At 39.4% G+C, this 144,179-nt stretch overlaps 1 protein-coding gene across 1 annotated transcript; it reads left to right on the top strand.

Annotated features, from left to right (window-relative positions):
• Positions 1 to 38,635: 38,635 nt before the first annotated feature.
• Positions 38,636 to 118,608, top strand: GK (glycerol kinase). Its single transcript, XM_070365743.1, is given in 22 exon segments — positions 38,636 to 38,872; positions 50,600 to 50,673; positions 53,054 to 53,160; positions 60,969 to 61,046; positions 68,217 to 68,300; positions 72,030 to 72,106; positions 74,641 to 74,778; positions 76,852 to 76,961; positions 77,575 to 77,606; positions 77,609 to 77,640; positions 80,532 to 80,567; positions 80,943 to 81,010; positions 87,132 to 87,174; positions 87,853 to 87,933; positions 101,975 to 102,053; positions 103,137 to 103,233; positions 104,031 to 104,115; positions 104,975 to 105,095; positions 105,205 to 105,348; positions 107,522 to 107,602; positions 110,878 to 110,964; positions 112,773 to 118,608. Coding segments are annotated over 22 exon segments (1,743 nt in total). The 5' UTR covers positions 38,636 to 38,794; the 3' UTR covers positions 112,784 to 118,608.
• Positions 118,609 to 144,179: the final 25,571 nt, after the last annotated feature.

Genomic DNA, 144,179 nt, shown 5'->3' with positions numbered 1-144,179 from the left:
AATATCCTGAATGTCCGTAAAAAAGTAAATGAATTAAAAGATTGTGATGTATCAGTAAACAATAAAAAGGAATGCAGTAGTGATACACACAACATTGATGAATCTCTAAGTAATTTTCTGTGTTAAAAAAAGCCAAACATTGGAGTACACGTGTCTCTTTCAATTCTGGTTTCCTCAGTGTGTATGCCCAGCAGTGGGATTGCTGGGTCCTATGGAAGTTCTATTTCCAGTTTTTTAAGGAACACTGTTTATAATAGCCAGGACATGGAAACAACCTAGATGTCCATTAGCAGGTGAATGGATAAGAAAGCTGTGGTACATATACACAGTGGAGTATTACTCAGCCATTAAAAAGAATACATTTGAATCAGTTCTAATGAGGTGGATGAAACTGGAGCCTATTATACAGAGTGAAGTAAGCCAGAAAGAAAAACACCAATACAGTATACTAACGTATATATATGGAATTTAGAAAGATGGTAATGATAACCCTGTATGGGAGACAGCAAAAGAGACACAGATGTAGAGAACTGTCTTTTCGACTCTGTGGGAGAGGGTGAGGGTGGGATGATTTGGGAGAATGGCATTGAAACATGTATAATATCATATAAGAAACAAATTGTCAGTCCAGGTTCAATGCAGGATACAGGAAGCTTGGGGCTGGTGCACTGGGATGACCCAGAGGGATGGTACGGGGAGGGAGGAGGGAGGGGAGTTCAGGATGGGGAACACGTGTACACCCGTGGCAGATTCATGTTGATGTATGGCAAAACCAATACAATATTGTAAAGTAATCAGCCTCTAATTAAAATAAATAAATTTTTAAAAAAGCCAAACAGAAATGAGTACATACTGCATGATTCCATTTGCATAAAACTCTAAAATATATAAATTAATCAATAGTAACAAAAATGCATCATGTGGTAATGAATTCATGAGTGTGTATGTATGTCAAAACACATCAAACTATATACTTTAAATATGTGAACTTCATTATATGTCAGTAATAGCTTCATGATGCTATTAAAAATAATATAAAAATCTTCTGCAGTAAATTAGCTTGTTGTACTCCAAAAGATGTTCAATTACAGTTGATACTTTGGCATCAATGCAAAAGACTCAGAAGCGATTAACAGAATGAGAGACATGGTCAAAGAACAGCTGCCTTGTGGCTTAAAAGAATGTAAAAATAACTTCAACCAACTGAAAAAAGAGGAAGCAATTTTAGAAACAAATGCTAATCATTCCTCATTTTATAAATGATTTCTAAATATATTTTGTTAGTAACCTGTTTTATTCCTTAAGTTGAAGGTTTTTTAAATTTAAAATTTAGAAGACACATAAACACACACACCCATTACAGGGAGGAAAGAGATTGCAATCACTGTGACCAGTTAATCTCAAATAATATGGCATAGTTTGTAACGTAAATTAGAGCTGAGAGAAGGCAAATGTTCTTTTAAGCTAATAAAACAAAATGTTACTTCCCAATAAATAAAAGTCAAATGTGTATTAGAGAGAAAACTGGATTTCTCTTATAGACCTTTGTCTTTTGTCTCTTATAGACAGACTTTGGGAAGAAAATTAGTTTTTGTGACAGCAGGATGTGTTTGATTTTAAATTTTCTAGAAGATCAGCCAGAGCTCACCATTCTTCATGTTCCCCTTCTCTAGGACCTCTTTCCCTCAATAGAGACTACCAGAGTCTGAGCATATCTGCCTTAGAGCAGTGGTAACTAGAAAGCAAAGAAAGGCATACTGAAAATAGAAGTTCTTAAAGCTACAAAATCTGCAAAGCTGCAGAAGAGACTAATGGGTGCTATGATGTAATTATTTCTACTGGGGAATCTGGCAAATACTTAGGGAAAGGCCTCATCTCCTGCCCTACCCTTTACACCACAGGAAAAGAATAAAAAGAGAAGGACTTCCATGGTGGTCCATTAGTTAAGACTCAGTACTCCCAGTGCAGGAGGTCTGGGTTTGATCCCTGTCAGGGAACTAGATCCCACGTGCTGCAGCTAAGACCTGGCACAGCCAGATAAATAAATGAATAAAAATAAATATTTTTAAAAAGAATAAAGAGAGAGAAATGCTTTGGAAAGCATATTAGTCTGAGTCAAATCAGGAAAGAAAATGTCCACAAAGAAAGTTTGCCATATAAAGAATTACTAATAAGAAGTGACATCAGCAAGATGGAATAGGAGATCTCAGCTCTCATGTCAACACAGGCATTGTGGAAATCCCAGAAAGAGAAGAGAAAGAGAAAGGGGCAGAAAGCTTATTAAAAGAAATAATGACTGAAAACTTCCCAGATCTGGGGAGGACAATGAACATCTGGATTCAGGAAACCCAAAGACCTCAAACAGGTTGAACGTAAAGAGGTCTATCCTGCTACACATGGTCATTACAGGCATACATTGTTTTAATTTACTTTGTTTCATTGTACTTTGCAGACATTGCTTTTATTTTTTAAAGACAAATTGAAGGTTTATGACAACCTTGCATAGAGCATGTCTACCAGTGCATTTTCCAATAGCATTTGCTCACTTCGTGTCTCAGTGTCACATTTTGATCATTGTAACAATATTTCAGACTGTGTTACTATTTGTTATGGTGATCTCTGATCAATGATCTTTTTTCTTTCTTAATTTTTATTTATTTATTGAACTATACCAGGTCTTGGTTGCAGCATGTGAGATCTTCAGTCTTCATTGCAGCACGTGAGATCCTTTCATGGCATGTGAACTCTTAGCTGCAGCATGTGGGATCTAGTTCCCTGACCAGCGATCAAACCCCTGCTCCCTGCAGTGGAAGCAGAGTCATAACCACTGGACCACCAGGTAATTCTCACAATGTTTTTTAAAATTGAAGTATAGCTGATTTACAATGTTGTGTTAGTTTCTGGTGTACAGCAAAGTGATTCAGATATATATGTCTGTGTGTGTGTTTATATTCTTTTTCATGTTCTTTTCTATTATGGTTTGTTGCAAGATATTGAATATAGTTCCCTGTGCTAAACAGTAGTACCTTGTTGTTTATCTTATATACAGTAGTTTGTATCTGCTAATCCTAGACTTTTTTGTTTGTTTTTAAATTAATTTATTTATTTTAATTGGAGGCTAATTACAGTATTGTGGTGGTTTTTGCCATACATTGACATGAATCAGCCATGGGTATACATGTGTCCCCCCAGTCCCAAACCCCTCTCCTACCTCCCTCCCCACCCCATCCCTCTGGGTTGTCCCAGTGCACTGGCTTTGAGTGCCCTGTTTCATGCATCAAACCTGGACTGGCGATCTATTTCACATATGGTAATATACATATTTCAATGCTATTCTCTCAAATCATCCCACCCTTGCCTTCTCCCACAGAGTCCAAAAGTCTGTTCTTTATATCTGTGTCTCTTTTGCTCTCTCACATATAGGGTTGTCATTACTATCTTTCTAAATTCCGTATATATGCATTAATAAACTATATTGGTGTTTTTCTTTCTGACTTACTTCACTCTGTATAATAGGCTCCAGTTTCATCCACCTCATTAGAACTGATTCAAATGCATTCTTTTTAATAGCTGAGTAATATTCCATTGTGTGTATGTACCACAACTTTCTTATCTGTTTGTCTAAATTTTTAATTTATCCCTTCCCATTTTCCCCTTTGGTAACCATAAGTTTGTTTACTGTCTATGAGTCTCTTTCTGTTCTGCAAACAAGTTCATTTGTATCGTGTTTTAGATTTTACATATTATATTACATGTAAGTAATATCATATGTAAATGATATGTTTGTTAGGGTCGATCCTTGGGTCAGGAAAATCCCCTGGAGAAGGAAATGGCAACCCACTCCAGTAGTCTTGTCTGGGAAATCCCATGGACAGAGGATCCTGGAAGGCTACAGTCCATGGGGTCTCAAAGAGTCAGACACGACTCAGTGACTGAACAACAGCAACAAGAATATCATATAGTATTAGTTTTTCTCTTTCTGACTTACTTCACTTAGTATGGAAATCTCTAGGTCCATCCCTGTTGCTGTAAATGAAATTGTTTCATTTTTTTATGGCTGTGTAGTATTCCAGTGTGTGTGTGTGTGTGTACACTACATTTTCTTTATCCATTCATCTGTCAATGGACATTTAGGTTGCTTCTATGTCTTGGCTATTGTACATAGTACTGGGGTGCATGTATCTTTTTGAATTAGAGTTTCCAGATATATGCCCAGGAGTGGGATTACTAGATCATATGGCAACTCTATTTTTAGTTTTTTAAGGAAACTCCTTACTCTTTTCCATAGTGGCTGCATCTATTTACGATCCCCCCAACAGTCTAGGAGAGTTCCCTTTTTTCCACACCCTCTCCAGCATTGGTTATTTGTAGACTTTTTAATGATGACTGTTCTGACTGGTGTGAGATGATACCTAATTGTAGTTTTGATTTGCATTTCTCTAATAACTAGCAATGTTGAGCATCTTTTCATGTGCCTAGTGGATATCTGTATGTCATCTTTAGATAAATGTCTATTTAGGTCTTCTGCCCATTTTTTGTTTGTTTGTTTTGAGTTATATGAGTTGTTTGTATATTTTGAAAATTGAGGCCTTGTTGGTAGCATCATTTGCAAATATTTTTTCCAGTCCATAGATTGCCTTTTCATTCTGTTGATGGCTTCCTTTGTTGTGCTAAAGCTTTGAAGTTTGATTAGGTCCCATTTGTTTACTTTTGCTCTTATTTTTATTGCATTGGGAGACTGACCTAAGAAAACGTTGATATGATTTCTTTTGGAGAATGTTTTACCTATGTTCTCCTTTAGGAGTTTTATGGTGTCATGTCTTATATTTAAGGCCTTAAGCCATTTCGAGTTTATTTTTGTATATGGTGTGAGAATATGTTCTAAATTCATTGATTTACATGCAGCAGTCCAACTTTCCCAATCACCACTTGCTGACAAGACTATCTTTTCTCATATACTCTTACCTCCTTTGTTAAAGATCAATTGACTGAAGGGATGAGGCTTTATTTCTGGGCCTTCTATTCTATTCCATTGATCCATATGTCTGTTTTTTTGCTAATACCATACTGTTTTGATTACTGCAGCTTTGTAGTACTGAGAAGTCTGGGAGGTTTATGTCTCCAGCATTGTTTTTTTCCCTCAGAACTGATTTAGCAATTCTAGGTCTTTTATGATTCCATATAAATTTTAGGATCATTTGTACTAGTTCTATGAAAAAAGTCATGAGTAGTTTGATAGCAATCACATTAAATCTGTAGATTGCTTTGGGTAGTATGGCTATTTGGGCAATATTAATTCTTCCAATCCAAGAGCATTGGATATCTTTCCTTTTTCTTAAAATCACCTTCAGTTTCCTTTATCTGTGTTTTATAGTTCTCAGCATATAAGTCTTTGACCTCCTTGGTCAGTTTTATTTCTAAGTCTTTTTTTTATGTGATTTTAAAAGGAATTGTTTCTGGCATTCCCATTTTGATATTTCATTGTTAGTGGAAAGAAATACAACAGAATTCTATATGCTGATCTTGTATCCTGCTATCTTGCTGAATTCATTCATCAATTCTAGCAGTTTTTGTATGTAAACATAGCTTTTACTGGAAAACTAAAAAAAATGTGACTCACTTCATTGTGATATTCACTTTATTGTGGTGGTCTGGAACCAAACCCACAATATCTTATCAATTTATGCCTATAAATTATCAAAAGTTAGAGATCATGAGAATCCTGAAAGCAGCAAGAGAAAAGTGCCTCATTACATACAAAGGGACCCCCAGAAAACTAGCAGCAGATTTCTCAGCAAAAACCTTGCAGTCCAGGGAAGAATGGGATGATAGATTCAAAGTGCTCAAAGAAAAATGCTATGAGCCAGTAATACTAACTATACCTGGCAAAACTCTCCTTTAAAAGTCAAGGAAAAGGCTTCCCTGGTGGCTCAGTGGTGAAGAATTCACCTGCCAGTGCAGAGACATGGGTTCAATCCCTGACCTGGGGAAGATCCCACATGCTGTGGAGCAACTAAGCCCACATGCCACAACTATTGAGCCTGTTCTCTAGAGCCCATGCCCCACAGCAAGAGGAGCCACCACAATGAGAAGCCCGTGCACTGCATCAAAGACCCAGCACAGCCAAAAATAACTAATTTTTTAAAGGCCAAGGAAAGATAAAACTTTCCAGACAAACAAAAACAGAGAATTGTTCACCTCTAGACGTGCTTTACAAGAAGTGCTAATGGGGGTTCTGTAAATTGAAATGAAAGGACACTTAACAGCAACATAGAAGCATAGAAATGTATACATCTCACTGGTAAAAGGAAATATATAGGCAAATATGAAAGTGAAAGTGTTAGTCGTTCAGTCGTGTCCGACTCTTTGCGACCCCATGAACTGTGGCCCGCCAGGCTCCTCTGTTCATGGAATTCTCCAGGCAAGAATACTGGAGTGGGTTGCCATTTCCTTCTCCAGGGGATCTTCCTGGCCCAGGGATTGAACCCAGGTTTCCTGCATTGGAGGCAGATTCTTTACCATCTGAGCCACCAGGGAAGCCCAATAGGCAAATACAGAAATAATGTGATACTGTAAGAGTGGTACATAGGACACATTTGACCCTGGCATAAACGTTAAAGACAAAGGCATTAAGAGTAAATATAAATACAAAAGTTTGTTAGTAGATGCATGCACGCATGCATGCTAAGTCACTCAATTCAGTTCAGTTCAGCCACTCAGTCGTGTCTGACTCTTTGCGACCCCATGAATCGCAGCACGCCAGGCCTCCCTGTCCATCACCATCTCCCGGAGTTCACTCAGACTCAGGTCCATCGGGTCAGTGATGCCATCCAGCCATCTCATCCTCTGTCATCTCCTTCTCCTCCTGCCCCCAATCCCTCCCAGCATCAGAGTCTTTTCCAATGAGTCAACTCTTTGCATGAGGTGGCCAAAGTATTGGAGTTTCAGCTTCAGTCATGTCCACCTCTTTGCAACCCCATGGACTGTAACCCACCAGGCTCCTCTGTCCATGTGATTCTCCAGGCAAGAATACTGGAGTTGGTTGCCATTTCCTTTCCCCATTGTTAGTAGATATATAATATAAAAAGAAGTCAATACTGGTATTAGTAACATAAAGGAAGAGGAGTAAATGTGTAGAAATGTTATATGTGATTGAAGTTGTTATTCATTTAAAATACATTGTGATAATGATTTCATGGATGTATAAAACCTCTAGACTCATCAAGTTGTATACATTAATTATCTACAGCTTTTTGTATGTCAGTCATACTTAAATAGTTTTTTTAATGAGCAAAGAATGCAAAGAGGCATTTCAGAGTAAGAAATAAAAATGCCTAATAAAAAAAATTTAGAAGGCCCATTAAATATCACAGGAAGTTGGGGGAATGAGGAATTGCTTGGTGAAAGGTATAGAGAACTTTACAGAATCTAGAAATAGAAGTAGAAGCAGCTACCACTCCTAGACCCAATCTAGAACTTACAGAGAAGTATGACCATGACTCACTGGATGACAGAGAAGTCATTGTGTGGTCACACCAGCAGAACTTTATAGAAACCCTCTATCTGTAATTTGCTTGGGAAATTCTATATTCCAGGGTTCCTGGGAAGCTGGTAACAGGGAGGTGTCTCATGGGAGGCACTCTGATATAAAACCACTCAAGGTGGGCACCAAGGGAAGTTTCTGGACCCTGAGGGCTGCTGGCTCTAGTGCACTGTGGGTGCTGGATGCTGGAGAAGTTACCCTCACTTGGGACACCCAGCATCCTTTAGGAGCTTGCTGAGCAAGCACATCAGACCATGACATAGAATCCGTTCCCCCCACAGTGTCTCTCCAGCACCTTCTACTGACAAAGCTGAACATTGTGCAGCTGACAAAGGAAGAAGATTTTAAAGGTCCAAACCCATTTTCCCACAACAGGCAGACCTTAGAGTCAGTTTATCAGTAACTGGTGCAGGAAGTGAGAAAGGAGGAGCAGAGGAGTCTGTGAGCAAGGTGATGAAGGCCTAAGAAGTGTCCACACAGCACACCTCCCATAGAGCCACCAGCTTCTGGGGAACAGAAAGCTGTGTGGGCTAGTCCTCCTCAGCCCTCCACCCATAAGGTATTTCAAATATTTTATTTATTTATATATTATTTATTTGGCTGCATTGGGTCTTAGTTGCAGCATGCAGGATCTTTGTTGTGGCACACGACTCTCTAGTGGCGTATGGGCTTAGTAGTTGTAGCACATGGACTCTCTATTTGTGGCACATGGGCACCGGAGCGTGTGGGCTCAGTATTTGCCAATTGCTCTGCAACTTGTTCCCCGACCCAGGAATTGAGTCTGCATCCCCTGCATTGCAAGGCAGATTCTTAACCACTGGACTACCAGAGAAGTCCCACCCATAAAGTTTGAGAGTCAGCTACTAGCACTCTTTGCAACCGCATAGATGGTAGCCTGCCAGGCTCCTAAGAGTTGGACACGACTGAGCATGCACACACACACTAGCTCTCTGCAGGTAAGAACAATTCAGTATTTGCTCTGGGTGCTGTGGTCCTTCCATTCAGAAGACCTCATCCTCCAGGCTCTTCAGCTCTCACTGGCTGTATGTATAAGGTGATTTACTAGCAGCCCAGGAGCATTTACTAGAGAGCATGGCTTGAACAGACTAACATTGTAGTCATTTCCCTGCTGGCAATCAAAAAGGAACAGTAACATAAGAAACATTAAGTATTTTTTGTTGTTGTTTAGTTGCTAAGTCACATCCAACTCTATGTGACCCCACTGACTGTAGCCCACCAGGCTCCTCTGTCCATGGGATTTCCGAGGCAAGGATACTGGAGTGAGTTGCCATTTCCTTCTCCAGGGGATCTTCCCAACCCAGGGATAAAACCTGCATCTTCTGCACTGGCAGATGGGTTCTTTACCACTGAGCCACCAGGAAAGCTCAAGTATTCATTACCATATACTAGAGTGGGCACTTTTATAATATTATATGTGTTAATGTACGTGTGCATCTGAAAATTAGTGGCTTGTCCATCTGGCAGAGCTGTGACTTCAATTCATACCTTCTGATTCCAGTTCCAGAGTTCATCATATGCAATACTGGCTCCCTGTAAGTATCACCGAGAAGTCTTATTGACAAGACGTAGCTGGGTTTATTCTTAGTGCAGTAAAAGAGAGCAAACTTGACAGAATAGTCATTGAGGAGGGGAAAACCAGGATATTTATGAGATTTGGAAGTCTGGATTAAGGAAGGCCTTTCAGTGAGGAGTCTTGGTTTAGGATTAGGTAAGAATTGTGATATACAATATCATGATTTTAGGATTGGTGGACACAGGAAGGTGAGAATTTTCAGGGCAAGGAATTAAAAGTCTGGGTGTGTAGTGTGTCTTTCAGAAAGTTCCCAGAATAGGCAATAAAGTTATATGCAAATATTACCTTCTTGGGCAAGAGTCTGCTGAGATAGTAAATTATGGTGATGAAGACAGTGGAGTATGGAGGAATACAGTCACATTAATGATTGTAGACAGTAAGCTGGGTGGGTACATAGTTTTGGTTGTCATCCATAAGGAGTTTTTTCTTTTTCTCTTTTTCTTCTTGGTAATCAAACCAATTCAAGAATGGTATTGTGGCAGATTATTCTGTGAATGACCGTTAACCAATTTATACATTAAAACTAGCCTTAGCATAATAGCTAACACTTGCATACTACTTTCTATGTGATCTTCATATACTATGTTATTTAATCATCGAAACAACTCTATGAGGCAGGTGTTATTTTCATCTGTATTTTATAGATAGTGAAATGATGCACAGAGAAGTTAAGTAATTTACTCTAGGTCACAGTACAGTAGACAACTGAGCTGGGATTTGAACCCAGGCAGTCTGATTCCAGAATCCTTGGGCTCAGGACCTAATTAGTATACTAATCATTCCATGTTAGGGTTTTACAGCTACAAGTCCCTCAATTCATGTGCAGTTCATATAATTCAAATCAGAGAGGTAAGTCAGATCAATCCATTGCTCAAGGTTAAGCAGTTAATAAACTATGCCCTTAAAACTAAGTTTTTTGGACTTTCCCACCCTCCACTTGGTCTTCTGTACCTCTTAATTTCCAAAGAACAATTCATAAATTCCTTAAATATTTCCTGACAAAGACTAAATACACAAAACATTTAGTTCTTTATTAGTTAGAGGTTTTTGCAAGTTAGAGCATTGACTAAACTTTGATTCCTGCTATTAAATGGAATAAGAAATAGGCACAGAAATTCCTTGTTCTCATAACTTTGAAGTGGCTTCACTAAATGACTTTCATTAAAAGAGGTGACTGAGGGACTTCCCTGACAGCCCAGTGGTTAAGACTCCATGCTTGCAATGCATGGGGCACGGGTTCAAGCCCTGGTTGGGAAACTAAGATCCCACATGCCACATGGCATGGCCTTTAAAAAAAAGGTGGCTGGAAAATAATAGTATCTTATTTAAAACAAATATTCAACTCTTACACTAGAAATGTAAACAAAGCAATGATTTGTGATTTCTCAATGTCTTGTTCCTTGCTGAAAGGATCTATAGTCAGGATAAGCACAGTGCAAGCTTAATATTGCTAACAAGAAGGATGCACAGACAGGAAAGATAAGCTATGACATAAACCTTTTTTGGAAAAGAAAAAGGCATAGCGCCATTAAGTTTCTAATGCTAAAGATTTTTTCCATTAACTCTGGAAATAAAGCTTTATAAAATTATAAGGTCAAGCTTCTTTAGATTTTAGCAAAATGAAAACTCTTTTGTCTTTCACTTGATTTGCCCCTTGTTATGAATTCTAAAGTCAATGGGCAAGCTGATATACAGTCAGTCTTTGAGGTTGGGGGGTGGGGGAAAAAAGATATACAACTTATGAACGATTGCCATATTACCTTTCTGGAACTTCCCTGGCAGCATAGTGGTTAAGACTCGTTGCTTCAAATGCAGGTGGCATGGGTTCAATTCCTAGTCAGGGAACTGTGATTCCCACATGCTACATGGCATGGCCAAAAAAAAAAAAAAAATTTATGAAGATATTACCTTTCTTTGCTGTGTGTTTCACAAGCAGTTTACATAACCTTTTCAGGATATGTCATCAGCAGCAGCAATATACTTAAATAACATATGCTAACCACACAAGGGTACTTGGCTTTTTAGTAAGCATGGTTTGAAGTGGGCTTTGTGCTTCTTGTCTTTACTCTTGGTGGGTAGAGTGGGAGGAGATAGGAGAGAGGCAGGGCTGACAAGAATGTTCCCATAGGCCTGCTTGAAGAAAGGCAAGTATGTGCTCCCTATTCATCCTCCCCACACAACACACACAGCCACTTTACATAAAGAGCCCCATGCAGATGAAAGAAGCTCTTTATGTCTTGCCTTGAAAATGACACAGTAGTTGTGTCTTTCCCTGGATTGACATGCCCAAAGCTATGTATAACTTCTACTCTGCGTCTCACTCCAACCCCTCCTCAAGCCCCATTCTCCTGACATGATCTCCCTGGAAACCAACCACTGTGGAGACAGTCACCTGGTTCCTAGTAGTTTTCATTTTTATACCAGGGTGAAAAGAATATTACAAGTGAATATGTGCTGAGAAGCTGCTACAGCCCCACACCTTTACCTAATACCAGGCAGAGCAAATTCAAGAAATGCCCTCCCAAACAGGAGATTCTAATCCCATATTTTGCCAACCACGAGGGATTCTATTTGGACAGCCACTCAGCCTTGAAGTTTTGTCCATCCCTCTGAAATGCAACTAGTCAGCATTTTATCTCCACTTTATTTTTTAAATTGTATTTATTTATTATTTTTGGCAGCACGGGGGCTTCACTGCTGCATGGGCTTTTCTCTAGTTGTGGAGAGCGGGTGCTACTCTCTAGCTGCGGTGCGCGGGCTTCTCACTGCGGTGGTTTCTTTTGTTGCGGAGCTCAGGCTCCAGGGCTCATGCGCTTCAGTAGTTGTGGCGCACGGCCTTAGTTGCCCCACAGCATGTGGGATCCTCTCAGACCAGGGTTCAAACCTCTGTTCCCTGTGTTGGCAGGCAGGTACTTATCCACTGCACCACCAGGGGCGCCCTTATCTCCACTTTAAAGAGTAAAACTTAACAGAACTGGGATTTCAAAGACGTACACTTAAGTTCCGGTTTAGTTCTCTCCTAACCTTCCTAACCCTTACACCTCTCTAGGTAGATCACTCTTGTCCGTGATTAATCTCCCGCATTTTGATACATGTTGCCTCCATTTCAGATGGTGGTTTTTTTAACCTCTTTTTCAAATTCTGAGTTGGATACTACTAATGCCACAGCATCAGAAGGAAAGATTGAGCTTGGAGGGGGAGCGGAATTATATATAATTGTTGATGAAAATGTGCACCTGGGACCTTAGAAAAGAATTGATGTTCCTGGGTGAGACGAATTGGGAAATTGGGATTGACATATATACACTATTGATACTATGTATAAAGTAGATATTAATAACTAATGAGAAGACTGTATAGCACAGGGAACTCTACTCAGTGCTCTGTGGTGACCTACATGGGAAGGGAATCCAAAAGGGAGGGGAAATATGTACACATATATACATATGTGTGTGTGTGTGTGTATGTGTGTATGGGAATCCTGCGTGCTGTAGTCCATGAGGTCGTAAAGAGTTGGACACAATTTAGAGACTTAGTTGGACACAATGTAGCAACTGAACAACAATGAATGTATACATATGGCTGATTCACTTTGCTATAGAGCAGAAACTGACACAGCAGTGTAAAGCAACTATAGCCAATAAAAAAGAATTTAATTTAATTTAATTTAAAAAAGAATTAATGTTCCTAAACAGTATGATTTTACTATACACCAATAAAAATAATTTAATTTAATTTAAAAAAGAATTAATGTTCCTAAACAGTATGATTTTATTTACAGAAGCAATTTCTCTTATTATCCCCAGATTACCTTTTTACTCCTGAATTTTTCATGGGGTTTCTATTTCAAGTTAAATTATATTTTCCTTTTATTTTCCCACCTAAACCTCTAGAGTAAATTTTGTGTATGTGTGCCTGTGGGCATGTCATGTATGTGCACCTCAAATAAATATTACTAGCATCTTTTGTCAATGAAGAGTGATGTTGATACCTGTGTTTTAGCAAGGGCTTTCATGAGTGGTGGAACTTTCTCAAAAAGTGTGGTAAGGACACAGTAACGTGGACACATTCACAATAGAATGTGGTTGTGTCGGTGGGTAAAGGACTCCACAGAAGGACAAAAGCATGGATGCAGACATAGGGCCAATGAATACTCTCAAAATAAAAGGAAGAGAGAAACAATAAAGGAATTAAACACTTGGCAGTCCTGATTGCTTCCCAGGTTCAGCTCACGTGCCAAACTAGCATAACAAGTTTTCCTTCAGCTACACTTGACAGAGGTACTGTCAGTGTGAGATTATAAAACCACATTCAGCTTCTATAAATTATTAACATTCCAGCCACTCTGGCTCATGTTGGCAGCATCCCTCTGTAGTCCCAGAGTGGCCATGGTCCTCATGTCTTGTGATAAGCTGAATAAAGGTCCCCCTCTAAATGTCCATTTTCTAATCCCTTGAATAATCCCATGTTCTAATCTCATGGCAAAGGGGATTTATGGTTGCAGATTGAATTAAGGTTGCTAATCACCTGACCTTATGATAGGAAATTTTTCCTAGATTATTCAGTGAGCCCAGTGTAATTATACTGCTGCTGTTTAGTTGCCCAGTCGTGTCCAACTCTGTGTGATCCAAGGGACTCTAACCCACCAAGGCCCCTCTGTCAATGGCATTTCCCAGGCAAGAATACTGAAGTGGGTTACCATTTCCTACTCCAGGGGATCTTCTGACCCAGGAATTGAACCTGCATCTCCCGTGTCTCCTGCTTGACAGGCAGATTTTTTTTCTTTTACCACCAAGCCACCTGGAAAGCCCATGTGTAATCATAAGTGAAAGGCACTCAGTCGTATCTGACTCTTTGCGACCCCATGGACTATACAGTCCATGGAATTCTCCAGGCCAGAATACTGGAGTGGGTAGCCTACCCCTGCTCCAGGGGATCTTCCCAACCCAGGAATCAAACCAGGGTCTCCTGCATAGCAGGCAGATTCTTTACCAAGTGAACTATGAGGGAAACCCATAGCTTCCCTTATGTGTAATCACGCTGCTGCTGCTGCTAAGTCGCTTCAGTTGTGTCCGACCCTGTACAACCCCATAGATGGCAGCCCACCAGGCTCCTCCGTCCCTGGGATTCTCCAAGCAAGAACACTGGAGTGGGTTGCCATTTCCTTTTCCAATGCATGAAAGTGAAAAGTGAAAGTGAATTCGCTCAGTTGTGTCCGACTCTTAGCGATCCCATGGACTTCAGCCTACCAGGCTCCTCCGTCCATGGGATTTTCCAGGCAAGAGTACTGGAGTGGGGTGCCATTGCCTTCTAGGGTCCTCAAATATGGAAGAAGGAGAGTGTCAGGAGTGATGCAATATGAGAAAGACTGGACTGGCCATTGCTGACTTTGAAGATGGCCATAGTCAAGGAATATGAGCAATCTTGAGAAGCTGGAAAAGGCAAGAAAAAGGATTCTCCCCTGGATTCCCCCAGACGGAGGACAGCCTTGGCAGCACCTTGACTTCTCTTCTATGCCTCCTTCAGGAAATCTTCCCGGCCCAGGGATTGAACCTGTATGTATCTCCTGCATTGGTAGGCAAGTTCTTTACCACTGAGCCCCCGGGAAGCCCCCACCATCACTAAATATAATATGTTTTTAATTTATTATTAATCTTATAAGAGATACATAGCATTTTATTATTTTGATTTACATTTCTTTAATTATGTGCAAGGTTGAGGTAATAATACTTTTGACACTGAGTTACTCTGACAGATAACATGCTCATTTGGAAGTATGACAAATCTGTTTGTGAGAAAATAAGGAATGCTTGTATATAAACTGAATATTAAATTGTAACTGTCGAGTTCTGTCACTTTGAGGAGTCCCATAATCTACCTGGGCCTCAATGTCCTCAATCTCAAAATGAGAAGATTGACCTAGATAATCTCTTAAGAGTATATCTAGTTCCAAGTCTACAAACTGAATTGATAAAAGGAAAAAAGATCAACGGGTATCACAAGTATAAATAATAAATGTCTTAGTCCGCTTGGGCCGCTATAACAAAATACCATAGAATTAGTGGCTTATGAACAAGGAACATTTGTTTCTCACAGTTCTGGAGGCTGAAAAGTCCAGGATCAAAGCACCAGTAGATTCAGTGTCTGGTTAGAGCCTGCTTCCTAGTTTCTAGAGCTGTCTTCTTACTATAACCTAACACAGCAGAAGGGACACAGGAGATCACTGGGCACTTTCATAAGGGCTATCCCCTCATGGCCTGATCTCCCAGAGGCCACACCTCCAAACACTGTCTCACTGGGGATTAGATTTCAACAAATGAATTTTGGGGGACACAAAATTCAGCTGATAGCAGTAAATATGGAGAAGGCAATGGCATCCCACTCCAGTACTCTTGCCTGGAAAATCCCATGGACGGAGGAGCCTGGTAGGCTGCAGTCCACGGGGTCACTAAGAGTCGGACACAACTGAGCGACTTCACTTTCACTTTTCACTTTCATGCATTGGAAAAGGAAATGGCAACCCACTCCAGTGTCCTTGCCTGGAGAATCCCAGGGACGGGGGAGCCTGGTGGGCTGCCATCTATGGGGTCGCACAGAGTCAGACACGACTGAAGTGACTTAGCAGCAGCAGCAGTAAATAAACCACAATTTGTAGATGTGGAAAAAAGAAATTGGGGGGCCACGCCACATGGCATTGTGGGGACTTAGTTCCCTGACCCAGGATCAAATGCATGTCCCCTGCATTGGGAGCACAGAGTCTTAACCACTAGACTGCAAGGGATGTCCCCCAAATTCTTAAGATAATAATAATCCACAGCCCCATAGAAGAATTATATTTATCTCTGATTTTTAAACTGTATTTTCATATTTTTATGTTTATACATGGTATAAAATAAAGTTGAACCAAATAATTACATGAGAAGGGAAACCTTCATTTAAAATTATTTGTTACTGAGCAGCAGGGTCCCTTCCAACCCTACTGCTTATACTGTGAATTTTATAAGACTGATATCAATGTCTGTACATTGTTGATTTGTTTTATACAGAATTATGTTATATATTTATTTTCATATATTTATATGGTTCAAACATTTGTCATTTCTAATGGGACTATTAATCTGTTGCCCAAACAGATCACAATGGGCCTAGTAATTTCTACACAGTCGTATTTCAGAAACTTCCAAGTTTTGACTATAATATGAGATGTAAACGTAAATGTCTTTGTAAAAGATGTACTTTTGAAGTACTTCCTTGGAAAAGATTGCCTAAATTCTGTCAGCACTGTATAAGATTAGCATTTTCCCCTACACCCGTGTCAAACAATGACTTGTTTAAATTGATTTATTTTTGTGAATTATAGTTACAATGACACCTTAGAGTTGCTCTAATTCACAAAATTTTAAATTCTGGGAGCTTAACTTTTGAATAATGTCTGAGGGACTTCTCTGGTGGTCTGGTGAGTAAGAATCTACTTTCCAATGCAGGGGATGTTGGTTTGATTCCTGGTCAGGGAACTAAGATCCCCCGTACCTTGGAGCAGCGAAGCCCACTCGCCACAACAAAGATGTAGTACAACCAAAAATTAAATAAATAAGTAAATAGATTTGATTACTACATGTATTTCCTCTTATGTAACTGTACATCATATTCTCTGACCCTGCTTGCATTGGAAAGTAGCTATTGCCTTTATAAACCAGTATCTCTTTTACATACATATTTTGGGTCAGAAATTCTTACTCCTGCATATCAAGTACAAATATCTTTCTCACTCAGTTGTTTTCATCTTATTATTCATTGTTGTGGGAAAACTTTTCATTTCTTATTTTATGCATTTTACCATAGATATTTCTGAGTTTAATTATCAAGAAATTATCTCCCTTTCACAATTAATTTAAGATTTATGATTCTATTTTCTTCTAGCTCTGTTCATAGATGGCTGTTTAATATTTAACCAACTAATTTGAAATATATTTAGGATATGATATAAATATCACTATAAATTAATTTTTCTTCATATTCCTGTCCATTTTCTTCAGCACACTTATTAATGATTCATTTTTATTACTTTGTGTCACTTGACTTGCCATATATTGCTATCTTAAAATGTTATTAGTCTATTTTTTATATCTGTTCTACTTTATAGTTCTGTTTTCTCTACTTAAGATAGCACCAGAAAATTGTGACAATCATTTAAAACTTTGACAGCAAATCCTACAGTTGTCTTTTTTTATATAAAAACATTGGTTAGAATGTTTTTCCATAAAAAGTTTACAGATAATCAAGTTCTGTTAAGTAGTGTGTCGGGAATCACCATATAATCAGTTAACATTTTCTAGTTTACACAGCATTTTTCAAGCAATTAGCTCATTTGAGCTTCATACTAACCCTGAGAGACAGGTCAAATTCCAGACTTGTGACTTAGGAGATGAACACATGTAAGAAATTAGTCCAAAGGTTACTTGGCCAGTAGCTGCTAGAAATGTCTCATATTCCAATATAGAACCGTTTCACCTCCTTATTATCTTGCATCAGAAAACAGTAAAATCCCAATTTTTAATTAATGTTATTCCTTAACTGTCATTTCCTTCAGATCAATTGAAATTCATGATCAATTGAATTGAAATTACCTGGTACAGGGAAAAGCACAAAAATGCTGGCATAGTCATTTATTACTCTTGTGCTCATAAGCAAGGCTTAAAGTCTCTGAGCTCTTTTTTCCCGTCTGTAAAATTGAATACCATTCATTCTACTTTTCAAGATTTCAGTGATGAAATGGCATCACATATATGAAAACCCCAAAGAAATGTTGCCCAGGAGAATCATCAAATTTCTCTGAATCTAATTTGTAATGTAGAAAATGAGGTGTGATCGCCAAGGTTTTATCCAACACAGATATCCCATCATTCAGGGCTATTAATAAGGGAAGCAATTGACATTTAAGGATACAGTATCATTACTAGATAATTGCAGTTTCCACCTTTTACAGAGGGTGGCAGTGCTGATCTCTGTAGAGACCAGAATTTGAGGAAGTACAGCAATCTTTTTAGATTTTACCTATATTACCCCACTTAAATATTATGAATGTATATACACATATACATGTATATGCACATGTATATTTTAAGTGGAAACTTTGAGTTATAATATAGTAGTATCCTATTAAGAAAAAAAAAGTTCACCATTGAGATGTCATTTGTACTGACGTTAGAATTTCAGTCAGGTGATTTGTGCCACTACCAAGTAATTCTTTACACTTGAAAGTTATGACATTCTTGTTGGCTACCATCACCGCTTGCATATCAGTTCTTTAAGTAGGTTAGAGGTCATCCTCCACCACCACCCTTCTTATTACCTGTGTGAAAAGCAGTGCCAACCATTGAAAGCAGAAGAGTCCATGGGAAGAGATTAAAAGGCACTCTGGTCTACCCACTACCAGCACTGGATATTCTATACTTTATTAAGCAGAGTTAGTCTTGGGCTCAGGCCATGAAAGTTATGTCATTTATCCTCCAGCCTCTCCTTGACCTTTTACCCAGTTCTCTCCTTTCAAGAGGAGCTGGATCTGAGAGGCAGAATGTAGAGGAAAGAGCATGACCCTGGCATCAGAAGATCTGTGTTGTCACCCTTACTGCTGCTTTGAATTTGATTGACTCTGGGTTGATCATTTGAACCCTGGGCCTGGTTTCCTCATTTATAAATTTCAGTGACTGATAGCTTATTGAAGGTTGCCAGAAGATGTGACAAATAAGAAAGTTTTATATAATTGATACATTTGGGTTATTAATTTTCTAAGATCTAAATATAAATATTTAATGCACTGCTTCTTACAGAAATTTGTGAATAATCCCAGGGTTTCTGCATATGCTGCCAACTCTGCTTGAATGACTTCTGCCCTTTACCCTCTGCATTCTGACTCCTGAAGGCTGGTTAGCATTCCCTTCTTACAGGATGCATAGTGCTTACTCTCCCTTCTGTTTAATCTTTACCATATATTCAATCCCCGGTCATCTGTTTATATCTTCCTCTAGACAAACTAGAGTCTTTTGAGGGCAGAGACTTTGAGAACAAGCCTCTTTATAGGTCCTGATAAGAGAGGATGGTGCTGAGAAGACTCTTAAGAGTCCCTTGGACTGCAAGGAGATCAAACCAGTCAATGTTAAAGGAAATCAACCCCGAATATTCATTGGAAGGACTGATGCTGAAGCTGAAGCTCCAGTACTTTGGCCACCTGATGCAAAGACCTGACTCATTAGAAAAGACCTTGATGCTGGGAAAGATTTAAGGGAGGAGGAGGAGAGGGCAGAAGAGAATGAGAGGGCTGGATGGCATCACCGACTCAGTGGGATTAAGTTTTAGCAAACTCCGGGAGATAGTGAAGAACAAGGAAGCCTGGCATGCTGTGGTCCATGGGGACAGGACTTAGTGACTGAACAACAACAATAACTGATAACTAATACAGAGGGCCTTTGACTGTGTGGATCACAATAAACCGTGGAAAATTCTGAAAGAGATGGGAATACCAGACCACCTGACCTGCCTCTTGAGAAACCGATATGCAGGTCAGGAAGCAACAGTTAGAACTGGACTTGGAACAACAGACTGGTTCCAAATAGGAAAAGGAGTACATCAAGGCTGTATATTGTCACCCTGCTTATTTAACTTCTATGCAGAGTACATCATGGGAAACGCTGGACTGGATGAAACACAAGCTGGAATCAAGATTGCTGGGAGAAATATCAATAACCTCAGATATGCAGATGACACCACCCTTATGGCAGAAAGTGAAGAAGAACTAAAGAGCCTCTTGATGAAAGTGAAAGAGGAGAGTGAAAAAGTTGGCTTAAAGCTCAACATTCAGAAAACTAAGATCACGGCATCTGGTCCCATCACTTCATGGCAAATAGATGGGGAAACAGTGGCTGACTTTATTTTTTGGGCTCCAAAATCACTGCAGATGGTGATTGCAGCCATGAAATTAAAAGACGCTTACTCCTTGGAAGGAAAGTTATACCCAACCTAGACAGCATATTAAAAAGCAGAGACATTACTTTGCCAACAAAGGTCCATGTAGTCAAGGCTATGGTTTTTCCAGTGGTCATGTATGGATGTGAGAGTTGGACTATAAAGAAAGCTGAGTGCTGAAGAATTGATGCTTTTGAACTGTGGTGTTGGAGAAGACTCTTGAGAGTCCCTTGGACTGCAAGGAGATCCAACCAGTCCATCCTAAAGGAGATCAGTCCTGAATGTTCATTGGAAGGACTGATGTTGAAGCTGAAGCTCCAATACTTTGGCCACCTGATGCGAAGAGCTGACTTATTTGAAAAGACCCTGATGCTGGGAAAGATTGAAGGCAGGAGGAGAAGGGGATGACAGAGGATGAGATGGTTGGACAGCATCACTGACATGAGTTTGGGTAAACTCCGGGAGATGGTGATGGACAGGGAGGCCTGGTGTGCTGCAGTTCATGGGGTCACAAAGAGTCAGACACGACTGAGTGACTGAACTGAACTGCATACAGAAGGAAGGCGAGAGAAATGATGGATAAAACAAGTACAAGTAAAATAATAATAAAAGGCAGACTGTGAGGTGTCCTGTGGGAGCTAAAGTGAGAACAGGTCACATTTGCTTGAGGAATCCACTTCATGGAAGAAGTAGAATTAGAGATAGTAGATATCACAGGGTGAGAATAACTTGATCAGCAAAAGTTAGAAAGACAGCATCCTAGATGGTGAGAACAGCCCAGTCAAAGGCACAGAACAGGGAAAGAGCAGGACATCTTTGAGAAACAGAAAGCATTGGCAGTGGGTAGAGTACAGATGGGGAAGTTGTGGGGAATGAGACTGCAGAAATGAACAGGAGCTTACTCTGAATTCAGAGATAAGGAAGTTTTAAAGAGTTCCCACTACTGCTTGGCCAATGTCCATTTCTTCCCCTAAGGGCTCAAAACAGGCTTCTCCCCCATTTCTCCTAACACATAGTCAGGGCACAGGCTCTTTCCACCATTAGGAACTCGCTTGTATTGGGAGCCTCTTCTGGGCCTATCAGAGTGAACCCTGACTAATGATTTCTGGTTTTTATTGCCTCGTCTTCCTACCACCTGTTTACACCTCCTGGGTTTTCTGACTTTGTTACCCTAATTTCTGTTCCTTAAAAAATCAGAACCAACTACATGGACATAGGCCTGCTCTGATTTTTATCATTTTAAACAGTCATGTGATTTACCACACGATCCACACATGACAAGTAAGAAACAGATAAGGTGGAACATGATACCTGCCAAATGAATCATTTAGACAAGCCGTATAGCAGGCTGGGCACTGGAGGCAGAGGGTTTACAAGACAGAAAAAACATTGTGAGCTAGCAGAATTAGTCCATTTTTTTTTCCTTGCCAGGCCCTCGGGACTTCAATAACTTTTCATCTCTGGCGCTAGCCAAGCCTGACCAAAGTAAACCTTCTGGGGTCTGAAGTGCATGCTCAGTAGCTCAATTGTGTCTTTGCAACTCTTTGCAACCCCATGGTCTGTAGCCAGCCAGGCTCTCCTGTCCATGGATTTTACAGGCAAGGATACTGGAGTGGGTTGCTGTTTCCTTCTTCAGGGAATCTTCCCGGACCAGGGATCCAACCCATATCTGCTGCATTGGCAGGCAGATTCTTTACCACTGAGTCACCTGGGAAGCCTAGGGCCAAAGTAGTCTTGTGCTATTAGCCTTGGGCCAGTGCTTGCTGTCATGCTGCCACTTCACCTCTGACCTCTTCTGTATCAGTCAGCTATATGACTGTATATATCTGTGTTGCTTTCCTGATGTGCACAGCAGTTTTCTCATTCCAGGGAAAAGGGCTCCACCCTGAACAACTTGGCTGGCCCTCTCCAGTAGGGTCATGCCGTGGCCTGCAGAGCTGCTAAGTCACGTCAGTCGTGTCCAACTCTGTGTGACCCCATAGACGGCAGCCCACCAGGCTCCGCCGTCCCTGGGATTCTCCAGGCAAGAACACTGGAGTGGGTTGCCATTTCCTTTTCCAATGCATGAAAGTGAAAAGTGAAAGTGAAGTCGTTCAGTCGTGTCCGACTCTTCATGACCCCATGGACTGCAGCCTACCAGGCTCCTCTGCCCATGGGATTTTCCAGGCAAGAGTACTGGAGTGGGGTGCCATTGCCTTCTCTGAGATTGCAACTATGGTACCACATTGGATCTCCTGGAATAATAGTATTTATCCAGAGCAAGCCCATATCTACCATGTCCCTTTAAACTGTGTCATTTTGACTGCTAATAATTTTAGAAGCCATTCCGATAGACTAGTTCCTCTAACCCCTGGACCTGTGTCTTCCCGCTCTTCACCATTAGTCACCACCACTGCCATCTCTGCTAGTCCAATGATGAACATCTCAAAGGTGTGGAAAGGGGAAGCTGTATCCGATTGCATTGCTGACTCCAGTTCTTCAGCCCTCCCTGCAAACAGACACTTGTCATGGTCTCATCATGAATGGAGTGGATTTCCCTGCCCCTTGACCTTGGGCTTGGTCATGTAACTTGCTTTGATAAATGATATCTGGATGGAAGTACCAGTGTGACAGTTTTGAGCCTAGCCTTAATAAGCCTTGCACATTTCCATTTGTTCTGCACTTTTGCCCTCTCCAGGAGATAAACATGCCTCGGAACAAGCTATCTCACTGAAGCAAAGAAGGAAAGAGTATATGTGGAGTAGAGCCTATCTAATATACAACCAGGCTTTCCAGGTGGCGCTAGTGGTATAGAACCTGCCTGCAAATGCTGGAGACACAAGAGACGCAGGTTTGATCCCTGGGTTGGGAAGATTCCCCTGAAGAAGGGCATGGTAACCCACTCCAGTATTCTTGCCTGGAGAATTGTATGGACAGAGAAACCCACAGGCTACAGTCCGTAGGGTTGCAAAAACTTGGACATGACTGAAACAACTTTGCACACACAATACACAACCAGCAGTGCAAAAAAGGGCCACCCAGGCTACCACAGCAGGGGCACGTAGCCCAGCCCAGCCTAGATCAGCAGAACTCAAGTCAACCAGTAGATGCACAAGAGTTCTTGCCCAACCTATCTGTCCCATGTCACCACTGTGACTAGATCAGGGTGATCACTTGGTTAATGGGAAGCTGACTCATAAGCAGAAGGCAAATGAATTGAGTCAATTAAAAAATAATTTTTTAGTTGTGCTGGCTCTTTGTTGCTACCCATAGGATTTCTCTAGTTGTGACAAGCAGGGCCTGTTCTCCAGTTGTAGTCCACTAGCTTCTTATTGTGGTGGCTTGGCTTGCTGTGGAGCATGGGCTCTAAGGCATGTGGGCTCAGTAGTTGCGGTTCCCAAGCTCTAAAAGGCAGGCTCAGTAGTTGTGGCACATGGGTTTAGTTGATCCTCAGCATGTGGGATCTTCCCAGACCAGGGATCAAACCTGTGTCCCCTGCACTGGCAGGTGGATTCTTAACCACTGGACCACCAGAGAAGTTCAGGGTCAATTAAATTTTTGAGAGTTTGTAAAAGATTGCAATGAGTAAGCAATAGAGGGACTTCCCTGGTGGTCCAGTGATTAAGACTTTGCCTTTCAGTGCAGGGGTGTGCAGGTTTGATCCCTGGATGGGGAACTAAGATCCCACATGCCTAGTGGCCAAAAATCCAAAACATAAAACAGAAGCAATATTGTAACAAATTCAATAAACACTTTTAAAATGGTCCACATCAAAAGAAATTAAAAAAAAAAAAAAGCAATGGAGTCTTCTATACGTGGAGACTGAGGTGTCATTTGGAGCCCTGTACCACTTGATGAATAAACAGAGAAAGCTGATCTTTAAGTAGGAAAACAGAGCAGATGCTCAAAGAGTTTCAGAGAAGAGTCACATAGAGGCCAAAAAAATGAAAATTAGAGTAGACTCAGTTCTCAGAGGCTTCTCGTCACCAGCAAACATAAGGCCTGATTGAGCTGCAGGTCTTGTGTATAAGAAGTTGTCTGTTTTGTCATTAAAACCATCACTTAATCTCCCACTTAGCATATTCACGTGCGCACCTGCACACACACTCACACATATATACACACAGAGTTTTATTTTTAGCTAACTTAAGTGGATTTTGTTCCTTGGAACTAAAGAACCGGACTAAGATATTGTCCAAAATGGAAAAAGAGGAAAGGCGAATAACAAGTTATGTGATCGGTATTCCCTCACATGATAGAAAATCAAACTGATTGAGACTGTGTGTCACATAGCTTTTGTTGCAAAACAAACTATCTTGAAATTTAGGGGCTAAGAATAACAAAATATTTTAGTTAGCTCACAGTTCTGTGGATTATTTGTGATGACTGGGACATTTGTGATGGCTCTTGTGGTCTAGGCTGGCTGGGCTGTGGCTGGACATTCTGGGATAGCCTCATTCACATCCCGGTGATTGTTAGGCTGGTTTTTCTTTTCCCTTTTTTTTTTTTTTTCTTTTTGGCTGTACCACATGACATGTGAAATCATAGTTCCCTGACCAGGGATTGAACCTGTGCCCCCTTCATTGGAAGCATGGAGTCTTAACCACTTGACCACCAGAGCAAAGGAGCCCTGGCCCAAATGAAGAAGCTTGTTTTAAGTGTCCATTCGTCACAGTGCCTATTGCTCCCTTAGCCAAAGCAAGTCACCTGGTCAAGTGTAGACCTAGGGTGATGGAGACTAAGCAAGGGCTTGGAGACAGGGAGGAGTGAACACATTGGAAGCCATTATTGCAGCACACACAACAGGCTACAGTGGGCAGGGAAGGAGAAGGGACTACTGCTAAAGAAGGGCCTGTGAGAAAGGGCCAAAGGCCAGGAAAATGGAATTTTTAAAGGGGTGAGTCTAAGAAAACCTCCAATTTGCTACAACTTGTCCTGCATAACAAGACTTTAACTCAGAGACTTGTGTGACTCTAAAGCCACAGAAACACTCATCTAAGTAGCTATGGAAAAAAAAAAATGTAGAGACTTCCCTGGAGATCCAGTGGTTAAGTTCCATGCTTCTATTGCAGGGGGCACAAGTTTCTTCCCTGGTCAGGGAACTAAGATCCCACAAGGCATGGCCAAAAAAAGAAAAAGAAATCTTGCCATTTGTGATAACCTGAATGGATCTTGAGGGCATTATCCTAAGTGAAATAAGTAAGACAGAGAAAGACAAATACCACATGATGTCACTCACTTGTGATATCTGTAAAACAGAACAGAAACAAAACAAAACTCATGGATGTGGAGAACAGCATGGTGGTTGCCAGGAGTGAGGAAGGTTTGGGGGTGGGTGAAATGTGTAAAGGGGGTCTCAGGTACAGACTGCCAGTTGTAAAAAGCATAGGTCATGGGGATGGTGAGCAGCATGGTGACAAGTCAGTGGCACTGTTCTGCGTGTTTGAAGGTTTCCAGGAGCCTGGATCTTGAAAGTTCTCATCACAAGAAAAGCATTATTTTAGTAACTTTTTATGGTGATGGATGGTGACTAGACTTACTGTGGTGATCATGTTACAGTGTCTGCAGGTGTCGAATCATTGTGTTGTACACTTGAAACTAATATGTTGCCAGTTATACCTCCATTTTTTCAAAAAAGAAAGAAAAATAGTTATAAAATATACAAGTATCTGAGTATTTTCACTCTGATTGGAATCTATGATCTGCCTTTTCTTCTTTAGAAGAAAAGAGTATCAGTAGAATTAAATGGGGAAAATCAAAAGATTGAAAATAGTCTTTCCTGAATGCAGGCCATGTCACAAGCTCTCTTATATTTGTTAGCAGAGAAGGCTCCCACATAATAAACACAATTATAGGAGGAAAAGCTATTCTACTGCAAAACACTTCACTGAGGGTACTGAAGAAGGCACCAGACCCTCACTTGAAATGGGGCTTGTTCCTTTAAACTTTGTAACCACGTAGCTGTGAATCATGAGTTCGAAGTGGTCACTCTGTTCTCTATTTCTGAACATATATGCCAGTCTGGGTGTCCCTATCTGTGAGATTTTGTTGACTGGCAATGTCTAAAGGATGAAGCAATTTGGACTCCGTCACCTGCAGAATAGGTAGGCATTTCAAAGGATCTGGACATTGGCATTACATCAAAGAAGATTCTCTTTAATGGGCAGAGATGTTCTATCTCCTCGTCCAAAAGAAGACGAAGTCCTGAACTGAGAAACTGATGGTTTTCTCATTGTACAAATACTAATTTACAGATAGAAGTTATCTTCCCTTTAACCAGGTTCCTCTTGCTAGATTGCCTAACCAAAGATTGTGACATCACCATCATTTCCAGGCAGCCAGACATAAACTACAAAGAAAGAATTTCCATTTGTGGACTTTAGTGTCATGAACCAGCAACCGGGGGAAAGGGCATAAAGGGGAGAGGGGAGGTTGAGGTATATTTGAAAATGGAAGTACAAAATATTCTTGAAATTCTCCTGAACAGCAAGGATTTAGGGACCAACTGTTCTTAAAAGAAGGGAAAAAACCCTCTGTCCTCCAGAATTTAGTGATTCCATCTTGTGCCAGTTTTCACAAAATATTTAAAATAGTCTTAGCTTTTTTTTTAAAAAAAGTATTAAATCCATAAGCTTATTAAAATACATGGAAAAGGAAATAGCAACCCACTCCAGTATTCTTGCCTGGGAAATCCCATGGACAGAGGAGCCTGGCAGGCTACAGCCCATGGGGTTGCAAAAGACTCAGACACAATTTAGCGACTGAACAACAGCATTAAAATACAACTAAAAGGAATTCTAAAAAATTCATTTTATCATAAGCAAGAAAATACACCAGTGCAAGCAATGTGGTCAAAAGTAAAGGAGATTGAAGGAATTCCCTGACAGTCCAGTGGTTAGGACTCCGAGCTTCCACTGCAGGGGCATGGGTTCAATCCTTGGTTGGGTAACTAAGACCCCACAAGCTATGTGGTGCAGCAATAAATAAAGTAATAAAGGAGGTCAAGACCAGAGAATCAAAATGGCAATGGGAGGGAAAAAGTGATTTTTCAAACAAAGTAATAAATGCCCAGTAATGTACAGTCAGCTGAGGAGGATAAGTAGGGACAGAACCATCCATATCTATTAGAAGTATTTCTAGTTTCTTTAAAAGAGATTTTTTTAGAGCAGTTTTGAATTAACAACAAAATTGAACAGTAAGGATAGAGAATTCCTATATGGCCACTGTCCCATACCCACAGCCTCCCCCATTATCAACATCCACTACCAGAGTGCTACATTTGTTACAACTGATGAACCTACATTGGCCCATCATTATCACCCACAGTCCATAGTTTATAGTAGGGTTTGCTCTTAATGTTTACATTCTGTGGGTAGTGGTCATGTATGGATGTGAGAGTTGGACTGTGAAGAAAGCTGAGTGCTGAAGAATTGATGCTTTTGAACTATGGTATTGGAGAAGACTCTTGAGAGTCCTTTGGACTGCAAGGAGATCCAACCAGTCCATTCTGAAGGAGATAAGCCCTGGGATTTCTTTGGAGGCAATGATGCTGAAGCTGAAACTCCAGTACTTTAGCCACCTCATGTGAAGAGTTGACTCATTGGAAAAGACTCTGATTCTGGGAGGGATTGGGGCAGGAGGAGAAGGGGACGACAGAGGATGAGATGGTTGGATTGCATCACTGACTCGATGGACGTGAGTCTGAGTGAACTCCGGGAGTTGGTGATGGACAGGGAGGCCTGGCGTGCTATGATTCGTGGGGTCACAAAGAGTCGGACATGACTGAGCGACTGAACTGAACTGACTGATAATGACATGTATCTACCATTATAGTATCAATACAGAGTAGTTACACCAACCTAAAAATCTTCTGTACTCTACCTATTCATCCCCACACATCCCCACCCCACCCGCCCCTGGCCAGCACTGATCTTTTTACTGTCTCCATAGTTTTGCCTTTTCCAGATTGTCCTATACTTGAAATCATATTGCTTGCTCTCACTTAGCAATGTCCATTTATGATCCTTCCATGTCTCTTCATGGCTTGATAGCTCATTTCTTTTTTAGCACTGAATAATATTCTCTTGTCTGCGTGTACCATAGTTCACTTATCCATTCACCTACCGAAGGACATCTTGATGGCTTCCAAGTTTTGGCAGTTATGAATAAAACTGCTATAAACATCTGCTGCAGGTTTTTGTGTAGATACAAGTTTTCAGCTCTTCTGGGTAAATACTAAGGAGTACAATTGCTGAGTCCAGTGGTAAGAGTATGTTTAGTTTTGTAAGAAACTGCCATTCTGTCTTCCAAAGTGGCTATGCTATTTTGCATTCCCACCAGCAGTGAATGAGAGTTCCCACTGCCCCACATCCTCACCAGCATCCAGTGTTTCTGTGCGGTTTTTAATTACTCATTCTATAACATAGAGAGATTGGTGATAGAGATGAAGACTTTGGTTTTGTGTAGTGGTGAGAAATGGGGCCTTGGGAGAATGGAGAACAAAAAGTATGGTAGAATGACTCTGAAAAGAGGCCACAATTTTTTTTCAGTGATTACTCATTTATATACATAATGTTTATATGTTTGCAGTATTTTGGGAAAATAGCACTATTGTTTCCTTGTAGGTTGGCTTATACTCTGAGTTCTTTTTTCATGAATAGTAATAAATTCATTGGAGAAGGGAATAGCAACCTACTCCAGTATTCTCGCCTGGAGAATCCCATGGACAGAGGAGCCTGATGGGCTTTAGTCCATGGGGTCACAAAGAGTTGGACATGACTGAGCACACACACATAAGACACACATGTGCATCTCAGTACTTGGTAACCAACCTCATATGTTTGAGTGACTTTGGACAAGCAACTTAGATTCTTGCCTTTATTTTCTCCTACTCTAATAAGTTCAGTTGAGCTAGATAATCTGAAAAGATATTTCCAATCTTTTAATTAAAAAAAGAAATCCAGGGACTTCCATGGTGGTCCAGTAGTTAAGACTCCTTGCTTATAATGCAGGGGGTATGGGAATCCCTGGTCAGGGAACAAGGATTCTACATGCCAAGGGGTGAGGCCAAAAAAAATTTAAATACATACATATGTCTCTTTTCATATAAATTTCCTGAAAGACGCAGATGACTTTAGTGGAATATTTCAAAAATAGAGTTTCCCATTAAACTAACAATGAATATACTTCAATTAACATCATCGTTCCTCCTTTCTTACATGCCCTTACTGAGTGATAAATGAGGTTTTCCTCCATTTTTTCCCCTAGTCAAGTTTAAATAGGGAGCTTAGACAAACAAACTGTAAAATTACCTTTTCTTTTCAAGAGCACACATTTTTGTCAAAGAATCAGCAAATGAATGATTGTAATCTCACTGAAACTGGTGAATTCCTTCATCCAAACATGTAGTCCCATGCCTACTATGGGACTTTTCAGAAAGGCACTAAAGCAATTTTCTTTTCTTTGTTTGATAGGAATGTGTGAATGGAGCACTTGAAAAGCCATTGCCCCATGATCATAAATGTAATGGATAATTTCTAATCATAATTGAACACAATATTGAACAAAATTGTGATTACACTGACTTCCCTTTTTTAAAATTAATTTTTATTGGGGTGCTGCTGTTTTACAATGTTATGTTAGTATCTACTGTAGAACAAAGTGAATCAGCCATACATATACATATAACCACTCTTTTTTGGATTTCCTTCCCATTTAGTTCACTACAGAGCACTGAGTAGCATTCCCTGTGCTATACAGTAGGTCCTCATTAGTTATCTGTTTTATACATAGTATCAATAGTGGATATATGCCACTGAGCTAATTTTTGTCATTATTCATATTTTTTCCATCTTTATATCAGTTTAGTTCAGTCGCTCAGTCATGTCTGACACTTTGTGACCCCATGAACTGCAGCACGCCAGGCTTCCCTGTCCATCACCAACTCCTGGAGCTTGCTCAAACTCATGTCCATCGAGTCAGTGATGCTGTCCAACCATCTCATCCTCTGTCATCCCCTTCTCCTCCTGCCTTCAGCCTTTCCCAGCATCAGGTCTTCTCCAATGAGTCAGTTATTTGCATCAGGTGGCCAAAGTATTGGAGTTTCAGCTTCAGCATCAGTCGTTCCAATGAATATTCAGGACTGATTTCCTTGAGGATTGACTGGTTTGATCTCCTTGCAGTCCAGGGGACTCTCAAGAGTCTTCTCCAACACCACAGTTCAAAAGCATCAATTCTTCAGTGTTCAGCCTTCTTTATGATCCAACTCTCACATCCATACATGACCACTGGAAAAACCATAGCTTTGACTAGATGGACCTTTGTTGGAAAAGTAAGGTCTCTTCTTTTTAATATGCTGTCTAGGTTGGTCATAGCTTTTCTCTCAAGGAGCAATCGTCTTTTAATTTAATGGCTGCAGTCACCATCTGCAGTAATTCTGGAGCTCCCCAAAAATAAAGTCTGTCACTGTTTCCATTGTTTCCCCATCTATTTGCCATGAAGTGATGGGATTGGATGCCATGATCTTAGTTTTCTGAATGTTGAGTTTTAAGCCAACTTTTTTACTCTCCTCTTTCACTTTCATCAAGAGGCTCTTTAGTTCTTCTTCACTTTCTGCCATAAGGGTGGTGTCATCTGCATATCTGAGGTTATTGAGATTTCTCCCGGCAATCTTTATTTTTTTAATTTAATAATATTAATATTTTAATTTTTTATTTAACTTTACAATATTGTATTGGTTTTGCCATATATCAAAATGAATCTGCCACAGGTATACATGTGTTCCCCATCCTGAACCCTCCTCCCTCCTCCCTCCCCATACCATCTCCCAGCAATCTTGATTCCAGCTTGTGCTTCTTCCAGCCCAGCATTTCCCATGATGTACTATGCATATAAGTTGAATAAGCAGGGTGACAATATACAGCCTTGACGTAATCCTTTTCCTATTTGGAGCCAGTCTGTTGTTCCATGTCCAGTTCTAACTGTTGCTTCCTGACCTGCATACAGGTTTCTCAGGAGGCAGGTCAGGTGGTCAGGTATTCCTATCTCTTTAAGCATTTTCCACATGGAAAATTCCATCTTTATATATAGTAGCCAAAAGCAGAAAATAAAAAGGAGCATACATCTTTGTCTTCTGTTAGCCACTGGAGGCCTGGAGGTGAGCATATGCAGAGGGAAAGGCAAACAAGCACACGAAAGAGAAAGCATGAGGGATATAAGAGAATGTGAGCCTAGAGAGCCAAACAGATGCTAGGAGAAGGAAATCAAAGCAAGCAAAGTGTCATGGTCCCACCTTAAGCACCACTTCCATTTAACAGATCGAACCAAGGCTTCAAAGGCATTCCAGGTATCACCCTTGCCCAGAACCTTATCAGGAACAGGTTTTCAATTGAAAGCTTCTCAACTTACATTAGTTCAAAGGTTTTAGAAGACGAGAAAGCTTCTGGATGCTCATACTTTGACTTTTCCAAAAGAGCCAGTATCTCTGTTGTAACCAAATATGACCAAGAATTAAATTCTGTGAGGAATAGAGATGACATCAAAATGTACTCATCATATCATTTCTCTGGTGCTCTAAAATCAAGTGCCTAAAAACAGCAACCATTTATTATCTCTCATAACTCTCTATGAATGAGTTAGACATAGCTGGTTTTCTTGCTCTGGGTGATATTGGCTAAGGTCACTCATTCAGCTTGGTCCCTCATTTAGCAGCTGCAATCAGCTGGGACCTCTGCTGCGGCTGATACATCCAAGATGGTTTCATTCATGTATCTGGAAGCTGGTGTTGGTCAACAAAAAATGCCATAGTTTACCTTCACATGGCTTCTCATTGGCTAGCAGGTTAGTTTGGTTTTCTTAACAGCATGGTGGCTCAGTTTCAAGAGGGCATATGTTTCTTGTACAAAGACTTATTCAAGTCTCTGCCTGCATCATATTTTCTAACATCCCATTAATCATGAAAGTCACATGGCCCAAGCCCAGTGTCCTCTGTACCTATGAAGGGACAGAAGTGAGTTGTGACTAATTTGGGTAAGTGAGAGTAGCATAGTTACAGGAGATGGAAATGTCTATAAAGTAGTGGTTAGGTTTTGTCTGCTTATCAAGGGAAATGTTACCATTTTATACCAAAAACATTAATATGGGCAGCCTCTGACACAATGTATTCCAAAACACGTCTATATTTTGATATGCTTTTTTACAGCTTAGACTTTGTACATACTGCCCATCACACCTATGACAGTTGTAGGCCTTTATTTGTATCCAGGAGCAAAGTCTATAACAAAACTTTAAAATAGCCACCCTCCTCCTCCGCCAAAATGTGGGAAGGTACAACACAAGGACATTATTATCAAAAGGCACAATTCATTAGGAGCCACTTATATAACAGTCTATCATATTGATAGATTCACTCATTCATTCAATAGTCACTTATAGAACACCCACACCCTAGGGATATAATAATGATCAGGAGAAAATCCTTTGAGGGGTCAGGAATCTGCATCCTTAATAAGTGCCCTAGGTGATTCTGACACAGACTAATGTTTGAGAATCTCTGCCTCTGACCTTTACTACCAGTATTCTAAGTGGATTATTTGATTGTTAACAGAGAACTAAGATTTGGGACAAAGGAGTTCTATACAAGTCAGAAGACAAATTTCTCATATCTCACAGTTTTGCCAAATCCCAGAAAAATAGATATTCTAGCATATGCATGGCACAGTGGCTCTCAAAGTGTGGTCCTTGTACCATAGGAGCGTCACCTGGGAACTTGTTAGAAATGCAGATTTTCATTTGCTGTCTCGTACACAGGGTTATTGTTACCATCTTTCTAAATTCCATATATATGTGTTAGTATACTGTATTGGTGTTTTTCTTTCTGGCTTACTTCACTCTGTATAATAGGTTCCAGTTTTATCCATCTCATTAGAACTGATTCAAATGAATGGCTGAGTAATACTCCATTGTGTATATGTAACCCTGTGTACGAGACAGCAAAAGAGACACCGATGTATAGATCAGTCTTATGGACTCTGTGGGAGAGGGAGAGGGTGGGGAGATTTGGGAGAATAGCATTGAAACATGTATAATATCATGTATGAAACGAGTCACCAGTCCAGGTTCAAGCATGGTATTGATGCTTGGGGCTGGTGCACTGGGACGACCCAGAGGGAGGGTAGGGAGGGAGGAGGGAGGAGGGTTCAGGATGGGGAACGGGTATACCTGTGGCGGATTCATTTCGATATTTGGCAAAACTAATACAATATTGTAAAGTTTAAAAATAAAATAAAAAATTAAAAAAAAAAAGAAATGCAGATTTTCAGACCTCATCTACTAAACCAGGAATTCTGGGGTTATGGGCCCAGGTTTTAACAAGTCCTCTATATCAGGGATCCCCAACCTCTGGGATCTAATGCCTGATGATCTGAGGTGGAGCTGATGTAATAATAAAAGAAAGAAAGTGCACAATAAATGTAATGGGCTTGAATCATCCTGAAACCAAACCCCATCCCCGTCTGTGGAAAAATTACCATTCGTGAAACCAGTCCCTGGTGCCAGAAAGGCTGGGGACCGCTGCTAGGTGGTTCTAATGTAGGTAAAGTTTGAGAATGATCACCATATCTATTATAACAGTAACATTGCATTAAATGATATATAATGCTAGGGGTTTGTTGTTGTTGTTCAGTCACTCAGTTTTGTCCGGCTCTTTGTGACCCTATGGACTGCAGTATGCCAGGCTTCCCTGTCCTTCACTATCTCCTGGAGTTTGCTCAGACTCACATGCATTGAGTCGATGATGCCATCCAACCATCCACTGTCTGTCACCCCCTTCTCCTCCTGCCCTCAATCTTTTCCAGCATCAGGGTCTTTTCCAATGAGTCAACTCTTCAAATCAGGTAGCCAAAGTATTGGAACTTCAACATCAGTCCTTCTAATGAATATTCAGGGTTGATTTCCTTTAAGATGACTGGTTTGATCTCCTTGCTATCCAAGGAACTTTCAGGAGTCTTCTCCAGCATCACAGTTCGAAAGCATCAATTCTTCGATGTTCAGCCTTCTTTATGGTCCAACTCTCCCATCCATACATGACTACTGGAAAAAAACACGGCTTTGACTATATGGACCTTTGTCGGCAAAGTGATGTTATACTTAGATTGTTAACATGCCTGCGAGGAGATTGTCCAGTTCACATAGCAAGAGGGGAAGGCCCTCAATCTGGCTGTTATTATCAAGTATATTTAAATTTTGAATCTATCTTTAACTTCCTCTGCTACCTTGGGCACAGCACTTCGTGTATCTGCCTAAATTGTTCCAGTCCCATAAAATATAGGACTGTTCCTATTAATTATAATCCTTTCCAGCACTAACTTTCCAGGTTATACTTATTTTTTTGTATCTCTGTCTATCCATATCCAAGTAATCATTAGAATAAAACCAGGAGAGATTAAGGAAAAGCTAACTTTCCAAACAGACTAGACTGTTTGTCTAGAATGTCCAAAATCATTTTGGACAACTGATTTTGAATAAAGACCTGATCAAAGAGGCAGTAAGAAACAAACAAAAAAATAGACTAGAAAAATAAGTCGGGCAAATATGAAAAGACCAAGAAGTGTTACTGGACAAAAAGAAAAAAATTCTCTAAGGAAATATGGCCTTTCTGCTTATATAAATTCTTTGTAAATTAATAAGAACAAGAAAAACTAGAGGAGAAATATAAATGAAACACCCGGAAACTCTTGGGGGGAAGGGTGGAGTTAACACTGATTCCTTGCTGTACCAGTCAGAGATATTTCACAACGAGCTTTCGATGATTCAAGCTACTTAAATCATTTGCATGAGGGACCTTGGTCTTTACCTCTGGATTTCTTTGATAGAAACATAACTGCTACTAAGCTTCCATCTTGCTTTTCATGATGAACTGTGCTACTTATAGAGTGTTTTCACAGATACTGTGTTACTTAAGTCTCACATTAACCTACCCATGTCAGAGATATTTTCCCTATTTTACAGATAAGCAAAAGAAAGCCATGGGAGGCAATAAGATACTCAAGTTCAGGAAGATTAAGTGTTAAATGCCAGGGTCAACTTCAAACCAAGGTCCTTAGTTTACCAATCCAGTGTTTCTTCTATCGCTTTGCTTACAAATCTCAGTGGGTGTTGGGGAGATCAAGGTGGACCAGCATCCTATCTTATTCCTTTTTATCCATTTCTCTTCCTAATTTTCCTCAGGTTGCCATCAAAGGGCACTCTGCTTGTGTCAGGAGGTAGAAATTCTGGTCTTGGTTCTACCACTGAAGGTCTCAGACAAGTCACTTATGCACTCTGGGCCTCACGTGGACCATTGTTATGATGAGATTAAATTCATTTTATGGCAAGACAAGAAAAATTTAAACATGATGTTATTCTCTGCCTGTTTGGGTTTCCTCTGTCCCCTTTAGTGTGTATTGTGCATCTGCATCACAGACCTCCTTAGGAGATACCATTCCTCCCTAACTTTGTAAACAGTCAGGATGACCCACTACTAGCTTTCTACATGCAGAACTGGATTGTGTAAACATGTCAATATGTCATTTGACATATCACCTTTAGTCTCAAAAACATAACTGTGCTCTGTCTTCTGACAGTCCTTAGAGCTTTCTAAAAGATGGTCTCCTTGGCTATAATCCTCAGGTTGGCTCAGAAAAATTTTCCATTTCTTTCTTAAATCGACTTTTGATTAATTTCTTTTTTGGGGGAGGGCACGCTGCATGGCATGTGGGATCTTAGTTCCCCGACCAGGGATTGAACCTGCACCCCCTGCATTAGGCACATAGAATCTTAACTGCTGAACTGCCTGGGAAGTCCCTTAATTAATTTTGCATCACCAGTTATTTCCAACTTTTTCTCATAGGATGAAAAATGGAATCAGAATATATATTGTTGATTTTATATTTATATATAAATCTATATTAAAAATCTATATATAAATCTATATTTATATATAAATATATTCCTGGTGGCTCAGAGGTTAAAGCGTCTGCCTGCAATGTGGGAGATCCAGGTTCGATCCCTGTGTCAGGAAGATCCTGGAGAAGGAAATGGCAACCCACTCCAGTATTCTTGCCTGGAGAATCCCATGGAGAGAGGAGCCTGGTAGGCTACAATCCATGGGGTCACAAAGAGTCAGACATGACTGAGCAACTTCACTTTCACTTTCATAATAGATTTAAGTTTCCAGACTGTAGCTGGGGTAAGGGATAAGAAACAGTATGCAAACAGGGATGATTCCAAAAGGATGAGAGTAAATAAGTTTCTGAGAGTCAGAGTAAATATTTAAGGTGTGGAGTTGAGATAAGGCTGAGCTGGATTCTCCCATTTAAGACCCATTGATACCCTTGGTATCAATCATCAATATCAAGGCCTGCAAAACAAAGAGCTTAGTTGGAATCTTAGGAATTGCATTTCCAGAGACACAGATTCAGGTTCTCTTCTGGAGAAGAGAAAGAGTAAAGGGTTTATACAGGCAAAAGCCACAAGGTGGTTCAAGAATTACAACTGAACCAACATAAGAATGGGAATATTTGTCTTTAAGGAATTGTGAGTTACATTACAGTAAGTGTTCCATAAGTATCTTGAGTTTCTGGAACACTGGGCAGATGTTCTGAATGCCTATGTTAAAGATAAGAAGGCTTCAAAGTTTAGATTCCATCCAGGATAAGACATACATAAGTCACTTTTCCTCAAAGACATAAGTTCTGTTTTGGTAAAGGAATGACAATGTGGAACACACAGACTATCATGGGAACCACAAGATCAATAAGTTTCAGAATCTCTAGTACATCTAGCCCTACTTTTTCTGAAATGTTTGAATTCTGATCACACGATACTGCTGAACAAATGATTTGCCGTCCTGTTAGAATCTGAGAGTCAAAAGTGTGTGAAAGTTCAGACATACTCAGGGATTTTTGTTTAATGGATCAATGTGGTAGGTTTGGTGACTTTCTTTTTACTGCCTGTTAGAGTCTAGGAAATCTTTATCTGTATCAGTCAATTAACATTTTTCAGGGTTTTCCATCTGGGACAAGTTGTCTTAATTCCTTTACATTTGCTGGTATGCCTGTCTGTGTCTTTTCCTCTTCCAGGAAATTCAGAAATACTGTTTCATCTGCATTCCTAAAGCAAGTCAGTTTATCAGTACTTACCAAGTCCAGCATCTCCAGAAGTAGGCCTCATCTGGAACACTAGAATTTGATTTCTAAACAGAGTATAGGAAAATTTGCTTCCAGAGCAAGAGTGAGAAAACTGTAAACACAAGAGATGAATAAGTGATGTGGTGGAGAGTAAGGCAAAAGGGGAAAAAATAAAAATGATGTTCCAGAACACTGAGAGGAACACTGAGGAAATGGGGTGGAAAAAAGTGTGAGAGTGGAAATAGTACAATGCTTTTGAAATTGATAGAGCACGCTGGTTTACAAAATCAATTTAGTGATTTTTCAACCAGCATTTTAACAAGATGATATGCAATAGAATAACAAAAATACAGAATGCATAGGATTAAAGATAAATATTGTTTTGGAAACATTTAGAACATATGTAACAATATATAAAATATATATAACATGTAACTATATGAATACAAATGCACGCGCGTGCGCACACACACACACTTGAACATATGCCTGGGGTTGTTTTGTTAGCTATTTCTCATAGTAGGTCTCGGTCCAGAGTTTGAAAATTCCTGAAAAACAGGATCCCAAAGAACCCGGCAAAGTAAATTCAAGGTCAAATGAGCAAGCCCCTTTTCTCTCCTTTTTGCTGTCCACAGCATTTAACGGAAGGAGAGGAAATGGCGGGTAAGGGAGAGGACACCAGAGGGAGGTCAAGCGAGGAGCAAGGGCACATCAGGACAGAGAGGAGCCCCGGGACTTTCTGGATAGTCAATTGATGACCTGAGGAGGTTGATTTGTGAGCGCTTTCCTTGAACGCTAAACCGAAAGAACTTCTGAGTTCCTCATCCCTAAAAAACCTCCAGAGGCGAAGGATTCGCGCTGCTCCTGAAGGTGACACTACCTAGGGTCAGCCCCAGTGAAGGAGATTATTCTTAAGTGGGACGAGGAACGGGTAAGTGGGCGGGGCATCGGAAGCGCGGGAAGGCCGGGCGGGGTCGGTCCAAAGAGTGACTCACGCCGTGCTCTGCACAGCCCACCAGAGGAGCAAGCAGTTCCGCATTTTGGAACCCATCCGCGAGCTGAAGCCCCAGGGCGTAGGTGGGCTTGTGCCCTTTCTGCGGGCCAGTGATGCTCCCTGCAATGGGCAGCACCAGCTTCCCCCTGCGGCCCTGCCGCAGGCGGGCTTGGCTGCCGGCTCGCCGGGCCCACGTGACCTGCCGCGCGGGACACCGCCTCCGCCGCGCCCAGGCCCCGCCCCATGACGTCACGCTCCCTCAGACTGTCCGAACGTTCCTTCTCTTTCCGCTTTCGGTCATTGGCCGGCCTGGGAGACAGCGCCCCCCCCTTCACCCCGCCCCCGAAGTCGTAGGGAACGCGGGTGGGGGCGGGGCCTGGGCCGGAGGGGCGGGGCGAGAAGGCTCCGCGCCGGTAAAGGGGCCGCTCGGAGCGCGGTCCGAGCCATCTACTGCCGCCAGCCTGCAGGCCCTCCAGGCTAGCCGCACGCCCCTTCCCCGCCCGTCGCCGTCACCAGGGAAACGGGTCAAGACCGCCCGCCAACCCAAAGCTGGTTTCATGGCATCCGCGAAGAAAGCAGTTTTGGGGCCCTTGGTGGGAGCAGTGGACCAGGGCACCAGCTCGACGCGCTTTCTGGTGAGCCCGGGGTGGGTGCCACTTGAGAAGGTGCTGAACCGGGGCGGGAGCCTTGGAACGCCGGGGCTGGGTGTCGCGTCCCCATCCCGTTCTTCCCACGGCCCGGGGCCCCGGCTACGGGGCAAGAGGAGGAGGCCAAGGGTACCGTAGTGGGACTTGCCACGCTGGAGCCGCCCCGCCCGGGCCTGGGGGAACGCGGCCTCTCGCGACCCCCGCGGCTGAGCTGAGTAGCCCTGGCCTCGGTGGTGGAGCGCGGCCGCCTACTGATGGGGGGATTCCTCCCCCGAAGGGAGCTAGGACTTATCGAGCATCCGTGCAGAGCGGTCCGCCTGCAGCCGGGGACAGGTGGCCACACTGACCGCTGCTGCAGTCTTCCCCAGAAGCATTTGGCCTGCCCGGCTCAGGACGTCCTTGGATGGGGGGAAGCTGTGTCACGGCTGTGGGAGCCTAACACAGCGTCTGTGGAGCAGTCAAACAAATATAGTATTTGCGTGATGATGCCTTGTCATCGTCTCCCACAGACATTGCAGAAGGTAGAATGCTCAGGGGGCTGGCGAGTGGCAGAACACGTTAGGGAAAAGTCACACTACACTGCTTTTACCGGAATCTTGATTTCATTTCGAAGCTTCGTAAATTTCAGTTCCGATACTTTGCCTGTTACAAAGATGACTGTCCTCTCGGCACTTCACAACATAAAGTGACAGGGAAATTGTTTCTCTTTTTATTTGCCATGTGTGACAGCAGAGTTTTGCCATAATGGAGTGCTATTTAAGTGACTCTCTGCTGATTGATTTGTTTGGGGCCATTAGGAAACTTGCTCTAAAAGTAATCTAGTACTGAGTTCAGTAAGATCATTTAAAAGTAATTGAAATAAACTGTTGTTGGTTAAGAGCTCATTCTTACAATGGACATTTGACTAACCTGGCAAGTTGATGTAAATATTTAATGATTGCTTAGCTCCCTCTTCACTTCTTTGTCTCAATTCATGTTTTGATGTCTTCTTTAGTATGTATATGTATGTATACATTGTATATACCTTATATATATATATTTTTCAGAACTCTATTTAGTTGACCACTTGACTAAAACCTGCATCTGTACCTTCATTTTGATACTCATCTCTCTTGTCTAAAGTCGGAAGCTTTCAGTCCAGTTTTAGCTTGGTTCTTATTTAATGACTTACGCTGGTTTGAGCTGCCAAGACCTAATTCTCCTGTTTCTTACATTGTTTATCTTTTGATCAGACAGGGCAGGTTTTACTTTGTCTTATTTTCATATAAATATTTATAAAGTAACCCTGAATCATAAGTAAAAAAGTTCACCTAACTAGATTTGATTAATAAAGTATACAGTCATCACTACCATCTTCCCAAATTAAGAAAGACCATTAAGACATGTGTGTTGACTAACTGTGGGTTGAGTTTTGAAGCCACATTCAAGAATTGCCCACACAAATGCCTGCAGGGGACAGACAGGTAGAGGGAGGAGGAAGGCTGGAGAGCGGACTCAGGCTAAAGGGACAGCCTCTAGCTGCCAGGCGGGAACATTCGCGCTGCACAAGCTTCAGATTCTTTAAGAAAAATTGGTAGTCAAGCGTTTTCAGTGAAATCTTCCTGTCCTTAAATGTTGGCAACTAGTTGCTAATGGACTGTAGGGGCCAAACCAAACATGGCAGTTGTTCCCAAGTTTATACAGCCTTTGCCCTCTCTGAAAGTGGGTAAAATATTTCCTAACTCTGTAGGCTGCCCTTTGAGTTGCCAGCCTGACCGTGCTGGTCTTCCTTTTGACTTGTCAGTGTTGCTGTACATGGGGCTTCCCTGGAGGCTCAGATGGTAAAGAATCTGCCTGCAATGTGGGAGACCCAGGTTCAATCCCTGGGTCGGGAAGATCCCCTGGAGAAGGGAATGTATTCTTGCCTGGAGAATCCCATGGATGGAGGAGGCTGGTAGGCGCTACAGTCCATGGGGTCGCAGAGTCGGACACAACTTAGAGACTAACACTGTTGTCATGCATGTAGCCCAGCAGTTTTCTTTATCTACTACTGCAGGTTGTTCCTGGCCCCTCAGATTCTGTTGCCCGAGGAGTGTCTTTCTGCATTGGTGGGGAAGGAATGAATCAACTTTATATTATCACAGTCGGTTGTTCAGTGTTTGACATGAGTAGCAGGAGCCTTTAAGAAGTCGGCTGCTGTTTACTGTGGCTTGATCTCAATGAGTAAGCTAAGGTGCACATTCAGAAGGCTCCAATCCTGCTTACAGAGTGATGTTTAAAAGTTGATCAGTAAAGTTTCCTGCTCCTTGAGAAACAACTCTTCAAGAAAGCTTCAGAGGTAGATAGAAGACTACTTGTGTGAAGAGATTCTGGGTGAAGTAGAGAAAAATCTGGCAATGGTTTAGAAAGGTTTTTTTTTTTTTTTTTCCTCCCTTGGTTATAAGGAAAGAAGTTGCTAAACCACTGTCTGCAAAATTCAGATAATAGATTTGTTGAACAAGTGCTTCAGTCACAAAGTGATCCCCAGGGGTTGTACCAGTCATATTGTTCCACATCGTAATTATGACTCAGAAATAATTGCTTATCTTCTCAGGAAAGAATACAACAAATAAGAACTGTCATAAGGAAGCTTATAAAGTGAAAAGTATTAAAATAATTTCCTGGCCATTATTCACTGCATTTGCATGTCTCATTCAGTGTTCACAGGACCAATCACCTCACTGAGCTTCCCTGTCCCTTCTTCTATGCCAGTTACATTTTTTCCCCCATAAAGGACACAAGATTTGTTTATTCACGTTCTCTCATCCAAGGGAAATGCCTCCTCCCCATTTACCCATATCTGCTCCTTGAAATTCTGTTCTTCCTCCAAATAGAGGCTCAGTTACCATCTCTTGGTGGAAGTCTTTGCTCAAACCCTTTCTCAGAATTTCTCCCCCTTCCTAGAGCATTCTTTTTATGTCTCTGTTAATAGCTCTTATCAGCTTTACTTTGTGTTATTATGTATCTGCTGAACTTAAAGCAGGAACCTCCTTTTGGAGACTTGTTCATCTTTGTATTCCTTAAAATATCTTGGTCAACATGAGAAATGAACACCTGTCTTCTCTACAGGGAGTGCTTTACACATATTTCTTGAAAAAATTTTTATAGGTCAACTGAATTTGAATTCAGATTCTCCTTTTTATCTTGTCAAAAAATCTTAAACCTCTCTGTCTGATTACTTAATTAATTCTCTTTTAGTAGTAGAGCTGCAAATTTAGAATGTGTTCACTTCTTCCTCTAGTAGTCAAAGGCTTAACCTGGGGACCCTAGGCATATGTTTTGCACCAAAAGAAAATTTCCAACTTGTCTGATAGGAAAGTGAGCTAGGCTTGGCAAGGGTTTACCCAGATTGCAGAGTAGGAACTTCTTGGAAAGAGAATTAGTGTAACAGGTTTAAAGGAGGGGCCATTTCTTTATAAGTCAAAAGCTTCTGCTTAAACAGTCAACTTCCTTCTTTAATTTGGTAGCTTTGTTGTTTCCCCATTAGATTGACTGTTAAAAAAAGACTCCACCTAGAAGGGTAGGATGGGGTAGGAGGTGGGAGGGTAGCTCAAGATGGAGGGGATGTGTGTATATTGATGGCTGATTGGTGTTGATGTATGGCAAAAACCAACACAACATTGTAAAGTAATTATCCTCCAATTAAAAATACATTAAAAAAACAAAGGCTTGGATTGTGTTGTACCTGTGGTGTGTCAGGTACTTATTGAGGACTTTCCCAGCATTATCTCATTTAATCCTCATAACAACTGTGATGTAGGTAGTATTATTGAGCTCCTTTACACAGGTTATTAGAACATGTTGGGGAATGTGCCCAAGGTTGCAGAGTGACTGGTGGAACTGGGATTCAAATCCAGGTCTCTCCCAGTCAGAAGCCTACCGTCCTAACTCCTCCTGCCTTCAGTAGGTTCCCCAGTTTTCTGAGTACAGTTGTTTCTCCGTATCCAGGGGATTGGTTCCAGGTCTCCCGTGGATACTAAAATCATAGGATGCTCACATCCCTTATATAATGAAATAGCATATCACTTGCATATAATCTAGGCACATCCTCCCTTATGCTTTAAATCCTCTCTAGATGACTTATACCTAACACAAGGTAAATACTGTGTAAGGAGTTGTAAATACAGTGTAGATGCCATGCACATAGGTGACAGGCACAGGGTAACTTCATGTTTTGCTTTTTGGAACTTTTTGGAATTTTTTTTAGAAAACACTTTGGATCTGCAGTTGCTCAAATCTGTAGAAACGGAACCGTGGATGTGGAAGACCTTCTGTGGAGGGAAGATAGGAGGCTGGGCACTTACCAATTCTGATTATGGTCACAGATGAATCTTCACCAAGTAAAACAGACTTACACACTGGTTTCACAATATGTTTTTTTTAAAAGGTTGCCTTTGAATAAGTACTGCTGGTTTTGATCATCTTGTGACTCAGATTAAGTGGGGCCAGGGCAGGGCTTAGGTGTAGTCAACGTGGATAATGGTTGCGTAACCATTTTGTTCCAATAGCCAGCATCTGTGAAGAATGACTTGAATTGTAGCTCTATGCTTATTTTGGCAGGAAACATTGCCTTGGCCCCGGTTGTCTCATCATACTTAGAGATCTCAAGGTTAAGGGATGGGTTTCCGCTTTCTTTCGTTTATGTATTCAACGCGTAAATATTAAGCACCCATTAGGGGACAGGAACTAATGAACAGTGAATTTGGTAAAATGAATTTGGCCCACAGTGGAATGAGACCCCTCTTACAATAAATGTAACTGTGTTTTCCAACCCCCACTAAGTTGGTTTTCTTTCTTGCCCATCACATTACAGAAATGGTAAGAACATCTCATCAGAGGGCTGCCACCCTCTCTTGTCCTCTTGTCTCATAAACATAAATGTTTAGAGCCTTCAGTTTGGACCTCCATGAGGGGCAGAGTGGTATCTTTTTTTCCCCCTCTCCAAAGCTTAACACAACATTTGGCATCTGGTAGGTGCTCCTTGGACTTCCCTGGTGGCTCAGTGGTAAAGAATCTGCCTGCCAATGCAGGAGACACAAGAGACATGGGTTTGATCATGGGAGATCCCTGGAGGAGGAAATGGCAACCCACTCGAGGTTTCTTGCCTAGAGAATCCCATGTACAGAGGAGCCTGGTGGGCTACATAGAGTCCATAGGTTCGCAAAGTGTTGGACACAACTTAGCGACTAAACAACAGCAGCAACAGAGGTGCTTGTTACTTGAATAGACATCAGCAGAGAGAGGCCTCCAGAGCTTGATGTGTTGTCTAGAACTCTTGGACTGAAAGACTAGAAAGGGAAAACTTGTGGGGTCTTGGGAAAAGTTGGATTTAACAACTATAGTTATATTAGAGGTATGTATAAATATATGCTATTGAATATAACCTCACTTTTTAAAGAAAAATATGCCATTTGCTATGTTTTCTTTACTTCTCTGGCTTTGGGAAGATGCCATGATGCCATTTGTGGTCAAGTTTGCAATGTAACATGTTCGTAGCTAGTATTTTTATTTTAGATGCTATGGATTTACGTAATATCATGGTGTTTTAGAGAAGGAGTTTGCATTCCTGAAAAATGTCTTACTTACCCAGTAGAGTGTGGCATGAGTAGGCTAGAGGGGAAATCACGTGGGGATGGGATGCTTGAGTTAGTCACAGAGTGGGTGAGGCAAGCCTGAAAGACAGGTACTTAGTAAGGACTGTATTTCGATTCTCCACTACTCCCCTTTGGCTGAGACAGAAAAGGTGGGCATTGTTTCAGAAAGTTCTTTTTAAACAGTTCTTATAGAAGTAATTTTCCTTGTTTTAGGTTTTTAAGTGTCCCCCTCTTCCAAATCTGGAAATTGATCATAATGTAGGCACAGTGGTGAATATAGACTAATGACTTCTAACTCTCCTGCTTATAATAGAAATAGTCGTAGTAAGTGGCAGCAGTAGTAGTCGTAGCAACAGCAGTAGTGGTAACATCTTTTGGGTTTCTACTATGTGCCAGCACTATGCTGAACTTTTCTTTTCCTACCTGAACTTGTTTCTTCAGGTTTTCATTGCCCTCCCCCACCAAAAACGAACTCCGGAACTGAGACATGATTTGCGCTTAGAGGTGAATACAGAACTGGTGATTTTTTTTTAATTTATTTTTTAACTTACAGTATTGTATTGGTTTTGCCATATATCAACATGAATCCGCTGCAGGTATACACGTGTTCCCTATCCTGAACCCTCTTCCCTCCTCCCTCCCCGTACCATCCCTCTGGCAGATAGGTGATAAGAGTTCAGATTAAAAAAAAAAAAATCATGCATCATCGCCAGTCCAGGTTCTATGCACGATTTTATTTTTTAATCTGAACTCTTATCACCTATCTGCTGCACTGGTGGTAGTAGTAATAATAGGAACAGTAATCAAAATAGTAGCGCTGATAACAACAGTAATTGTAACATCTTTGGGATACATGTTATGTGCTCACCTTGTATGAAATACTTTTCATACATTACTTAGTCCTTTGCAGATGGAAAAATCAGCAACTTAGAAAAGTTAAAGTCAGACAGCTGACATGGGACTTCCGTGGTGGTCCAGGGGTTAAGGTCTTCCCAGGTGGCACTAGTGGTAAAGAACCTGCCTGCCAATGCAGGAGACATAAGAGACACAGGTCGGGAAGATCCCCTAGAGGAGGGTATGGCAACCCACTTCAGTGTTCTTGCCTGGAGAATCCCCATATACAGAGGAGCCTGGAGGGGCTACAGTCCATGGGGTCGCAAAGAGTCTGACACAACTGAAGCGACTTAGCACGAACGCCAGTGGTTAAGACTCCATGCTCCCACTGCAGGGGGCACCTGTTCAGTCTCTGTTCTTGGTCAAGGAAGATCCCACATGCTGTGCTGCATGGTCAAAAAAAGATGAAAAAACACAACCAAAAAACTGATATGGACAGGGCTGAGCTTGAGCCCCAGCCCTAGCTCTTCCTTCATATGACATCAAGCATGAGGCTCTCAACTGCCTTTCTGGCTCACATGCAGTTCTAAAACTCTCTCTCTCTCTCTTTTTTAATAGACATATGGTTGACACAGAAGGTCGTTTAAGTTTAAGATGTACACTGTGTTGTTTGATATATTTGTATATTGCCATATGATTACCACCGTAGCATTATCTCTGTAGCACTGCCTTATCACATCATTCTCACTCATTTTTTTTGGTGGAAACCATTAAGATCGAGTCTCTTAGCAACTTTGAAGTTTCTGGTACATTACCACTGACTCTAATCACTCTGCTGTGCATCAGCTCTCCAGAACTTATTTATCTACTAGTTCCAAGTTTCTCCCCTTAATGGATCTCTTTCTTTCAGCTATGTCCTCAAACATTAGCAACTGACTGCTGGTGTCTTCACTCAAACAGAGGTTGTTTAGAATGAAACTGGCAATCTCTTTACCCCTTTCCATACTGTAATTACTGCTCCTTCCCATACTTTTGTTTTGTAACATTGCCTACTCTTTTTTTTTAACTTTTTATTTTATACTGAGGTATAGCCAATTAACAATGTTGTGGTAGTTTCAGGTGAACAGCAAAGGGACTCAGCCATACATATACATGTATCCATTCTCGCCCAAACTACCCTCTCATCCAGGCTGCCACATAACATTGAGCACAGTGCCCTGTGCTGTAAGTAGGTCCTTGTTGGTTATCCATTTGAATATAGCAAAACACTGCCTACTCTTAACTTGGAACCTGTAACCTGTCATCCTTGAGTATTCCTCCTTTTTTGTCATTCCTCCCTATCCAAGCCCCTAATGCATCTAAATACTTATACCTCCTAAACTGAATATCTCAGCAACACGCTTCATTCAGTACCCACGGCTGCCAAGACAACTCTAGGCATCTTACATGGATCACTGCAGACACATACATCCTCAGCTGCTCTGCCTGCCTCAGCCTACCTTCCCCACTGTTCCCAGTCTTCGTCTGCAAATTACATCTTCTGAGAGCCCCTCTCTGACTCCCCCCAAGTCTGGGTTAGATGTCCTTCCTCCTCTTGATAGCATAGGCAGCCCTATGTTAGAAAACCTCTTCATATTTGCTGCCACTTAATGGATAAAAACATCACAATTAGTCCCGGTATGATTTTGTACTGGAAAAGCTCTGGTATTTAGAAAACCTAGAGCTTAGCCCTGTTTTGTCAGTTCCATCCCATCTCTTGGAGCTTACTTGGTAAGTAAGAGAGCATTTCCGTTAGGTCCATGGGTTTCAGCTTGTATTGTCATTTCACTTTCTGCCTTGGAAGTCCATGGTTAAGTGCACTTCCAGAAGAGTTTAAATCTTTAAGCTGAAGTCAGTAAAATATGAAATCTAAGGTAGGGTGTGGTCCAGAGACTGAGCTAAAACTCTCTGTCCCTCCCTCCCTCCCGGCTTCTGAAGGGTCCTAGAGATGCGGGGAGGATGCTGAACACTGGCCCAGATCTCTTCCAGATCCCATAAACTCTTGTGTATTCCTTTAAATGAATTTTCTTAAAATGAATTTTTTAAAAGGGAGTTTCTGTTCTGTGCCATTGTGCATCTGCAGTTTGGACTGATCTTTAAATTGAGTTTCAAACTTGAAAAGGATGAAAAAGATGAGGAGCATCTGTAACTCAGGGGTGTTTCTCCCTTGCCATCTAACAGTTTTTACACGAATGACCATGCTATTCATTTTATACAGCAAATTGTATAGCCATTGCTATCTTTTGAGATCTACCTGAAAAGAACAGACTAGCATTTTTGCTCCTGGGTAATGTGTTGTCATTGGAGTTACCTACTTCCCTGGTGGCTCAGATGGTAAAGCATCTGTCTACAATGCGGGAGACCTGGGTTCGATCCCTGGGTTGGGAAGATTCCTTGGAGAAGGAAATGGCAACCCACTCTAGTACTCTTGCCTACAAAATCCCATGGATGGAGCAGCCTGGTGCAGGCTACTGTCCATGGGGTCGCAAAGAGTCGGACACGACTGAGCGACTTTACTTTCACCCATCAGCCATAGAGTCTTATGGAAACATCCTTAGCTTACTTTGGATACTTGTCCACCTGCAGACAAATGGATAATCAGGAGGCTTCATTACAATTCCTCACATGAACTAGGTATATGAGAAAAGCACTACTCCACAATGTCACTGTCCAATATGGCAGCCACTGGTCTTCGGTGGCCATTGATCACTTTGAATGTGGTTAGTCTGAATTGAGTTGGACCAGAAGTATAAAGTCTATACCAGATTTCAAAGACTTAGTACTAAAAAAGTAGACAAGCTAATCAATTTTGTATTGATCACCTGTTGAAATGATTTTAGATATATTGGTTTAAAAATGTTAAGATTATTTTACCAGCTTTTTTTTTTTACTGTTTTTTTGTGAGAAAATTTTAAATTATAAAATTATGTTATGAATTATATGTGGCTTGCATTTGTGACTTGCCTTATATTTTTGTTGGATGATGATCCACGAAGCAAGTTGCAGATTCTAAAATAGTAAATCTAAAACTTGCCCCATACACTGGGGAGTGGTGCATGGGGTCAGATCCTAAACACCTAAAGGTGATGTCCATTTTCTCCTCAGAGTCAGAGCTCTAAAGAAGTAGAGAGGTCCAGACTTCATCCTCTTACATCCACATGTTCTGTGATCAGACATCACGCTCTAATATGCCAGATAGGATTTGCCAAATTACTTCCCGTTTCTGTGCCTATTTCAACAACCTTTAAATCCGTTTTTGTGTGTGTGCATAAGGGTCCTGACATTAGCCTACTTAAAACTAGGGGGTGATGGCGGAGGAAGCCTTCTCCATTCATAGCTCCCTAGGTCCACTGTTGAAGTCTTATGAATCCATCTACCAAAAACGCACACCTTATTTTAAAAAAAATTTTCCTTGGAGGATAATTGTTTTGCAATATTGTGTTGATTGCTGCTGTACAACAACTCGAATCAGCCATAATTATATGTGTATCCCCTCCCTCTTAAGCCTCCCTCCCCCTTCCCATCCCACCCCTCTTGTTTCTTGTTCCAGGGTCCTGTGGGGACTTGTAGACTTTGGGATGGAGAAGGCAGTGGCACCCCACTCCAGTGCTCTTGCCTAGAAAATCCCATGGATGGAGGAGCCTGGTAGGCTGAAGTCCATGGGGTCATGAAGAGTTGGACACGACTGCATGACTTCACTTTCACTTTTCACTTTCCTGCATTGGAGAAGGAAATGGCAACCCACTCCAGTGTTCTTGCCTGGAGAATCCCAGGGACAGGGGAGCCTGGTGGGCTGCCGTCTGTGGGGTCTCACAGAGTCGGAGATAACTGAAGCGACTTAGCAGCAGCAGCAGCAGACTTTGGGAATGGGAGTAATATGAGGAAACATACAACTATGGCTTCCTATTAAAGTTTCTGCCATTTAACCATTTCCCATTTGATTTAATAATGTATCTCCTAATAAGTACCTGATAGACCACAGTGTTTTAGATATTCAACAAATATTTATTAATTACCGACCCTAGGCCAGGCACTATTCCAGGCCCTAGAGAAACTTTAGAAAATAAAATGGGACAAATGGAGTGGACATCCTAGAAACTTACACTAATGCTAAAGTTGTAAATTACTGGTATATTACACCAGTTTCTGCCAACTGCCTTTTATTTATGATGTGTCAGGTTAACCTTTGACTTGTGAGATATTTTATCTCCTCAGAGGACTTGAGAATTTTCCTTCTTGCTTTCATTAGTTTATCACTTCCTCCCCAAAAGATGATGTGTGTGGTGAGTAGGGAGGTGAGCAGCGACAAGACTCACCATGTGTTTCCCCTTATTACTTTGTCTTTCTGAGTCTGTCTTCAGCGAGGAATTTTCTCCCACAGGAAACCTAGGCCTGGAAACACTTTCTTAATTGGAGGTGACTTTACTGCTGCAATTAGAGTGATTGGGGAAGTTAATTTTAATTAAAAAATGAACTCTTAACTCTGAAAGGCTAAGTCATGTGATACTTAAATATAGATATACCCAGGTGAAAAATAATATTTGGAAAAGAAGTTGTTAGGTTTTTAGGAAGCGTTATTTTAATGGTGTTAAAATTGCAGAGGCTAGTACTGCACTTATTCTTTGGTAGCTTTCCTCCACAGGTTTTAATGTTTTATAATCCAGGGCCACCAATTCATGTCACAGAGAGCACTCAGCTTGATGCCACCGTCGGTCCTCTTCTCTCCTTCCTGATAACGACTCTCCTTGGCTCTCATAAGAGTGAGATGCACTGTTACACTTTCCTTCAAAGGAATTTACACAGGATGCTTTCCTGCCTGGGCATCTATGATTCCTGTTTCTACATGCAAGATGGATGCAGAATGGAACCTGACACTATCACTATCAGCACTGGTCCAGCTCTTTTATTTTTGGTTTTCCTAATCTCTAAAAGAAATCCATACTATTCACTGGTTGATGTATTAAAGTTCCTACATCTGGAACCATGTTTTTAAAGAATGAAGAATTGCCTCTTCAGCTTTATCTTTAACAGATTTTCATTTATCTAAAAAGAAGTTATTTCTGAAGCTACCTTATAACTTGCATGATTCTATCTGAAGAGAGCATTGTCAGGCATTTCCTCTGAAATGATTCTTCTATCAGTGAATAAGAACTTCAGTTGCTGAATAACTTTTGAACATCTTTGCTGTCTACCTGCATTTTTTACTCTACTCTTGCAATATATTTTTCAGGTTTTCAATTCAAAAACAGCCGAACTACTTAGTCATCATCAAGTGGAAATAAAACAAGAGTTTCCAAGAGAAGGGTATGTTTCCTAATTTAATATGTAAAGATACCTCATATTTATTAGTCCATCTCAACCCACCTGCCCTATGTCTCTGTAAAGTAAACTTGACCAAACACCCTCCTGAGAAGACAAGGAATAGGTATTAGTCAAGAAAAGAAGCAGTAACTTGGGACTTCCCAGATGATCCAATGGTTAAGAATCGGCCTTGCAGTGCAGTGAACTTGGTTTCTATTGTCAGGGAACTAAGATCTGACTTGCCAAGGAGCAGCTGAGCCCATGTGCCATAACTCAGGCTTGGCTTAGCAAAAAGAATAAATAAATAAGTATATATATATATATATATATATATATATATATATATATATATATATAAAGAAGCACTAACTTGGTAGATCAGCAAAAATGTAGCTGACTGATGGCTTAGAAATTCAGGGACAGAAAAGGAGTTGTAAAGTAATAAAGCAAAGGTGTATTAGATATCAGAAAGTCCACATTGACTTTGAAGGCATTTAGTTTTACATCTTCATTATTGTCAAGCTGCTTCTCTCCTGATTTGCTTGTGAGGGTTTTTTCCTTAAATAAAGAAAAAAAATTTTTTTAACGCATATATCTTAACATCTGCTACTAAATCATCCTTTTGGGAAATAATGTTCATATGTAGTAATTGTGGTATTACTAATATATATGCACTATATAGTACATATACATGTACTGTACAGTGTTCAAAAATTGATATTTATGACACAACCACTTTGAAAAACTATGTGGCAGTTTCTTATCAAATGAATCATATATCTGCTGCATCCCACTCTTAGGAATTCATCCAAGAGAAGTGAAAGCATATGCCTATAGAAAGGCTTATCTACATGAATGCTTATAGTAGCTCTGTTCATAATAAAACTGGAAACCCCTCAAATGTTTGCCATCAGTAAACAATGAATATACTATTCATCGGTAAACAATAACAATGAAATACTGTTCGTCAGGTTTAAAACAGTGGCCTCATACATGCAACAACGTGGTTGAATCTCTGATATCATGGAAAATGAAAAAAAGCTGGGCATAGGAGACTACATCCTATATGGCTATCTAAAATTTAAGAATGCTGAACTGATTAGGATGATAGGAATCCCGAAAGTGGTTGCCTGTGAGTGTGTGATTGACTTGAACGCATGAAAGAACTTTTCTGGTGCAATGGAAATATTCTACATCTGGATGGGGGTTAGATTGGTATATGCATTTGTTGAAACTCAACAAATGTGTGCGCTTTAGATTTGTTCATTATATTGTAAAGTTTACTTCAATTTAAGAAAGAGGAAAAGCAGTGCCTTACCAGATTTTCCATTAAAAATGTTCTCCTCTGTTTCAGGGAATTCCTTTGTTTAATAATAAAAGTTATTGACATGTTACTAGCATTAGAATGACTATCTATAGACTTGATCCCATTGCAGTTTAAGAGAGAGGATAGTTAGTCTTGGAAGGATAGAAATTAGAAATATGTGGAAGGAGATCGGGTTTTTGGAAAGAGAAAATTTAGAGACAGAATTCATAGCTTGGGAAAGCTGGGCAGGCCTGGGCGAAAGCTGGGCAGACCTGGAGGAAGGCTGAGAAGAAAGGCATTTGGCATTCCCTTGCTACTTCCAGATTGTAGCATAGGAGTCTTTTAACTTGTGTCATTTCTACTTTTCCATAGATAAGGTATGCCATTTGTTTCTCCCAGATATTCACCCTTGTCATTTATTGTGAGCCATTCATCCTTCTGAGGTCCTTGTACCTTATGTACAATTGCACTGGGATTTGGTCTGAAAACTTAGACCAATCACTTGTCTACATGACATAGTTCTTGGAAGGAATTAAAAATTTTTTCCCTACTTTCTAACAAAACATTTTAGGAAAAATCATGACAAAAGTGATTAATATACTTATTTGACTTTAGAATTTGTTGTGCTTCATAAATAAATAAACAAATATAAAAGCAAGGAAATCAGTCAGTGTGTCAAAAGAATAATATCTGTATTTAGTCTGTTTAAAAATGACTAATGACTAGTGAAATGTGAATACTATCAGATTTCATCAGACCTACAAGATATAAAGAATTGGGGAACTTATTTCTTACTAGATTTGAAAAAAAATGATTTTAAAACAGGTAGAATATCTGCTGTTTGTGGCCTAGTATTACCTCCTTTGAAATGGTTAATTACTGCATGAAGAATAATAAAAATGTAAGGAAAATTGGCCCTTCTTTAAGTCATTTCTTTAGAATATTGGATATGCTTTGTTTATCTGATTTTCTTCAGTTTATGCAGCCACACCCTCATAAGTGAACAACTCTAGAGAAATAAATTATATCTGTCTTGCTTGTTTGTGGACTAACCAAAATACTTTCTTTTGTTTGAAGGTGGGTGGAGCAGGACCCTAAGGAAATTCTGCAGTCTGTCTATGAGTGTATAGAGAAAACGTGTGAGAAACTCGGGCAGCTCAATATTGATATTTCCAACATAAAAGGTATTTTTAATGTTTTACTCTCTCTGTGATTATCTCAGTTAAATTCATTCGTTCATTCAGCACATACTCGAGTGCCTGTGCAATGGCAAGCATTTCTTCAAGAACTGAGGATGCAACAATAAACAGGAAGATTAGGTCCCTTTTCTCTTTGCTTTTGGTGCATTTGAGACCACCAAGAACAGCAGAGAAATATTAGCTAATTTCAGATATGGATAAGTTCCATGCAGAAAATAAAACCCAGTGATATGGTAGAGTATACGGAGAAAGGCTTCCTTTAGATTAGAAGGCCAGAGAAGGCCTCTTTGAGGATGTGACACTTTTTCTGATGTCTCAGAGGTCAAAAGGGGCCAGCCATACAAATATCTGGGGGAAGAGTGTTTGAGGAAAAGAAAGTAGCATGTGCAAAGGCCCTGAGTGGGTATAAGCTTGGCCAATTCCTAGATCAGAAAGAAGGCCAGCATGTCAAAAACAACGTAAAAGAAGGGTTGTTTCTTACAACCTGATAAAGGCTTTCAGTTGGAATTGAAATCTGGAAAGTGGATAGGGCATTGTTGGTAAGTTAGGAGTTTGGATGTTGTTCTTAGTGTCACAAGGAGCCATGAGAAGGCTTTAAGTGAGCTGATAGAGGATAACAGGGTCTGACTTGCAGTTTAGAAACAACTCCCTGACCGCTGTGTGGAGAGTGGATAGGAAAGGTGTAAGTGTGGACGCAAAGAGACCAGTGTGGAGACCACCCTGGGAATCCTGAGAGAGAGAGGATGATGACTTGATCAACGGTGGTTGTAGTGAAGGTGAGGAGAAAGGGCCAGAACTTGCTGATGAATTGGATGTCAGGGGAGCAGAGAGAGTACTGGGATGAGGGGGAGAGATGGGTCACAGATGAGACTTGATTTTTTTTTTTTCCTGGAGCTCTTGGATGGTTATAGAGATGCTCTTTACTGAGGAGAGAAAGAAGGAACAGCTTGGAGTGGACAGAGATTTGAAATCAAAGCACTTCATGTATGAAGTTGCCCTAAAATAATTGAGAGTGTGAGATTATTATAGACACCTCTGTTCATTCCTAGTAGTTTTAATAGAATATCTGCCTATGTTTGACTTTGCTTCATTCATACAGAGAGGGAAAAATAACCCAGACATCTAAAATTGATGTGCTACTAATGTAAAGGGTGAAAGCATAATGTGGTTATTGTCATCTCCTTAGAGTTTAAATGTTTCTAGCTCATCATTCAAGGGCTATTCTGTTTCTTCCTTGGCTAATTTGTCTCTAGATAGAGTGAATAATTAGTTGTTGGTGGTGGTTCCTTAATTCATGTCATCTTGGCTCTGAAATTGACTCACACTCCCAAGTTGAAACATTGATTTTTTTTTCCTCCAGAGTTTCCCTTATTTCCCTAAATAAAAAAAAAGACTAAGCACAATCAAAACTAGTCATTCAGCAAACTCAGAATGCCTACAATGTGCTAAGTGCCCTTGGGACACAGTGGAGCACAAATAGGGTTGTACAGCTGTCAAATGGGAGAAACATGTCAATCCCATGACAAATTCATGGGATACTGTAACAGTGATATTTCTGTTACTGCAGATTTTTACAAGAAATACCCACGGGCAGTTTGATATAGGTTAACAGTTTTTTAATATCCTACCCTCATTTTATTCCTACATCTAAGGGAAAAACTTCACATTTCTTTTAGAGTTGCATTCACCAAGTTTTAGATGAGTTGCATGTGGAAGTGATTGTTGCTCAGTTTTCTTGAGTTGTCCTCACAGCTTTCACAGTCTAAACAGTGTAAACATATGAGGCATTCACCAGCACACTCTGTTGTCAAAATATCCATTACCAGTGACGTTAATCATCTAGGTGGCTGAACGCCATGTTCAGGATGTAGACTCCAGAGCCACTGGCCATGATTTTGACCTCATTCTACCTCCCTTACAGGTGAGGTAGGCTGCGGTGTGTTAGCCTTCTGGACCTACTCAGGTGGTTCTTTTTTCTCTTGTTTTTGTGGTATTCCTGAAGATGACACATGACTGCAGTCCAAGTGACTCGTCTTCCACTTGCACTGTCTGCAAGAGCACTGAACACATAGCTCCCTGCTCTCTGCTCCTCCGTGTCTGGCCAGTGTGAAACTTATACCCTAACCAAAGTGACCCAGCACTTCCTTCTCAACAACTCTCAGCCTATGGCCGAGGAAGAGAACATTCCACAAGCCCATCCATATCAGGCCGATTGTGCTTAAAAAACTTTTTTCCCAGATAATTTCTTGAATGGGCACTGTCAAGGGCCAAGCTTTGGCTAGAGCTCTAGGTCACAGAAGCCTCATGATGTAAAGGATTTTCCATCACCTAAACCTAGTTGTGGATGAGGGGACAGGAAGCCATCACAGGTCGTGGAGCTCTTTAGTGGTGGATAACATGCATGGTCAGCCACCCTGTCTCCTGGTCCAGTCCTCTCTTTCCTGAGCCACACAATGTTAACCTCAAAATGGCTTGAGTTTTGAGTTCCAGTGTGGCAAATAAATGATTTTTTTTTCCCCACTAAAGAGTGACTCATTGATCACTTACCTGGTGGTAATCACTGAGTTCATCATCAGATCAGATCAGATCACTCGCTCAGTCGTGTCTGACTCTTTGCGACCCCATGAATCGCAGCACGCCAGGCCTCCCTGTCCATCACCAACTCCCGAAGTTCACTGAGACTCATGTCCATCGAGTCAGTGATGCCATCCAGCCATCTCATCCTCTGTCGTCCCCTTCTCCTCTTGCCCCCAATCCCTCCCAGCATCAGAGTCTTTTCCAATGAGTCAACTCTTCGCATGAGGTGGCCAAAGTACTGGAGCTTCAGCTTTAGCATCATTCCTTCCAAAGAAATTGGTTGTATTTCTTTTACAAACTCCAGTTTCATTGGTTTTAGTTGTCCTCATCAGCCGAAGTGTGTTGATTTCAGGTCCCTACAAACAAGGTCTCTAAAATCAGAGTTCACTTTCCAGTTTAACAGCTCACAGGAGCCCAAGACAAGTAAATAGGTTGCTGCTTTCCTTCTTGGCTTAGAGAGCTGGGCAGCTCTGTTTGCCTGTCACTGGACTGAAGGAAATACAAAGTATACAGACTGACTAGCCATTATCAAGACTGAAATAATGCCATTTGCAGCAACATGGGTGGACATAGAGATTGTCATAGTGAATGAAGTAAGACAGAGAAAGAGAATATTGTATGACATCCCTTATATATGGAATCTAAAAAGAAATGGTACAAGTAGAGTTCCTTACAAAACAGAGACTCACAGACTTAGAAAACGAACTCATGGTTGCCAAAGAGAAGGATAGGTGGAAGGGATAGGTAGGGAGTGTGGGATGGGCATATACACACTGGTGTATTTAAAAGACATAACTAACAAGGACCTACTGTATAGCACAGGGAACTCTGCTCAGTGTTCTGTGACAGCCTGGAGGGGAGGGGAGTTTGGGGAAGAATGCATACAGGTATATGTATGGCTAAATCCCTTTGCTGTTCACCTGAAACTATCTCAACATTGTTAATTGGCTATACCCCAATAAAAAATTTAAATAAAAAGTATACAGAGTGACAAAACCAGATAATCTCTTTCATCCTCTGTCAGGAGGTACAAACAGAACACAAAATACACTGTTACAAAGTTGAGAGCATCAAATCCTAAGTGATTAGATTGTTCTCACACCCTTGCAAAACAAGGAAACCCCCACGCCCACTGCCTCACCCTACTCAACACATCCACAGACATTTCCTTCACCTCTCAGACTTGGCCTCTCAGAAAAGGTATTCTTTGTCCCAAAGCACTTCTCAGCAGTGGCCAGATATCATTTGCAATTGTTACAACTTGCCATAAGCACACATCTTCCAGATGCTACTTTCTTAAAAAGCTTTATACTGCTTCCCACATGGAACTTCCAGTAGTCCCAGAGCCTTCCTCTAGGGATTGTATTATTTTGTATGTGTGCGCTCAGTTGTGTCTGACGCTATGCGACCCCATGGACATAGCCCACCAGGCTCCTCTGTCCATGGGATTCTCCAATCAAGAGTACTGGAGTGGGTTGCCATTTCCTCCTCCAGGGGATAGTCCTGATCCAGCGTCTCCTGCATTGGCAGGTGTACCCTTTACTGTGGAGCCACTTTCTTTTACTATGTATGGTTTTCATTTTTTTTTTTCAGAAATGTGTTCCAATTATAAATTATAACTTATTTTTAAATAAGGATGCATGTCATCTATAATTCTACAAAGACAACAATTATAACATTCTGGACTACTTCCAAAGGCTTTTTCCTCATTATATTTTCTTAACTGCAGTTATAACTTTTCATAGGCAATCTTAAGCAAAATTTAACCAGATTTTAAATGTATCACTTAACTAGTTAATTTTATAGTGACACTCAGTGTTGAGGAAAACAAAATCCTAAAAAAGTATCTGCCAGATACAAGAGTAATACATTGGGTATTTTATTTGTTTTGTTTGTTTGTTTTTGTTTTTTTTTATACGTTGGGTTTTATATGTGCCAATGATTATAATATCTGTAGCTAAAAGACTTGTATGTCATATGCTCTTATTGTAGCTTGACTAGGGTGGCAAATTGTGAAACCTAAACATGTATTCTGAAAAAGAGGGAATTAAAATTGGAAACTATTAAGATAAGTACCTGTGCAGTCAGAAAAGTTTTCTTTGAGGGGCATAGAAAAACCTAGAGCATTTTAGGGTAAAAATGGCAAGTAATCAGCTTGTGAAAGCAGTTCAGAAGTTCAGAGACCTGTATCAGAGAAAGCAGTGCCAGACGTGTTTGTGTCTGGAAGAAAGTCCTGAGAAAGCTGGTTCACTGGACTTTGTCTGCAAGAAAAGCACTTTTGCTTGGCACGAAGGAACCAAATTGAGAGAGAGGGGAAAGAAGGAGTGGTCAGAGTGGAACCTTGTGACTGATGACTCAGATGGCAATAGCTGTAGATAATGTTCTAAATACCAGGTGAAAGAAAGTAAAAAGTAAAATCGCTCAGTCGTGTCTGACTCTTTGCGACCCAATGAACTGTAGCCTACCAGGATCCTCCATCCATGGGATTTTCTAGGCAAGAGTACTGGACTGGGTTGCCATTTCCTTCTCCAGGGGATCTTCCTGACCCAGGGATTGAACCCCAGTCTCCCACATTGTAGGCAGATGCTTTACTGTCTGAGCCACCAGCAAATGAGCCAATAAAGAAGGGTAGCCTGAAGGGCTTAGAATAGAAACTCCAAGATTGCAACTCAGGAAGCAGACAACTAGTTAACCACTAATTAATGCAGTGGGGAAGAATAGGAGAGTTTAGTAGAGCATGAATTCCTGATGAGTCCTCATGGTGAAGGTCACCTTAACAACCATTGCCAAGGTCCTGCTGAGGTCTCTAGCCTCTGCTGTGCCCACAGTGCTGCTAGGGAATTCCTTAACCTTTGAGTGTCCCACTTCGTTCAGTCCTATTCCTTTTGACTGACACTCCACTGTCTGCATAGCAATGATGACACTGAACGGCAGCCTTAAGTAACGTGTATGGAGTAGTTACTGTGTGCCAGGCACTGTTTTTTTAATTTATTTTTAATTGGAGGGTAATTGCTTTACAATATTGTGCTGGTTTCTGCCATATATCAACATGAACCGGCTGTGGCACTGTTTTAATAGGCATCAATTCCAGTTTCTCTTTTTGGAACCTGGTAAGGCTTACCTGGTGACTCAGATGGTAAAGAATCTACCTGCAATGCAGGAGACCTGGGTTCGATCCTTGGGTCAGGAAGATCCCCTGGAGAAGAGAATGGCAACCCACTCCAAGTATTCTTGCCTGAGAAGTTTCATGGACAGAAGAGCCTGGCGGGCTACAGTCCATGGGGTTGCAAGAGTCAGACAGACTGACTAACACTTGGCACTTTCAAGGTGGGAGTTATTGGTGATGTCCATTTTACAGAAGATAAAACTGAGACCCAGGGTTACACTGCTAGAAAGCAGAGGCAGTCTGGCTTTGGAGCCTGCGCTCTATTGAACAGTGCCCAATTGCACAATCCCCGTTTTAGCAGATCGCCTTGTATGCCACTTCATGGAGAAACATGTCCGTATCTCTTGCCCCCTTCCCTCCACCATGGGGTCAGCAAATAAGCTTCTGCCCTAGTGAAGCTCCTCCCTGGGTGTTAATCTCATCCCCTCTGTTACTGTAAGAATCAGGATGGTGTCCCATTCATTTCCAGACCCCTTCCTCCCCTACCCCCATATTCTTCTTTCTCTTCCTATATTCCTGCAAACATTTTTGTCTTCCTTTTGTAAAAAAAAATCACCCCCAAATCTATTCCTTTCACCCTGTGCCTCTAAGTTTCCTGGTAATGGAATCTCATTCATCTTTGGACATCTAGGCAAGGTGTTACAATGAGTAACTCTGCATTGGATGAAGATGATTTAAAACGAGGGAGCTGCTGGTCCCCTTCAGATCTCTGTTGGTCAGAACATTGCTAGTGTGTCTATTCTGGGGTACAGTGTGAGTAATTTGGACAGATAGTTGCATGTTCCTAGGGGAGGTGGTGACGGGACTTTAAACCATGCCGTATGGAGGTGGGGGCAGTGGATCGAAATTGGATTGTTCAGCCTCGGCAAGGGAAGAGAAGCCTGGAGGGACAGAATAACTGCTTCAAGTGTGAAAGGCTGACCTGTGGAAGGAGTCACCTTATTCTTGTATCTCCAAAGAGTGTGGCAAAGATCGACAGGCAGAAGCGACGAGGAAAAGGATTTTTTTCAAATAGAAAAGCTGTGTGGCATAGATTGGTTTGCCTTGTGAAAGGTAGTATCTTTTCACTAGAAGGTGTCTGAATGGTCTCGTAACAGGCAATTCCAGAGATTTGAGCATAAGATGGGTTGATTATATTGCCTTTAAGGTTAAATTCTGAAAGAACCCTTTAGCCCAGCGTATGCAACTCTATGCATGTGGGGAGTATTAAGAAAAATATACCAATGCTCTGATGCTACCCCAGGTAGTTAAATGAAAATGTTTGCTCCAGGCCCTGGGCACTGGAATTCTATAAAAGCTCTGCAGTTGATTCTAATGTACAGCCAAGTCTGAAAACCTCCAATTTAGCTGAATCAAGCTAAACTGAATAAAATGGTATGGAATGGTATTTTACTTAGAGTAACTTACTGTAACTATAGCCCTTGAGTTGTATATAGGTTAGTATGAGGTAATTGCCATCACATATTGTACTTATACCTGATTCAAACTCTATGTCTTGTAAACTATTATTAAAATACATGAAAAAATTGAATTTCGAACTAACCATAATATGAGTTTACCCAGCATGAAGGATTCTATCGGTGGCTGTTTTTTTTTTTTTTTTAAATGCATATGTGTGTGTGCACACACACAGATGGAAATTTCTTGTAGCAGTAAGTAAATAAATGAATGAGGTTATTGTTGGTCGCCTCAGCATAATAAATAGGGTGTTGTAAACTGGGGAAGTTATTGCATTCCTTTTTTATAAGCCAACCTGGGAGTCTTTCTTTTCACTATTGATCTGGGTCTATGTCATGGTGTGCTGATAGTAAAGAGGGAAGGAGTCTGTAGGAAAGAAAAAGAAGCTTGACTTGGAGGTTTGTTTTTCCTGGGGCCATTTGAAGAAAATCAACTCAATACCACTACTAATGTTCCAAATGTTTTTTTTTTTTTCCTTTTCCCCACACTGTTATGTTTACTTGTGCCTATATAAAAAAAAGAGAACTATCCTCAGATTTTTGTTTTTTTTTTTTTTTTTTTAATTCTTTTCTGTTTAATTTTCTCTCAAAAGCTATTGGTGTCAGTAACCAGAGGGAAACCACTGTAGTCTGGGACAAGTTAACTGGAGAACCTCTCTACAACGCTGTGGGTAAGCTGTTGTGCATGGATGTCAAATGCAAGGCCTTTTTCTGCTTGCAGATGTGGTCATGCTAAAACATCTGGCTCAAAAAGCATGTAGTCATGTTTCCTATAATCTCAAAGAGTCTTCTAAGAAATGGGTTGTTATATATTTACCAGTTTCAGATAGTTATTCCCATGTGGAATTAACTCTTTCTTTTGCTCTCCCCTTCCTGATAATTTGTATTAGACAAATGAATCAGTATGGCTAGAACTTTTCGTGATCCCTGCTGTTTCTGACACCTAAAAGAGATTTTACCTCCTCCTCCCCTCAAAACTCAAGATTACACATGTTCCCAGTCCCATGTCTGCCTCTCCATAAAGTACTTGTGTACTTGTTCTTCCCATATAGGCACTTGAATCGACTCTACTGAGCTTATGAAAACAAAAATCTCATCATTTTAGCTCCTTTTGCTATAAACGTGGCTGTGTCCACAGGGTGGAAAGACTGAATCTCAAACATACCACCATTAGATATCACGCTTTATTCAGTGGAAATAACCATGTATATTTTAGTCTCACTCTTAGCAGCATATGACAATTGAGCACTGAATGACACTCTCACTTACTAAAAGGAAGATTTTGTTCTAAATATACAATCACTAAAAGGCATCATTCTGTCACAAATAGAAAAGCACCATTTTTTGGTCAATAAAGTAACAGGTTGTGGGTTGGGGACTGGAGATAGAAGTTGTCAGAGATGGAATGATTTATGGAGTGAGCAATTTTTACTTTGTAGTTACTTTAGTATAGATTGGAAAAAGTGACATTCAAGCAGAAAATGTGCTTAAAAAGTGTTTTGTAAGAGTAGCGTGAATCCTTTGGAAAGAATCTTTATAAAAAATCAAGGTGTTTAATGTTACAGTGTTATAAGAAAGCATTTAGTATGTCTTCTGTACTGGTGATAAAAAACTAAAGATGCAAAGAAAAGGTGAAAGAATTGCAGCCAAAGGTCCTATTAGACAAAGTACCTCTTTTGAATCTTTATTTTCTTCTCATTCTCATGAGCAGCTCATTTTGAATATAAGGAGAATATTACAGTTTTAGTGACTAAGAGAGTATTCTTTCACAGATGAATGTTAGCCAACTTTTTATACTAGTTAGGGTTTTACTTTTTGTTTTCCCCCTTATGAAAGGAAGGGCCTATTCACAGAAACCAGAAAGTTCTTGTTAAACTGTAAACTTTGAATTGTAGAAATGCAGCTTTGGACTTTGAGGTGTCATTTTAAAATAATGCAACTAGGTTAGTTGAAGTTATAGTGAAGGATTTCAGTAAATATTTTGCCAGGAAGACTTTCTGTGATGTGCTTGTTTATTCATTCCTTTTTCTTCTACAATTTCTAGTTTTCTATTTAAAAAATATCAGGTATTCAAAACAAGAATGACTGAAAACCAAGAGAAACAACTGACATTGCAAACAGACCCGTAGGAAATCCTAATACTAGAGTTAATCAGACTTTAACCATGATCTGCATGTTCAAGAAATTCATGGGGAAGATTGATAATCTTAGCAAACAATTAGAAATTTAAGGATAGAAATTTTATAATGGTATTAAACTCCATTGATGAGTTTTACATCATATTAGATGCAGCTGAGGCACAGACACACAAATGTTTAGAAAATGTAGAAAAGTAAGAGAAATATAGAGTAAGATAAGAAGATTCAACATATTTTTAATTGGGGACCCAGAAGAAAAGGAAAGTGAGAGAGGAAAGTTTTTCAAAACTGTTGAAAAATATGCCACCAATTCAAGAAGCACTATGAATCCCCAGGCAAGATATATACACAGAAAGCCATACACAAACACAGGCTGAGACCTAAAGATAAAAAGAATTTTAAAGTAGCCAGAGGATGTGACTTTGATGAGAGCAACACTAAAACTTCTAGCTGATTTCTCAATGGAAACAGAGTACAGCGGAATGAAATTTTGAAGTGCTAAAAGAAAATAATATTCACCTAGAATTCTGTATTTAGTGAAAATATCCTTAAGAAATGAAGGTAAAATATAAAGGCAATGACAAACCAAAACTTAGAAAAATCATTACAAGCAAACCCCTACTGAAAGAAAAACTAAATAGTTTTTTTCTGGTAAAAGGAAAAAAATGTTCTCAGGTGGAAATTCAGCAATGCAAGGAGGAATACAGAGGCCAAGAAAGAGAAAATATGTAGGTCATTCTAGCTGAATTTTGACTGTATAAAATAATAATGTATTGTGATATTCAAAATATATTAAAATTTTAAATACTACATGGCAACAATAGTACATGAAAGGAATATTTAGTAGATGAGGTTAAAGTGTCTTGTGGTTCTAGTACTGTCAAGGATGCATGTTGTAGTCTCTAGGCTAAGCAGTAAAAGAGTAAATAATGTATAATAAAGGGGGAAAATGGAATGACTTTTAAAAAGAATGCAGGAAAGGAAAGAAAAAGGAATAGAACCAGGAAGGACAAATAGGAAGCATTTAAATCCTACCATGTAAGTAATTATATTAAAAAGGACAAGATTACTCTCTTCAGTAAAATCTAGCAAAGGAGTTAATTGAAACTGCTAATGAGCTGATGGGATTAGAACAGTAAGATTGGAGAGACAAATTGGCCAGACCTTTCAGAGGAAAGATACAACTGGTATGTTTGGAAATTGAATAGGGCATAAACATGAAGCAAAAATAAAACACGGCTATAAGATTTTTAGCCTGAGGAAACAGAAGGAAATTAAGTAATATTTAAAGAGTGCCAACATGAGAGAAAAATGACTTTCTTGGACAAGTTGAATATGGGACTTGGAATTAAAGCTCATTTCTGGACAATTAGAATTTGTGGCTCTGTTGTAAAGAGATCGTTCAAAAGGTAGACTTAAAAGTTGATAACAGGAACTTCCCTGGTGGTCCAGTGGGTAAGACTCCATGCTTCCAGTGCAAGGGGTGCAGGTTTGATCCCTGGTCAGGGAACTAAGACCCTGCGTGCCTTGTGGTGCATCCAAAAAAAAAAAAAAAAAGTTGTTAATATAGTCTCAGTTTATTGTAGATGAATTCACCATAAGAATGAAGGTTACATTAATTTATGCAACTAAAGTTTAAGTGCCTTTCTGTAGACAGGTACTGTGATGACCCCTAGGCAGATAGTGACAAACCAGGCAGTTACTATGCTTGCCTTGGTGACACAGAAGGCTAGGGGTAGAAATTTGGAGGCTAGACAAGGAAAGAGAATAGAAAAGGAGGACAGAGAGTAATTAGCTGGGAGGAGACGCCACTAAGTCATGACAAGGATAAATTCTGCCTCCAATTTTCTTCTACCCAGGAAATACTAAGGTGGCATATGTCCATGCAAGTTTTCAGTTGAGAATATCTACACAATATGAAATCTTTAGAAGCTTTATCTTGAAACAACATGAAAGGGAATTGATGAAAACAGAATCAGCTTTTTACATATTTTTGTCTTTGAGCTTCTTTGTCTTCATTTATATCATGGCCTGTGGGTTTTCAACTTTTTCCCTCTTTCTCTATCTATATATTTTCTTCCTTCCTTGTCCCTTCCTCTTGTAAACCTTTTCTAACTCGATGCCTATCCTGTGCTTCTTCATTTTTCTCTCTGTTTACTAAGTAAATTATATAACCGATGAACAGTATTTGTTATAGGCAAGCACAAGAGAGGGACAGTCTTCTTTTTTTAATTGCTGTTTACTATGTCACCATTTTTATGAGGTCCTGGATAGGTAATCTACTCACTCAGCCCCTGTACAATAACAGAGAGGAGAAATTTGGGGTCCTATTAGTGGACATGAAACAGGCTTGGGGAAGACACTGAAGACCAAGACAGGCTATTTGTTCTTCCTTGTCATTAGGGTGTGTTTGTCATTTGACATCTTTTCTAACGGTATGCTTATGAGATAAAAAAACATGCAAAGGTATCTATTGAGGCACAGATGGTCTGTTTCAGAAGCTTCATATTGTCTTAGCGTTTCTATGTTAGTTCTGTGATTGGCGAGGTGAACATTGGTATGGTACCCAAGGTGGAGATAAAAACACATCCCTCCTTCCTAGTCCCTGTGGCATGATGCAGCCGTTTACCGTGATGGTCTCACAGGTGGATTGCAGCAGCTTTGTGGCCCTGGATCTGAAGCAGGCCTCTGCCTTCTCTCGCCTGTCTTTCGTTTTCCTCATCCCTCTGACTTTCCTCTCTCCCTCTCAGCATTATCTTCATCAATATTTTCCAAAGAATTCCCTCCACTCCTCTCCCCACCATTTTTCTAAGCCTTTTCCTTCCAGAACCACCTTTTTTTTTTTTTTTAGTGGTCTACAGGCTTTGCTGTCTTCTTAATAGTATTGAAAAGGAGGTTTATATTGACAAATGTACCACAGACTAAACCGATAAAGAAGCACAAAGCTCCACAGGTAGTTCAGATGTTGAGTGGGGGAAGGCTTGAAGCAACTGATATTTTTGCAAATTCGTATACATATTTCACTGATGCTGCTGGGGAAACATTCTGGCTTGACTCAGATGGCCTGGCTCTTTCCCCACTTCTCGGCTAAGTTTCGTCACTCACTACTGAAGTTGCTTGGTGCGCACGGCAAGCCAAGTACAATAGGACCCTCATCGTGGTAGCTTTCTGTCGAACACAATTCATGATTTAATGTCAAAATATTATTCATAGTAAGGACTAATATCCAGGGAGGCCAGAGTCACTGATGTGAGCCCTGTAGTATATTACAGAAAACCACCAATAAAAATCATGTGTCTCTCAGCCATTATTCCTTCTTTAAATGGTATTACAAACATTTTTTCTAAGGTACTGGATTTAAAGTTTCCTGTGACACATGACTGTTTATGCAGAGAGTGACAGTTTTAGACATTGGTCATTCCCTTTGCCTTTTTAAAAAATTTTTGCATATTAGTTCACCCCAGGCCAATGATTAAATCTGGCTAGTCATCTGTTGAAATCTGAAGGAAACTTGATAAGCTCCATTCTTTTATCTTTTTGGGAACTGGGATATGTTTCAGAGTATCAACATGAAAGAAAACCATAGCTGGCAAACCTCCTAAAACTCCTAAGCAGGCTTGGTCTTAAACAACAAAGGTGTGGTTTTGTATTGTATTGTTTTTCTTGGGAAGGGAGCAGGTTGTTATTTTTTGTTAAAATATGGAGTATTCCACTCTGTCACAATCCACTTATTTTTCGTTTTGTCATATCTGTTGTTACATAGTTCTTTGAATGCCTTACATCTCCTTCAATCCTGGGTAAAGAAATACTGCCATATTTTGTGGTGCTTGGATTCCTCAATTCTGCCAGTTTAAACAAAAAGAATCTAAATTAGAGTTCAACTTGGACCTATGTTTTTTCATATTCTATTTAAGGCTATGACTTCTTCTTGGTTACATCTATATCATAGAGATTTAATTCTGGACTCAGACTCTGGGTTCAAATTCTGCCTTTTCCACTTAATGCCATTCTGTGCCTGTTTCCTGAGTGATTAAGCTGGAGAAATTAAAAGCAGCCCTCATAGGCTTGAGGATCAATGAATTAATACACATGGGACACTTAAAACAATGCCTAGCAGACTATCAGGCTTCAGTAAGTGTTCAGAATGTGGCCACTATTCTGAATTGGCTGATGACCTTTTCAGTCCAGGAACGCCAGATGAAATGGCTGGTTTAAACAGCAGGTGTTCTTTCTTAGGGGAAACGCAGAGCCTACCAGGGGTCACATGCACCCACGTCAGCCATTGGCATCTTGACATTTATACACCTAAAAGCTGAAATAGGTTTTAGCCCCCAAATTTTGACATGCGTGTTTTCATTCACCGCCCCCCCCCAACTCGCCATTTTTCTTTTGGTCCCCACCTGATTTCAGAAAATGTCATCAGCTGAGGGGCAGTCTCTTCCCCTTTACAAATGACCTCATACCCAGCTTAATTATAATAGCTTAACTTTTAGCTAATTACCATAACACATAGCAGTTAAATCTAGTTTCCTAGATTTAATGTCCATTGTGGGGAAAGCAACCCAATAACATTGAGTGTAACTGTCAGCAGTCCTTGCTTAGTTCTTCCATAACCTGTGGCCTTACCTTATCTCACTGTCAGGCTAGTAGCACCTCATAGCAAACCATCCCTAGGAGCTGTATTATTTGCCTTTGCTTCTAGTCAACTGAAAATAATTTAGATGATCTCTAGTGTGGTCCCCCCGCCCTACTTTGGTACATTTCCCTTCTGTTGTTCCCAAAACTGATTCAAATTTCTAAATATTCTAAAACAGGTTTCTTACCCTATACTCTTTACTACATCACTCAATTAACCTTGACCCATGGGCTTTGAGGCAACTGCATTTTTCTTTACTCTTAAAACTTTGTTTTTCAGAACAAACTATATCTATGAGACATATATTGGATATGACTTCATTTAATACAAAGACAAATTCCAGGTCACCCAAGTTGGGTTTTTGGAACCTATTCATTTGATGGTGAGAACCATTTAAATCCAGTTTATTTAGTCTAAGTAAGGGACGTGTTTTCTAGAAACAGGCTGTATGGTGTTCTGGACTCTGTTTTCCTTCTGATGTTTTTCTGAATCACTTTGGACTGAGCAATTCCCTGTTCCCTCTAGACATGCTGTTGCTTTCTGTGGACTTTACCTCCTGCCACCCTTCCAGGGAAGTGCTTTCCTGGGGCACTGCCTTCCCAAAGCCACTTGTTTTCCTATGGATGCCCTGCCCACTTCTGCAGAGACTAGCAGTTCCCTTAACATTCCACTCATACATCCCCTAGTGATGCACTCACTCACTGCATCACACAGCATTTCAGTTCTGCAGTTGGGTCAGCAGTCAATAACCAACTGAGCCACTTTCCTAACTGGGACGCAGACTGTGTGGCCAGGTAGGGAAGAGTCATCTGAACAAGAGGCAGGAATTGACCTGATCTTTGTCCAGCCGGAAATGCTATTGAACCAGAGACTGACTGGACAGCCTCTGTTCCCCTTCTGCTCCACGTCTCTTCCTTACCTTTTTCTACACTCAAATGGGTAGAAGACTGTTCATTGATGAACTTGCCCATGTGAGCCAACATGTCCTAAATGGTCAGGAAGAGAACGCAAACCTTGAACCTGGCCATCTCTAGCATGAATTGCCATTATTTCTCCTAATGCTCCAGCTGCTCCAGTTTCTCCTGGTCCTTCAGATCCAGCTGCCGTTGTTCCCTCTGGCTCTTCAGTTCCAGCTGCTGGCGCTTCCTCAGGTATTGGTGCTCTGGCTCTTGCTCGCACCCCAGCTTCCAACTCCGACGTGTTGGGGAAAATTGACTGCTGCTGTTGGTTCTGGATCTAGCACCTCTTCTGATTGTTCTCAGAAATTACCTCCACATGGGGCTTAGTCCTCCTGCTCGGGATCTTCTCTTTGGCTTTTGGTCTCTTATTCTGCTCATGTAATTCTGCCATCTTAGCTCCTTTAATGAGTTTTCTAATTTTCCTTTGTTCTTAATTCAATTAATTTCAAGCATTTGTGTATTGCTTGGTAGTGTACCGACCACTGACATTTTCCTCTTTGGCAGTTTTACTAATTCATTCCATGTATTCTAATCACTTTATACTCGAGTTATAAAAACAAAAATTCTGCCAGCCTTCTGTGATCATGGGATAATGGAAGGAGAGGGACTTCTGAGACCAGCTAGTCTAAACTGCCTTATTTTATATTCTGGAAACCCAAGTCCTAAAGGGAAATGAGACTTGCTTGAGTCACATAGCTTGTTGGCGGCAAAGTCAAAAATGTAGATTTCACCTCCAGTGTTTTGACTCTCTTTGGTTCATTCTGTGGATACCAGATACTGGTACCAGATACCAGTACTGTGGGTACTTCGAAGCTTTTAAGGGAGGAGGATGGTGCCCCGTTAACTTAAGTAGTCCTTGTCCAAGAGCAATAGAGTCACAGAGCCACTTGATCATCAGTGTGTGTCTAGTTTTGTTTTGAAATTAACAATTGGAACAAATTCAGTGTCCTAAAGAACATGCCCTAAAAAGGGGGTTCTCAAGCTTGAGCAGAACACGGAATAACACAGGTAGGAGGACTCAGGCTCTCCTTGCCTGGACTCGAAACCAGATTCCTACAATGCAGGGACTTCCCTGGTGGTTAAGACTCCACACTTCTACTGCAGGGGGCGCGGGTTCATTTCCCTGGTTGGGGAACTGAGATCCCACATGCCATGCAGCATGGCCACAAAAGGAAAAAAATAAAATAAGAATCCTCTGATGTAGGGACCAGGATGTGTGATTTCAAAGTTTTCCAGGTGGTTCAGGTGAGCTTTCTGGATCAGAACCACTGCTGTTGAGTCTCGCAGTGTTTCTTAAAGAGAGGACGTTTATTTAAAAGGTGTAATTTCTGGGCCCCCTCCCCAGACCTATTGTCCTAGAATTTCTGGCAGTGGGATTTATCTTTAAACTCCCTAGTAATTTTTATGTCCATTAAAATATAGAAAAATGCTGATCTGGAAGGCTTTGAATCAGTAAGCAAAAAAAGCCTAAAGCCTAGAGCAGTGTCCCTTGATAAAAAATAAATTTTACCTCATGATTCAGCAAACCAGCATAACTAAAACAAAGTTTCATAAGTCAATATTTATCCTGCTGAGTTCAGTGAATGTTGACATTTTCCATCCTAACCCATCTTATTTCATTTTTTTTGCATAGGAATCAAAGTTACATTGATTTTAAACCCCTAGCCCATTGTAGTTTGAAACATGGAGGACTGAGATGTGTTCGTGAATTCTACCTGTCACAGATTTAAAACTTTTCTCTAGAATGCCTCTACTTTGCCCAACTACTCTGGTCCAGCCATTAACACCTGCTAGGGTTGCTTGCCTATGAGGAAGGTCCACTTGGGTCACAGTCACACACCACTGCCTCTGTGGACAAAGTGGATAGACTGTCATTTTCCCTGGACACAGGAGACCTTGGAGATTCCATGAGGCTTCTGCTAATGGCTTGTATCCGTCCCAGGGCAAGTCATAGAAAAGTCAGCCCCGACTAAAATGAAGTTATAAAGGGAAAAAAAAAAACCCAGGAATTCTGTGAGTAGTTTTGTTCAGGGGCTGTTTGATTCCTGGGTCAGACAGTATCACCTGGGTCCCCCACCAGTCTGTCTCTTTGAGGTTGACTCCAGTTGTGGCTGATTCAGCTCTCTTCCAGGGCACAGCAGGTCCCAGCTGCACACTCCCAAGCTGAGCTGAGAACAGGGACTCTTGCGGACTAAGCACAAAAATCTCAGGCAGGCTAATCTGACTACACCCGAACCAATCATTGGGGACAAGATCCTAGAGCCGAGGGTAGGGTGGAATCTCAGGCTGAGGTTGAAGGAGGGGTGGTTTCCTAAAGAGAATCAGAGCTACGGCTCCCGGCAGCAAGAAGAATGGATGCCTGGCAGCAAAGAGCAGGGGTCACTGCTTGGCTGTGTATTTCCATGGGCTTCCTCTTTGCCTCCTGTTTCCTTGGTGATGAAGAGCCTTGTTTTTTACTTTGGAAACCAGTATAGCAGGGGTCCCCAACCCCCAGGCCGTGGATCAGTACTGGTCCGTGACCAGTTAGGAACTGGGCCACACAACAGGAGGTGAACGGAGGGCAAGCAAGCAAGCAAAGCTTCACCTGTATTTACAGCTGCTCTCCATCCCTCACATTACTGCCTCTGTCAGATCAACAACAGCATTAGATTCTCGTAGGAGCTCGAACCCTACTGCACTTGAATCATCACCCCTCTCCCCCTCCCTGGTCCTGGAACAAATTGTCTTCCACGAAACCAGTCCTTGGTGCCAAGAAGATTGGGGACCACAGCAGTATAGTATCCTGAAGTCCCTGATTCAGTTCTCCTGCAAAGTAGCCACCATCAAAATCAAGCACAGACTGCCCTCAAGGGAAATAATGCTTTAAGTAATTAAAAAGAATTGATTAAAATCCACAACAGGAAGTAACTGGTTTTTAAATGAAGAGAAAGGCATAGTATAGTTAAGGGTGAACCAAACTAGACAATAACAGCCAGCACTCACATGGGCAGCAGACAAGCATGCATGATCTTCCTGGTGCCCTTTAAATAGACTGTTTTCAGGAGGCATCTGAGCATAGTCAGTGCCTAAAAATATCGAGTGAGCACTCACATATTCAAAGTTACAAAAGTTTGGTTCAGAACTGAAATCTGACAAATAAAGCTCAGCTGATACTATTGTTTGTCTTTCACAATTACTTTGTATACCCTTTAATGCGTTCTCTTTCTCAAGCCTTCTGTTGTAAATCAGAACACAACTTCCTACTTAGGGAGATCAGAAAGCGAGTGATAGTTACTCAGTAAAAACAAGGTTGATCTGTTAAAGTGGAGAGTTTACTTTATAATCTAGCAAGGAGAAAGAATGGTGACCTTTAAATGATTCGTGTAATGATTCCGGATTCTAGTCTACTTTGAAAGAGTTTAATATAAGCATTCTGTACATAAGCAAATGAATCTAATTTTTTCCCTCTATAATAGTGTCAGGTTCTCTACTTTGTCACAAATTGCTACCCAGTTTTTCCAAGGTACAGCCTTTTATACCTAGTACAGTGATCCTGAGCTGTGCATTTTGCCCTGGCAACTAGCCTGCTTTGCATTTAGATTTTTTTCTGCACTCGTGTATGCATAGAAAGTCCATATCCAAAACAGTTTTTCATCTTTTTCTATAAAAAGGATACAAAATAGCACCCTAAGGTATGTATTATTCTCCTAACTTGGTCTATAATTTTGCATAAAAGCTTTAAGTTCTCCCTCATAAATTTATCCTCTCTTCTAACAATATGCCCATTCATTTCTAATTTTCTAATTTCTGTCTTTGGTAAGCTACAGCATTTTAATTGCTTATAGAAACTAATCGGTCTCCTATCCTTGACAGTGATTTCATTAAGGTCTGATTTTTTTTAAATCAAGTTTTTCATATTTATTATTGTGTTTTGATCTATAGTGTGGCTTGACCTAAGAACCCAGTCTACTGTTGAGAGTCTTAGTAAAAGAATCCCAGGAAATAATAACTTTGTCAAGGTAAGAGATCTCTTCAAAAATATGCTATTAAAATTCTTGTTTAACAGAAAAAAAGCTTGGAGATTTCACCAGGCTTTCTGTCTTATTGCACAATTGTTATTTAAATACAATTTATAGAATATTTCTCTACAGATAATTACCTGTCTTCCTTGCTCTGTGGTGAATTGGAGAAATAATGTTCCAAGATAAATAGGCTGGAGGGGATGATAAAGTGTCTCAGAGGCTTAAACCATACTCCCTAAGGAGTGCTTCTATAATTCCACCATGCTTTCCAGATCCTTCTCTCTTGCTTTTTCACCATCCATCAAAGAAAGTTCTGGGTGCTTTTGAGGTTTTAGGCATCTGGACTCAGGGAGAGAAAGTAGAATACACTCCAGCGTTTCCGTGAATTCCTCTTCCAATTTTCTTCATATGAAGATGCCAAAAAATTGCCTAGTTTTCGGTCCTTATATAGATCTCTCTTCAGACAAACGGGGAGAAAAATTTTAAAACAGGTGAGGTACTTTTGTTAGCAAGGTCAAGTTCTCCTAGTATCCAAAAGGAAATTCCAGAGTTTTTTGTTTGTTTGATTTTGGTTTGTTTGTTTGTTTGAGGCTTTTGGTTTATTCCCTTTATATTTGTCAGTGGGACTCTTAAATGGTAGTTTCTTGTGGTTGTTGATTCTGAAAGTGAAAGTGTGAAAGTGAAAGTCACTCAGTCATGTCTGACTCTTTGCGACCCCATGGACTAATACAGTCCGTGGAGTTCTCCAGGCCAGAATACTGGAGTGGGTAGCCTTTGCATTCTGGGTTGGGATCTTCCCAACCCAGGGATTGAACCCAGGTCTCCTGCCTTGCAGGCGGATTTTTTACCAGCTGAGCCACAGTTCAGTTCAGTTCAGTCGCTCAGTTGTGTCCGACTCTTTGCGACCCCATGAACCACAACACGCCAGGCCTCCCTGTCCATCACCAACTCTCATATCCATTGAGTTGGTGATGCCATCCAACCATCTCATCCTCTGTCGTCCCCTTCTCCTCCTGCCCTCAATCTTTTCCAGCATCAGGGTCTTTTCAAATGTGTCAGCTCTTTGCATCAGGTGACCAAAGGATTGGAGTTTCAGCTTCAACATCAGTCCTACCAATGAACACCCAGGACTGATCTCCTTTAAGATGAACTGGTTGGATCTCCTTGCAGTCCAAGGGACTCTCAAGAGTCTTCTCCAACACCACAGTTCAAAAGCATCAATTCTTCAGTGCTCAGCTTTCCTTATAGTCCAACTTTCACATCCACACATGACTACTGGAAAAACCATAGCTTTGACTAGACAGACATATGTTGGCAAAGTAATGTCTCTGCTTTTTAATATGCTACCTTTCTCTTTGGTTTGTGGGATGACCCTTGGTCCCTCAAATGAAAGAAGCATATGTTATTTCTATTATTTCTAAAGCCCATATGTCATTTCTATTATAATTTTTGAGCATGGATCTTTTCACAGTACACTGTGAGCTAAGATTCTTAACTTACAAGGTTGCATTACAGTGTTAAATAGAGATTTTTTACTACGCATATCCATGGGAGGTGAGAAGGAAAAAGGATCACTTCCTGCAGTTAGATGAGGTGCTAAATGAGAATGGGGATTGAGAAGGAAAAGATAGTTGCATTATTTTGATGTATTTTTTTAATCACTTTCACCAGCCCTTCTAAATATAGTGTTTAATATGCTAACTAAAATGAATTGTACTGGATCCATTCTCAAGGAAACCTGTGTTTCATTTTTACCCTCTATCCTTTATTCAGTTAACCTTCCCTTTGTTGAATGTATTTGTGGAATTTATGCAAACTCAATCTTTATATATACACACACACACACTATTTAAATTAATTGAAGTAACACTGGTTTGTAAAATCATATAAGTTTCATGTGTACAACACTGTATTTCAACTGGCAACTACTTTCTTAAATAGAATAACTTTGGGTTGCTTTCATCTGGCGTGTCTTTGAGCTCTATTGTCCACCAATTTTATGTTATTTGAATATGTATGTGTGTTTGACTATGTATTTATTATATTTTTAGCACACAAATATATTGTTTTTGTTAAGTCTTATCTATCTTAAAACAATCTTCTGATTGTGGTCATTAGTTTATGAACTGATAAACTTGCACTCTCTGATTTTTAATAGTTTTAAATATTAATTTCACTGAATATAAAATAAAAGGCAGGGTTTTGGACTAGGTTCTGTGTGTAATACTAACTTATCACAAATGTTAACATCTGTGGCTGAGCTATCTAGGTTTCAGGGCATGTATCATTTAATTTTCTCTTTATCTGGCTACATGGATGCTCTTTGAACTGCAAACATATCCCTCTGATTTTTGTTCACGAACATGCTTTCCTGTGCCACGAGATAGGAAAAGTGTTTTTTATCCATAATACTTTGAGATTGCCTTTAGGGTCATTGCATATTTTGTAATTTGTTGACCTTTTTGATTTGGTGTTTTATTTTAAGCTGTTATGAGTTTCATTTGCTGGCTGAATGTCATAACTGTATTTAGTCCAAGACAGGCCTTCCACTTAGCACTTATTTCAGTGCGGTGAAGCTTCGTTGGCTCCTTGACAATGTGAGAAAAGTTCAAAAGGCCGTTGAAGAAGATAGAGCTCTTTTTGGGACCATTGATTCATGGCTTATTTGGGTATGTTTAAAAATCATGTATGTATGGAAAACATTTTTAAATTGCTTATCTTTTTTCTATGGAGAGTTTCAAACTTTTTAGTTGGCAACATCATTAAGAAAAGCCACTCAAGAAATAGCAGAAAATTTCAGCTGCCATTTGAGAGGCATTTTTGGCTACTTCCTTTTGATTTTTTTCTTGCCTTGTTTCAGTAAAAATGAAGGATGATTGCCAAAACCATATCTCATGTCTGTTACCTTTAGCATAACTAATTTAGGTAATTATCAAGTAGTAAATTTCAGTTGCCTGTATCCCTTGCCTATTATTCACTCCTTTGGTACATGCAGAGGACTGGCTCTAGGACCCACCAGAGATAGTTAGCAGTCTGTATTTACAGATTGTATAATACTATAGTTTTTATTTTAAAAATCTACATATAAGCACGCCAGCACAGTTTGAACCTGTGTTGTACAAGGGTTAACTGTACTTCTTTTCCACTAGCCATTTCTTAGAAGAAATTATCTCTTCTATTTTCTACTATTTAACATGGTAATACACCTGGGACTACTTTTTAGCATTTGCTTTCAACATAACATAGCTGTCTATTACTCAATTAGGCCACGATATGAAAAATCATAGTGGAAATTTCTGTTATATAATCTTCCCTAAACTGAACATGAATGAGTAGAAACAAACATTTCCCAGATACATACATATCTTCTCTTCCCTCCCTCTCCTTATCTCCCTGCCTTTCTTATTCTCAGTTATTTTCAAGGGTATTTTCAAATACACCCAAAACATGGAGGGAATAGTGCCATGAACCTCTAGAATAATGAGTCAGCTACAGTCATTGGCTATGGCCAAACTTGTTCCCACTATCCTCACTCCTTCTCCCCATGGATAATTTTAAAACAAATCCCAGACATATAATTTCATTTGCAAACACTTCTGTAAGCGTGGGATTATTATTTTTTTCAACATTCAGGGAAACGTTAAAGGAACATTGCCCCTCTTGTCACTTGCCAGATCCACAGAACAGATCAGACAAAACCCTCTATCAGGAAGTGGCGCCTTCCCCAGCCCTCCCTGTCTTGGCCAGGGCACGCTCTGCTTTGTGTTCATGGCCAGCAGCTTTCATATGTTTTAGTCACAGTTGAAATAATTCGGACAATAGTTCTCACCATTGCCTGGAGCCAGAGTAAGGCAGTATGTTGAACTGTGAGCTGCAGGACACTCAAGGGAGCACACTGAGCTGTCCCCTTCCTCCCCTGTTCCCACATGATGCCATTGCTGCACTTGTGTTCCTTTCTTACTTCTCACTGCTTCTACATAAAAGAAAGCAGCAGTCCTTGTAGTTCAGGTACAAGGGTATTAACATTAGAGAGTTTAAAGCTCTGCTTTCAGGATAGGTGCTTGGATCAGTGCAGTGCAGCCCGGTGAGAATTGTTACTTCAAAACTGGCACACACGCACACACACACACATGCACACATACAACAAGAACAGGAGCAACACAGGTCAATAACATCCCAAGAGGTAAGCACATCAAATTTAATAAGACTCTGCATCTTCCAAAGATAAGAGGATGAAAGCAAAACTGATTTTTTTTGTTTTCATTAACCATCAACTAGAACTGCTGTCTACTATGATGGCCACTTGACCATATATGGCCATGGAGCACTTGAAATGCAGCAGGTCTGAATTGAGGTGTGCATGAGTGTAAAATATACACTGCATTTCAAAGAGTTAATACAAAAAAGAAGGTAAAATGTCTTAGTAATAATTTCATACATTGAAAGGATATTTTGAATATATTAATATAATATAATAAATAAAACTTACAGTATTATTCATTTCATCTGCTTCTTTATGCTTTTTAATTGTAGCAACTAGAAAATATCCAATTACATGTGTGGGTCAATGTGGTTCTGTTACATTGTATTTCTGTTGGATACCAAAGAACACTAGAAGATGAAGTAATTGAAATGTTTCATTCTCTTGCTGTATGGGCTCTGCAACAGATTCTGGCTCTTGACAAAGTAGAAATTAAATTGCAAATAAGTACAGATTTAACATGTCATTTTCTTCTGTCCAGAGCTTGACAGGAGGAGCCAGTGGAGGGGTCCATTGTACAGATGTAACAAATGCAAGCAGGACAATGCTTTTCAACATCCATTCTTTGGAATGGGATAAAGAGCTCTGCGAGTGAGTTGTGTTTTGCCCTCAGAATAGTTTTCTAATTTGTTGCCTGTCGATAACGTAAATCTTAATTATTTTCAGGTTGTCAGTGGAGCACCAAACTTTGTTGATATTTAACTACAATATACAAGTCTATGTTGTATACTTTTTTTTTTCTAATTGGAGGATAATCGCTTTACAATGTTGTGTTGGTTTCTGCCATACAACAATGTGAATATGTATATATACACCTTCCCTCTTGAGCCTCCCTCCCCTACCACATCCCACCCTCTGGGTCATCAGAGCACAAGACTGGGCTCCCTGTAAGAGACTATTACTGCATATATAATAAACAGGCCAAATTAAGTAATTGTCTCAATTATTCTTCAAGGAAAATTAGGTTCCTTTATAAAAGTACTTTGTTTTTTGTGTACTTTTGCTTTTGTATTGATTTCTTTATGTAAGGAGTGTTAAATATCTAAGCCTACTGCTGGCTTATTTATTTCTTCCCATTTAACTCAACTCTCAAATATGCCCATTTTAAATTTTTGTTTGCATGCCTTTAAATTCATATAAATGTTTCTAGATGTTTACTTAAAATAGTATTATATACCCAATCTTATTTTCTGTTTTTTTTTAGATTTTTTGAAATTCCAATGAAAATTCTTCCAAATGTCGGAGTTCTTCAGAGATCTATGGCCTAATGGTAAAAAGAAAAAGAAATTTTTTAATTTAATTTTTATCTTAATAAAAACCTTACTATTCAGAATTCAAAAGTCAGTTGTGTTATGTTTTATATTTTGAGACCCATGAATTTTTTTATGAATGTTGGCAGTATGTAAAATAAGAATTTAATATTGTCTAAATAGTTTTATAACTTCACATTCTTGAGTCCTTCTTGCCAATTTGTTTTATGTATACTTTATATAAAACTACATATAAAACTTTATATACTATGAACTTTATTGGCTTTTCTTTGAGTATTTTAAAGTATTGATGAGATAATCTAATTTGGGTGATAAGGGTGATAAGGGTAGGTGATAAGGGAAGATTTGAGCCAGTTTCTTCTTTTAATCCAAATAACTGTTTAGTAGTTGCATTGCCTGCTTTTAATTTGTAGGAAGGTCTCTTCACATTTTAGTGGCATTCTTTTTCCTGTTGAATCTCCTTTAATGGCCAGACCATGTCTCAGATTCTTTGTCAGCCTGAACAAAACTTTAGCAGAGAAGCTGAAAGCAAAGAGTCTGGTCTGATTTGTGATTGTTAAGTAAACTGGTTTTCATCTTGGGCATTTTTACTGTTGCTTTCATTGAAACCACAGAAGAAGTAGTCTAAGCACAAATTACACATAGCATCGCTGAGTATTTCTGATTACACACCAGGAATGAAAACCTCTAGGATGATTTGAACTGGTGTTTAAGCTCAAAAATCTAGAACGTATGGTAAAAATTAAGAAAAGTCTATGATTAATTACCAAAAATTAATGTTTGGACATTTCATAAAAAATATTAGTCTACTTACAGACTTAATACACTACAATACCCGAGTGTTCTGGTTAAAGCTTAAGCAAGAAGTCTTAAGTGTTTCATTTATAATAAAGCCTTTTTAAGGCAACATGGAATTTTTTAAGGGAAGCATAATCATTGCTTATCTACAGTTTAAAAGTGCTTCGATAATTTCATAGCTACCTATAAACTGACTTGGGTCAGAGGAAAAAAAACTGTTCTTGAGAAACAGTTTCAGAGGATGGTTGAAAAAACATTTAACTGGCCTAGTTTTCTCTTGCATTTAAAATATTATCCTTCTGTCCCCCTCTCTCCCCCTTGCTGACTATAGAAAATCTCTCATAGCCCGGTGAGTAGGTTGCCCACCAATGATGCTACCCATTCATTTGGAAAAGATACAGTGCATTTCCATTTAGTTTTAGATAAGCAGAAATCCATTTACTCAGCAAATTAATCCAGACTCTTCCATGACCCTCCAAATTATTATAAGCTCTAATGAAGCTTTAGTTGTTATTAAAACATAATCTTATTTGTTTCTTTTTAAGTCCTCCATAAAACTAGGAGTGATGTTTCAAAATAAAAGACTAAGATAGTTTTCTGAAATGAGAAATTCTGATGGACCCTATTACAAAGTATGGTTGTGATGTGCTTTTGGGCTGTAGCATAATAGGGAAATGAGGTATAGTTTTTGTATGTTCTCTGTGTCTCTTAAATGACATCTTGCCCAACCTTTCAGACCAGTTAGTTGGAAATGCACTGTCACTTTTTCTGCATGCTTCACCAGAGAATATTCCCAGGAATCCTCCAGGGACCCCCTCCCTGTAAAGAAAAAAGAGCGCTTTCCGTGCCTGACCGCACATAGTAGATTCTGCTGGTAGTTTGATAATAACTTGAATAGTGTAAGCAAAGACTTCTTCCAGTATCTGAATACCTTACATATCCAGTCTCTAGGTTTCCTGATTCACTTTCACTTATAAGCCAGGTTCAGATTGTCCAAGAATATATACAGTAAATAAAAGGTCTTGGACTAACCCAAAAGCATAAAAGAAATAAAATATCACCCCACTATCTAGTGGGTATTTTCTAATTTGTGAATGGTTTCCACATGCATGCTCTTACTTCCTAACCATAGCTGTGTGAGGTGGCTTCTCTTCTTCCCCTCACTATCATAGAGAGGGAACCCAAAGCTCCCAGAGAAATGGCAGGCTGAAAGGTCAGGTGAAAGCTTTTGTTTGGTACTCTTCCTAATATCAGGTTCATCATAATGTTTGTTCAGGTTTTTCTGTAAGATGATATGGAAAAACCTGAATGAACTTTTAAGCCAATCCAATACATCACAGGTACTTTGGAGATCATATTCCTTTCCCCTAATTCCTTGATATCACTACATGTTGGTTTGTATTAGTGTAAGTATTTTTTTCAAAATTAAATTTGGTAAAGTTCACAGTCAGCCACTTAAATCTCATTTTTTCCTTAAAGTGCTAGCCATACTGGCTCAAAATCAAAACCACTATTCATGACACAAATTAATTCTTGCTTATGAAAACTTGAAGAATGATGTTGACTATGAACAAATAATGCCCCATACCTGAACCTCTCTCTTGTTTCTTATTTATCAAGAGCAGTTTGGGTAGGAAGAACAGTTAGTAAAATTCAGCCTTCCAAAATAAACATGTTCTGTGCTGGTTTGATAGCTCTGTGTTCATTATGAAGGATGTGTTAGTCTGTTCATAGTAACAGCAATAATAGCAAAGAACTAATGGTCTGTGGCATTCATATAAGCTCAGGCCCATTTTGTAGATGAATAAATTGAGGTATAGAGAAGTTTCAGCAGCCTGCTCAGTGACTAACTTAACTAACCAGGAGTAGATCCTGCATCTCCTGGCTCCCTGTCCAGTGTTTCATGTCCATGTCTCTTCAAGGAATATTTCTAGTATCTCTCTCTCTGAACCACTCATGTAGTTGAAACACTTGCTTTGTCTTGTCTGCCCACATGCTCTGGCATGTTGCTATTTGTGTTCATTTCTATTACAGTTATGTTAGTAGAGCCAAATTTGTGATTATTCATAATCCTTTTTTAAAATTTCATTAGAAAGCTGGGGCCTTGGAAGGTGTGCCAATATCTGGGGTAAGTTTCATCACCAAACATCTCCCTACCACCTCCCTACCCCACCCCCTTTCATGTTCTGGCTTGCCTTAATCAATCTGTTCCTTCTTTAACTATGGAAAATAAGTAAGAGCAGAAGAATTGGCTAATTCTTGTTTTGCTGGGATGCAGTGTGGGCTATTAAGAATTTTGTTGAGTAAATTAATTCTAACTCTCCCTTCCTATCCCTGTTCGGAGCATTAACACATAGGGCAATGGCCAAATGGAGGCAATACAAAGAATATAAGACAATTCGCTCCTTCTTAAATGAAGAAGAAAAAACAAATCTTATGGCTCTCCTAAAAAGAAAATGGATAATATTGTCTTAGTATTCTTTATTGTCATATATCCTTTCAGTGTTTGGGAGACCAGTCTGCTGCGTTGGTAGGACAAATGTGCTTCCAAGATGGACAAGCCAAAAACACGTGAGTTTTAAGAAACAGACCTGCAAACCAAGGGGGTCTCGTTTGTTTGTTTTTTCCTTTGGTGTTTGGAATGAGGAAAAGCTTTTGAAGTTTCTCCAGACCAAAAATTAATAGTTCAAGAGTGCCAGTACCGTTATATATGTTTACACTTTTTGCCATTTGTTTTTCTTCATCTCCTTCACATAAATCAAACCATGGCATATGTAAACACACTGATGAAGCTTGTGAAAACCTTAATTTATAAAATTCAAAACCTTTCCCGTACAGAAACTAAATGCTGGTTTAAAGTATTTTTGCCTTGGGATGGACTTCCCTGGTGGTCCAGTGGTTAAGACTCTACATGTCCAGTGTAGGAGGCATGGGTTCGATCCCTAGTCAGGGAACGTGACAACCCCACATGCCATACAGGCAGCCAAAATGAATATAATTTAAAAAAATTTTTAAATAATAAAAAATAAAGTATTCTTGCCCTTTGCAGAGGTTGTTGGAGGGAGGCTGAGCAGAGGGAAGAAACTCTAATTTTCAACATATTGTTCCTGCACAAGACTTTCTCACTAATTTCAAAGTCATATTTTTGTGGGATTTTTCAAAGTTATTTCTCTGGCACTATGCTTTTTCCCCGTTATTTGAAGTTTCTGCCTCAACACAAAGCAGAAGGAATGACAGAAGTAGAGATTTGGTGCATTTTTCTTCTCATCTTATCTTCTTAATAGTCACACATGTAGTCTGTAACAAGCCCCATATTTAAGAGTGATAAGATGACTCCCACTTTAGGATGAGAAAAACAGATACTCAGAGAAGTTAAGCTAACAAGTGAGGAAAGCAGTCTTTGCATCCGAATCCAGCTGATTCGATTTAGGGCACTTGACCTTTATACTTTACTGTCCCCTGTGTGGAAAAGATTTCCACAGCCCTGGCAGCAGGCTGTCTACCTTTGATGGTTTTTATCTCGAGGATTCTTTTTTTGGCCACACCCCACAGTATGTGGGACCTTAGTTCCCGGACCAGGGGTCAAACCCACACCCTCTGCAGTGACAGTGTGGGGTCTTTACCTCCAGACCGCCAGGGAAGTCCTGTTGAGCGTTTTCTAATTCTCTCACTAATGTTAACTTCACTGCTTACATTCTCCTTTTTGTCAGTAATGGAATGTCTCTGTATTTTAGATGTAGTATTCTTATACTCTAGTAGGGTCAGAAGTCCTCATGCAAAAGTGTGACATTTGGGTGACAGTTTTTCTGAGAAGAGAGATAGGAAAATTCTTCACAGGTCATGCATGGTATCCTGTGGGTCTAGAAACATATTCTTTGAATTCTGGATTCCAGGTAGCTAAGTCAGGAGTCAGAGAAATGATAGATAGAAAAGTAGGCTATCCCCACTACCCTCTTCTTTCCTCCTCTGCCTGGCACCCTAATGCTAGTAAAGCAGATGCTATTTCTCTTTGGCAAGTACCTGACACTGTAGAGCACATGGGAGGTGCCCAGTAAAGTTGCCTGATTTTGTTTCTGTTTATGCTCCCCTCCCTCTTAAGCATTATCAGCCAATTCCAGAAATGCGGGATTTAAGTTAGGGAGGGCAGGCGGAGTACCTCAGCAGCCCCTGCAGGTTGAAAGAGGTGAAGAATTGTAAGATCTTTGGCTCATGTTTCTCTTCCTGAAGGAAAAGATCACAGATATACAATTCATCATAGTATAAATCAGAACTTATGTGCCATAAGAAACTTGGAAGTACTGCTGTTGGGTTTCAAAGGGAGGGAAGAAAAATCACAAAGATTGTTAGTAGTGAGACATTTTGAAGACTGAGCAGTATTGGTGAACACGTGGAACACTGAACCAAGATGCAAATAAGGAAATGGAAAACTTATTTAGAGAAAGAAATGGAAAATTTATTTAGAGAATGTAGAGAACAGTTGGGTAGGGAAGTGATCGTGGGGAAATAAGGCTAAGGTGGTGTGACACCCTAAATTCCAGAGTAAGAGATACTTCCTGAAGGTTTGGGGGCTGCTATTCAGAGATGACTGGAGCTGTTCATTAATGATATGGCAGTCCTGGGTTAAAGTGAGGAGAGGGCTTCCCTGGTGGTTCCGTGGTAAAGAATCTGCCTCCCAATGCAGGAGTCACGGTTCGATCCTTGATCCCAGAAGATCCCACATGCCACATAGCAACTAAGCCCCTGTGCCACAACTACTGAGCTTGTGCTCTAGAGCCGAGGAGCCACAACTACTGAGCCCACATACTGCAACAACTGAAGCTCCCGCACCTAGAGCCCGTGCTCTACAACCAGAGAAGCCACCACAATGAGAAGCCCTAGCACTGTAACTAGAGAGGAGCCCCCACTTGCTGCAACTAGATAAAGCCCGCTCAGCAATGAAGACCCAGCATAGCCAAAAATAAATAACTAAAATTAAAAAAAAAATAAAGTGAGGAAAAACTAGAGGCAGAGAGGACATGGAGGCTACTACAGCATCTCAGTAACAGCAACAAGGACTATGAAGGATGAGGAGGACTGAGATGGAGGTATGGGTGGATGTCCATGGCACTGCAGAGGAACACGAGACAGGAAGCAGGTATGGAGTCTAGTCAGCTGGTCCCAGTGGTTAGACGTAGCCAAAGTATGGAATGGGTTAAAGTAGAAGACTTTGTGTTTGGGATACGTTGGTGATACTGGTAGGCTATACATTATACATACATGGTCATGGGGAATGAATGTAGTATAAAAGTATAGATTTTGAATTTCCCATATTTAGAGGTGATTTTTGAAGCAATAAGAATTGATGAAATTACCAAGAAAAAGTATATAGGTAGAGGAGATATTTAGAAGAAGGAAGAGATGACTGGATGGAGAATTCAGACAAATAAAATGTAGTGAGTCATTAATGTGGAGATCCAGGGTCTCTCTTTAAGAGAGGGGCCTGGTAAGCAGTGCAAAATAGAACGAAAAGGACATAGAAATCAGGTCTTCAGTGGTGACCTCCAAGAATGAAGCTTTAATAGAATGCTCAAAATAGAAGCCAGGTTACAAATGGTCAGAAGAGATGCAGGTAAGTAGAAGATAGAGACAGCAAGACAGAATGTGCTATGCAAAAAGGCAACCATCCAGGAAGGGGGAGTGAAGTAGACAGTTTGTTAGATTAATAGGATCTTTCCAACTTTGGGGAATTTTGTTCGTTTGTGTTTTTAATTTAAAAGCTTGTGTTTTAAGTGCCTCCTCTCTCCCAGAGGCTCTAAGTGTAGGAGCAGAGGCCTCCTGTCTCTTCCACAGATTCAACTAGGACCACTCACACACCCCTACCCCACCACTCCCACTGTCTGAATACAGCAGAATCTTGAGAATGGATTGGTAGACCATATAAATGCTGAAAATCCCATATATTTTTGATGACTGGGAATAAAAAAATAACATTTAAGAGGAAAATAATTGCCTATATATGGCTTTGAAAGCAGTAGCCTAGGGACTTCCCTGGTGGTCCAGTGGTTAAGACTCCAAGTTTCTCCTGCAAGGGGCATGGGTTCTATCCTTGGTTGGGGAACTAAGATCCCACATATTGTTTGGCCACAAAAAAAAAAAAAAAAAAATGTTGTGGCCTAAATGTAGCAAAGAAGTCTCTTCATGTGTTGATAATGCTCATTAATTACTTATTAAGTGTACATGAACTTAAGAATTTACTTCTATGAAGTACCTTGAGCCTCTGTGTCAATTTCGTAATTTAGGACTTGTACACTACTGTTTAGTATACATAGTGTTTATATGGGGACTAAATCAGTACAGATTTCTCCTTTATAAAGTGTGGAACAGATAATTAACTTCCACTTTTATGAATATTTGTTCACGGAGATTGACTTAAAATATGTAGCTTTTTCAGCATTACAGAAGTAAAAAGGTATAGAGATTTATGTGTTTTGACTTCATAAATGTATTATTACCTGAACCTAGTGTTACTTGCGGGGAAGGCAATGGCAACCCACTCCAGTACTCTCGCCTACTGGTGTCTTTGAAAACTGAGGTAGATACTGATGGATGCCATGCTCCCTGAATGTGCTGGCTGGTCATCAAGCAGCCCACAATCATGCTTGAATCAAGCAAAAGAGATGGATGGTATTGGGCGAATTCTTCTTCACATCAGTGGTTCCTGGAAAAATGTTTTTCAGAAAAAATTGCCCCCGTTCTGTTTGCTCCATAAGACAAACACAGCCAGTGGGGTCTGTTGGCTTAGCACTGACTAATATTAATAGCAGCATCTGCTGGGATCTGTCTGCGCACCCCTGGGCTGAGCCCTCCCACCTGGGCTAATGAATGTCACAGAGCACAGCAGCAGGGCCTGTGGGGAGGGAATCCCAGGCAGGTTAGGACAGCTGTGGTAAGCCAGGGATGACAGCCAACTTATTTGAAAAGTGTTGCCATGGGACCCTTGCTGATATCAGCTTGAACCACTTATCTGCTCAGCACAATTCAGAACCACTCGTGCATGTCCAAGTGCCAGATTGTTACAGAGTCCAAAGCTTTTCCTGATAAGGCCGCCACAAAGTAAATTCAGTTCTTCCCTGGCAGCTGTGCTACGTGCTGGCTCTGACTCTCTGAGCACTGTTAGAACACCCTATCCTGTGTAGGGAAGGGAGAAGATAGACCAGCAATAGCTTTTCCCTCCTAGCTACTCCTGTGCCAAAGTCCAGCTACACTTTTCCCCCACGCTGGACCTACACCGTCTCCATGCCAGAGGTTTACGACTGCCTAATAATGGAGCTAGGCTGGCCTGCCCCATTGCTGAATGGCTATTAGCCATGATGTTTCACTCCACGTGGATTAGTAGAGATGTAACTGTGAGAGAATTTAGGATTTATTGTAACTCAGTGCTATTTTATTAATATAAACATGAACTTGGGTTATGACTAAGCTCCAAATAGTATACTTGCATTTTTTCATTGTTGTTCAGTCACTCAGTCGTGTCCAACTCTTTGCAACCCCATGGACTGCAGCACGCCAGGCTTCCCTTTCCATCACCAACTCCTGGAGCTTGCTCAAACTCATGTCCATTGAGTCGGTGATGCCATTCAACCATCTCATCCTCTGTCGTCCCCTTCTCCTGCCCTCAATCTTTCCCAGCATCAGGGTCTTTTCCAATGAGTCGGCTCTTTGCATCAGATGGCCAAAGTATTGGAGCCTCAGCTTTAGCATTGGTCCTTCCAATGAATATTCAGAGTTGATTTCCTTTAGGATTAACTGGTTTGATCTCCTTGCTATCCAAGGGACTCTCAAGAGTCTTCTCCAGCACCACAGTTTGAAAGCATCAATTCTTTGGCGCTCAGCCTTCTTTATGCTCCAACTCTCACATCCATACATGACTACTGCAAAAACCACAGCTTTGACCATATGGACCTTTGTAGGCAAAGTAATATCTCTGCTTTTCAATATGCTGTCTAGATTTGTCATAGCTTTTCTTCCAAGGAGCAAGCCTCTTGTAATTTCATGGCTGCAGTCACCATCTGCAGTGATTTTGGATCCCAAGAAAATAAAGTCTGTCACTGTTTCCATTTTTCCCCATCTATTTGCTATGAAGTGATGGGACTGGATGCCATGATCTTAGTGTTTTGAATGTTGAGTTTTTCCATTAGGATTCCACTAAGTACATTTTATTCTAGACTTTTTTCTTTAAGAAAGCACATATTTTTAAAATATTTTGTTTATTTTTGGCCATGCTGGGTCTTGGTTGCTGTGCAGGCTTTCTCTAGTTGTGGCAAGTGGGGGCTACTTCCTAGTGGTGCTTGGGCTTCTCATTGGGTTGGCTTATCTTGTTACAGAGCACGGGCTTTGAGGCGTGTGGGCTCAGTAGCTGTAGCACATGGGCTTAGTTGCCCTGTGGCATGTGGGGTCTTCCCAGACCAGGGATCAAACCAGTGTTCTCTGCATTGGCAGGAGAATTCTTTACCACTGGGCCACCAGGGAAGTCCCTAGACTGTTCTTTAAAACATTATTCCAAGAGTGTATTGATATTTGTTAACTTTTGAAACTTTTCTAAAAATTTAATTTCTTTTATTGTTCTATGTTAAATGTCAATGTTGTATTATTAACGTTTCAGCATTTACTTTTAATAAAATTGTCCCACTGTTCATTCTTCCCCTAACTGTAGGTATGGAACGGGCTGCTTCTTACTATGTAATACAGGCCGTAAGGTTGGTGTTTTTCAAATTAAAAGATTAGTGGAAGTCTTCTTTAACTTCATATAAGTAATACTTGAACATAATTTGCTATTAAGTAACTTTTGAGTCAGCAGCTTTTTAAAAAATTTTTATCAGGGTTTAATTTAGAGCTCAATAAAAATGATGAGTATCACTACATTTGAAGCATTCTTGTAAGAACCATTTTAGGTTCTTTAACTTTTATATGTGCGTTTTTAATTGTGTTAGTAGAATATCTCACTAGGAGCTTGTCAGATTCTTAATTCCAATAAGGGATAAACTTTTTGTACTATTTGAGTGTATTGTTTTTTTTAAAATAATTTTTATTGAAGTTAACAGTTGATTTATAATGTTGTGGTAGTTTCAGATGTACAGCAAAGAATGTCCACTTTTTTCAGATCTTTTCCCATGTAGGTCATTGCAGAGTGTTGAGTAGAGTTTCCTGTGCTATTGGTTATCCTTATTAGTTATCTGTTTTGTATATAGTAGTATATATATCTCTATCCAAGTCTCCCAAGTGTATTGTTCTTAATACTGGTAATTTTTATTTTTAAGATATATTTTCTAAATTGTCATGTTTATTGAATTATAACTAGATCATTTTTGCTTTAAAAATCTTCTTATGCTTCTTTTTGTTTTCCTGGGTGTAAACCCTTTTTCTCTTTCCTACAGTGTGTATTTTCTGAACATGGCCTTCTGACCACAGTGGCTTACAAACTCGGCAGAGATAAACCCGTATATTATGCATTAGAAGTAAGTACATTTCAATCAGTATAGATAATATGACAGACATTCAAAGCTAAGGAAAATCAGTGGGTTTTTTTAAATTTTTTTCATAAATATGCCTTTTTATTTATTATCTTTTTTTTAATTTTATTTTATTTAACTTGACAATATTGTATTGGTTTTGCCATATATCAAAATGAATGTGTTATCTGTAAGAATGAAAAGCAACTTCTCAGTCACTATAGCTTTATCATGACTTTGCAACAATTCAGTCACAAAAAAGCTCCATTTCCAATTCTAGTTCTCGTTAATTTTAGTTACTTCCTAGAAACAGTGTTGAACTTCTCAAAGTCATCCATGAGGGATGGAGTGAACTTCTTCTAAACTCTGGTTAATGTAATTTTGACCTCTTCATATGAGTTCTTATGGCATCTAGAATGATGAATCCTTTCTAGTAGGTTTTCATTATAGTTTGCCCAGGATAGATTCATCAGAGAAATCACTGTCTATGGCAACTGTAGCCATACAAGTTGTCTTTCTTAAAACAGTGAGAGTTGAAATTCAAAATTACTCCTTGATTCATGGGCTGCAGAATGTATACTGCATTGTTGTTGTTGTTTAGTCACTTAGTCATGTCCAACTCTTCTTGACACCATGGACTGTATCCCACCAGACTCCTCCGTCCATGTGATTCTCCAGGCAAGAATACTGGAGTGGGTTGTCATTGCCTTCTCCAAGGGATCTTCCCAACCCAGGGATCAAACACATATCTCTTGCATTGGCAGGCAGATTCTTTATCCGTGAGCCATCAGGGAAGCCCATATGTTGCATTAGTAGGCAGGAAAACAACATGAATCTCAATGTAGGTCTCCATCAGAGCTCTTGTGTGACCAGATACATTGTCAGTTCCCTTCATATTTTGAAGGGAATCCTCTTCTGAGCATTATGTTTCCACAGTGGGTTTAAAATATTCAGCACTTCATGTTGTGAACAGATGTGCTGTCATCTAAGCTTTCTTGTTTCATTTATAGAGCACAAGCAGCGTAGATTTACTGTAATTCTTAAGGACCCTAGGATTTTCAGAGTGGTAAATGAACATTGGCTTCAACTTAAGGTCACCAGCTGCATTAGCCCCTAACAAGAGAGAGAGCCTATCCTCTGAAGCATTAAAGTTAGACATTGACTTCTTCTCTCCAGCTGTGAAAGTCTCAGATGTCTTTCCTTCCAATATAAGGCTATTTCATCTACATTGAAAATGTGTTGTTTAGTAGCCACCTTCATTAATGGCCTTAGCTAGATCTTCTGGATAACTTGCTGTGGCTTCTACATCACCACTTGCTGCTTCACCTCACATTTTTATGTTACAGAGACAATTTCTTTCCTTAAACTACGTGAACCAACATCTGCTAGCTCCAAACATTTTTTTCTGAAGCTTCTTCTCTTCCAGCCTTCATAGAATTAAAGAGAGTTAGGGCCTTGCTCTGGCTTAAGGGAATGTTGTGGTTCATTTGATCTCCTATCCAGATCACTCAGACTCGCTCCATATCAGCAGTAAAGTTGTTTCACTTCTTTATCATTCGTGTGTTCACTGGAATAGCACTTTTAATTTACTTCAAGTTTTCCTTTGCATTCACAACTTGGCTAACCATTTGGTGCCAGAGGCCTAGCTTTCAGCCTATCTCAGCTTTAGATATTATTTCCTCACTTGTTTAATTATTTCTATTGAGTTTTTGGTTTAAAGTGAGACATGGGACTCCTCGTTTCACTTGAGCATCATTTAGAGGTCACTGTAGGGTTATTAATTCGCCTAATTTCAATATTGTTCCATCTCGAGGAATAGGGAGGTCTGAGGAGAAGTAGAGAAATGGGGAATGGCCAGTCGGCGGAGCTGTTAGAACATACATACACATTTATCGTTAAGTTCACCGTCTTATATAGGAACAATTTGTGGCACCCCAGAACAATTAGAGTAGTAAAACCAAAAATCACTAATCACAGATCACCTTAACAAATATAATAAAATTTGAAATATTGTTAGAATTACCAAAATGTGACATAGAGATACAAAGTGAGCAAATGTTAGAAAAATGGTACCAGTAGACTTGCTCTGTGCAGGGTTGCCACAAACCTTCAATTTGTGGGGGAAAAAAAAACAAACAAACCTAGTATCTGGGAAGCACAGTAAAATGAGGTATTCCTGGGACTTCCCTGGTTGTCCAGTGGTTAAGACTCCATGCTCCAATGCCGGGGGCCCAGGTTTAACTCTGGTCAGGGAACTAGATCCCACATGCTGCAGCTAAGACCCTGTGCAGCCAAATACATAAATGTTTAAAAAATAATAAAATGAAATATGCCCACCATGGGATTTGTGCCTTCATGGCCATAAATACTGTTTCTGCTACTCTAGTCTGAGAGTTCGTTAATTTAATCTAATCATCCCATTATATCATTGGCTCCAAGAGCATATATTAAAATATCTAGCTCTTTTTGAGTGAATTATCAAGCCACGTCTATGCCATTTTGTATTAATATTTGCACAGATGATCTTTTGTTCATCTAAATTGAGGTCTTTGTTTCTTCCTATTAAATTTCATGATAGTGATTTCAGCCAATTCTGACACAAGTCTGAATGCTTTTTCATTCTTCACCCTTACTCTTCCAGTTTTGTCTTATCTGGAGACTTAACACATTAGCTTTATGATTTTTTTGTATTTCTTTTAATTGGAGGATAATGACTTTACAGTACTGTGATGGGTTTTGCCATACATCAGTATGAATTGGCCATAGGTATACATGTGTCTATTCCATCCTGAACCCACCTCCCTCCCCACTGTATCCCTCCGTGTTGTCACAGAGCACCAGCATATATATTACCATATGATTTTCTTTTGATTCATGTAATTTTTTTTAGTTTCATAGAATTTTAAAGCTGAGGGAAGCAGTGGATTAGATGACAACAGGCTTCGCTATACCCTGCTATCCCCTTGTTTCATGCATGAAGAAGGCAAGTGAAACTGGAGTCATTTGGCCAAGGTAGTTTGATGCAAATCCACATTATTGGACATCAGAGTCTAGATGCCTAGGCTGCCCCACTGGACCATCTCCTTCCTTATACATCTGAATATTCAGGGCTTCAGTCTCCCCAGTCCAGTGTTCTTTTCACTGCATCCCCCATATGTCACACCCTTCTGCTAACCTAGAAACTCGGCCATAACACACACACACACACACTAGTTTGTTAACGACAGATAGAATTTCTTTTCCATATTTTCTAATTCTTTTCACAAAAATCTTGTAAATTTTTTTAAAAAATCAAAAAAGAATGCAGAGAATCAAGCTAGATTGGTATAACTTTTTCTCAGTGAATTCATGCAAATTCCACCTAGTCGCCCTGCTTCATTTTTGGGGAAAGTGCTTATAAAGCAGGTATTTAATACTCATTTCTGTAATTTGACAGATTTTGGTTAGGCTTTGCAATCTGAGGTGTCAAAAAGTAACTTTCTTTACTTTCAGAAGTACTCTCTCTAGGGAATTTCCTGGTGGTCCAGTGGTTGGGACTCCATGCTTTTACTGCCAGGGGCAGAGTTTCAATCTCCCGTCAGGGAACAAAGATCCCACAAGCCACCTGGTGAGGCCAAAATAAATAAATAAATAAAAAATTTTAAAAGTGCCCTCTTTGAAAACAGAAACTATGCCTATCCCTCTTAGTTTTTAGTCTTCTTTCATTATGCCTCTGCTGACTAGGAAGCAACATAAGGCATTTCTAATTGTTTGGGGTTTTTTTTAGTAGTACTTTCAAAATAATAATTATATATTTTTCCAAGAGTGTTTATAATTGTTTAATATTTTTAATAACCATCCAACCATGATGAGGACCTTGAATGCTTTATACCTACCACCTCCACCAGCAGTCATGGAATTTACAATTTTCATTTTCCCCTTTTCTTAAACATACAGTAATTCATACTATTTTCAGTCAATCAAAAATCATATTAATTGACATATTTATCAATTTCTGTGTCCAGTATCATTTCTTTGGTCCCAGACCTTTTATGTCCCCATTCACCACCCCCAGGTTTTTCTTGCTGAGGGACAACCTTTCAAAGTTCATAGAATCTGGGGTAGTAAGCCTATTTTTTATAGGTTTCTCTTTATTGTGCCCTCTCTCTGGAGTGGATATAAAAATCTCAGTTTTTGTAGCTACATCCCTTCCGGCCATGTTTTGCTGCCAATCAGACCTTGGCTGCCCTGATATAAAGTTTTTAAACTTTATATCCTTATCATTGACATTCCATAGTTTTACTATGATATGCCTTAGTTTAGATTTATTTTTACTTATTCTGTTAGGTACTTGGATACAAGTCTTCAGTTCTGAAACATTCTCAGCAATTATCTCTTCAAATATTGCTTCTCTACCACTGCCTCCATCCTCATCTGGAATTGCTATTGTCTGGATATTGGAACTTTCCAACCCACCCTCCATGTCTCTTAACTGCCATTTTATATATTTTTAAATTCTTTGTTTCTCTGTGCTGTATCCCTGGTGAGTTTCTCAGTATCTACATTTCAAAGTTTTCTCTTTAAAACAAATAAAACAAAAACATTTTAATTGTGAAATGTAAAACGTAGGAAAAAATGCATAAACCATCAATATACAGCTTAGCACGTTATTATTAAAGAAGACCCATGTGGGACTTCCCTGGCAGTTGAGTGATTAAGACTCCACACTTTAACTGCAAGGGGCCCAGGTTCGATCCTTGGTCAGGAAACTAAGTTTTCACATGCTGCACAGCCAGAAAAAAGAAATATTAAAGATGAAGACCCATGTAACCTCACCCAGGTCAAAAAACAGAACTGCCAAGAACCCACTATGTGCGACTCCCAATCACAGCCTCTTTCCTTTCCCCTCAGGTAACTGCTGCCTTGAGTTTTATCATAACCACTTTCTTATTTTCTTTATAGTTCTAACACTTAAATGTGCAACCCTGAACACCAGAGTTAGTTTTGCATGTTTTTAATAGTTTATATGTTAATAATACAAAAGAGTGAGCCTGAGTAATACAGTATGCAAACTTTGGTCTCTTTCACTCAACATTCTATTTGTGAGATTCACCACTATTGTTTCATTCTTTTTCATTACCATATGTAAATACCACCAGCAGTGTATAAGAGCAATAATTTACCTGTTTTCTCTTGTCTGTTCTATGGTTTATCTCAACTACTACCTTTTATAATCTCACTCAGTACTTTCATTTCTAGAATCTTTAACTGGTTAGTTTTCACCTGATTCTGTTTTATTTCTCTTTTTCTTTTGGTTTGTAATTCATTTTATTTTCATGGAAATCATACCTTAATTTACCTCTTTGGCTTTTGTTTGTTTTTTTCTTTTTTGGCCATGCTACACGGCATGCAGGATCTTAGTTTCCCGACCAGGAATTGAACCTGTACCCTGCAGTGGAAGCTCAGAGTCCTAACCTGGACTACCAGGGAAGTCTCCTAATTCACTCCTTTGAATACATTTAGCACATACTTATTTTAAAGACTTATTTGTCAGATTGGAATGAATTCTGTTCCAACTGTTAAGTTTTGTTGACTGATGTCATTTCTTCCCCTTCCATACATTTTTACTAGAAGTGATGCTTCTAAGCTAGCGTATGATGTGCAGTAATATCTAATTTACTAAAAAGTCTGTATATTTTAATTTAATCAAATTTTAATAGAAGTGTAATTAAATTACACTTAACTTACTTTTAAGTGTACAACATAGTGACTCAGTATTTTTATACATTACAAAATGATCACCACAATAAGTCTAATTAGCATCTGTCACTGTGCAAAATTATTATAATATATTGACTATATTCCCAGTGCTGTATATTATATCCCTGTGACTTGTTTATTTTTTAATTAATTTATTTATTGGCCACGCCACTTGTGGGATCTTAGCTTCTGATCGAACCTATACCCCCTGCACTAGAAGCATGGAGTCTTAACCACTGGACCACCAGGGAAGTCCCATGCCTTGTTTATTTTATGACTGGAAGCTTGTACCTCTTAATCTCCCTCATCTCTTTCACTCATCCTCCTACCCTCTTCCGCTCTGGCAACCAACATTTTGTTCTCTGTTTCTGTGAGTCTATTTTCTAATTTGTTTGTTCATTTGTTTTATTTTTTGGATTCCACATACAAGTGATACCATGCTATATTTTCTTTCTCTGGCTTATTTCACTTAGCAAGTACCCTCTAGGTCCACCCATATTTTTGCAAATCACAAGATGTCACCCCTTTTTATGGATGAGTAATATTCCATTATATATATTATAAAAGTATCCATTTTATTCATCTATCGAGAGATATTCAGGTTGCTTTCATATCTTGGCTATTGTAAATAATGCTGCAATGAGCATGCTGGTGCATATATCTTTTCTAACTAGTGTTTTTTTCCCTTTGAAAAATTACTCAGAGGTGGACACCAGGGCTCAAGGGTGCCCTTTTCCCCATATCCTCCCCAACACTTGTTATTTCTTGTCTTATTGATAATAGCCATTATGACAGGTGTGGGGAGATTGCATTATGATTTTGATTTGCATTTCCCTGATGATTAGTGATGTTGAGCACCTTTTCATGGGGCTATTTACTATCTATATGTCTTCTTTGGAAAAATGTCTATTTAGGTCCTCTGTCAATGTTTTAATCAGATAGTTTTTGACATTGAGTTATATGAGTTCTTTGTATATTTTGTATACTAACCCCATTTGCAAATATTCGCTCCAATTCAGTGGGCTGCCTTTTCATTTTGTTGATAGCTTCCTTCATTGTGCAAAAGCTTTTTAGTTTATTTTTGCCTTTGTTTCCCTTGCCTGAGGAGACAGTACAAAAAGAATATTGCTGAGGTCAAAGAGCATACAACCTATGTTTTCTTCTAGAAGTTTTATACTTTCAGATCTTGCATTTAAATTTTAAATCTGTTTGGAGTTTATTTTCATATATGGTGTGAGAAAGTAGTCTGGGTTGATTCTTTTGCATGTAGGTGTTCTGTTTTCTGAACACTATGTCTGATGTTTTAATACTGGATTTCTTCATGTATTTTGAAATTTTCCCTTCTGGTCTCGTTTTCCATTAAGCCAATAGCCTTAGTCAGCAGGTAGACAACTGCTTGTTTTCCAGCACCCCTACACAAGCAGGAGAGCGCCACCGAGCCCCTGGCTTCAAACACTGACACTCTTCCTGGTCTTACATGAAGCACTCTGAATTCTTTCCTCTGCAGGAGTCAGTTCCAGCCCCTCCTGCTGCCTGACACATACAGAACAATGAATCAGAATCCATCATGCCTGTGGCCTCAAACCCTACTTGACTGTGCATTTCTATTTCTGTCCACACTGATGCTATTCTCTTCTTGAGGTAGCATGTGTTGTTTTGTTTTTCTCTTTTTATATTTTGCCTGTTATCCTCTGTTAGGGACACAGGTGATTTTTTTTAAAGTGCGAACTCAACTATCTCTGTTGATAGGGATTTTATCACTAAGAATGTTAACATCTCTGGGTCCCTATTTCATTGTTAGTAAAAAGGAAGTGGGACACATGATCCTTCAGTTGTTTTGAGACTTTAAACTCATGTTAAACTGCTTAAGTTTGTCCCACTATTGCTAGTTGGAAATTTTTATTAGTGGTGGAAGATACTGAAACAAAATAGAGCAAGAATTACCAAAATAGAGTGAGTAGTTCTGCCTTCCCTCTGCCATCTGTGTGCCATCTTCCCCAAGCTGTGCTTCTCCCTTCTTCGTTCATCTTTTTCTAAATGTTATTTCCCAAAACAAAATGCTTTTGGGGAGCTTTGATCTGATTATGAACTTGAGCATACTATGGGTTTGATACTTCCATGTTCTGTATTCTGTCACTAGGATATAAGTTCCCTGCGGTCAGAAGACTTGCCTGTCTTGTTCACCACTCTATTCCAGAATCTGGCATATAGTAGACACTCAATAGGTATTGTTTATATACCAAATCCTATATTATGCCATTTTTGCCTATTTAAACATGAGCTCCAAAGAGGATTTCTTATAAGAACCCCATTGTTTTTTTTTTAATTTATTTATTCTTTATTTGAAGGATAATTGCTTTACAGAATTTTGTTGTTTTCTGTCAAACCTCAACATGAATCAGCCATAGGTGTACATATATCCCCTCCCTTTTGAACCACCCTCCCATCTTCTTCCCCTTCCCACCCCTCTAGGTTGATACAGAGCCCCTGTTTGAGTTCCGTGAGACATACAGCAAATTCCCATTGACTGTCTATTTTACGTATGGTAATATAAGTTTCCATGTTACTCTTTCCATACATCTCACCCTCTCTTCCCCTCTCCCCATGTCCATAAGTCTGTTCTCTATGTCTGTTTCTCCATTACTGCCTTGCAAATAAATGCTTCAAGACCATCTTTCTAGATTCCATATATATGTGTGTGTGTGTGTGTGTGTGTGTGTGTTAGTATATGATATTTATCTTTCTCTTTCTGACTTACTTCATTCTGTATAATAGGCTCTAGGTTCATCCACCTCATTAGAACTGACTCAAATGTGTTCCTTTTTATGGCTGAGTAATATTCCATTGTGTATATGTACCATAACTTCTTTATCCATTCATATGTCAGTGGATATCTAAGTTGCTTTCATGTTCTAGCTATTGTAAATAGTGCTGCAATGAACAATGGGATACATGTGTCTTTTTCAGTTTTAGTTTCCTCAGGACGTATGCCTAGGAGTGGGATTGCTGGGTCATATGATGGTTTTATTCCTAGTTTTTAAAGGAATCTCCATACCATCTTCCATAGGGGCTAACACCCCACCCATTGTTTTCTTTAAATGTCCTTTTTCTCATCTCTTTGATGTGATTTGTGATTTTAGTGTTAAATTTTTCTTTTTTGGAGTTTTTCATCTCTCTTGAGCCAGATATTCATTTTAGGTATAAGCCTTATTTATTAGTTAACTGTTGCTGCATAACAATACTACCACTGATGCAAGTGGCTTAAAACCATACCCATTTATTACCTTACAGTTTTCATGGGTCAGGATTCCGTGCAAAGCTTAGCTGGATCCTCTACTCAGGGTCTTACTGGGCTGCAGTCAAGATTTAGACTGAGATTGCACAAGGTGTAGATTGAGGTTGCAGTCTCATCTAAGACTCCATCTGTTTCTAGGTTCACTCAGGTTATTGACCAAATTTAGTTCCTTGTGGTTGTAGGACTGGAGGTTTCAGTTTCTTACTAGCAGTCAGCAAGAGGCTGCCCTCAGCTCCTAGAGGCCACCTGCAGTTCCTTCCTATGTGAGGACTTAATACCAGCAAGGCGGGGAGAGAGTCCAGAAAACATGTGTGATAATGTTATGCAACGTAATCACATACATATTGCCACATACATCCTGTCATGTTTGACAGGTCCTGTTGGTTAAAAGCAAGTCATAGATCCCACCTTACTTAAAGGGAAAGCATCATGGAAGAGCATGAATAGCAGGAGTTGAGGATCATGGGAGCCTGTAAACATTGTTTATGGACTTTTCTAATGTACTTTCTTAGAAAGTATACTTTCTTCACATATATATATATATATATATATATATATATATATATATATATATAAATTTATTTATTTTAATTGGAGGCTAATTACAGTATTGTATTGGTTTTGCCATACATCAACATGAATCTGCCACAGGTGTATAATTTCTGACAAATGAGTGCTTTTAATTTTAATTCTCTAACTTGTTACCAAAGTATTAATGATACAGATTACATTTCAAAAATGCTTCCCCAATTCACCTCTCTGCTCCTGTTGTCTTCTCTTTGCAATTACAAATGCTGTAGTTAGATTTTTGCATTTGTAATCATATATAAATTAAGTACAGTATTAATTATATAGTGTTGTGTATTACTGTAGCATACACACAACTATTTCCTGTGCCTAATGGTTGATTTTGAGCACTTTAAGGATAACCTAAAGTTTACATAATTTTTCTCCACATGTACTGATTTTAACCATAACTGCATTGTGAGACACATCCTACATCCTGAAATAATCTACTTTATAATACTGTTCATGGCAGTAACATTCATCTCAAGGAACTTTCGAGGGAACGTATGTTTGCCTGCCATGACATTATATCGGAGCTACCTGGTTATTTTTAATCTAATCTTCACATAGCCTTTTCCTTAGCTTTTCACTTTCCAGGCTGTTTGTCTAGTTTTGAGTAATTTATTTCTCTTGTCCATTTATCATTGAACTTCTTTTTACCCATTTCTATTATGTTTTTCTTTGTGCACGCTCAGTCACTCAGTCGTATCGGACTCTTGGCAACCCTATGAACCTTAGCCCGCTAGGCTCCTCTGTCCATTGGATTTCCCAGGCAAGAATACTGGAGTGAGTTGCCATTTACTTCTCTAGGGGATCTTCCCAACCCAGGGATTGAACCCACGTCTCTGGCATTTCAGGTGGATTCTTTACCGCTGAGCCACTGGGAAAGCCCTCTCATTTCTATTATGTTTTACACCTCAGTTAGGCTTCTGTGTAGCTTTCCCAGTGGATCGTGACTTAGAATAAGAGTTGATTCATATTTTTAGTTGATGAGCTGAAGTATTGAATCTTTATATTTATGATATAATTGACAGTAACTTATTTAATCACAAGTAGACAGTCACCTTCTATCTATCATTTTAGGTTTCCATTCCTGTACTCTTTTCCCTGCCCATCTTCAAAGCATTATACCACCTTCCAATTTATCTCCTGCCTTTGGATTCAGAAGACTACATCTTTTGTGAATTTGGAGGTTTCTCTTATTTTTATTAATTTGTAAAGAGCTATACCAAGTATTATATCATGATACCAAAATTATATACTTATTTCAGATAAGTGTTTTTCATATTAAACCTACTTCTCTGCTCAACAATAGAACACTACTTTATACTCCTGATGACCAAAGTTAAAATAATTTTCTTCTGGAAGCTTGACAGTGGCTTTAAATAATGTCTTCAATAATGTTCTCAATCAGTTACCTTTAATGAAAATCTTGATTTTCCTTTTTTTATAACCACATTGCTTCCTCTGAAAAAAAAATTATCTGAGCGTGTAACATATTGCCCTCATCAGTGGAAAGGAGGTACACCAACATTTGATTTCCCAAAATATGAAGTTCCACTAGCTCATAGCCATAAGACCACTCCACTAGACTTCCAGCTTAATGGCTTTTTAAAATTCGTTGTTTACTCACCTAAAACCATTGGAAACATACACATTTCTTGGTTAGATGCCATGTAGGACCAGTGTCTTTTTGAGTGTATAAGGAGAAAGAACATCTGTTTTTCCATGTAGATCTAGAACTGTGCTGTCCAATATGGTAGCCACTAGCCACACCTGACTATTGAACACTTTGAATGTGGCTAGTCCAAATTGAAATGTGCTGTAAGTAGAAAATATATACCTGATTTCCAAGACTTAGTGAGTTATATATATATATATATATATATATATATATATATATATATATAAATAAACATATCTCAATGTTTATATTGTTACATGTTGCAATGATAATATTTTTAATATATTGAGTTAAAATATAATTAATCTAACCTTTTTAACTATGGTAACTAAAAAGTTAAATTATATCTGCAACTCACATTATATTTCTGTTAACAGCACTGGTCTAGAGAATCTTACGTGTTTTCTAGTCTTTGGCACTAGTATCTCTGAATTGTTTGCTTCCAAAGGATGTTTCAGAGTTGAATTGTCTCCAGAAGCAAAAAATGTACTTAGTTCTCCTTTATGGTCCTACTCTCTACCTAAGTATATAATATATCAAAGTTAGGAAGTGTATTCTTTGAGGAGAGGCATTGGGTTAGGGTCCCTTGTCAGATGTTTGCTAAATTGTTATTGTCCCACTTTTAAAATCTGGTTCTATCTTCACAGAGATGTCAAATCAGTTCCTCAAATGATTTTTATAGCTGAAAATTCACTGTGTAAAAAGAGCAACTGGTGTTTTGCCAGCTTTTCAGTAGAATATAGTGACTTGTTCTCATAGCAGCTATGAATGGTAGAATGTATTAATAGCAACCTGTTCAGCGTCTAGTTTGTTTACATCCTGAAAACTGATGGCAAGAAGGGATAACCATTTGCAATTCAATTTACTGGGGATAGACAGGCAAGCAACGTATAAAAAAGTTCTGTTTCCTACACTTACTGTATTACCTGATGTTTTGGTTTGGAGTGATGCTATGGAAGTAATTTACATTAGTAATCTATATGAAAAACAAAACACAGAAGATGAACAAATGTGTATGAATGAAACATCAGAACCAAGAAACCTTTTTTGGAACTCCTAATGGTTTGTGCTAATACTTCTTTTGGCCCCAGAATCTTTTTTTTTTTATAAACAGCTTTATGGAGATGTCCTTCCCGTATCACACAATTCACTCTTCTAAAAGTGTATGATTCGGTGGTTTTTAGTATGTTCACAGAGTTTTGCAGTCATCACAACAGTCTAAATTGAGAACATTTTTATTTCCCCAAAGACTAACTCCATCACCTCAACCCTAGGCAAGCACTAGTCAACTTTGTGCCTATGGATTTGTGTACTGTGGATATTTCATACAAATTGAGTTATACAATATATGATCTTTCATTTAGCATGATGTTTTCAACATTCACCCATGTTGTAGCAGAATTTCATGTTTTTTCATGGTCAAATAATTTTCCAGTGTGTAGGTATACTACATTTATCCATACATCAGTCAATGGAATTTGGCTGATATGTTTTTTTAACACTTAAAGAACTAATGAAACTAGTATTTACATTCAGTAATAACTTTCCTGTATATTCCTGTATACTTCCTATATTAAGCCTCCTTGTAATTTCTTTAGGTAACTATTATTATAGTCATTACCATTATATAGGCGAATAAATGGAGTCTTGGAAAGCCCAACTAATTTACCTAAAATTATGAATCTATTAAGAAATAGAATTCAGCCTTAAACCCAGTTCATCTGACTCCAAATTGTATGTTTTCTTCCTTATTGCCACAGCCATACATTCCCCCTCCACTCCATCCCTTGGTGATTTTGTTGTAAAGAATAATTATTTTTTTAATGAATTTTTATTGGGGTATAATCGCTTTACAATGCTGTGTTCGGAGAAGGCAATGGCACCCCACTCCAGTACTCTTGCCTGGAAAATCCCATGGGCAGAGGAGCCTGGTAGGCTGCAGTCCATGGGGTCGCTGAGGGTCAGACACAACTGAGCGACTTCACTTTCACTTTTCACTTTCATGCATTGGAGAAGGAAATGGCAACCCACTCCAGTATTCTTGCCTGGAGAATCCCAGGGACGGGGGAGCCTGGTGGGCTGCCATCTATGGGGTCTCACAGAATTGGACATGACTAAAGTGACTTAGCAGCAGCAGCAGCAGCTGTGTTAGTTTCTGCTGTATAGCAAAGTGAATCAGTTATAAATATATCTGCTCTTTTAAAAATGTCCTTCTCGTTTAGGTTACCACAGAGCATTTGGTAGAGTTCCCTGTGCTATACAGTTAGGTCCTCATTAGTTATCTAAGAATAATTACTTTGCAGTTAGCCTTCTTTGTTGACTTTTTTGTGTGTGGTTGCTAGATTTAATATACTGTTTAATTTGGGAAATGGGCTTAAAAAACTTTCAGGGTAACATTTCCCAATAACTTTGTGGCTACGATGGGAATGTATTCTGGGTGATAATATACCATTGTCATTTAGCAACAGAACAATTGTTCAAGAAACAGATTGCTCAGCACAGTGATGTCCATCTATGGGAACAGGTCCAAGGTCTACTGGAGGGCTCTCTTCTCTGCCTCATGAAAAATTTCTATAAAAACTTAGATAAAACCATGTTTATATTAAAAGACCTGGTTTATGACATTTGTAGAAGTCCCAAAGTTAAAATTTTTGAATTGTATCCATCTGGTAGAATCATACACAGACAATATGCTCAATAAGAACTTTATGTACTGATAACATATTTAATATATTCTCTCTCGGATTCCTTATTTTCCATAGGGTTCAGTAGCTATAGCTGGTGCTGTTATTCGCTGGCTTAGAGACAATCTTGGAATTATAAAAAGCTCTGAGGAAATTGGTGAGTATCTTCTAACAAAGGGCTGGAATCTAAATAATGAAAATTGTTAATATTTTACCCTTGCAGTCTGTTAATGCTTTGCCCTGTATTTGACATTAAACTATATGGGTTCCTATTATGAGTTTGATTTATATATAAAAGACTCTTTGTGAAGATTTATAAAACAACAAATTGACATAATTAGTGGTGCTTATTCATAAACAGTCACGGTAAGGCATAAAAATTACCCAAGTGTAAAATTGAACACCGAAGATTGCCAGAATCTGCAGTTAAATTTATCTGATAAGAAAGAGCTTTAACTCTTATTAGAGTGAGAATTAAAACTCCAGAACCTGTAATTTAAATATTACTATGGCTATTTTCAAATGATAGGTAATTATTTTGAACTCCCTACCCACTCTCCTGCTTGTTTCATTTCACCTGAAGGTGAGATAATCAGGGACACATTTCTGATTAGGAATGCAGTGAAGGCCACTTCTTCATCTGCTAGTCAGCAACCTTAAAAATAGTGGAAACTGGGACTTCCTTGATGGTCCAGTAGTTAAGAATCCGCCTGCCAATGCAGGGGACACAGGATCAATCCTTGGTCCAGGAACTAAGATCCAACATGCTGTGAGGCATCTAAGCCCCTACCCCACTCCTACTGAGGCCACGTGCCCTGGAGTTTGTGCTCCACAACAAAAGAAGCCACTGCAGTGAGAATCCTGTGCCCCATGTCTAGAGAGCAGCTCCCAGGCATTACAACTAGAGAAAGCCTGTGCACAGCAACGAAGACCCAGCACATCCGAAAATAAATTAAATATTTTTTAAAAAATAGTGGAAATGAGCTACAATACCTTAACAAAACGAATCCAGTTCCTTTCATTCTTGGACTGGGTTATATTTTGTAAGGGAGAAATTTGCTTTTGTTGCTCCTCATATTCTGCTACAATTAGCAACATTTTGCTGTACTGCATATTAGGAAACCAAAAGTCCTGTCCTAATATTTTAAACATGTGTGCTTGTTGATGAAAAGAAGTAGTATATATTGGAATGATTTTTTTTGTGTTTTTTTTTTTTGTTGTTGTTTGTTTTTAACGTTAGAAAAACTTGCTAAAGAAGTAGGTACTTCTTATGGCTGCTATTTCGTCCCAGCATTTTCGGGGCTGTATGCACCTTATTGGGAGCCCAGTGCAAGAGGGTAAGATTTGAAAATAAGGTATGCTTTTGTCTGTCTTGATTTATTTACTATATTAGCTAAAAACTTATTGGTTAATAGTTTTCTATTTTCAAATGATTTTGAAGTATGGAGGAAACCTTTTATACTTGGGAAGTATAATTTTAGAACCTTTAAACTCCAAGAAGTTGGGACTTCCCTGGCTGTCCAGTGGTTAGGACTCCACGCTTCCACTGCAGGAGGCATGGATTCGATGCCTGGTTGAGGAACTAAATTACTGCACTGCATGCCCCATGGCATGATATAAAGAAGAACTCCAGGGACTTCCCTGGTGGTTCAGTGGCTGGAACTCTGCCCTCCCTCCCAATTCAGGGCACCTGGGTTCTAGATCCCACCTGCCACAACTAAGACCTGGTTCAGCCAAATCAATAAATAAATATTAGAAAAAATTCCACGAAGTTATGTCATCTGACAATAAGCCCTGGCTATATTCCTATTCATGTTAGTATTATTATCTTTTATCTTCAAGGCACCTGTAAGTTATGTATTAAAAGGCTATCATCTAGATGAATATTGATTTGGTTTTATATTATTGTCATCTATTCAGATAGGTCATGAACTTTTTCATATGTGGATGCAACATTATAGACTATAAGGATTTTGCCAGCTACTTAATGTTTGTGTCCAGTTTTGGCTTTTTAATGTCTTTTTCCCCCATACACTTCTATGTACCAAATTCAACCTTTCCATATTTAGAACATTCCCGATTAATGACTCATTTATTCTGCTCTAATCTTAAAAATCTTTGTGTGTATTTTTAGGATCATCTGTGGGCTCACTCAGTTCACCAATAAATGCCATATTGCTTTTGCTGCATTAGAAGCTGTTTGTTTCCAAACTCGAGAGGTAATCAATATGGGCCTTTTTCCTGTATTTAATCCATGTTTATTATTCCTATACAAATTTTATATATATATATATGCCAGAAATTTATGAAAATTTAATAAGCTTGTTCTTGTTGTTCAGTCACTAAGTCGTGTCTGACTCTTTGTGACCCCATGGACTGCAGCATGCCAGGCTTCCCTGTCCTTCACCATCTCCAGAGTTTGCTCAAACTCATGTCCATTGAGTCAGTGATGCCATCTAACCATCTCATCCTCTGCTGCCCCCTTCTGTTCTTGCCCTCAATCTTCCCAGCATAATCAGAAATTAAGCCTGGGGACTTCCCTAGCAGTCCAGTGATTAAGCCTTCATGTTTCCACTGCAGTGGGCACGGGTTCCATCCCAGGTCAGGGAACTAAGATCCCATGGGCTGCACAGTAAGGCCAAAAGAAAAAAATTTTTTAATTAAGCCTGCCTAAACAGTAATGTAATAAATGCAAGTTTGTTTTCTTTTCCCAGCTGTCATTACTCTCTAAGTTCCTGTTAGCTGCTGGGCACTGGGCATTTTACAGTTGAGGGGATGCTGAGCGACACATATTAGGCAAAGGATTTGAATAGCAGCACAAACATAGACACCACGGCAGGAAATCAGGGTGCAAAATAGAGTTGTCTGGCTTGCCTGGATATAGAGGTGAGTGCAGAGGAGTGTTAAGAGAAAAGTTTGGTGGTAACCAGACCAAGGAAGACCTAGAAGAAATCTCTTTTTTCCTTCTGTAGGCTTTGGGGAGCTTTTGCGTGTTTTTAAGTAGAAGATGACTATTTTCTGAGATATTACTGTGTGGTACTTTGATGATGTTCATTGCATTTTTTTTTTTTTTTTCAGATTTTGGACGCCATGAACCGTGACTGTGGAATTCCACTCAGCCATTTGCAGGTAGATGGTGGAATGACCAACAACAAAATCCTTATGCAGTTACAAGCAGACATTCTGTATATTCCAGTAGGTCAGTAAGCCCTCATTCCTTCAAACCCCAATAGTCAAGTTTTTTTTGAAGAACTGATTTTTCAGGCATATGTAATTGCTAAGATAGTGATGTTGTTCTCTCCCCTCAGTGAAACCATCCATGCCTGAAACAACTGCTCTGGGAGCCGCCATGGCTGCAGGGGCTGCAGAAGGGGTTGGCGTCTGGAGTCTGGAGCCTGAGGACTTGTCGGCTGTCACAATGGAGAGATTTGAACCTCAGATCAACGCTGAGGGTACTTTTATTTATTTTTTTATTGAGGTAGAGTTGATTTCTAACACAATGTTGTGTTAGTTCCAGCAGCACAGCAAAGTGATTCAGTTATATATACTATGTTTTTCAGATTCTTTTCCCTTATAGGTTATTACATAATATTGAGTATAGTTCCCTGTGCTCTACAGTAATCTTTTTCAGTGAGGGTACTCGTAAAGACTGAAGATTGGTGTACTGTGAAAAGGGAGAGAGAGTTTGGTGGTTTAGTCACAAATCAAGAAATGAAATAAGATTGCAAATGTGAAGGTAATTTCATATTCAGCTGCTAAACATATTTGGCTTCATATCTGAATGAATGTAAATAAGAGAAATAGTTCCCTATTTAAAAAAAAAAACACAAATTTCTATAATCACTTTTTTACCATTCACTTCTACTGTTTATAGTCTCTTCATGTATGAGGATAACACTGCCACATTATCAGTTTTATTAATAGCCTGTTAGTGTAACCTTTTCTGACAGTGACAAGGGAGATATATAGACCACTGACCCATCATGTCTGCATTGGGTCCTCTTTAGTGCCAATGACCAGTTTTAGGACAGGATTAACTTGGCTAAGGACCATTCTGGTAACTTTTAAGCACAGCAGGGCTAGCCTGACAAAAGCAGCAACAATTTAAATCAATGAGCATTAAATATTTGACTCACTGTTGTAACAAACAAAACTAAGCCACAAGCCAGACCAATAGACTGTCCCGCCAGGCTCCTCTGTCCATGAACTATTCCAGGCAAGAATACTGGAGTGGGTTGTCAGTTCCTCCTCCAGGGGATCTTCCAGACCCAGGGATCAAATCCATGTCTCTTGCATCTCCTGCATTGGCAGGCAGATTCTTTACCACTGCGCCACCTGGGAAGCCCCAATACCTGTAATTAAGTTTGTGTACAGAAGTCAGGTTTTATATATTCAATTTGGTTTTAAACCTTTTTAAAAAGCTGTGTATAAAATGGTATCATAGAGTCCAAAAGACTGTTCTATACATCTCTGTCTCTTTTGCTGTCTCATACAGGGTTATGTTGATGTATGGCAAAACCAATACAATACTGTAAAGTAATTAGCCTCCAATTAAAATAAATAAATTTATATTTTTAAAAAATGATATCATAGTGGATTTTGTGGTGGTTCAGATGGTAAAGAATCTGCCTGCAATGCGGGACACCTGGGTTTGATCCCTGGGTTGGGAAGATCCCCTGGAGAAGGGAACAGCTACCCACTCCAGTATTCTTGCCTGGAGAATTCCATGGACAGAGGAGCCTGGCAGGCTACAGTGCATAGGGTGACAAAGAGTTGGACATAACTGAGCAACTTACTTTCCAAGGTCCTCTGCCCTCCCCCAAAGAGAAAGCAGATCAAATAGGATTCTCCTTTCTAATTCATCACCACCTGCTTGTGAATGACCTGGTCTTAGCAGATAGCCTGTCTCCGCATCTCCTTTCATTTTGCAGACCAGGCTGAATTTCCCTCCAACTTCCACACAAGCTTCTCTCTGCAGTCACTGGCAGTCTTTGGCAACCATACTGGGATCTGAGTCCTGGTAAAGCTCCATGTCAGTTAAATACAGTGCAACAAGTGTCAGTTTAATAAGTGAAACAATTTATCAAGAATGATGAGTGAATATAAGTATAGTACTTAGAACATCTTAGTAAACTTTCTTTTTTAAAAAACTTTTTATTTTGTATTGGCGTATAGTAACTAACAGTTGTTATTGATAGTTTCAGGTGTACAGCAAAGTGACAGCCATGCATGTGAAAGTGAAAGTCACTCAGTCATGTCCAACTCTTTGTGACCACATGGACTGTACAGTCCATGGAATTCTCCAAGCCAGAATACTGGAGTGGGTAGCTGTTCCCTTCTCCAGGGGATCTTCCCAACCCAGGGATCGAACCCAGGTCTCCCACATTGCAGGCAGATTCTTTACTGTCTGAGCCACCAGGGAAGTCCAAGAATACTGGAGTGGGTAGCCTATCCCTTCTTCAGTGGATCTTCCCAGTCCAGGAATCGAACTGGGGTCTCCTGGCAGATTATTCCATACATACACATGTATCCATTCTCCCCCAGACTCCCCTCCCATCCAGTCTGCCACATAACATTGAGTAAACTGCCTTTCTTATGTATGGTTTTCCTACCTTCTATTTCTAGAAAGTGAAATTCGTTATTCTACATGGAAGAAAGCTGTGATGAAATCAATGGGTTGGGTTACAACTCAGTCTTCAGAAAGTGGTAAAAATGTTTTTATTGTTATTGCCACTTTGTCCTAGTATGTTAAATAGCTTCTTTAAGTATCTGTTTATACTTAGCAAGGCTGCTCTGAAGAATAGCATTATGATATGCTCATAGTTTCTAACATTTTGAAAACACTTTAAAGTTCTAAACATAAAATGTAAATTATCAGATCGATATATGTGCTTAACTCCTGTCCTGCCATACCTTTCCTTATTAGTTTATTCCTGGTTGATTAGTTTATTCCTTTGATTGATAACTTAATTTTCTAAAAGTAAAAGTAGTTCTAGTTTCTTCCTAATGAAAAAAATCAACTAAACTGTTTGTTTTTTTTTTTCCTCTTCGTGACTGACTTTGCCTTTTTGGGGGGCTGTCTTCATGACTTGAACCGACCAAAAGCTATATTGATTTCAGAATACATTTCACTACTTCCTAGACTGCCCCCAAGTCCTTAGTGAGTGTATGTTGTAAGAATTCATTGAAATCAGAGGAAGAAAAGTACCAAACATAGTAAATTAGAAATGTCATAATTGGGAAATGTTCTTGGCAGAAATTAGAGGATTTTTGTTTTTAATCACTTAGGTGGGAAAGGTATCTACCATAAATAAAATATTTAGTTGTAAACAGCTCTGAGCTGCCTTTAATATTGAAACAGCCTTTAACACACCTTTAATATGGCTTGATAATCCTTTGCTAAATACAAGATTTGGAATTTAATGAATGAAACAATGGCCAATAATATTTTGAAGCATATAGTTTAAGAGAGAAGAGTTTATAAATGAAATATAGCCTGCCTTCCAACCCCAAAGTGAGTATAGAACCACTTTTTAAAAAAATTATTTATTTATTGGCTGCACCGGTGCTTAGTTGCAGCATGTGGGATCTAGTTCCCTGTCTAGGGGTCAAACCCAGGCTCCCGTCATTAGGAGCCCAGAGTCTTAGCCACTGGATCACCAGGGAAGTCCCAAGAACCACTTTTAATGTATCTAGCTTTTCAGACGGAGAAGGCAATGGCACCCCACTCCAGTACTTTCACCTGGAAAATCCCATGGATGGAGGAGCCTGGTGGGCTGCAGTCCATGGGGTCGCTAAGAGTCGGACATGACTGAGCGACTTCACTTTCACTTTTCACTTTCATGCATTGGAGAAGGAAATGGCAACCCACTCCAGTGTTCTTGCCTGGAGAATCCCAGGGACGGCGGAGCCTGGTGGGCTGCCATCTATGGGGTTGCACAGAGTCGGACACGACTGAAGCGACTTAGCAGCAGCAGCAGCTTTTCAGAGAAGCTTCTGGGATCATCCTGTTTCTACTTGAAGCTTTTGTTTATTCTCCTAAATAAGCTTTAGGCTTAATATCCATTGTCTTTAAATCTTTTGTTCTGAGACCCACCTTTCTTTCTAAGATGGTGACAAAGCCTTTCTTGCTAAGACTGTTTGCAGTTTTGAGACCTTTTATAGTTAAACTTCTCAATCATAGGTATTTTTTGTAGCACAGTGCTAGTTGCTTTGAAGGATGCAATAGCCGTGCACTCTGATTTATTTTCTGGTTGCCATCAATTAAAAGCTGATGAAAATGAGTTCTGTGATTTCTTTGACTAGTTGTATTTTTTTTTAATGGCATAGAAACTTCCCTGGCAGTCCAGTGGTTGAGACTCCAAACTTCCAATGCATGGGGCACAGGTTCATCTCTGGTCAGTGAACAAGATCCTGCATGCTCCCCAAAAATAAATAAATAAAATGTATTTTATTTATTTTATGGCCAAAAAATATTATATGGCCAAATAAATAAATAAAATGGCACAATTCAACCTGTTCCCCTCCCTCGCCATATCCGCCTCCATGTCAATGCCACACGTACTTCTTCCTTACTTGCAGTTGAGGATATAACTTTAATTGCCAAGTTTCCACAAAGCCAATTGATCATTTTCTGTTTGCTTTACCTTATTGTCAGGGAACTTAAAATGCCAAGAAAAAGTGAATGAAAGAAAATTACACGATTTTTTTGTTTCTGCCTTCAGAATTGGTGATAAAATAATTTGATTTTTTGAGAGCTTTCGATTTTTCAAACTTGGTGTTTGTTTCAGTTAGGCTGCAGTATATTTAAGGCAAACTGTGAAAACAATTTGTAGTAGATTTATGAAAAGCACTCATGTACAACATTTTGAGAGTCTCTAAAACTGTATAATAATCCAGATAACAATATTCAATTAGTGAAATGCTGATTGTTCCTCAACCAATGTAAGCTATGTAATAATAGTACAGATAGAATCCTATTTTGATGATCTCATAAGGCTATTCAAATTGCTACCTGACCTCTTATCCTCCTTAAATAGTTTTAATTTATGGGAAGAATATTATGTTAGCTTAATTTCCAAAGCATATTGCCAATTTTGAAGCATTCATATTTATTTTCTTGTTTGTAACTATATTTGAATGGAGTGTAAAGAATTTTTAACATACATTTAATATGTTTAAAATGTAGAAATGATTGGAGATTTAATATTTTTTGGAGAGAGCTTATGATAAATAATGACTTCATGACTTTGTACTCCAAACCCACCAAAATAACGTTTTTTTTCAAAAAGTGTCAAATGTTCAAGATACATAATGTTTAAATTCAAGAAAAGCCTATGTCTGTATCTATATAGCTATTCTTTAAAGGAAATGTTTTTAATCAGGTTAGAAAATATCAAAACAATTGTGTTCTCAGACAATATTTTAAATATAGATAATACAGTTTAGTTTTTAAATTATATAGTAACATTACTTTTCAGGTTCATTTTGTTATACCAACTGTGTGTAAAAAAGAAAATGAAACCAACAGGGTTTGAAATTCATTTTCAAACTAATGAATTGGACTAATATAACTCTTCTCTGATAGCCAAAGGATCTATAATTTTAATCTGGATGGGGAATGGTATTGCTCACTTAGTATCTTTTGGGAAAGAACCAAGAAAGCTAAAATCAGCAGCCTCCCAAAAAGAAAGTTCTCCTTCAGCTTTCTTTGGCTTTGCCAGTGGAAGGTTTATGTTGGTCTATATGCTCTATGTTCTTGCTGTTTGTGGCATGCTATCTGTATTGTTTGTTAACTGTCATAAGCCCTCAATTTTGATTCTGGTTTTGATTTAAAGTAATAACTCTTTGCTAGCTTTTATGAATATACTATTTTTATAACTTTTTTTTGCTATCATGTGATTCTTAACACAAATATTGTAATTATGTGTCTCTCTTTTGGTTTGCTTGACTGGAATTCCCTCCTACTCGGATGACAACAGGTGACCCTAGTATCTTCTGTAGTCTGCCTTTGGGCTTTTTTATAGTGAGTAGCGTGGTAATGTTAATCGGAGCAAGGTACCTCTCAGGTCAGTTCCTCTTTAAATTAGACAATTATATGAGTTAGCATTAATGTATTTGTGTATAAATGAATAGAAAGTTTTCAGTATTTTTCCTTCTTCCTGTTCTTAGGAACCTGGAAAATCTGTTGAAGGTCTAGTTAATAGACCATTTAATTTAGAATTAAGGACTGTGACTCTGCTTTTATTCTCTTTGATTTTTAGTAGATGATTTTCTTTGAGGGGCTACATTCTGCTGGCACGTGCAGCAGTAAGCACAAGTACTACTGTTCATGCTTAAATGAAAGGATGTTCAGAGTGGTAGATGAAATGTATAGTATTTGAAATCAATTGAACTGTCTTTCAAATGTACTTAAGTTGTTTTTCATACTTATGAAAATCTGCTACAGAAGTCTTAATATTTCAATCCTGGTAAGACTTTTGGCCAGAGTATGTTAGCAGAGTTTCTGTAAAACTCTAAACCCGGGGAAATTTATCGTCACTTTTATTTTAGTTAAGAGAATACATTGGTGAACTGAAATTTTTTTTAAATTATTGCTGAAATAAATTGGTGAAATTCAAACTGAATTATTATTTTTGCATATTCTGAATATTCTTATAAAAGTAAAATTGCTCAGTACATTATAAAACTCACTGTGTAACCAGCATTAATTTAAATATAATAATCATTTTTGGAAGTTGTTCCTGATGATAGTTCAGTTTTTCTTCAAATTATTGGCCTAAATGGAAATGACGTATTTCATGTTGCTAAGAAAGTGAAACATTTAAAAAATCTTCTTAATTAGGGAGTTGGATTATTTCTCTTAATTAATTACAAGATGACCTGGGTTTAAAATGTAAAAATTTTTTATATATATGGGAAAACATCTGTTTTTAGAAGTCTGACAAGCATTAATCAGATTGGCATCATCACTAAAGCACTATATATAAATATGGAATGAAAAGTTATTTATATTAGAAAGGGAATAAAAATTATCTACATTAGCAGAACATTAAATTATCTTTTAAATCATGATAAAATTTCAGTTATGTGCATGAAAATTTAAAATTAGATTTACCATTTTCTGTATTCTTCATGTTTATAATAAATTTGTTCAAATATTTTTCTTCCGTAATAACCATTCCTTATGTTGGTATTAGTGCTTTACATACTACAAAAGGCTTCTGTATACATAAATCTGTACAGAATTAGCAGATGCTTATTTTCTTTCTGCTTCTCAGGAATGTTTGGTGGAAGTGTCTGAGTATTTCCCAGAAGAACTGTAATTTAATTTTTTTTAAATTCTGTTTTAGAAAAAGTTCTATTTTTTTCTTTATCCTGAGGTTTTTTTTTTTTTGTTTTGTTTTTGGCTGCATTATGGTGGTCTGGAAGAGAAAAGAAAATAGCATTGCAGCTGAATATTTTCATTGATATTTTTTTCCCTTCTGTTTCCCTTTGATACCAGTACAGAATGAAAAAGCTAGGTCTTTAAAAAAATAGGATATATAACATATCTCTAAGCTGAAGTATACAGTAAATGTCCAAATTCCTAGACTTCCAAAATACATATGATTGCCATCTTTAGGATCTCTCTTGGTAACATATGCTGAGATTTGAGAAAAATTGGAATGACTTTTCTTGGTAAACAGTTAGCAGTAGTGTTCATTTGCTAATTTTGAAATTGGCCCAGTTATATTTGTTGCATTTTACCTGTGAAGCAATATTTAGGAACCATATGGAATTTCTAGCTCAATAATGATTGAATCATCTTCATTGCTTTAACTCCTAAATTGCATGTATATTATTATTGACATATATGATTTTTGTCCAATTTTAGGTATGCCGTAAATACTACCAACTCATGGATTCCAAAGATGCAAGCTCTTTACCTATGGAGAGAATCCAGTGATTCAGTCTCTTAATGTGACGACACTATTCATAAACTGATTTTATTTATAAGCCACTTGCTGCATGATCCTCCAAGTAGACCTGTGGCTTGAAATAAAGAAAATGCAGCAGAAAGAATGCTATAGAAACATTGGGTGTTTTTTTTAACAGCACTAGTTAAGATTGGACCAGCCGCCTTTGGGGCTGACCCCCTCCTTTGCAATCATTTCCTGCCTCATTTCCTGTAAGATCTAGAAAGAATTCAGATCCTGTCCATTGGAATTTTTTATCACATATATTCAGACTCTTATGGGCCAGGATTTGATTCCTGCACTACACACACTTCACTAAGGGGCTATTACTAACCAGCTAAAAATCTGTGATTTTTTGTTTGCTTCTTTTTAACAGACTCCCCTACCCAAAGTCCTCTTTTCTGCTTATTAGGGAGACCACAACATCTTCACTAAATGTTTAAATGGAAGCCTCTACTAAATTCTTAAAATAGAAATTTAGTACCCTCATTCCTTAGGCATTTTTCTAAAAAGTATTTGCCAAAACTGAAAATTCTTCATGTATTTTACATGGTCTCACTAATTATACTGAATTGCTGCTATCTGGATCTTATAGGGAAGGACACTTTCCTTTCTTTTCTCGTTCATCTCTCTTTTTTATATTTTTTACATTGTGTATAACATACATGCCTCTATATTTTGTATAATGAGGGTAGCCCATTTATAAATTAAGAATACATGTTCTCACTAATTACACTGAATTTCTCTCAGGATCTTATAGGGAAGAACACTTCCTTTTCTTTTCATCTCTCCTTTTTATATTTCTTACTTTGTATGTGTAACATACATGCATTTATATTTTATATACTGAGGGTAGCCCATTTATAAATTAAGAACACATTGTATTCAGTGGATTCTAATGGGGCTGGTCTTAAGTGGACCACTATGTGTATAAATATTTTGGGGAAAACAGCTGTATACATTTTTGGGCAATGGTTATACATATTATTTACCAGGAGAAGCTTTCTTGAAGAGCCAACATTTAAAATTTAAGTATATGTTCTATGTGAATAAAAGAAAATGTACTTTATTGTGACTATAATTTCTTATACCATACTTTTATATGCTAAAAAAAAACCTGTGAAATAGTATAGCAAATATTGTTTTCAAATACAAGCACTGAGTCCATATAAAGTTTGCTTTTCCTTTGACATATATTTAGATCTATTTAGGATCCTTTTGAGGGGATATCAAAAAAAGTTTACAAACTTAAGTAGAAAAAAAAAAGCCAAGAATCTCTTTCCATCTAAGTGTGTTATAAATTGCTGATAAGTAATTAAAATTTCTATTTGAGATGATAATATGCTTATGGACATATTATTAATACAATAGAAAAATGGTTTAATTGATAGAAAAAGCTTCCAGTAAACCCAAGAATTTCCTTCTCGCTGCACCCACAACCAAGAAATTCTCAAAAAATTTATTGTGAGGCATTATAACAATTTACCTAACCTAGCTTCTCAATGTCAATTTTAAAATAATCTTAAGATTAATTTTTTTTACTACAAACAAGAAAATACTGCCTCCTAATTATTTTCTTCAGTGATGAAAATGGAAAAATATTTATGTATTTATATATATTAATATAAAAGGTTTTGTTTTGTTTGGAATGAATGGTAGTTTGCATTTTCAGTTCTGATTATGCTGTTTGTAAATTATTGAATCTGCTGGGTTTTATTGGTGCAGCTGCCACTTTAGTGACATAAATGTTACAGAAAGGTACTATGAAATTATTACTTTGTGGCAAGGACACTTTTAAACATCGTTTGTTTCTACAAAGGTAGTTTGAGTTAATGTAAATAACTGTGAAAATCATTGTTCCGATAATTTTAAGATTAATTAATTTTCTATAAATTGTGATATTTATAAATGTTTGAAATGATACACGTTGATATTTAATGATAAATTTACTTAAAATAAATTGACCCTCATTCTTACTTGCATTTCTCATTTACAGACTAGAACTTAGATCAAAGTTAATTGAGAAAGATGGTTCAGGAAACGTTCAGCTCAGCTGTTAGCCCTTGATAAGGCACACACTGAAGAATTAACCAACAGCTGAAGAAGCAGTTTCTGGGATGATGAGCACCTTACTTGTTCTGTCAAAAAAGACTACATTGCCCCATCTCAGCATCCAGAAAATGCCCCGGTGAGGTCAGCATCTGTTCTCAATAGGGTCTTGCAGTCATGGCTAACCATGACTTACTGGTTCCACTCTATGCTTCAGTTCCTCTCTACCTGGGTGAGTTGGTGGAGTCAAGTATGCCATTATTCTCTGAACTCGATCACCAACACCTCAATCTTCTGTTCTCCAGGTAATCAGTAACATAAATAATGCATTTTTGCTCCTGTAATAATATCTTAGAATTTTTTTTAGTGTGTTTCTTTTAAAATGCCTAAGTCTCAGTTCTTTGGCTTATAGGTATTTTGTATCCTGTGGGAATGAAGAATGATTGCAATTTAGGAGGAACCATGAAACAAAAGATGTCATAGCACAGACACTATAACAGCAATGGTAGTCAAGTAGGTAGTTTTTACCTCATAGTGTCTAATCATAAATAGAAGTGCAAAAATTACTATTTTTATAGCTTTAATAAGGTATAATTGATATATAGAAAACTGTACATATTTAAAGTATATACTTTGATGAGCTTGGACTTCATGCATACACCCATTATCCCATCACCAAAATCAAGGTTATAAACATACCACTCACCTCCAAAAATTTCCTGGTGTCCCTTTTGCTTTCTGTGTTTGTATGTTTAAGAATGCTTAACATGAAATCTACCCTCTTAGATTTTTAAATGCACAATAGCATATTGTTAACTATGGCACTAAAAGTTGTACAGCAATCTCTAGGACTTAATCATCTTGTGTAACTAACTTCATACCCATTGAACAATTCCCCATTTCCCCTCTCACCCCACCCCCTGCTAACCACCAATCTCCTATTTCTGTTTGACTTTTTAAGATTCCACACATAAAGTAAGATTACACAATATTTCTTTTTGTGTCCAGTTTATTTCACTTAGCATAATCTAAATTTGTACCAGTGTATCAAATTTGGTACATTGATGTTGCAAACAGTAGAATTTCCTTCTTTTTAAGGCTGATCAAGATTCCATTGTATGTATATACTACATTTTCTTTATCCATTCATCTGTCAATGGACATTTGGGTTGTATCTATATCTGGGCTGTTGTGAATAATGCTGCAGTGAACCTGGGAGTGTAGATATCCTGATTTCGATTCTTTGGGATATATACTCAAAAGTAGAATTGCTAGATCATATGGTAGTTCTATTTTTAATTTTTTGAGGAATCGTTCATACGGTTTTCCATAGTGGCTGCACCATTTTACATTCCCACCAACAGTGTAAAAGTGTTCCAAGAATTAGTTTTTAACTAGAACTTTGTAATAGCTTGTTTTAACTGTACTTTTTAAATAAGGAAGTTTACTTGATCTGTTCTCGCAACCTACAATTCATCAGGTCACATAATAGGCATTACTGGAAAACTGAGTGAGTTTCAAAACCAACTTGATTGCTACTTGATCTATACTTTATAGGTACATATCTTAGCTCTGGTCTTACGTTAAAGGATAAGATGTGTTAAGTATCACAGACAAAGAACTGTCACCAGTGTTTCTAAAGATTTCCTTGTCATCAGATTTAGTGAAAATGACCTAATAACTTAAATTTGGGGACTATAAAGATAAATATTCTGAGAAGCAGAAGATAGGTTAAAAACAAGTTGCTCATGTTAATTGGCTATACCCTAATATGAAATAAAAAGTTTTTTTACAAAGTTTTTAAAAACTAGTTGCTCAATTAATTTTAATTAATTTTTGGCCATGCCACATTGCGGTGCAGAATGTTAGGTCCCTAAGCAGGGATTGAAATCTTGCCCCTTGCAGCAGAAGCTCAGAGTCTTAACCACTGTACCACTAGGGAAGCCCCTGCAAATCTAAATTTTTGAGCTTAAATTCAGAGGCCACTGTACACAAATGTTCATGACAGCATTATTCATAATAGCGCAAGAGAAAACAACTGTCTTATCAATTGATGAATGGTAAATGAAAGGTGAGATATCCATACAAGGGAATATTATTCACATGTAAAAATGATAAGGTACCACACACATACTACAACATAAATGAATCTTGAAAACTGCACAGAGTGAAAAAAGTCATACAAAAAGCCACATAGTGTATGATTCAGATTGCGTGAAATGTCCAGAATAGACAAATCCACAGGGACAGAAGGTGGATTAGTGGCTGCCAGAGTCTGGGGCGGGAGTTGGGGTGTGGGGAGGGGAAAAGGGACATGACTGCTAATGGACAGGATTTCTTTTGGGTTGATGATTGCACAACCTTGTGAATATACTAAAAACTGAAGCATACACTTTAAAGGAGTGTATTTATGGTATATGAATTATACCTCAATGAAAGTGTAATTTGCATTTATGTAAAATAGATATATTTGACTAGTCCCTGACAGCATGTGAGCTTATAGTCCCTGAAATGAACCCTCTGAAGGAAATAAATTTTATTTGTTCCTCAAAAATATGGAGGTTAATAAATATATCTCCTTTTTATTTCACTTTCACTAACTCTTTTTCAAGTATCTAATATTGGAAATAAGAAAAATCCTTTAGTCACTAATACATAAAAGATTATGAAGAAATAGAAGATCTGGGCTCCCATTCAGCTTCCCAGGGATTTTCATGGTTTGTCCAATAGAATATTACTGATCAAAAGGATACAACTAACTCGTTTTCCCCAAAGACTTGGTAAATGAGGAGGCAGTCTTCTGAACATATTAAGTAAAACATATGACAATAATTACCAGTAACTTGTAGTTTAGAAACTGTGCTGTGTCTTATTTTTCTTGAAGGTTTAATCTCATCTTTCTCCTCAAGCTCATTTTAAACCTTCAGCCTTTTATTAATTTACCACCACGTCTCTTTCTTTACTACAGTGTGTATAGGAGAAAACAATGTCTGTTTGCCACCTACCTCTTCAAATAAGTAAATCTAATTCAAATGACAGTGAACATTTGCAAGTTCATTCTCTACATCACTGGTTTCTCAACAGCCAAGGGACCTCTTTGTAAAATGAGCATTCTTGTCCGTTTAATTTTTGATCAAATTGTTTGTTGGAAATGAATAATACTGTTCTTAGAAAAATTGGAAAATAAGAGGTTAGAAAGAAGGGTAGAAAATCATCCAGACTCGTAAATAATACTTGTGGTTATTTTAATTTTTCCCCTAAACTTTAAGGTGGTATTTTCACAGATCTTGGATGTTCATAAATGTTGTATAAAAATTTTAACCTGCAAAACAACACAGCGTATCATGTATGTGAACACATACAGTTGAACTAGAAGTATGAAACTTGGAGAGGGATGATAGATAACCAAGTTTTGGATGGTGGTTACCTCTGAAAGGCAGAGCATGGAATTAGGCAAGAGACTTCACTGGAACCTGAAAAGTTGTGTTTCTTAAAAAATTAAAAGACTTAAAGCAAACGTAGCAAAATCTTAAGATTTGACTGAGTGATGGGAGTATGGATTTTTTTTTTACTATATCCTCTACTTTTCTGTATGCTTGAACTATTTCATAGTAAAAAGATAAGGTGAAAAAAAAGACAATGTATCATCATCCTAATTATATGTATCAAAGTCCATTAGTTGTAATCTTGTTTATCCTGACACTTTTCCCAATTAAAAGGGCTGAAATCTTACTGATCTTCTGGCACAATTATTTCAAGCACCTCATATAAAGCATCAGTATTAGAATAAATAATGTATATTACAAATTATATCCTTAACCATCCATTTGTTGTGAATTCCATGACTCGGAAAAAATACTTATTTGTCTTATTTCCAGTATAGAACCTTCCAACAAATTTGAATTGTACTACTGTCAGCCCACCACATTCAGAATTATATATTAAGGCTAGAAAATTTCTGGGCCAGAAAGTCTCCATTCTAGATATAGGTTTATTATCAAGGGAGAAAGAGCACTGCCATTATACTGGATTTCAAATTGGGCACAAGACCTGTTTTATTCTATTTCAGGTTCTAGTTCATTACAGTTGAAAGAAAGCACTGAATTATAAAATTGGATGAAATTGGCTTCCTTTCAAACGTGTTTAAAAGACCACAAAGACATGGGCAAAATAAAATGGTGCAGTGACAATCTAATACCTTCTATGGAGGGAAAGTTGGGCTCGGAAACTGAACAATTATCCCCACAATATTCAAAGAACTTTTAATGGCTGTCATATTTCATCTCGGGAGTTGCGGTAATTTATTTATTCACTCTGGGATTACTTCTGTGAACTTTTTTTTTTAACCCAAGTTCCTAGGTCAGAGCCTTGGGGGGGTGGGGACAGACTCCTTTAGAGCTACTGAGCTTCCTGACACCACCATTCCATTCTTGGCACCCATTCCCTTCAAGCCTGCACCTGCCTCATTCCTCAGGTTCCTCAGCTGGAATCAATCGCCCGCCCCTCCAGCCCATCCCCCCATGACATTAGTCAACCAATAAGCCATCGCTGGGTGCTCAGCCCAGCGCCAGCAGCACAAGGGCACCCAAGAGAAAAGGGCTTGACCTGTCTTCAAGGACCCTGCAGTCTGTCTGGAGAAGTAAGTCATACACAGTAAGAACCAAGGAGGTGTTGCACTGAGGGAAGGGTGCCAGAGGAGCAGAGAGGATGGGTTGCTGGGAGCTGTTCGCCTGTGCTGGATTTCTTTTTCCCCATTGTGGCTGGGTATTTCACTTCTCTTTACTCACTGGGAGGTAAGACTGATATTTAGTCGCTTTATCTAATAGATTTTTTAAGGATTTGTGGCCCACGACTGGAAGAACTGGTGAAGGCACAAGTGTTAACATGGATTTCTTTCATCTGATCATAGTAGACAGGATTTCAAATGTAATGTGGTTTTTTTTCTTTAGTTGAGTTGTACTTTGGAAGCTGTAATGGCAATGTTAAGTAATTATAACATGGAAGGATGCTAAGCCATTTCTACTGAATTGTCTCAGATATACAATCACAGTGTGTACCATACAAGATTCCCCTATGTTTTCAAAGTCCATGACTTGAAGTCTAAAATTTTTTGTCGGCTTGCTAAAGGTCATGTGGAATAGAAAGAAGCTGGCTTGTTAGAAACAAATTCAACCGCTAGGTGGCGCTGTTTTCAACACTCAAGGCATTTCTGTTTCTTAGGTAGCCTTCCTTTCCATCATTGTGCGCTGCAGAAGTGGCTGGTATACTTGTTTGGGGTAATCATAATTACATGATAGCATTATAGTGATCATGTGCGATCGCTACAATGATGTCCAGGATGCCTTCATACTGCTGCTGCTGCTGCTGCTAAGTCACTTCATTCATGTCCGACTCTGTGCGACCCCGTAGACGGCCGCCCACCAGGCTCCCCCGTCCCTGGGATTCTCCAGGCAAGAACACTGGAGTGGGTTGCCATTTCCTTCAATGTAGGAAAGTGAAAGTGAAGTCGCTCAGTCCTGTCGGACTCTTAGCGACCCCATGGACTGCAGCCCACCAGGCTCCTCAGTCCATGGGATTTTCCAGGCAAGAGTGCTGGAGTGGGGTGCCATTGCCTTCTGCGGCCTTCATGCTAGGATCATAAAAAAACAAAGTCTTCAGTGAAGCCATTACTCCACTTATACTTTCCTACTGTTTTGGTATTTCTTAGGCTTTTCAGCTCATGAAAAAACTCAGATTTATAGATAATTTTCTTCATCATCTATAATTTAACAATTTAAAGCGGAAATATCTCTGCTAAGTACACATTATTACTCTCCTAAACTTAGTCATAAAAATAGAATCATAGAAAAAATCATAAACAACTTTGGAATTGAGTCATCCAAATTAATTTTTATCTAAGAGAAGTAATGATACTCTGCTTTGCATTGTACTGTCTTCATAGTTGGCCTATTTTATGTAAAGAAGCTTTTTAAAATACCTCTCTGTTCATAGTTGACTCTTGGGAAGACATAGTAGAATCAACCAATTCCAAGGAAAAAATTGTGCACTGATTCTTTTCCCTAATACCAACCAAATTATTTACATTCTTTATTTTATTGTTTCTGCCTCACTTATGTGGTTCTAGAACATTATAAAGAATCTGTTTATAGCAATCCACAAATATGACCAAATCAAGACAAAATTGTGTTAATTGTACCTGGTATTGATCACAACATTATTGTCTCAATACCAAGCAAGTATCTTAAAACTCCATTATCCTGGAGAAGGAAATGGCAACCCATTCCAGTATTCTTGCCTTGGAAATCCCATTAACAGTGAAGCCTGATGGGGTCCATGGGGTCGCAAAAGAGTCAGACACACCTTAGTAACTAAGACAAAAACAATATGCTAAGTGAAACAAGTCAGATAGAGAAAGACAAGTACTGTATGAGATCTCTTATATGTGGAACTAAAATATACAACAAACCTTGAGGAAATAAACTTGATAAACTTTTAGCCAGACTTATTCAGAAAAAAGAAGAATAAAATCAACAAAATCAGAAATGAAAAAGGAGAGGTTACAACAGACAATGCAAAGAAATAGAGGAAAACAACAGAATGGGAAAGACTAGAGATCTCTCAAAGAAAATTAGAGATACCAAGGGAACATTTCATGCAAAGATGGGCTCGATAAAGGACAGAAATGGTATGGACCTAACAGAATCAGAAGATATTAAGAAGAGGTGGCAAGAATACATAGAAGAACTGTACAAAAAAGATCTTCATGACCCAGATAATCACGATGGTGTGATCACTGACCTAGAGCCAGACATCCTGGAATGTGAAGTCAAATGGGCCTTAGAAAGCATCACTATGAACAAAGCTAGTGGAGGTGATGGAATTCCAGTTGAGCTATTTCAAATCCTGAAAGATGATGCTGTGAAAGTGCTGCACTCAATATGCCAGCAAATGTGGAAAACAGCAGTGGCCCCAGGACTGGAAAAGGTCAGTTTTCATTCCAATCCCCAAGAAAGGCAATGCCAAAGAGTGCTCAAACTACCGCACAATTGCACTCATCTCACACGCTAGTAAAGTAATGCTCAAAATTCTCCAAGCCAGGCTTCAGCAATATGTGAACTGTGAACTTCCTGATGTTCAAGCTGGTTTTACAAAAGGCAGAGGAACCAGAGATCAAATTGCCAACATCCGCTGGATCATCGAAAAAGCAAGAGAGTTCCAGAAAAACATCTATTTCTGCTTTATTGACTATGCCAAAGCCTTTGACTGTGTGGATCACAATAAGCTGTGGAAAATTCTGAAAGAGATGGACATACCATACCACCTGATCTGCCTCTTGAGAAATTTGTATGGAGGTCAGGAAGCAATAGTTAGAACTGGACATGGAACAACAGAGTGGTTCCAAATAGGAAACGGAATACGTCAAGGCTGTATATTGTCACCTTGTTTATTTAACTTATACGCAGAGTACATCATGAGAAACGCTGGACTGGAAGAAACACAAGCTGGAATCAAGATTGCTGGGAGAAATATCACTAACCTCAGATATGCAGATGACACCACCCTTATGGCAGAAAGTGAAGAGGAACTAAAAAACCTCTTGATGAAAGTGAAAGTGGAGAGTGAAAAAGTTAGCTTAAAGCTCAACATTCAGAAAACGAAGATCATGGCACCCGGTCCCATCACTTCATGGGAAATAGATGGGGAAACAGTGGAAACAGTGTCAGACTTTATTTTTTGGGGCTCCAAAATCACTGCAGATGGTGACTGCAGCCATGAAATTAAAAACGCTTACTCCTTGGAAGGAAAGTTATGACCAACCTAGATAGCATATTCAAAAGCAGAGACATTACTTTGCCAACAAAGGTTCGTCTAGTCAAGGCTATGGTTTTTCCTGTGGTCATGTATGGATGTGAGAGTTGGACTGTGAAGAAGGCTGAGCAAGAATTGATGCTTTTGAACTGTGGTGTTGAGAAGACTCTTGAGAGTCCCTTGGACTGCAAGGAGATCCAACCAGTCCATTCTGAAGGAGATCAGCCCTGGGATCTCTTTGGAAGGAATGATGCTAAAGCTGAAACTCCAGTACTTTGGCCACCTCATGTGAAGTGTTGACTCATTGGAAACGACTCTGATGCTGGGAGGATTGGGGCAGGAGGAGAAGGGGGACGACAGAGGATGAGATGGCTGGATGGCATCACTGACTCGATGGATGTGCGTCTGGGTAAACTCCGGGAGTTGGTGATGGACAGGGAGGCCTGGTGTGCTGCAATTCATGGGGTCGCAAAGAGTCAGACACGACTGAGTGACTGAACTGAACTGAACTGACAACAGACAATGCAGAAATATGAAGGATTATAAGAGACTATTATGAGCAACTATATGGCAATAGAATGGATACCCTGAAAGAAATGGACAGATTCTTAGAAACGTTCAATCTTCCAAGCCTGAACCTGGAAGAAATAGAAATTATGAACAACCCAATTACAGGCACTGAAATCGAAACTGTGATCAAAAATCTCCCAAAAAACAAAAGCCCAGGACCAAATGGCTTCACAGATGAATTCTGTCAAACATTTAGAGAAGAGCTAATGCCTATCCTTCTAAAACTCTTTCAAAAAATTGCAGAAAAAGGAACACTTCCAAACTCTATGAGGCCACCAATACCCTGATACCAAAACCATACAAAGACAACACAAAAAAAATACAGGCCAATATCACTGATGAACATAGATGCAAAAATCCAGAAAAAAATTTTAGCAAACAAAATTCATTAACACGTCAAAAAGCTCATACACCATGAGAAGTTGGGTTTATTGTAGAGATGCAAGGATTCTTCAATATAAGCAAATCAATCAATGTGATACACCATGTTAACAAACTGAAAGATCAAAACCATATGATCATCTCAATAGATGCAGAAAAAGCCTTTGACAAAACTCAGCACCCATTTATGATTAAAACTCCTCAAAAATGGGCACAGAAGGAACCTACCTCAACATAGTAAAGGTCATATATGATAAGCCTACAGCAAACATTATTGTCAATGGTGAAAAAGCTGAAAGCATTCGCTGTAAGATCAGGGACAAGACAAGGGTGTCCATTCTCACCACTATTATTCAACATAGTTTTGGAAGTCCTACCTATGGCAATCAAAGAAGAAAAAGAAATAAAAGTAATCCAGATCAGAAAATAAGTAAAGCTCTCACTGTTTGCAGGTGACATAATAATATATATAGAAAACCCTAAAGATACTATCAGAAAATTACTAGAAGTTATCAGTGAATTTAGCAAAGTCACAGGATACAAAATCAAGACACAGAAATCACTTGCATTCCTATATACTGACAATTAAAAATCAGAAATCAAGGAATCAATCCCATTCACCATTGCAACAAAAAGAATAAAATATCTAGGAATAAACCTACCTAAGGAGACAAAAGAACTGTATACAGAAAATTATAAGACACTGATGAAAGAAATCAAAGACAACATAAACAGATGGAGAGATATTCCATGTTCCTGGATAGGAAGAATCAATATTGTGAACATGACTATACTACCAAATGCAATCTACAGATTCAATGTGATACCTATCAAATTACTAATGACATTTTTCACAGAACTAGAACAAAAAATTTCACAATTCATATGGAAACACAAAAGACCCCAAATATCTAAAGCAGTCTTGAGAAAGAAGAATGGAGCTGGAGGAATCAACCTTCCTGACTTCACATTATACTTCAAAGAAACAGTCATCAAGACACTATGGTACTGGCACAAAAACAGAAATATAGACCAATGGAACAAGATTGAAAGACCAGAAATAAACCCACACACCTATGGGTACCTTATATTTGACAAAGGAGGCAAGAATATACAATGCGGCAAAGATAGCCTCTTCAATAAATGGTGCTGAGACGACTGGACAGCTACATGTAAAAGAATGAAATTAGAACACTTCCTAACACCATATACAAAGATAAACTCAAAATGGATTAAAGACCTAAATGTAAGACCAGGAACTATAAAATTCTTAGAGGATAACATAGGCAGAACACTCTGTGACATAAATCAAAGCAAGATCCTCTATGTCCCACCTCCTGGAGTAAAGGAAATAAAAGTAAACAAATGGGACCTGATTAAACTTAAAAGCTTTTGCACAGCAAAGAAAACTATAAGCAAGGTGAAAAGACAACCCTCAGAATGGGAGAAAATAATAGCAAATGAAACAACTGACAAAGGATTAATTTTCAAAATATACAAGCAGCTCATACAACTCAATGCCAGAAAAAGAAACAACCCAATCAAAAAGTGGAAAAAGACCTAAACAGACATTTCTCCAAAGAAGACATACAGATGGCTAACAAACACATGAACAGATGCTCAACATTGCTCATTATTAGAGAAATGCAAATCAAAACTACAATGAGATATCAACTTACACCAGTCAGAATGGCCCTCATCAAAAAGTGTACAAACAATAAATGCCGGAGAGGGTGTGGAGAAAAGGGAACACTCTTGCACTGTTGGTGGGAATGTAAATTGATACAGCCACTATGGAAGATTTTTTAAGATTCCTTAAAAAACTAGGAATAAAACTGCCATATGACCTCACAATCCCACTCCTAGGCATATGTCCTGAGGAAACCAAAATTGAAAGAGACACATGTATCCCATTGTTCATTGAAGCACTATTTACAATTGCTAGAACATGGAAGCAACCTAGATGTCCATTGACAGATGAATGGATAAAGAAGTTGTGGTACATCTACACAATGGAATATTACTCAGCCATAAAAAGCAATGCATTTGAGTCAGTTCTAATGAGGTGGATGAACCTAGAGCCTATTACACAGAGTGAAGTAAGTCAGAAAGAGAATGATAAGTATTGTATACTAATGCATATATATGGAATCTAGAAAGCTGGTACTGATGAATTTTTTGCAGGGAAGCAATGGAAAAACAGACATAGAGAACAGACTTATGGACATGGGGAGAGGGGAGGAGATGGGTGAGCTATATGGAGAGAGTAACATGGAAACTTCCATTACCATATGTAAAATAGATAGTCAATGGGAATTTGCTGTATGACTCAGGGAACTCAAACAGGGGCTCTGCATCAACCCAGAGGTATAGGATGGGGAGGGAGATGAGAGGGAGGTTCAAGAGGAAGGAGACATGTATACCTATGGCTGATTCATGTTGATGTATGGTAGAAAACAACAAAATTCTGTAAAGCAATTATCCTTCAATTAAAAAATAAAAAATATACAACAAACTAATGATTATAACAAAAAGAAGCAGACTTACGGATATAGGGAACAAACTAGTGGTTATCCTCGGGGAGGGAGATGAGGGCCATATAGGGGTGAGGGAGTGGGAGGTACAAAATGTTGGATGTAAGAGTCTACAAGGATGTATTGTACAACATGGGGAATATAGCCAGTATTTGGTAAACACTGTAAGTGGAATATAAACTTTAAGATTTTCATTAAAAATTATAATTTTTAAATGGAGAAAAATTTCCATTATCATTTTCATTAGCTTTGTACATATTGCTGCTACTGCTGCTGCTAAGTCGCTTCAGTTGTGTCCGACTCTGTGCTACCCTGAGAATCATTTCCTAGGCAGGTTGATAAGGAGTCTAGGGGTCCCCAAGGAGAGAGGGGTCTGGAATTCTCAAGGAGGAAGAAAGGACAAACTTTTTTTCTTTCTCCACATTCCTTAGGATTATATAACAATGTATCCTGCCTAAGGACAGTCTTTGGATTCAACCTTCTGTTATCTTAAAATGTTAATTATGGGAGTAGACCTGGTCTTTACAAGGATGTATCTTGCCTGAGGACAGTGTTATCTTAAAATGTAAAATATGGGAGTAGGTCTGATGAGGTCTTTACAACCTCCAGACATTCTTTGGATTATATAACCTCATTGTTAACACTAGCAAGCGGGTACTCTTTCTGCCCCCTTCTGATGCCTATGTCAGAAGCTTTCTCTGTCTCCTTTATACTTTAATAAAACTTTATTACACAAAAGCTCTGAGCGATCAAGCCTCGTCTCTGTCCCTGGATTGAATTCTTCTCCTCCGGGGGCCAAGAATCCCGGTGTATTCGCGTGATACAACAACCTTTCATCTTGGGGGCTCGTCCGGGATCCTTCAGGACAAAGTAAGGATGCTTGGAGCTTTAGTTCTTTGTTCTCTTAGCGAACACGTTTTCTGCTGTGCTTTACTAACTCTACCGTGTGCTTGTGTGAATGAATGGCATGCCCTGCATGAAGCAAGTAAGGAGCCCTGCTCTGCGGTTCCATGGTGATCTCATAGGGCTTATAGCAGCGGTCTTAGCTTGGGAGGCATTCCGGAAGGTTACTCTGATTCACCCCAGGTGACATCAGAGGCAAGCAAGGTTAAAGGTGAAGAGCTGGACGTCAAGTAGGGATGCTATCAAGTCTACCCCTGGTACATCCCCACCCCATCTCGGTGGTAGAACCGGGAGGGACGAGTACGGCGCCTGCGTCGGTAAGGGACAGACTAAGTCCGACCAGGAAGGAAAAGCTTTTGGTGTAACGTCTGTCTACACCCCCATCTAGAGCAGGGAGGGACGCCTCCGGTAGAAAAAATGGCGCTGGTCGCTTTTTTTCTCTCTTACAGATGGGAGCTAACAATTCCAGCCTCACTCCTTTGAACTGTATCCTGAAAAACTGGGATAGATTTGATCCCCAGGGCTTAAAGAAGACACACCTGGTCTTCCTATGTGATACTGTATGGCCACGGTATCCATTGGAGGACGGCGAACGGTGGCCAGTTGTAGGGTCTCTTAAGTATAATACTGTTCTACAATTAGACCGGTTCTGTAAGGAACAAGGGAAATGGGTAGAAGTAGCATATGTGTTGCCCTTTTTCTCTCTGCGAAATATGCCAGACTTATGTCCTAAGGGTATAGATTTGGGCGTGAAACCTTCAGCTCCCTCCTGTCCTCTTACTTTGCCCCCGTACCTGGGACTCCAAACTGGGATTCAAACTGCCCACGTGGAGGTCCAAACAACTCCTGTCTCAGTACGACCTCAGACTACTCTGATTTCAGTAGAAACTCAGACCATCGAAGTAAGAGATGAGATGGAGGACAGGAGACAAAGAGAAGAGGAAAAACAGGTTTCTCCAATCTATCCCTGGGATCATATGCACAGAGCAGCCAGAGAGACTGAGGAACAGCCACACAAGCTGTTGCCTCTTTATGAAACACCCACCGGGAGAAATAATCAGTCTGTGAGAGTTAATAAGCCTTTCTCTTATTAAGAAATACAAAGAATCAAGGAGGATCTGGGAGACTATTTAGAGGACCCAGAAAAATATATTAGAGCCTTTAAAGGTGTTACTCTGCTTTATGACCTCACTTGGAAGGATGTGATGTATATCTTGGGACAAACGCTGACTCCCGAGTCAAAGATTCGAGTTTTGGGAAAAGCGGTTGTTTATGGAGATGAATGGCTTGGTAATGAATCAGTAGGGAAGAGGGAGAACGAGATAGCGGCCCTCCCCACTGGGAATCAGGCGGTCCCAACTATAGAACCAGACTGAGACTACAACACAGCTAAAGGAAGATGGGATCAGAGTCATTTTGTTAGACGTTTTCTTGAAGGACTTAGGCAGGCGTTCTAAGCCTTTAAACTATGGCAAATTGGCAGACACAGAACAGGAGAAGGAAGCTCCTGGTAAATTCCTAGATAGACTGAGAGAAGGCCTTCGCAGATTCACTGACATTGATCCCGAAAGTGAAGAGGGAAAAGTGATCTTAAAGGATAGATTTCTCACTCAGTCGGCTCCAGATATCCGCCGTAAGCTATTAAAACAGGTGTATGGACCAAATCAGTCTTTAGATACTCTGTTACAACTGGCTCAGACAGTCTATTATGGTAGGGAATATGAGGAAAAGAAAGAAAGGCAAAAAAAGACAAAGGAAAAGGTGGAAGCCTTCGCCATGGCTATGAAAAACGTTCTTAAACAGCCTGAGAAAAATTTCCAGAGGGGCCCAGGTGAAAAGGGATAAACTTGCTATTACTGTGGAAAGGAAGGGCATCTCAAACGGGATTGCCCTCAGGCATCTAAGCTGCCCCCGGCTCCATGTCCGGTCTGCAAAGGACCACACTGGAAGAGAGACTGCCCCCAGAGGCGTAGGTCTCCGGGGTCCGACTCTCAAGACAATCAGGACTGAAGGTGCCTGGGAATCCCCACACAAGCTCCCATCCTAATTACACCTGAGGAACCCCGGGTATTAATAATTGTAGGGGGCCAATCCGTCGATTTCCTTTTAGATACTGGGGCAACTTATTCTGTGCTTACTGAAGCCCCTGGCCCACTTTCTTCCCCATCCACTTCTGTAATGGGACTGTCTGGACAAGCCAAAAGGTATTATTTCAGTTATTCTTTATCTTGCAACTGGGATTCTGTGCTGTTTTCACACGAGTTTCTGATTGTGCTAGAATCTCCCTCACCACTTTTGGGAAGGGATATACTGAGCAAGGTCCATGCCTCTGTTTTCATGAATATGGAGCCCTTCCTTTCTCTCCCTTTAGTTGAACAAAATGTAAATCCTAGAGTATGGGCTGATGGAAATTCTGTGGGTCGAGCACAAAATGCTATTCCTGTAGTTGTTAAGCTCAAAGACCCACACGTATTTCCACATAAGAAGCAGTATCCACTGAAACCTAGTTAAGGAAGGGTTAAAACCCATCATCGAAAATTTAAAGGAGCAGGGACTATTAATTCCCTGTAACAGTCCTTACAACACTCCTATTTCGGGTATGAAGAAATCGAATGGTAAATGGAGACTAGTTCAAGATTTACAAATAATAAATGAGGCTGTAGTTCCTTTACACCCCGTAGTGCCTAATCCTTATACTCTATTGTCTGAAATTCCTGAACGGGCCAAATATTTCTCAGTAATTGATTTAAAGGATGCCTTCTATTCAGTGCCTTTGGCGGAAGAAAGTCAATTTCTATTTGCCTTTGAAGACCCTATGCAGCCAGCTTCTTAGTTAACCTGGACAGTTTTGCCCCAGAGATTTCATGACAGTCCTCACTTATTCGGACAAAGTTTGTCACGGGATCTACAAAACTTTAATAGCTCTGAAGCAGTGGTGTTACAATATGTAGATGATATTTTGCTCTGTGCTGAGACAGAGGAAGCTTGTTCACGAGCCTCAGAAGATTTCTTAAACTTTCTGGCAGGCTGTGGTTACAAGGCATCAAGAGAAAAGGCTCAACTTTGTCAACAATCGGTTAGATATCTGGGCCTAATCATATCAGAAGGGACTAGGGCCATAGGCCCTGAGAGAATTAAACCTATACTAAATCACCCCCTACCTATGACTTTAAGACAATTGAGAGGATTTTTTGGGAATCACAGGTTACTGTCGCATTTGGATTCTGGGTTACGGGAACTTGCCCGGCCTTTATATAAACTTATAGCTGAAACTCAGCAGGCCCAAACCGACAAACTGGTTTGGTCTCCAGAAACTCAAAAGGCTTTTAAGGTTCTTCAGACTGCTCTCCTGCAAGCTCCAGCTCTGAGCTTGCCCACAGGGTCAGAATTTAATTTGTTTGTCACTGAAAGAAAAGGTGTGGCATTGAGAGTTTTGACACAACCCCGAGGACCTCACCAGCAACCTATTGCTTATCTAAGCAGAGAATTAGATGTAGTTTCACGTGGGTGGCCCCACTGCCTAAGAGTAATTGGGGCAGCGGCTTTATTAGCACCTGAAGCTTTAAAAATAATTAATGGATGAAACCTTACTGTACTGACTTCTCATGATGTGAGTGGAATCTTAAATTCTAAGGTTAATATTTGGATGACAGACAGTAGGCTTCTTAAGTATCAGTCATTGTTGTTAGAAGGACCAGAAGCTAAGCTTGAAGTTTGTGGAAATTTAAATCCTGGCACTTTCCTTCCTGAGAAGGAAAATGAAACACCTGATCACGATTGTTCTCAATTCCTAACTTTAAACTATGCAGCTTGGGAGGATCTAAAGGATACCTCATTAGCCAATCCTGACATGGAAATATTTACAGATGGCAGTTCTTTTGTTCAGGATGGAAAGCGTAAAGCAGGTCACGCCGTGGTGACTGCTGAACAGGTTTTGGAAGCAAAATCTCTCCCCCAGGGAACCAGTGCTCAGTTAGCGGAGCTTGTGGCCCTGACCCGAGCTCTAGAGTTAAGCAAAGGGCAGCGGATGGGCCTGATAATCTATGTGAGTCTACTTCTGCTGACTCCAAATATCCTGAGTCTGCCGTTGGATCCTCAAGACAATGTATTCCTTTCCTGGGCTCACTCCTATGCTGCATTCCACAATCGGTCTAACTGCTGGGTCTGCAGAGAGCTCTCCTCTTCATCAGTGGAAGGCTTCCCGTGGTGGACATCCCCAATTTAAGGAAAAGACTTTCTCCAAGTCCATGAATACCTTCGACAACAATCACATGCGATGCCTCCTCTTCATCTGATGACACTTACCAACCCTAAAATGGACTGGTGCAACACTTTGCACTTTAACTATGGACATAGTGTGACTTTTAATTTTGATTCTGATTGTTTTGTTTTAACTGTTTGCTCCCTGCATCTGTAATTGTATAACTGGATTTGTTTCTAGCCGCATGAAAGCTTTTAAGTTACAAATGGTTGCTCAAACTCCTGCTACTGCTGTAGCTTCCTCCAACTACTATTTGGGGCCCCTGGATCAGATATCCTCAATATGAGGATTAGGAGAATATGTTGCCTCACCAATTTAGGGACAATGCCCCTTGTCAGCTCGGAAGCAGTTATGGAACGAGAACGACGCCCCTTTTCCCTAGGCAACATAATTCTCCTAAAAGAAAAGGGGAGAATGAGAGAGTCATTTCCTAGGCAGGTTGATAAGGAGTCTAGGGGTCCCCAAGGAGAGAGGGGTCTGGAATTCTCAAGGAGGAAGAAAGGACAAACTTTTTTTCTTTCTCCACATTCCTTAGGATTATATAACAATAATGTATCCTGCCTAAGGACAGTCTTTGGATTCAACCTTCTGTTATCTTAAAATGTTAATTATGGAAGTAGACCTGGTCTTTACAAGGATGTATCTTGCCTGAGGACAGTGTTATCTTAAAATGTAAATTATGGGAGTAGGTCTGATAAGGTCTTTAAAACCTCCAGACATTCTTTGGATTATATAACCTCATTGTTAACACTAGCAAGCGGGTACTCTTTCTGCCCCCTTCTGATGCCTATGTCAGAAGCTTTCTCTGTCTCCTTTATACTTTAATAAAACTTTATTACACAAAAGCTCTGAGCGATCAAGCCTCGTCTCTGGCCCCGGATTGAATTCTTCTCCTCCGGGGGCCAAGAATCCCGGTGTATTTGCGTGATACAACAACCTTTCAACCCCATAGACGGCAGCCCACCAGGCTCCCCGGTCCCTGGGATTCTCCAGGCAAGAACACTGGAGTGGGTTGCCGTTTCCTTCTCCAATGCATGAAAGTGAAAAGTGAAGGTGAAGTCAGTCAGTGGTTTTCTACTCTTAGCGACCCCATGGACTGCAGCCTACCAGGCTCCTCTGCCCATGGGATTTTCCAGGCAAGAGTACTGGAGTGGGTTGCCATTGCCTTCTCCTGTACATATTGAGTTTTATAAAATTTCTAAGAAAATGTTTTTTATTACTGTAGTCCATCAGCACTTTGATTATATATCCACTATAGCACTTTAGCATCCAAATCTAATAAAATACAACTCATCTGGAAATTGATGAATAATTTATAGAATAATTTGTAAACACTTTCCACATACAATTACATGAGATAAAGGGTATACTTTGAAAAAAATCAAAATAGACTCATATTGTTGTTAATAAGCTACAAATAGGATTAAATTCCTTCAATCATAAAATAGTTGTTGAGCCAACTGTTTTAACAATTTATTCCTTAGGGATCTTTTGAATAAATTGTATTTTAAATGGAATTCTTTTTCTGTAAAATAAAACATTTTTCAAAAGTTTCCTTGAATGCACTAATCTAAAAAGAATCATAAACAACTTTAGAACTTAGTCATCCAAATTAATTTTTACCAAAGAGAAGTAGTATAAGTAAGAAATTTAGTTGTAGATGCATAGATGAAAAAAAAAATACTGAAGTAGGAAGACATAGTGAAAGATTCTTTGCTCCCCAAAATATTTTGCCCTTTGCTGTGGAAAGATGTTAAGAAGGAGTTTATCCAAAACACGTGACTAGGATGTTAACCTGAAACAAACTGAATGGCCTTAGAGTTAGACTATTCCTTTCTCTACACTCAGGTTTCTAGGTTAAAGAATGAGTTTTGTTTATTTTATTGAAGTATAGTTGATTTACAGTGTGTTAATTTCTGCTGTACAGCAAAGTGATTCAGTTATATATATATATCCTTTTTCATATATTTTCCATTATGATTTATCCCAGGATATTGACTACAGTTCTCTGGCCATACAGTACAACATCGTTGTTTATCTGTCCTATACATACTAGTTTGCATCTGTTAATCCCAGACTCCCAGTCCTTCCCTCCCCCACCCAATCTTGGCAACCACACGTCTGTTTTCTGTGTCAGTGTGTCTGTTTCTCTTTCATAGCTATGTTCATTTGTGTTGTGTTTTAGATTCCACATACAAGAGATATCTATGGCATTTGTCTCTCCCTTTCTGACTTACTTCGCTTAGTATGATAAACTCTAGGTCCAGTGGTTTTTATTTTTAAAGTTGCTTTTTGTGGAGCTACTTTTAGGCCACTTGGGGAAGGGATTAGAGAAAGTAAGATAGAGTTTTTCTTATTATATTTTATTGATCAATTGGCTTTAGTATATCCAAATGGACTTGGCCATTCTAATCATGTATGCTTAAAGATTTTCTGGAATCAAAAGGAAAAAGATTAAAAATCCAATTCTGCCACAAATAATGCGCTTCCTAAAGTAGAATATCCTTAGCTTATTACCAAATTTTGCATAAATATCTTCTCAAAATATTAATTATGTTACTATGTTTCTAAGTTACTGATGTTTTTAGCATCAATATTTCAGTTTAGGGTAGTTGCAGTTTTTAATAACTGGTGGGCTGGGTGTGTCAGTTATCTATTGCTGCATAGGAGACTGCCTCAAAGCTTTGTGGTTTAAAACAACAACAATTGTATTGATCGCAGTTCTGTGGACCATCCATTTGGCCTGGGCTCATTGAGGGCAGTTTTGTTGATCTTGCTTGGATCATTTATGGGCCTCCAGTCAGATGACAAGTTGGCTGGGAGCTGGCTGGCCCCGGGTGACCCCACTCACACATCTGACAGTTAGCTAAGGCTGTCAACCAGAGCACCTAGGTTGCTCACTGTGCTCATGGTGGCTGGGTTCCAACTGAGCAGAACTGCAAGTTGTAGGGCCCCTTGAGGCTTCAGCTTGGGAAATCCTACAGTGTCACTTCTGCTGCTTTCTGTTGGTCAAAGCAGATCATATGCCCAGCCTGAAGTCAGAGGAAGGGAAAATATTTCCTATCTCTTGACAGAAAGAGCTGCAAATAATTCGTGGCCATATTTATCACACTAGGTGATTTGGATCAACCTTCTTATTGGAAATATTGAAATAATATCTTAAAACTATGGAAGACATATATATATATTTATTTATTGACATATATATATATATTTATTTAAATATATATATATGTAAACATATATATATAAAGTTTTATACACTTTATAAACTTTTATAAAGTTTATATATATATATGAACTCCCAGGTTAATGTTTAACGTGGGGATGGTAGCCTGTAGTCCATGATATAGGTTCTCAGAGCACTGAAGATGAATAAGCTTTATTCATCTTGGGATCCAGATGTCCAGGACCAGGACACAGTCACAATAAAAGGGAATCTCTGTGATTCTATAGCATTATGAAGGGACCCAAGAAGACTGAACCTCCAGGATCCATTCCCTTATTCCCTATCCCAGGAGACTAGAGAGAAGGCTGCCTTGGCTCTGAGCACAGCTAGAGTAGAAGAGAGAAGGAAAAGAGCCCCTGAGAAGTTGGCACATGCCTGTCTCATACAAATTTGTACCCCCAGAACTCCTAGCTTCAATGAGCTGGGTCCCTCAAGCCCTGAACTTAGTTGATGAAATCTGGACAGGAAATGCCTGCAAGGTGTCTGGCCTAATCAAACCACAAAGCATCTCACCCGAGGCCATTGGAAGCCACCAGAAATAATTTTCCTAAGGCACCTACCAGCCTGGAGCTCATGAAACCACTGGAAGACAAGACATGATGAAAATTAACCTGCTGAGAGGCTTCTCTGGTGGCTCAGTGGTAAAGAATCTGCCTGCCAATGCAGGATGCACAGGTTTGATCCCTGGTCCAGGAAGATCCCACATGCCATGGAACAACTAAGCCCATATGCCACAGCTATTGAGCCTGAGCTTTAGAGTCCTTGAGCCACAACTACTGGAGCCCGTGGGCCCTAGAGTCCATGCTCCACAACAAGAGAGGCCACGACAATGAGAAGTCTGAGAAGCATAACTAGAGAGTAGCCCCCATTTGCTGCAACTAGAGAGGAGCCCTCGCAGCAGCAAAGACCCAGCACAGCCAAAAGTAAATAAATAAAATAATTTTTGTTTTAATTTTAAAAGAGAAAGAAATGGCCAGACCTGAGTACCACCACGTGCTCAGTCATGGGCCAGTGGCCACCCCAAAAAGCCTAAGTGCAGTTCAGACACTGGGAAGGACCCCAGAGGACCCAACAGCAGGAGGCTATCAGCTAACCTCCCTCCTTGCAGGTGGACAGAGCCTCTTCCATGCCTGTCACAGACATTGTAAGAAGTGAGAACACCAGTCAGAGAAGGGACAAATATTTGCATTATATATATATATATATATATATATATGTATGTATATAACCAAGCACTTGTGTCCAGAATTGAAAGAAACTTCTGTAAATCAATAAGAAAAAAGGAGACAACCCAATTTAGAAAAATGGTTAGAGGAATGGAAGAAGCACCTCATCACAGAGGAAATCCCAAAAGCCATACTGTCTTTTTTTAGAGAAGTATATGTGTGTGTGTGTGTTAAGTCACTTCAGTCATGTCCAACTCTTTGTGACCCCATGGACTATAGCCTGACAGGCTCCTCTGTCCATGGGGATTCTCCAGGCAAGAACACTGGAGTGGGTTGCCATGCCCTCCTCCAGGGGATCTTTCCAACTAAGGGATCGAACCCAAGTCTCTTATGTCTTCTGCATTGACAGGCATGTTCTTTACCACTAGTGCCACCTGGGAAGCCCAGGAAGGTATATATAATAGTTAAACCATTAAAATGCAAGGGAGTGACTAACGTGGAAATCAGAATAGTGGCTATTCTGAAAGTCTGTGGAGGGTGTTGTGATTGGGCCATGTCTTAGTCCATTTGGGTTGTGATAACAAAAATATCATAGACCATTGGCTTAAACAACAAACATTTATTTTTCACAGTTCTGGAGACTGGGAAATCCAAGAGCAAAGCACCAGCAGATTTGTTGTCGCAAGAGGGCCTGCTTCCTGGTTCATAGACAACCATCTTTACACTCTGTCCTCACAAGGTAGAAGGGACAAGGGAGCTCTTTGGGGTCTCTCTTGTAAGGGCACTGATCCCATTCATGAGGGCTTCACCCTCATGACATAATCATGTCCAAAGGCCCAACTCCCAACACCATCACATTGGGAATGAGGCTTCAACGATATGAATTCTGAGGGGACACAAATATTCAGTGTATAGCAGGCCATTCTATCTCATGAGTGGAGTTGTGGGTACATGGTGTTCACCTTATAATAATATATTTTATATAATTGCCTATTTATATTTTTATGTGCTTTTCTGTATGTCAATTCTATCTCAAAATAAGAAAGCCAAAAAATTTAAAACACAGCTAAGACCATAGAAGAAAATATCTTAAATGAGAAATAAGCAACATGAATAAAATCTTGGGCCTTATCCAACACTTTTAACTCTGATATTTTTCCTCCATAATATTTATTACCTTCTGACACATCATATATTTCATTAAATGACTTTGCTTGTTTGTTTCTCTTACCATTCTCTAGAATGTATGCTCCATGAAGAGTTTTTTCTAATTTTCTGATTAAGTCTGTTTCTTAAGTCATATTACATAGGAGTGTGTAGAATGCGGTAGATGCTGAATATATATGTGTAGAATAAAGGAATGAATCACATTCTAAGAATTTACCTTTAGCTGCAAAAGACTGTTCTGGTGGTTTGGGAATGGCCATTTTTGAATGCTGCTTTATGAATAATGGGCCTTCTGGTGGCTTGGGTAATAATTTTTCATCATGTATATGGTGATTGGTCACTGGAGTGTTCAGTTTCCCAGAGTCTTGTCTGAAGGAGGGCTCAGTTGCCATTTTGTCTCCTAGGAGTTACCTCCAGAGTCACTTTTCTTCTTCTAAATTCTCCTTAAAGGTTGAGGTAAAGTGAAGAAAGTTTAACAGAAATGATCAGAAATCAGAAAGCAATTCTGGACATAGTTCCTGCATATTATTATCATGCTATTATAAACTCGTGACACTGGTTTTCTCCTACTATGGCCATTGTGATGTCAGTAGAGAATGCTATTGAGATTTTTAAGAAAGGTCTACACTGAACAATTTATGGTGCTTTCCTAGTGTGTAAAGAGGACCATACTTTTCCTAGTGTGGGGTAGGAGACTTTCCCTTTTTTTAAAATATTTATTTATTTTATTTGGCTGCACCAGGTATTAATTGCAGCATGCAAGATCTTTGATCTTTGTTGCAGCATGTGGGAATCTTTAGCTGTGGCACATGGGATCAAGTTCCCTGACCAAGGGTTGAACCCAGGCCCCCTGCATGAGGAGTGTGAGGCCTTACCCACTGGACCACCAGGGAAGTCCCTTCCCTTTTACTGTATATACATTTACATTGTTTGACTTTTTAAGAGGTTTTATAAGAATTGCAGCTTGTATAGATAACAAATAGAAAGTAAATCTCAACTTGCAAGAATCTTGAGGGAAAATAAAATTCATTTCTAAAACATCAGAGGAAAACTAAGGGGAACAAGGATGACATGGTTAAGCTTTTGGGCTCTCCGCCTGGGTTTGACATACAATAATCTGTTGTGTGCTGTTCATCTAGTTGTAAAACTTGTTTGCATTGTTGCCTCATCTAGAAAATAATAACAATCCTCACCTCTTAAGAGTTGTGAGGGTTAAACAAATTGCTTAGAACAGGGGTGTCAGAGAGTAACTGCTCAATAAATGTTAACTATTATTATCTTTTAGTAGATAGGGAAAATAGTCATGATAAGATGTGTGTGTGTGTGTGTGTGTGCTCAGTTGTGTCTGACTCTTTTGTGAGTCTATGGACGACAGCCCGCCAGGCTTCTCTGTCCATGGGATTTTCCAGGCAAGGATACTGGAGTGTGTTGCCATTTCCTACTCCAGGGGATCTTCCCAAGCCAGGGATCGCACCCAGGTCTCCTGCATTGCAGGCGGATTCTTTACTGTCTGAGCCACCAGGGAAGCCCTTGCATGTCCTTAAAAAGAAGGAGCCAGAATTTGAATTTAAGTCTGTCTTGTGTGTGCTTTGAGCACTCAGTCGCTCAGTTGTGTCAGACTCTTGCAAGTCCATGGGCTGTAGCGTGCCAGGCTCTTCTGTCCATGGGATTTCCCAGGCAAGAATACTGCAGTGTTGATCCAAAAGTCTACAAATAATAAATGTTGGAGAGGGTGTGGAGAAAAGGGAACCCTCTTACACTGTTGGTGGGAATGCAAACTAGTACAGCCACTATGAAGAACAGTGTGGAGATTCCTTAAAAAACTGGAAATAGAACTGCCTTATGATCCAGCAATCCCACTGCTGGGCATACACACCAAGGAAACCAGAACTGAAAGAGACACGTGTACCCCAGTATTCATTGCAGCACTGTTTATAATAGCCAGGACATGGAAGCAACCTAGATGTCCATCAGCAGATGAATGGATAAGAAAGCAGTAGTACATATACACAATGGAGTATTACTCAGCCATTAAAAAGAATTCATTTGAATCAGTTCTAATGAGGTGGATGAAACTGGAGCCTATTATACAGAGTGAAGTAAGCCAGAAGGAAAAACACCAATACAGTATACTAATGCATATATATGGAATTTAGAAAGATGATAACAATAACCCTGTGTACGAGACAGCAAAAGAGACACTGATGTATGGAACAGTCTTATGGACTCTGTGGGGGAGAGGGAGAGGGTGGGAAGATTTGGGAGAATGGCATTGAAACATGTAAAATATCATGTATGAAACGAGATGCCAGTCCAGGTTCAATGCACGATACTGGATGCTTGGGGCTAGTGCACTGGGACGACCCAGAGGGATGGTATGGGGAGGGAGGAGGGAGGAGGGTTCAGGATGGGGAGCACATGTATACCTGTGATGGATTCATTTTGATATTTGGCAAAACTAATACAATTATGTAAAGTTTAAAAAAAAAAAAATACTGCAGTGGGTTGCCATTTCCTACTCCAGGGGATCTTCCCCACCTAAGGATCGAACCCATGTCTCCTGCATCTCCTGCATTGGCAGGCAGGTTCTTTACCACTGAGCCACCTGGGAAGGCAAACTGCCCAAGAGGTTCAATATCAAGTGTTGATCCTCTGGTTTATAAAACTTTGCTCTTATAAGGTGATCAGTAGACAATAATAATAATAATATTAATTGAGATGTTATTGTATATCCACATTAAGTGCTTTATATGCTTTGTCATACATTATCATGTTGAATTCTCATCAATATCCTTAAAATTATTTAATTCTATTTAACTCTGACTAGATAATTTATTGAGTGTTTTTCTGCTGTTTTTTTCCTTTTAATGCTTGGAGGCCTTTATGCTTGACTGGGTGGGGTGTGAGGGACAAAGATAAATGCTTCTAAAGGCAGTGAGTTAGGAAATAAAGGGCCCAGAGCCCCAAGTCTCTACCAGAGGGAAGGCTCAGGTTCTTTTCCCTACAAAAATCCCAGGAGGGAATTTCAGAGGCCTCGTGGGTGGGCAGGAGTGGGGAGGAGCTGATGGAGTGGTGCTCAAGGAGGCTGATCCTAGGACTAGAATCTTCCCCAGAAGAGACAAGCTCTCTGAATCCCTAGAAGGGGCTCAGGGGTGTTGAGTGATTTGCCCAAAGTCTAAGAGCAAGACACAGGTCTGAGTATGTCAGACTCCAGAGCCAATGCTCTGAACCACACTACCAGACTTCTTAGCATGACTGAGTCTCTTCAGATCACAATTAACTGTTGTCCTTCCACATGCATTTCTGGGGCCCAAAGCTGGGTGACATACATATTCAGAAGTGTTAGCAAGAAACGGTGGTGGGAGAGTAGAAGGTCATGTGCAATTGAGCCACATGCCCTGAAGTTATACTGGGTGAACTTTGATTCCATATTCTAGTCTTTAATGTAGGCTTGCTTCCTAGATATGTGGCTCATTTTCTTTTCTTTTAAACTTTTTATTTTGTATTGGAGTATAGTCGATTAACAATGTTGTAACAGTGTGAGGTAGACAGCAAAAGGACTCAGCCATACATATACATGTATTGTTTCTCCCCCAAATTCCCCTCCCATCCAGGCTGGAAATGTGGTTCATTTTCATTCAATAAAGTTTCCATGATGAATATTTGCAGATGTATGTATTTGTAAGCCTTTATTTTCTACTTCAGTAACCTCTGCCATTAATATTTATGATTAATCTGTAAACCATACAAAGTCATTCCTAAGTAGGTGACCCTAAATTAGCAAACTCCCATCCCATCAACCACAGAAGATTTATCCATTCTAGGAGTAATTTATTTTTTCATCACTGATTCTCTGGGGAGGTTTCAGAGCTTCTTTTCATCATCATTCCTTCTCAGATAACTGGCAAAATAGCCTGAGAAGCCTTTAAAAGTGCTGGATGTTTGATAAATGTCTAGCTAGAACTTTCATTTCAAGTTAAGGACAGAAGGTGATCATTCATCTGTGAATAATAATACCAGAAAAGAAAAGAATGTCTTGATATAGTTGTAATAAAAAGAGCCCTTGATATCTTAGTGTAATAAACAGATTTCTAACCCACCTGTTCTGGGAATTGACAGGTGTAGAAATAATAAACTAAAATGTCTCTGTAAATTTCATAAATGTAGTAGATAAAAGAAAAGGCATCTTTTAAAAAATCTTTTTAAAAATTGGAATTTAAAAGTCAGAGAAACAAGCTACTGTGTCTTAAAACTTTTATAAAGCCACATTTTAAACACAGGGGAGTCGGGTTAGGGGCAGAAGGAAGGGGAAAGAGGCAAATGAAAAAACCTACAAGCAAACCAACCAACCTGGGAACTCAGTGTGGCCAGTAGATTTAAAAGATGTCATTACTGAAAAATCCTGATTAGCTAACCCTGTGGATCCAGGACAATAAGAGACGTGGAGCTGACTCAGATGCTCTTAGATCAACAGACTCCCCAGCTGACTCACAGCCCTGTGAGCACAATCACTGTTGATTGTATGCAACAGATTTTGTTTCATCAATTACATGCTAATAACTGACCAATACTATAGCTGTGTCTGTTGGGCTATTTTTTTTATAATGGAAAGCTGACATAAGCAAACGTACAGTGATCCCAGAAACCCTTTGGGTCAAATACAAGAGAATGGAGACCAAAAAAAATTCAAGCTTTCCTCTTTAGAAGCCCAAAGCCAACCGGAAGTAATACTGCAGGGCCTGGAGAGCTTGCTAGGGAATCCGTGCTTTAGAGGTATGGTGGAGGATCCAGGAGGAAAGAGTCAGTGGAAGGAGGACGTTCAGTTACTCTCCCCTCTGATCTTGACTGCTGGGGAAGCAACATCATGTTACCGCAGCCAGCACCAGGCTTTTAGGCTTGTCGCCTCTACTCTCGGATCTTCTCACTGTTTTGTCCATTAGGTGAGTTTGTCTTTATAAACTGTTCATAAATTGCTCTTCTGGTTTTAGGGGGTTTAACTGAAGTTCTCTTTGTTCAAGTTTTCTAGTTAAATCATCATATTCGGTACAAAAGGTCAAAGGGGGTAAACTTTGGTTTTTGCTACTTTTATTGCTTTTTGGTGTCATTCCTTTAACAGTCCTTTCTCTAAACTGCCAAATTAAAATTTCTGTCTCCTATACTTAAGATATTGAATAAGTGTTTTATTTAATTTCCTTTTAATAGTTGAGTTTGGTGGGAAGTCTGGGCTAGTTTTAGTTCCCAGTGTTCACATAGCATGCAGTCTCTTGGGTATAAAGTAAGTGCATTTGTTTAAGCCACACTTTTTGATTCATCCAAGCCCACTTTCCAGTATGCTTACCTTGTGACTTAATCTCTGCTGATATGTTTGATACTTGTTAATAAGTTAAAAGAAGTTTTTGACGTTTGTGGAGGGTGAAGGGCAGTGTGTGCGTGCTTTCAGGCCTGATTGAATTAAGCGCTCTGTTCTTAATTTACTACTAAATCCTCCTTTGGCTTTTTATTTCATAAAAGCTTTCTTAGAAAATATTTTATGTTCTTGAGGTAGAAAATATAACACATTTCTTCCCATCCCATAGGTTACACATTGACCTAATGTTTTTATGCCTGATTATTACACTTACTATTATTTCTTTTAGGGTGTGCAGTATATAGACTGTATTAACAAGGGTTGGTGAGGTTTATCGGGCTTTATCAATGATAGAACAGGCTCCTCTGGAAGGGTATGAAACACTGCCAAGTCCTTTGAGTTTTAGGCTACCGCCAGTAGTACGCTGGTAAATAATGCTGTTGTTAGAATCATTTGGGTTTAGGGCTAAACGGAGTGGGATATCTAACCCCAGTTTGGCTGTTGTGTAATCAGAAATGTTAAGGTTAGTTTTACAACTTATTTTTATTTTATTTATATTTTATATCAGAGAAGGCAATGGCAACCCACTCCAGTACTCTTGCCTAGCAAATCCCATGGACGGAGGAACCTGGTAGGCTGCAGTCCATGGGGTCGCTAGGAGTCAGACAACGACTGAGCGACTTAACTTTCACTTTTCACTTTTCACTTTCATGCGTTGGAGAAGGAAATGGCAACCCACTTCAGTATTCTTGCCTGGAGGATCCCAGGGATGGCGGAGCCTGGTGGGCTGCCGTCTATGGGGTCGCACAGAGTTGGACACGACTGAAGCGACTTAGTATAGCATAGCATATTTTATACATTTTATATTTTATTTTATTATTTATTTTTATTTGGCTTATGGTAGCATAGCTAGGACTTTATTTTGAGGTACTCTTTGACATGCTTTACAGTGGATTTCTATTAATTTGGGTACATTGTCTGACTGTGGTGGCCGGCCTAAATTGACCAACCCTGTTCAGTTCACTTCAGTTCAGTCACTCAGTCGTGTCCGTGTCTGACTCTTTATGACCCCATGAACCGCTGCACGCCAGGCCTCCCTGTCCATCACCAACTCCCAGAGTCCACCCAAACCCATGTCTATCGAGTCAGTGATGCCATCCAACCATCTCATCCCCTGTCGTCCCCTTCTCCTCTTGCCCTCAATCTTTCCCAGTATCAGGGTCTTTTCAAATGAGTCAGCTTTTCACATCAGGTGGCCAAAGTATTGGAGCTTCAGCTTCAACATCAGTCCTTCCAATGAACACCTAGGACTGATCTCCTTTAGAATGGACTGGTTGGATCTCCTTGCAGTCCAGGGGACTCTCAAGAGTCTTCTCCAACACCACCGTTCAAAAGCATCAATTCTTTGGTGCTCAGCTTTCTTCACAGTCCAACTCTCACATCCATACATGACCACTGGAAAAACCATAGCCTTGACTAGACGGACCTTTGTTGGCAAAGTAATGTCTCTGCTTTTTAATATGCTGTCTAGGTTGGTCATAACTTTCCTTCCGAGGAGTAAGCGTCTTTTAATTTCATGGCTGCAATCACCATCTGCAGTGATTTTGGAGCTCAAAACAATAAAGTCTGACACTGTTTCCACTGTTTCCACTGTTTCCCCATCTATTTCCCATGAAGTGATGGGACCAGATGCCATGATCTTCATTTTCTGAATGTTGAGCTTTAAGCCAACTTTTTCACTCTCCTCTTTCACCTTCATCAAGAGGCTTTTTAGTTCCTCTTCACTTTCTGCCATAAGGGTGGTGTTATCTGCGTATCTGAGGTTATTGATATTTCTCCCGTCAATCTTGATTCCAGCTTGTACTTCTTCCAGCCCGGCGTTTCTCATGATGTACTCTGTATATAAATT

The sequence above is a fragment of the Bos mutus genome, chromosome X (assembly GCF_027580195.1).
Source record: "Bos mutus isolate GX-2022 chromosome X, NWIPB_WYAK_1.1, whole genome shotgun sequence".
NCBI lineage: Eukaryota > Metazoa > Chordata > Mammalia > Artiodactyla > Bovidae > Bos > Bos mutus.
Note: the sequence above shows the minus strand (reverse complement) of the source record. Positions and strands in the feature narration are given on the sequence as shown.